The sequence below is a fragment of the Artibeus jamaicensis genome, unplaced genomic scaffold (genome assembly GCF_021234435.1).
Source record: "Artibeus jamaicensis isolate MK-2021 breed Jamaican fruit bat unplaced genomic scaffold, CSHL_Jam_final contig_464, whole genome shotgun sequence".
NCBI lineage: Eukaryota > Metazoa > Chordata > Mammalia > Chiroptera > Phyllostomidae > Artibeus > Artibeus jamaicensis.
The window spans coordinates 218,690-322,926 of NW_026521842.1; the positions used below are offsets into that span (position 1 = coordinate 218,690).

The window sequence follows — 104,237 nt, forward strand, 5'->3', positions numbered from 1 at the left end:
AATCTTTTGTGATCATTACTGGTCATGATTATAACTCTAGTATCTCTATGATGTTACCCTCTTCCTCCTCCAACAATGGGGAAAAGAGGGATGAATCCTCCATGAAATGCCAAGTTTTGGGATCCCATTTTTTCCCAACTAACTACCCAGACGTGGTATCATGGTACTCAGCTTTCCTTCCAGTTTTACTACCCTGCAGGTGAAGGTCTCTATCTTATCATCACTATCTTGCAGACACTGTGGGAGCACTTCAGTAGTGGCCACCTGTATCAGGTGGGTTTCCCTTTCTAATCAGAGGCCCCCTTCAAAATAGCAATTCCTAGTGGCCAGAGCTAGTGTCTCCCCCCCCAACTTTCTAGTGTTATTGAACAAAAAAAGGGGAGTTCATCTAACCAACTGCTGTTACAAAAGCCAAATTCATAAGGCAGCTGCCGATGAAAAAGGAAAGAGGTTTTATTCAGATGCTTCACCATCTGGAAGAATGGCAGAATCTTGTCTCAAAGTCCATTTCCTTAGCAAGACGGAAACAAAAGGCAGAGTTCCTATTTCAATTTAAAATACAGTCCTTTGGAAATTTCAGGTGGATGCTAAGAGGTCATCCCTGTAGGTTAGCTACTTCCCGGTTGCTGTCTGTTTCAGGCTCCCTCCTGGAGACTGTGTGTAGGACCCACACAGCCATGGGGCATGTGGCTGCTAGGGTTGCAAAGTCATGTGAATGCACTAGTGAGTATGTTTCCGGGTGAGCAAGACAGAGGTAGAAATATTGAAATTAGGCTTGGTAACCATACAACAAACTATGAGACAGTACCTTTATGAACAAAAAGTAAACAAAGACTGAGTGTTATTTTTGCTGGAATAAACATAGGGGGCATGCCAGGGAACTTGGCCAAATGTGGACCATCTGCCCTCCTCTCTATTCCTGAGCAGACCATAGAAGAACTTCACGAATTAATTAGAGAGCTAGGAGTGAGGAATGCTATTTATGCATAGCATGTGGGTCCTGATAATGAGCTCTTTACCTCTGGCATGAAAGATATTATACTACCATCTTCCCTAATCAGTGGTATGGATCCCTGGTATTGATCCTGAAACCCCTGGTTAAACTGCTGGTAAATCAAGTAGCCCAGGCTACTGCAGATTTAAAAGAAACTGGAATAGCCAGAAGATGAACTAATATTCAGGCAGCTGGCCAGAAGGGTTGGAAATATGGAGAGAAGGGGTGAATCAAAGTCTCACATAGACAATTGTGGTATGATTTAATTAAAGCAGGCACACCATTAAAGAGATTTGACAAACAAACATTTTGGTACAATTATGGCAAAAACTAAAACCTGAATAGCAATTGCAGAAGCCGCCATCTAAGAAGGAAACACACAGGGATGGGAACCTGGTAGTGCTGTATGCTCCTCCTTTATGGGAGGAGCTTGAGCAGCTGGACTAGGGAAGTGGCTGATGTCCCTCTGTAAGGATGGTGCAGGGGACCAGCGGTTGGACCAGGCCAACTATCCATTGGACACCACAAAAGAAACAACAGGTCTTGGATCTGGTAGATACTGGAGCAGAATGTACACTGATCTACGGTAATATTCATAAGTAACTGCTATAGATAGCTATGGGGGTAGTTTCCTAAAGGCAAAACAAGTTTTGTTCTTCATGCAGATTGGTCAGTTGCCCCCAAGGTCCTATCAGGTTTTATTTCACCCCTAACTACCTATATATTGGGCATTGACATCTTAGCTCAATTAGGTCAAACATCCACAACAATAAAAGAATTCCATTTGCACATACACGCAATTATGCCAATGCTCAGGGGAAAGGCCAAATGGACTCCTGTGAAGCCCCCAACACTAATGCTGGTTACATCAGTGAGACAGTATCACTTACCTGGGGGGCATGTGGATCACCAATATGGTTAAAAGTACATTGAGTGGGCATAATTCGTTTCACCCTTAGTTCCTTTAACAGCCCTGTCTGGCCAGTCTGTAAACCAGATGGATCCTGGTGGATGACTATGAACTATCAGGAGCTTAATAAAATAGTCCCCTCAATCCATGCTGCAGTTCCTAATATTTCCCAATTATTGAATGAAGTCAGAGAGACTCTGGAAACATACATTGTATTAGATCTTGCTAATGATTATTTCAGTTACTTTCATAGACCCACAAAGCCAAGATCAGTTTGCCTTAAGCTGGAATGGAGAACACTAGACATTTCAGGTGTTAACACAAGGCTACCTGCTTTGCTCCACCATCTGCCATTGTTTAGTAGCAAAGGATATATCTATATAGAAAAGTGGGGGAGGGGATAGCATTACATTATTACATTGATAACATTATGCTAAGTGGTAATGACCTTGCTATTTTACATAAGGTGCCAGAGAGTCTGCTGGAGCACCTATAAGTATGGGGATGAGTCATAAATTGCAACAAGGTATAAGGGCTTGGTTTCTCTGTCAAATTCTTGGCAATTGTCTGGTCTGGTAAGACAAAAGTCATTCCAGCTGATGTGTTGAATAAGATCGAAAATTATCCTATGCCAGAATCAGTGAAACAACTGCAAAGCTTTTGCAGTTGTTCAACTGCTTGAATATTGGAGGTCTTTTATTCCCCATCTAGCTCAGCTATTACTACCCTTGTGTAAAATTAGTAAAGAAAGGAGCAATTTGGGGTGGACTTCCACCAAGATGGAGGCGTAGGTGGAAACATTGTGCCTTCTCAGACAACCAAGTTTGAAAACAACAAAGTTTTAGCAACAAAAATGCAGCCAAACCACAGAAAATTGAATTATATGGAAGTGTGACAACAATAAACCCTTCAGCCAAACCGGTAAGACGGGCAGAGCCAGCAGCAGAGCAGGGTCGGGCAGGAAATATCCACCGGACCTACCTGGGCACGTGACCCAGGCATGCAGGCAGCCGTGGGTGGATCCCAGGTATGAAGTAGCAGCGGGTGGACCCACTGAGGGCTGACTGTGGTCACACATCCATGTGCACAGATAAAATGGTGAAGGAGCGAGTGGTGAGACAGACCGCTCAGGCCCCACCGGCGGGAAGCAGTAGAGGGGATTGCTATTGTCCCTCTCTGACCCCACCCCCACATACAGCGTCACAAACCAGCAACCTGGGTAGCCTCACCCTGGTGAACACTTAAGGCTCCACTCCTCATATGTAACAGGCACAAACAGAGCAAAACATTATGGCTCAAGAACAACTCAGAGCCCCAGAGCCAATAAATCTAAGTGAACAAGAAATTGCCAAACTTTCAGATGCACAGTTCAAAACACTGGTGATCAGGATGCTCACAGAACTGGTTGATTTTAGTCACAAATTAGAGGATCATATGAAGGCTAAACTAATTGAAATGAAGGGAAATGCACAGGAAACCAATAGTGGCGGAAAGGAAACTGGGACTCAAATCAGTGGAGTGGAGCAGAAGAAAGCAAATAATGGCCAAACAGAAAAGAATGAAGAAACCAGAATTCAAAAAAATGAGGAGAGACTTAGGAACCTTCAGGACATCTTTAAACATTCCAACATCAGAATTATAGGGGTACCAGAAGGGGAAGAGGAACAGCCACAAGTAGAAAACTTATTTAAACAAATAATAAAGGAAAATTTCCCCAATCTGGCAAAGGAAATAGACTTCCAGGAAATCCAGGAAGTTCAGAGAGTCCCAAAGAAGTTGGACCCAAGCAGGAACACACCAAGGCACATCATCATTATATTTGCCAAGATTAAAATGAAGGAGAGAATCTTAGAAGTAGGATGCTTTGATGTGATCTTTTCTGTTCTTGCTGTTGGTCTATGTGACTACCTACCATATAGTTTTAATATTAAACCCCTATATAAAAGAGATTCTATCCCAGGAGGTTGTGGATCTTTTCCAGGCCAGCCATCACTAGGAGTAAGCAGCTGCTTTGCCTGTATATGTAGGTTTCCTTTATTAAAGCTCTTGTGAATATGAGTAAGGCTATGTGTCAGTTCCTCAGAATTGATCCTGAATTTAGACTTTTGAAGTTTTCCTCCAACACCATCATACAACGAATAGCATTTATTCATAAAAAGAAATAAATTATTGTCCTGGCTGGTGTAGCTCAGTGGATTGAGTACGGGCTGTGAACCACAGGGTTACCAACTGGTTTGATTCCCAGTCAGGGCACATGCCTCAGTTGTAGGCCAGGTCCCCAGTAGGGGGACATGTGAGAGTTAACCACACATTGATATTTTTCTCCTCTCTTTCTCACTCCCTTCCCCTCTATCTAAAAATAAATAAAATCTTTTAAAAGAGGAGTGAATTATTAATACATGTTAAAACATCATTAAACATTAAAAACATGTAAGTGAAACAAATCAGACACAAAAGATCATACATCATATAATTTATTTTATATGAAGTATTCAGAATAGGTAAATCCATTTGGACAGGAGATCAGCAATTGCCAGGTGCTGGGAGAATGGCATGTGACTGCTTAGAAAGTATGGAATTTCTACTTGAGGTGGTGAAAATCCTTTGGAATTAAATACAGGTGAAATTTGCACAATATTATGGATGAACTAAATGTCATCGGATTATACATGTTAAAATGATTAATTTTATGTTATGTAAAATTAAATAAAAAATAAGACTGTGCTGTTAAAAGAAACTTATTTTTAATATGTGTTTTAAAATCCAGTCTTACAGCCCTGGCTGGTGTAGCTCAGTGGATTGAGCACGGGCCTGCAAACCAGACAATTGAGGTTCGATTCCCAGTCAGGGCACATGCCTGGGTTGCAGACCATTTCCCTGCAGGCCAATTCCCAGTAGGGGACGCATGAAAGGCAACCATACATTGATGTTTCTCTCCCTCTCTCCTTCCCTTCCCCTCTAAAGATAAATAAATAAAATCTTAAAAAAAAATCCAATCGTACAAATCTCTCTTTTATTTGTTGTGTTTGCTATGTTTAGGACATTTCAATTTAATGTAATTATAGATGTAGGTAACTTAAAGTTCATAAATTTATATAGATACATATTTTTACCCTTTTTTTTCTCTTTCCATTTCTTTTCCTTGCCATCTTTTGGACATTGTATATTTTGTAATATTTTACTGTATTGAGCAGTTACCTTTTTTACATCTCTTTGTATTATTTTTAGTGGTTTTATATATGTGTATATGTATTCATATAATATACATACCTAAGTGCTAAAAGTCTATTTAGAGTTGATATTTTACCAGTTTAGCCATATACCCACCTGTAAAGTCTTTTTATCTTCTCCATTTTATGCTGTAGTTATTGTATCTATATACATTGACTGATCATCAAGGAATACATAAACTTTTTATGTTTATCCATATATATATACACCATTTTATTGTTCTTCCTTCATTTCTGAAGTTTCAAGTTTCCCATTTCTTTTATTTTTCTTCAGCATGATATACTCTCTTTAGCATTCCTTTTAGAGCAGAGACACTGACAGTGAATTCTTTGGGTTTTCTTTCATCCAAGAATACCTTTATTTCACTTAATTCCTAAGAGATAGTCTCAGTGTATAAATAATTATTGATTAGCATTGGTTATTTTTTTTTGTTACTTAAAAAATTTATATTGAACTTATTGGGGTGACATTGGTTAATAAATTACATAGGTTTCTGGTATACAATTCTATAATAAAGCATCTGTATTTTGCATTGTGTGTTTACCACACCAAGTCAAGTTTCCTGTCACCATTTGTCCCCCCTTTACCCTCTTATACGTCCCCCTGCACCCCTTTCCCTCTGGTAATTCCCATACTGTTACAACTGAGTTTTTTGCTTAATTCCTTCACCTTTTTTACCCAACGCACCAAACCCCTTCCCCGCTCAGAATTCATTATTTTTTAAACCAATTTGTACTTAATCCCTTCACCTTCATCACCCAGCCATTAATGGCCCTACCCTCTAGCAATCATCAGTTTGTTCTCTGTGTCTACAATTCTGTTTCAATTTTGTTTGTTCATTTATCTTGTTCTTTGGATGCCACATACAACTGAAATCAGGTGGTATTTATATATTTTTCTTGACTTATTTCACTTAGCATAATACCCTGTACTTCAAACCATGTTGTTGCAAATGGTAAACTTTTGTTCTTTTTTTATGGCTGAGTAATATTCCATTATAGGTAATATTTATATGTGTATAAAATGGAACATATGGCTCCATTATATTCCTGGCGTATTGGTGGGAACTTCCACCAATATGAAAATATGTTGGTGGGAGCTGGTATGTTGGGGGGAACTGCCATAACTTGGCTATTGTAAATAACTCTACAAAAAACAGAAGTGCATATATGCTTTCAAATTAGTGCTTTGTGTTTCTTTGGGTATATACCTAGAAGTGAAATTCCTGGGTCATAAGGAAGTTCCATTTTAAATTTTTTGAAGATCCTTCAGACTATTTTTCATAATAACTGAATCTATTTTCATCCCCAACCACAGTGCACGAGGGTTCTCTTTTCTTCACATATTTGTCAACACTGTTTTTTATGGATTTATTGATAATAATTCTTCTGACAGATTTGAGGTGATACTTCATTGTGGTTTTAATTTACATTTTTCTGATAATTACTGAAATTAACAATTTTCTCTTTTTTTATTTGATTTTATTGATTATGCCATTATAGTTGTTCTATTTTCCCCCTTCATTCCCCTCCACCCTGCACACCCCTCCCCCACCATTCCCCCCCACTTTAGTTTATGACCACGTGTCTCAAATTCTTTAGATTGTATATTTCCCATACTATTCTTGCCCTCCCCCTATTTTCTACCTACCGTCTATGCTACTTATTTTCTGTACCTTCTCCCCCTCCCCTATTGCTAACCCTGCATGTGATCTTCATTTCTATGGTTCTGCTCCTCATCTAGCTGTCCTCTTAATTTGCTTTTGTTTTAGGTGTGGTTGTTAATAACTGTGAGTTTGCTGTCCTTTCACTGTTCATCTTTTTTTATTTTCTTTTCCTTAGGTAAGTCCCTTTAACATTTCATATAATAAGGGCTTGGTGATGATGAACTCCTTGAATTTGATCTTACCTGAGAAGCACTTTATCTGTCCTTCCATTCTAAATGAAAGCTTTGCTGGATAGAGCAATCTTGGTTGTAGGTCTTTAGATTTCATGACTTGGAATATTTCTTTGCAGCCCCTTCTTGCCTGTAAGGTCTCTTTTGAGAAATCTGCTGACAGTCTGATGGGGACTCCTTTGTAGGTGATTGTCCCCTTAGCTCTTGCTGCTTCTAGGATTCTCTGCTTCATTTTAATTTTGGCTAATGTAATTATGATATGCCTTGGTGTGTTTCTTCTTGAGTCCAACTTTTTTGGTACTCTCTGAGCTTCTTGGATTTCTTGGAAGTCTATTTCTTTTGCCAGATTGGGGAAATTCTCCTTTATTATTTGTTCAAATAAGTTTTCCACTGGTGGCTGTGCCTTTCCCCCTTCTGGTACCCCTATAATTCGGATGTTGGAGTGTTTAAAGATGTCCTGGAGGTTCCTAAGACTCTCCTCATTTCTTTGAATTCTTGCTCCTTGACTCTTTTCTGTTTGGCCATTATTTGGTTTCTTCTGGTCCACTCCATTGATTTGAGTCCCAGTTTCCTTTTCATCTCTATGGGTTTCCTGTGGAATTCCATTAATTTCCCTTAGTTTAGCCTTCATATGTTTCTCTAATTTGTGGCTATAATCAACCAGATCTGTTAGGATCCTGATGACCAGTGTTTTAAACTGTGCGTCTGAGAGTTTTGCTATTTCTTCGTCGCTTAGATTTATCTCTGGGGCTTTGAGGTCTTCCTGCGACATTTTTGGTCTGTTCTGGCCCTTTAAGTGGGAGAAGCGGCGCCTTGGACTCCCAGGTCGCTGGGTTGTGACGCTGTATGTGGGGGCGTGGTCAGAGCGGGGGAAATGGCGGCGCCCTCTACTGCTGCAGGCCACGGGGACCGCTGGGGCCCGGTCCAACTGCCCAATCCCTCGCCTGTCCGCTCGCCCACAGATAGGCAACCACAGTCAACACGCAGCACCGCCTCCCCACTGTCTCCTCAGCAGTCGCTCACCTGGTGGGTTGCTCGGTCGCTCACTAGGTCCAATCCTGGGTTTGGAACCCGTGCATCTGGATTCGCGTGTCTGGATTCCGCGCCTGGGTCCGTCCGACCGGAGACCTCCTGTGCAACTCCTCACGAGACGCCGGTTTCGCCCCTTACCGGTCGGGCTGAAGAATTTGTTATTAACGGACTTCCGAAAGGTTCGATTTTCCGTGTTCTGGTTGTGTTTTCTGATGCTAATATTTAGTTGTCCCTAAACTTGGTTGTGTGAGAAGGCACGGCATATCCACCTATATCTCCAACTTGGCAGAAGTCCTGGGTATTTCTTCATCGCTTAGATTTATCAGCTCTGGGGCTCTGAGTTGTTCTTGAGCCATGTTTTGATCTGTTTGTGCCTGTTAGGTATGAGGAGCCGAGCCTTAGATGTTCACCAGGGTGGGGCCGCCCAGGTCGTTGGTTTGTGAGGGGCATTGTATGTAGGGGCGGGTCAGAGAGGGAGCAATGGTGGTCCTCTCAGCTCGCAAGGTCTGCCTCACCGCTCGCCCCAGCCTGTTTATCTGAGCGCAAATGTGCGAGCCCACCGCCCTGCGCCGCCAGGGCCAGCGCTATCTGTCTCAGTGCTCATCTCTTCATTGGTTTATCTGCACACAAATGCGCGACTGACTGCAGACACCCAGCCGTGCCTTCCCTGGGCCCGCTCGTAGTTAGCCTGCACCTGGGATCCGCGTCCTCCGCTGCCTGCACCCCTCCCGGGTTGGGGGTCTTTTTTGCTTGACCCACTCCGCTGCTGGCTTCACCCCTCTCACCGGTTTAGCTGAGCAGTTTGTTGTTTTTGGACTCCTGTTGTTAGATTTTCTGTGACTTGGTTCTGTTTATTGTTGTTAAAACTTTGTTTTTTTTAGATTTGGTTGTGCGAGGAAGCAAAGTGTTTCCACCTATGCCTCCATCTTGGCGAAAAGTCCCGTTCCCTGCTTTTCATTGCTTTGAGTATTTCTTACCAATCCCTTATGGCCTGCAAAGGTTCTGAGAAATCATCTGACAGTCTTATGGTAGCTTTCTAGCAAGTAACTAACTGCTTTTCTCCTGCTGCTTTTAACATGCTCTTTTTGTCTTTGACCTTTTGCATTTTAATTATGATGAATCATGGTGTGGACCTCTCTTCTTCTGGCACTTCTATGATGTGAATGTTGGTACTTTTAAGGTTGTCCCATAGGCTGTTAAACTCTTCTTATTTTTAAAAAATTCTTCTTTTGTTTGTTTGTTTTTTGCTGTTCTGATTGGGTATTTTTTGTGTCCTTAAATTGCAAATCACTGATTTGATTCTTGGCTTCATCTACTCTTCTGTTGATTCTCTGTAAATTATTTTTTCATTTCAGTTACTGTGTTCTTTTTTTATGTTGTCAAAGTTGTCACAGAGTTCATTGAGTATCCTTATAACCAATGTTTGGAACTCTACATCTGGTAGATTGCTTGTCTTTATTTTGTTTAGTTTTTTTTTGAAGTTTTGATCTGTTATTTTATTTGAAACATGTTTCCTGTCTCATTTTCCCTGCCTTCCTGTGTCTGTTTCTATGTATTAGGTAGAGCTGCTATTACTCCCAGGCTTAGTGGAGTGGCTTAATGTAGTTAAGCATGGAAGTTGTTCTGTAGGGTCTGGTAGCATAGCCTTCCTGATCACCCACGTTGTATACTTAGGGTATACCTTCCATGTGAGCTGAGTACACCCTCTTCTTGCAGCCTTGATTGAGCCTCAATTGCTGTTGGCATGTCAATGGAAAGGATATTCTCCAGGGCAATCAGCTACAAAGACTGGCTGTGACCTCTGACCACTGATCTCTATTCATGGTTGAGGATCAGCTGTGCAGGGGCCCACTCCACAGAACAGTAGTTACTTTAGTGAGGACCTGGTGCCAGCTGAGTCTGCCCCTTGATTGTGTTGCTTATGGAGGTGATTGTGTAGTGATGCTTCAATGCTGTCTGAAGCTGTCCACTAGGCGCATTGGCTCTGAGAGGCCTCCCAGGAGGTGTAGACCAAGAGCAGTTGCCACTTGTGTCTATGTGGGGCCATCTGGCATGAGTTACAATGTGATCAGCAGATGGCTGCTATTTGTGGTGGGCTTGGAGTTGCCCAGGCAAAGCCAAGCTGCCAACCAAGACTGATTGTCACCAGTGCTGGGTCTGGCACCATTTAGTGAGAGGTATGGGGCATGCTGAAGCCAGATGCTGCTTGTTTAAGAGATTTTAGGAAAATCTGGTGCATGAACCAAGACATACCAATTGTAAGGAAAAGCCACTGGGAAGATACAGGTTCCAGCCAAGATAGAGGCATAGGCAGAAATGCCTTACTTTCTCACACAACTGAAAGGATGATAACCAATTTAAAAACAATAAACAACCAGAACTGCCAGAAAAATCAAACTGCATGGAACTCCAACAACTAAGAGTTAAAGAAACATTCATCCAGACTGGTAGGAGGGGCAGAGACAAGCAGATGAGCAGAGAGGACTCACAGCTAGGTCTTGGACTGCACGGGTGAAGCAGGGCTGGCTGACTGGGAAACTAAAGACTCAACACCTCTAGCTGTAAAATACTGTGGGGATTGCAAAGGTGGGAGAAACTCCCAGTCTCACAGGAGAGTTGATTGGAAAGTGGGGCTGGAGCAGAGTGAGAGATGATCATTGTTCTCTCTCTGACCCCTCCCCCACAGGCAGAGCCACAATGCAGCTAAGTGGTTTGCCCCACTCTGGTGAATACCTAAGGCTCTGCTGGCTTACAACATAACAGGTTCATTGAGACAAAGAAATATGGCCCAAATGAAAGATCAGATCAAAACTTCAGAAAAATAGCTAAGTGATGAGGATATAGAATAACCTATCTGATGCAAAGTTCAAAACATTGGTAATCAGGATGCTCACAGAAATAATTGGGCTCTAACAAAAATGAAGTTAGGAATGAACACTATGCAAAGTGAAATAAAGGAAAACATTTAGGGAACCAACAGTGAAGGAAAAAATACTGGAATCAAATCAGTGATGTGGAACCAAAGGAAGAAATAAACATTCAACTAGAACAGAATAAAGAATCAAGAATTTACAAAAATGAGGAGAGGGACTTCCGCCAAGATGGAGGTGTAGGTGGAAGCACTGTACCTCCTCCCACAACCAAGTTTAAAAACAACAAAGTTTTAGCAACAAAAACACAGCCAATAACACAGAAAATTGAACTTCATGGAAATCTGACAACAACGAACCCTTCAGCCAAACTGGTAAGAGGGGCAGAGCCAGCAGCAGAGCAGGGTTGGGCAGGAAATATCCACTGGACCGACCTGGGCACCGACTCAGGTGCGCTGGCATTCGTAGGCGGATATCAGGTGTGGAGAAGCGGGCCGACCCACTGAGGGCGCAAGGCAGTGGACTCACTGAAGGCTGACCACAGTCACACATTCACGTGCAGATAAACCAGTGAAGGAGAGAGCAGTGAGACAGACTGTGCAGGCCCTAGTGGTACGAAGCAACAGAGGGGACTGCCATTGTCCCTCTCTGACCCGCCCCCACATACAGCATCACAAACCAGTGACCTGGGTGGCGATGCCCTGGTGAACAACTAAGGCTCTGCTCCTCATACCTAACAGGCACAAACAGATCAAAACATGGCTCAAGAAGAACTTAGAGCCCCAGAGCCGATAAGTCTAAACAAACAAGAAATTGCCAACCTATCAGATGCACAGTTCAAAACACTGGTGATCAGGATGCTCACAGAACTGGTTGATTTTAGTCACAAATTAGAGGAACATATGAAGGCTAAACTAATTGAAATGAAGGGAAATGCACAGGAAACCAATAGTAATGGAAAAGAAACTGGGACTCAAATCAAAGGAATGGACCAGAAAGAGGGGAAAAATGACCAAACAAAAAAGAATGTAGAAACAAGAATTCAAAAAAATGAGGAGAGGCTGAGGAACCTTAAGGACATCTTTAAATGCTCCAACATCTGAATTATAGGGGTGCCAGAAGAGGAAGAGGAACAGCCACAAGTGGAAACCTTATTTGAACAGAGAATAAAGGAGAATTTCCCCAGTCTGGCAAAGGAAATAAACTTTCAGGAAATCCAGGAAGCTCAGAGAGTCCCAAAGAAGTTGGACCCAAGAAGGAACACACCAAGGCACATCATCATTACATTAGCCAAGATTAAAATGGAGGAGAGAATCCTAGAAGCAGCAAGAGATAAGGAGACAGTTGCCTACAAAGGAGTTCCCATCAGACTGTCAGCTGATTTCTCAAAAGAGACATTACAGGCAAGAAGGGGCTGAAAAGAAGTATTCCAAGTCAGGAAATCCAAAGACCTACATCCAAGATTGATCTAGCCAGCAAAGCTTTCATTTAGAATGGAAGGGCAGATAAAGTGCTTCTCAGATAAGATCAGATTTAAGGAGTTCATCATCACCAAGCCCTTATTATATGAAATGTTAAAGGGACTTATCTAAGAAAAAGAAGTTAAAAAAGATGAACAGTGAAAGAACAGCAAACTCACAGTTATTAACAACCACAGCTAAAACAAAAGCAAACTAAGAGGATAGCTAGATCAGGAGCAGAACCATAGAAATGAAGATCACATGGAGGGTTTCAACAGGGGAGTGGGAGAAGGAGAAGGGGGGAGAAGGTACAGGAAGTAAGTAGCATAGATGGTAGGTAGAAAATAGATAGGGGGAGGGCAAGAATAGTAGGGGAGATATAGAATCTGAAGAACTTGAAACACGTGGTCATAAACTAAAGGGGGGGAACGGTGGGGGAGGGGGTCTGCAGGGTGGAGGGGGGAATAGAACAACTATAATGGCATAATCAATAAGATATATTTTTAAAAAGTCACCATGGGGGGGGAAATGATGAGAGGCTTAGAAAAGTCTGGGAGAACTTTAAACGCTCCAACTTGGGAATTACAAGGGTGCCAGAAGGAGAAGAGGAAGAACAAGAAATTGCAAACATATTTGAACAAATGACAAAGGAAAACTTCCCTAATCTGGCAAAGGAAATAGACTTCCAGGAGGTCCAAGAAGTCCAGAGGGTCCCAAAGATATTATACCGAAGGAGGAGCACACCAATTTACAGAGAATAATTACATTACCCAAAATTAAATATAAGGAGAGACTCTTAAATGCAGCAAGAGGAAAGGAGACAATTACCTACAAAGGGGTGCCCATTAGATGATTTCTCAAAAGAAACCTTGCAGGCAAGAAGGGGCTGGAAAGACATATTTGAAGTCATGAAAGGCAAGGACCTACCTCCCAGATTACTCTATCCAGCAAAGCTATCATTTAGAATGGAAGGGGAGATAATGTGCTTCCTAGATATGGTCAAGTTAAGAAGTGCATCATTACCAAGCCTTTATTAGATGAAACATTAAAGGGGCTTATCTAAGAAATAGAAGATCAAAAACTATGAACAGTAAAATGACAACAAACTCATAAATATCAACAACTGAATCTAAAAAACAAAAACAAAAACTAAGCCAACAAGTATAACAGTAGCTGAATGGTAGAAATGGAGATTACATGGAGGGTTCATCAGTGTGTGGGGGAGTAGGAGGAGAAAAGATACAGGGAATAAGAAGCATAATTGGTAGGCATAAAATAGACAGGGGTAGATAAAGAATAGTATGGGAAAGAGAGAAGCCAATATGTAAAACCCATGGACATAAACTAAGGGGTGGGGGAATGCTGAAGTGGGGGATACATGGCAGAGGTGGGATAAAGGGGAGAAAAATATTGTGACACCTGTAATAGCATAATCAATAAAATATACTTAAAGAAAAGGAAAATCCACGGGAAGCAGCTTCGGTGGGCCTGAAAGTTAGATGGCGTAGGGCTTCAGGGAATCACCAGGGTGAGGCAGAGAGTGTCAGCCAGGTTGATCAAGTCTCAGCTATGGCACCTGCCTGTTGGCTGGGAAGGGCTCATCAAAGGACTAATGGTCTCTACCAGCACTTATGTCTAGTACAAAGCTCCTACCCACAGCTCCTGCCGAGATGCCAAACAATTTAATTTCTCCTTGTATGGTCCTGGTGGTGTCTTCCAAGCTGCTGCCCCAGTGGTGAAGCATGGAGGGACAAAATCAGAATAAGTCCATGTGTGGACCCTTGAAAAGGAACTGCCTGGGACTCCAGAAGCCCCTCTCTCCTTCTGCAAGGTTTTCTTAGGCTCCGTTGAGGAAGAAATGCCTATCAGCCACAAAGTTAGGCAGTACAGAACTTTACTGTGGTTTGTGCACCCGGGTGAGGTTCTCTGGTCTGCAGAGTGGGGCCAAAGAAGTCACGCCCAAGCTGGGAATATGGCAGGGTTTTATTTTGGTTGGCTTTCTTCATGGGAGCTGGGGATTGGTCCCCTTTGAACAAAGTGGTAATATATCATTGGTGGCTTTCCTCTGGCTCAGGTTGCTATGCAGATATCTGCTTTGGCAAAGCTCGCCCTTTTGGCTCTCTGGTTTGAGGTCAGCTGTCTTTTCTGGGTTGTAGTTCAGCCGCCATTTTGTCCTACCCCACCCATCCTGATACCTTCCATCACAATCTCTGCCAATTTTTATAGCCAGAAGTTGTGAGGACTTTACTTCCTGGCACTAGAACCTGGGGCTGGGGGTCTTGGTGTTTGGATTGGACCACTTCCTCTTCAGGGAGACCTTCTGTAGCAGAGATGTCCCTCCCAATTTTTATCTGCTGCCTGTGAGTGTGGGATCAACCCATTCCACAGCTCTACCCCTTGTACCAGTCTCAGTCTTTATGTGGCTTTTTAAAATGCCTAGTGGTAGGACTTCTATTCAGCCCTATTTCAGGCAATTCTAAAGAATGGTTATTCTGTAGTTTAGTTGTAATTGTTATGTGGTTGTGGGAGGAGGCAAGTACCACATTTACCTACACTGCCACCTTGCCTAGAAGCTTTCAATTAAAAAAAAAAAAAAAGAATGGAAATACTCAGGTCCTGCCATAGACATAATGAATAAGATTAGATGGTGGTGGGACCCAGTAATCTGTCTTTTTCTTAAAAAAAGATTTTACTATTTATTTTAAGAGAGAGGGAAAGGGAGGGAGGAAGAGAGGGAGAGAAACACTGATTGGTTGCTTTCAGGGGACCAGGGCCCTAACCCAGACACAGGTCCTGACCAGGAATGGAACCACAGGACAGAGTTCAACCAACAGCCACATCAGTCAGGCCTACTAATCTGTTCTTAAGAAGCTCTTCAGGTGAGTCTGATGTTCTTAAAGTTTGAGAATCACTACCTTAGATATTGCCCCTACACTTATCTATAACTATGTTCTGTCTGTTCATCAAGGATAATCAGTTTCATGTACTGTGGTAATCGATCCCTTCATTTTCTTTATGTTTTCAACATCTGTTTATCTTCATTTAGTTTTTCTTTTTTACATTAATAAAAATACAGTCGCTGTTTTTTAAGATAAAAAACAAAACAGTAGACTAGACGATAAGATACAATTCTATTGAAATTCTAAGGGAAAACTCTGCCCAACCAAAAATTCCAAACCTATTTAAGCTACCATCCCAAAAGGGTAGAATAAAGGCATTTTTAGAGTTGTAAGGTGTTGGGGACCACCCTGCCTGGTTTCAGGAATTGTAAACCGTCTCCCATGTCTACGGCTGTGAGTGACCTCCGGAATGTGAGCCACTGAGGAGACAAGGCTTGTCTCTGGCAGCAGATGCTGCTCCTGCTTCATCTCGCTGACCCCAAAGTATGGATGGATGGTCAGAGACAGGTGAGACCCCTCAGAGGAGGGGCAACCTAGGCTAGACTCGATCACTTGGGAGGCCATCATGGAAGGACTCAGTGAGGGGCTGCAACAAAGAGGGAGTGATGGACCCCCCCACCCCCACCCCAAGCGATGAAGCCCGAGTGCCCATATCCTCTGGGAGAAGAGCTTCCTGGCTCTAATCCACTTAAGCCTAAAAAACTTTGATGGGGAAGGCAGTGCAAGCCTTGTGCTGGGAATGGCGGCCTCTCTGGGTAATTAGGCCTGAGAAGGAATATGTGAAACCCTGTGAGTCCTGCTTTGTTTAAGAATGCTTTTACTTAGATGATAAGGGCTGGAGCAGAAAAAGTTTATGTTCCCAAAGTTCTGTAGCCTAGAGCTGACAGGTCCTGATTTAGAAGAAGCCTTAATAGTTCTTTGTATGCTATCTACTGTTTACTGCTTGACAATGATTAATAAGCTGTACCTGAACTCCTGTGCAAAAATCCCAATAAAAGCCTGACTAGGGAAGGGTCCAGGTGCTCTCTCTCGCCTCTGGTGAGAGACTTGCCCCACAGCTGCAGCAACTCTCTCTCCCTTTGAGAGAATTGCCCAGCCACAGCTCCAAGCCGCTCTCCCTTTGATAGGTTGGCAAGGCCGTTCTGAGGCTCTCCCCCCTTGAGGGAGTAGCCTTGCCACCCCTTTTCCTCCACAGGACTCGGTAGTCTGTGTGAATTTGTCTCAAGTCTCATCCATGACGCCGCAGGCACTGCTTGTCAGTGCCCGCGTCAGTAAGGCTCCCTAAATTTTACTCCAAATTGAGCTTTCTAAAGGTGCTAATGGAGGAATTTATTTATTTACAAAAATAAGCAATTAAACTGAGAGAAAAAAATAAGTCATAAGCACTAGGAAACTAGAGACTGATCATTAGAAAGAGGAGAAGGAAACTCCTAAGATAATCATGTACTGGCTGTTTACTTATTATCTTTCAGTCCCATACTGAACCTTCTATCTGCTTCTTTGGAACTCGGCCTCTGCAAACTAGGCTTAAGGCTGACTGACAGGAATCAGCTTGAATTCCAGCGGCTGCTTTTTTGCTCGGACTACATTTCCCATAGGGTCTGTGGCTCGAAGGTACTTCTGCCGGGAACTGGCCGCCTTGTCCTTTCTAAACTAGCCGTAACCAGGCTGCCAGCAACGAGTAAGACGGGCAACTCTGTCAAGCAAACCCGCTCCACGTGAGAGCAGTTCAAGCGTTGGGTCCTTGCTGTCGGATTTGGTGTGGATAAAGGGTAGACAGCTCAAACACCCTTCCGCTCTGAGAGGAATTGCGGGGCGGGGTTGGGGCCGGCTGGGGCGGGCTGCTGTGGTCCGCCTCTGGACTACATTTCCCAGAGGACTCTGCAGGCTGGCTCACGTTCCGCGGGCTTTCCGCTGGAGTGGCGGGCCGGTTGGCCACGAGGTCTTACCTCCTCTGGACCCTTTAGATCCCGGTGCAACTTGGCTAGTTTGCACCAGATCGGAACTAGGGGAGGACTAGGGTGAGGAGTCCGGTCCCGGCCTTTAGTGTCTGGAGCTGGCTGGCGGGCGGGTTCTTTCGTGCCCGAAGGGAGCTGACGGAGAGGAGATCGTCTGTGTGTGAGAGACAGATTATTACTGTCTTCCTGGTATGTGATTGTGACTGCATGTGGTGATAGCATACAGTCTCTGGGTGATGGAATGGAGTGCTTGTGGCTGTGTATACCCACAGTGGGAATGTGCGAATGACTGCATGGCTGCGCCATTGTGCACCGGGATGTTGGAATTGTGTGTCCCTGTGTTGGGTGTGTGATTGTGCAGCGCACCGTGTGTGTGGGAGTCGGAAGTCTGGTCTGTGAGTGTGTGGTATTAGGCGCCTGTGACTGTGCAGGTGCAAGTAGTGTGACCCCTTGTGTGTGTATTTGTGTGAGATTGTGATGGGTTGTGGGGCAATGGGTAGGTGGATGTGGGGAAGCCTGTGATAGTGGGTTTGGGATTTTGTGAGTCCCCTACGTGCTCATATGGGGTTCTAAGTAACCAGGAAACTAGGTATAGCACTATGTACCTATGGTACACATGGGGATGAAGGGTTGGGACCCTGTGAGTGTGACTTCACCGCTTTCTTTACCTAGGAGACTGCCTCATCCTGTAAGTAGATTGGGTTGTACTCTTCATTTTTCCCTGGTCTTACTCTTTATGTATGTTTGGGTAGAAGAGGGGCTAGAGGAAGTGTGGGATTGAAAAGCCAAGTGTCTCATCAATTTTTTCTTTCCACAGTTCTGTCATTAAGAGGAAGAAGAAAAAATGGTTATTGAACATTCAAAGACCAAGCTCAAGGTGCTTTGAAGTTTTTCTTTCTTCCCTGAGATCTTTATTGTTTTTTAGGGTGTAATTTTTTTCCTCTTCTGGCAATTTCCAGTAATCAAAACCTAATTAATAGACGTTGTCCTTACTACTTCCCATTTAGATACATAATGGGGGGACCTTGGGATTAGAACCAAAACCCAGTTTCCTATCTATCCCTTTCATCTTAGTTTTATTGTGACAGTTTCTCCTGTGTGCCAGATCTCTAAGAGGCAAATATAAAAGCTGTATCATAATAACTGAATTGTTGAAAATAAGATTAGTGCATATGTAACATCACACATCACAGTCCTGTTATCGAAAACCACAGAGCTTATGGGATGATGTTGGTTAGTCTCAGTTCAAGTAGGTGACAGGATCTTTCACTTTGCCATTATTTTTGCAGTTTGAGTGAGATTAGGGGATTGATCAAAGAGTTCTTTACCAATGGCACCAGGGATTTGCCAGGTAATCTGTGAGTAAGCCCTGAATCAATTTTCAGGTCTATTTGGAATTAAATACTCAAATGGTCCTCTTAGGGTTCTCAACCTAGAATCCTTGGATTCCATCATTGAATTTCTAAAGGGAAGGAAGATTGTAATGCTATTCATTAAGGGCTATAAAAAAGGTAGAACCATGGATAGAGACTATAACATGTTGGGACAAGACTTAAGATAATAGTATCTAAAATTAGTTTTCATAAATAGGGAAATTTTAAGTAAACCCCATATAAGATGGCATTTTATACAGCTAATTAAAACTACATTTGAGATATAGCATACGCATTTTATGACTGACATTAAGCAACACTAAAGTAAATAGAAATGGTCAAGAAATTGTTATTTAAATCTACCTCCCTATTTTTTAGGAAGGGAAGTATATGTAAAAGGGCCAAAGGAATTTGAGGTCTTCAGAATGACAAAGCTTTGGAACACAATTTTCAGATCGGTAAATTGCAAAGCAATTCTTAGATAGAGTTAAGCTCTTCAGATACTTCTTTGAGATTCACATGACAAAAAGATGTCATAAAAGGCAGATTATGAACACTCAATGAGCAAAACTAGGTTTCTTTCCTTCTCTTATATTACATCCTTGAAAAAAAATCCCTCTGAACAGGATTTAGCCTTTTGCCCTCCACCTAGCAGATGATGACTATATCCAAGAATACTTCCCTCCTCTGAGATGGCAAAAATTTTCTTCTCCAGAGGCTTGTGCTTCCATATTGCCCTGGTGGGAGTGGAAATAGGGAAGGAGCAATGAGAGGAAAGATAAGGTAATCCAAATGTTGTAAGTAGACAGCATGTACATAGGCAATATCTGACATTCTAAACTTAACACAGTAATTAATTAGGTTATAAAAATCTATAGTTTGAGTTGTAGCTAGACTTATTTATTATTGGAAACAAGGGTAGTTCCAGATAGTGGAGAGAAAGGTGATAAGCCTATGCCCAGGTGAGTGAGGGGAATTCAGAATTTGGAAGCCTTGCATGTGAAAGTTTATCTGGTCTATGTCTAGGCCACAGTCTTCTTTCATTTGATCTGTTGTCATAGACTATTAACTGATCTCCCTACTTCCTTCATGGCCTGCCTTTCTTTTTTAGCAGAGCAACCAGTGTAATTTTCCCAAACTGTAAGTTAGATTATGTTATTGCTTGACTTAAAACTTTCTGTGGCTTTCCATCTTACTCAGAATAAAGAGCAAAGTTTCTATAGTGGTTTACCATACCCAGATGTAATCTATCTCTGTTACCTCCCTGACTTTTATCTTCTGTAATATTTTTGACATTCAATTCTGTCCCCTATGCATTTGAGCTTGCTGATTGCCCTGCTAGGAATTTTCTTTTCTTTCTTTCTTTCTTTTTTTTTTTTTTTTTAAGATTTTATTTATTTATCTTTAGAGGGGAAGGGAAGGAGAGAGGGAGAGAAACATCAATGTATGGTTGCCTTTCATGCGTCCCCTGCTGGGAATTGGCCTGCAGGGAACTGGTCTGCAACCCAGGCATGTGCCCTGACTGGGAATCGAACCGCGATTGTCTGGTTCGCAGGTCTTTCTTTTTTAAAAAGTATATTTTATTGATTGTGCTATTACAGTTGTCCCATTTCCCCCCTTCACTCCCCTCCACCCTGCACACCCTCTCCCACCCACATTCCCCCTTTAGTTCATGTCCATGTGTTGTAATTTTTTTAGCTTCTGCATTTCCCATACTATTCTTGCCCTCCTCCTGTCTATTTTCTACCTACCATCTATGATACTTACCTGTACCTTTTCCTCTCTCTCCTCCTCCCACTCCCCTGTTGCTAACCCTCCATGTGATCTCCATTTCTGTGGTTCTGTTCCTGTTCTAGCTGTTTGCTTAGTTTGTTTTTGTTTTAAGTGTGGTTGTTAATAACTGTGAGTTTGCTGTCCTTTCACTGTTCATCTTTTTTATCTTCTTTTCCCCAGGTAAGTCCCTTTAACTTTTCATATAATAAAGGCTTGGTAATGATGAACTCCTTTAACTTGAACTTATCTGAGAGGCACTTTATCTGCCCTTCCATTCTAAATGAAAGCTTTGCTAGATGGAGCAATCTTGGATGTAGGTCCTTGCCTTTCATGACTTGGAATACTTCTTTCCAGCCCCTTCTTGCCTGTAAGGTCCCTTTTGAGAAATCAGCTGATAGCCTTATGGGAACTCCTTTGTAGGTAATTGTCTCCTTATCTCTTGCTGCTTCTAGGATTCTTGTCTTCATTTTAATCTTGGGTAATGTAATTATGATGTGCCTTGGTGTGTTCCTTCTTGGGTCCAACTTCTTTGGGAGTCTCTCAACTTCCTGGACATCCTGGAAGTCTATTTCCTTTGTCAGATTGGGGAAGTTCTCCTTTATTATTTGTTCACATACGCTTTCCACTTGTTGCTCTTCCTCTTCCCTTTTTGGTACCCCTATAATTCGTATGTTGGAGCGTTTAAAGATGTCCTGGAGGTTCCTAAGCCTCACCTCATTTTTTTGAATTCTTGTTTCTTTGTTTTTTCCTGTCTGGTTGTTTCTTTCTACTTTCTGGCCCACTGCATTGATTTGAGTCCCAGTTTCCTTCCCATCACTATTTGTTCCTTGTTCATTTTCCTTCATTTCACTTAGGGTAGCCTTCCTTTTTTCTTCTAGTTTGCAACCAAATTCAACCAATTCTGTGAGTATCCTAATCACCAGTGCTTTGAACTGTGCGTCTGGATAGGTTGGCTGTTGTTTTGTTGCTTAGTTGTATTTGTTCTGGAGCTTTGATCTGTTCTTCCATTTGGGCCTTTTTTTTTTTTTTTGGTCTTGACACCCCTGTTATGCTATGAGGGGCGGAGCCTTAGATGTTTGCCCAGGCAAGTCTACTTAGTTGCTGGGTTGTGATGCTGTATGTGGGGCAGGGGTCAGAGAGGGAACAATGGCGCTTGCTCCTCTCTGCCAGATTTCAGTTCCTTCCTTTCAGTCCCTTCCGAAGCTTCCCCCATGCAAACTGGGCCCTTCTGGTTCTGGTTTCTATGTGGGTGGACTTGTGTACGTTTTAGGACCCTGTGGGTCTCTCCAAAGAACTTTCCTGTGAGGCTGGGAGTCTCTCCGCACTTCAACCACCACAGGTGTTTTTAGTTGGTGTTTTGAGCTTTATTTCCCCGTGCTGGAGTCCTGGGTTGTATGGTCTGTCTTGCTCCCCAGTTTCTTCTGGTTTATCTGCACGTGAATGTGGGACCGCCCCATCAGCCAACTGCCTCCCTCGGTCTGCCTGCTGCCACCCCCTGCCCAGGGTCCGCCAGCCACCACTTTTTTTGTGGTGACCCCTCTTCACCTGGCTGCCCAACTCCGCCCCTCCTACCGGACTGGATGAATGTTTCTGTTTTAACTGCTTGGTTGTTAGACTTCCATGCAGTTCAATTTTCTGTCAGTACTGGTTGTTTTTTTGTTTCTAAATTTTTATTGTCCTTATTTTGGTTGTGTGAGGAGGCACAGTGTGTCTACCTATGCCTTCATCTTGGCCGGAAGTCCAGGAATTTTCTTATTCCTGATATCTGCATCATTTACTCCTTAACTTCCTCAAGACTTTCCTCATCTGTCTCCAGATTGGAAAAATATTCCTTGACTACCCTATATAGAATAGCATCTCAACCAACACACTTTCTTTTGCCCCTGTTTTATTTTACTTTTCTTCATAGCTATTATTATTTTTTTGTGGACATGTAATTGATATATAACATTAGTTTCAACATTTGTATATATTGTGAAATAGTCACCTCAATGAGTCTAGTTACTGTCTATCACTACAGAGAACTACAATTTTTTTCATGTGATGAGATCTTTTAAGATGTATTCTCTTAGCAACTTTCAATATACAGTATTATTGATTAAGTCACTGTGCTTTAAATTACAACCCTAGGACTTATTTATTTTATGACTGGAAGTTTGTACTTTTTGACCACCTTCACCTATTTTGTCCACTCTCTACTCTTTTAACCTTTGGCAATCACCAATCTGTTCTCTGTATTTATGCATTTTTTGTTTTGTTTCTTTAAATGCCACATGTAAGTGAAATTGTATGGTGTTTATCTTTCTTTGTCTGACTTATTTCACTTAGCATAATATGTTCAAGGTCCATCCATGTTGTTGCAAGTGTCAGGATTTTCTTCTTTTATACATATGTCCATTCATTCATTGATGGACACTGAAGTTGTTTCCATGTCTTGGCTAACAGAAATGATGCAGCAGTGAACATGGGGTACAAATACCTTTTCCATTGTATTTGATTTTTTCAAATAAATACCCAGAGGTGGAATTGCTGGATTGTATGGTAGTTCTATTTTGAATTTTTTAAAAATATTTTATTTATTTATATTTAGAGGGAAAGAGAAGGAGAGAGGGAGAGAAATTTCAATGTATGGTTGCCTCTCATGTGTCCCCTGCTGGGAACTGACCTGTAACCCAGGCATGTGCCCTAACTGGGAATCTTGGCTGGAAGAATCTTGATTCCCACGGTTGGGAATCAAACCGTGATCCTTTGGTTCACAGGCCCGCGTTCAATCTACTGAGCCACACCAGCCAGGGCTATTTTGAATTTTTTGAAGAAACTTTATATGATTTTCCATTGTGGCTGTACCAATTTACATTCTCACCAGTAGTGCACAAGTGTTCCTATTTTCCACATTCTTGCCAACATTTTTTTTTAAAGATTTTATTTAGTTACTTTTAGAGAGGGAGAAATTGAGGGAGAGAAACATCAGTGTATGAGAGATACTCGATCAGTGGCCTCTCCCACACTCCACACCAGGGACCTTCCCTGTAATCCAGGCTGTAGGGGAGCTCCACCTGCAAGAACCCCCTGGCCGCCATGGATGAGAATAAGTCTACCAAGACATGATCTGCTTGGGGAAGAAAGGTGGCCGATCTCTCAAAAGAGAAGGGCCAAGAGCCTTTTTCTCAATGGGCTTTTTTTTTTTGAGTTTCAGATCTTTATTTAAGCCCATGCTAATGTATTTACATTATAACACAAATATTCGTTGAACTTTTAGTCCCTAAATAATGCATTACTGAATAATGAGCTAATTAACTCTCATTTTTAAGTCCTCATGATCAATATGTAGAAATTGAATAGAAAGGGTAAAACCTTTTTTTTTTTAAGATTTTATTTATTTATCTTTAGAGGGGAAGGAGAGAAGGAGAGAAACATCAGTGTGTGGTTGCCTTTCATGCATCCCCTGCTGGGAACTGGCCTGCAGGGAACCAGCCTGCAACCCAGGCATGTGCCCTGACTGGGAATCGAACTTCGATTCTCGGTTCGCAGACCTGTGTTTAATCCACTGAGCTATACCAGCCAGGGCCTCAGTGGGCTTTTATTAGGTTCATTTTGCACAGGAATACACATAAAGCTCATCAATCATTGTCAAGAAGTAAGGATCAAAGAATAGATAATATACAAAGAACTCTCAGGGCCTATTCTAAGTCAGGGTCTATTATTTAAAGGGCTACAAAACTTTGGGAAGCAAACTTATTTCCTGCTGGGACCTCTATCATTTAATTGAGAGCATTCTAAACAAAGCAGGTTTCACAGGAGTTTATACATTCTTTCTTAGGCCTGATCACCCTAGGGAACCCACCCTTTGCAGCATAGGCCTGACTCCCCTCTGTCACTGTTTTGGGCTTAAATCAGGCAGTGGAAGTAAGGCAGCCAAGAGATTAGAAGACTTCTTGAAGACAGAATGAGGACTCAGGCTATGTCAAAGCTGAGGGGTGAGGGTCTATCACCCCCTTTTGCTATAGCTCCCCAAGTCCTTCTCTGGGGCCTCCCCATGATCATGCCTATCTTAGGTCATCCCTCCCTTGAGGAACCTTACCTGTGCTTGGCTAACAGATCAAGCATTGAGGACCAGGCATAATGAAGTAAAAGAAGCAGAAGCAGCGCTCCAGTCAGGAAGATAAGCTTTGTCTCCTTAGTGGCTTATTGTCAGAAGGTCACTCACTCAGCCTTAGCCATGGGGAGGGGGAGCGGTTACAGCTTCTGAAACCAGGCAGGGCAGTTCCCAACACCAGGCATATGCCCTGACTGGGGAATTGAACTGGCTACCCTTTGGATCACAGGCTGGCACTTAATGCACTGAGGCACACCAGCCAGGTTATTTTTGATAATAGCCATTCTAATAGATGTGAGGTGATATCTCATTTTGGTTTTGATTTGCATACCATATATATTTGTATCCGCCATCTACAACTAAGTCTTAAGTATATTTCTGGTGTTCCAAGGATGGTGAGGGGATTTAATATTAGTGTAGCAGTAGCAGACTAGGCTAAACCATGCTATTTTAACTTAAATGTCAGTATCTTAACATGCAAAGTTTATTTCTCATTCATATTACCTACCCATCATGGGCTATGTACAAGAGTGTAGCTCAATTCTTGTCTTGTTTCCTATCCATTGGGTTGGCCAAAAAGTCTGTTGAGTTTTTTTCCATAAAATAAAAGATGCATTTTTCACTTTCATCAATAACATTATTGATTTGGATATTTTGAGTATGTCAGCTATCTCCTGTGTGGTGTGATGTTGATTGTTCACAGTTAATGTCTCGATTTGATCGATATCAACTTCAACTGGTCTACCTGGCCATGGAGTATTGTCCAGTGAGAAATCACCAGCATGAAACTTCACACACTACTTTTGACATGTTCAATCAGTTGCACTACCTTCTCCATACACTGCACAAATCTTTTTTTGTGTTTCAGTTTCATTTCACCTTTCTTGAAATAAAACGTAATATAGTGAAAATATTATGTTTTTTCTTCCATCTTCAACATTAAAATAACTACACAAAAAATTCACCAATTTTGATATTTTTTTTAAGAATGCATGCTAATATGACAGCTGTCACAATACATTCTAACAAAATTGTTTTGAATGAAGTTAAAGACAATGAAGTACTACTAGAGCCATCTTTCAGAAAAAAACAAACAGACTTCTTGGCTAACCCAATAGTTTGTGGGGCTGGTTTTCAAGGCCTTGTGGTCTCTGGCATGGGTTGGGCAGGCCTGTCTTAGATTTCATGGTTCATAATATAGTCAGAGAGAAGCTAAGAGATTTTTATGTCTTGAGCTTGGTATGTACTGGAAGCCTCTGAAAGTCTTTGTCTAAGTATGGAACATATGCAAGTATATTGTGTTTATAGCTTGAGGACTCCATCTTTGACTTAAGTTGTACCTTGGGTAACCTGGCTTGAGGAAAACTGGCTGTACCTACAAAGGGGGAACTATGGAGCCATGTTGTTATTATACCCACCTGAGGTTCAGACCAACATCTTTAGATTAGTGCAATGGTTTGCCTGAATCCCTCCTGCAGAGGTACGTGGGCCCCTCTGGTGCTGGAGCATATCTGCCCTGAACCCATCCTGATGTTCTTGGGTTTCACAAGCTTAGGGAAGTGCTGGGATTTGTATACATCCCTTTCAGTTTCCATCAGAGAGAGCATATGTATGTATCTGGGAGGTGTAGGGGTAGACAGCATAGTAAGTAAATTGAAAGAGGAGTTATTTTGGGCATATCTGGGAGTTACTTTTTTCTTATCCCAGCTGCTTTCGTGGGATGCTGTACTTTTCCAAAAGAGGAATTTAAGAATGTACAACTCAGCATAAAAATTTTAAAAGGCATGTTCCAAGTGAGTTATTCTTTCCTGAAATACAATGTCTTTTTTAAAAACTAATTTTTATTGAGGTATAATTGGCATGTAGTTTCAGGTGTATAACATAATGATTAGCTACTTTGATATGTAATGATCACCACAATAACTAGTTAATATATATCACCATACATAGATACAAGTTTTTTTTCTTGTGATGAAAACTTTTAGGATCTACTTACTCTTAGCAACTTTCATATATGCAATATAATACTTTAAAAAATCTTCAGCCAAGGATATTTTGAGAGAGAGGAAGGGAGGGAGGGAGGGGGAGAGAGATATGTTGATGTGAGAAAGAAACGTCAATTGGTTGCCTTCCATTTGAACCCTGACCAAGGATCAAACCCACAGATTTGGTGTATGGGATGATACTCCAATCAACAGCCACCTGGTGAGAGGTGCAGCCTTTTTTGCCTTTATTTTCTTAACTCTCTTCATGTATACCCTGATTCTTTTCAATTCCTGCTTTTACTGGATGTTCCTTAGGATTAACTCCCTGAGCTTGCCAAATAAACCCAAAACATCGAATTTGTTGTGTAAGCAGAAACTACATCCACTATTACATGTTCAAGTGGGCCCAACTTTTGCAATAACTCATTTCTAAAAACATACATTGGTGCATGTCATGTAAAGCACCAATGGAATTCTCAAATACTGATAAATACTCATGAGTTTCTGCTGGATTGTCTCCAATGTTTTCTTTGACTGTCTTTATGACTAAAGTGGTACCAGTATTGTTGGTGAAGGCTCTCTTCTGATTACAGACTGCTGACTTCTTGAATTCTCATTTGGGGAAGGCCTCCTTTAACTTCAACAGTATAATACAGTTTTATCGTTTCAGTGGTTGGTGACTTTCAGGGATGTGGCTATAGACTTCTCACAAGAGGAGTGGGACTATCTGGACCCTGCTCAGAGAGACTTGTACAGAGATGTGATGATGGAGAACTACAGCAACCTGGTCTTACTAGGTAAGGTTATTTATCCCCAAACATCTTGTGAATTTTGGGTGTATCTTTCAATTGTTTGGGTACATTTCTATTTCCTAGGGAATTATTTTGTGCCTTGCAGATTAGGATATGGGAAGCTCTTTGTAATCTCTATATCTTCTCCATTCTTCAGAACTTTATAACTTGCTTTTCATGTGGTTGCCTATTTTTTTTAGAACTAGGTTTGAATTCAGCAACGTGGTTATATCTTATTATCTTTTCGTGTAAACAGGACTCTCTATTTCTAAGCCTGATGTGATTTCCTTATTGGAGCAAGGGAAAGAGCCCTGGATGCAAAGGAACATGGTGGGAGGATGCTGCCCAGGTGAGTAAGGATTTAACTGGGGAAAGGCACTGCAGTTAAGAACCCACCACCCTGGCTGGTGTGGCTCAGTGGATTGAGTGCCAGCCTGTGAATTGAAAGATCACTGGTTCAATTTTTAGTCAGGACACATGCCTGGGTTGTGGGCCAGGTCCCCAGCTGGGAGCATGGGAGAGGCAACCAGGTGATATATCTCTTCCACACTGAGGTTTCTCTCCCCTTCTTTCTCTGTCCCTTACACTTTCTCTAAAAAATAAATAATTAAAAAAAAAAAAAAAAGAACCCAGCTGGCATGGGAGGCAAAATCCTAAAGGTAATGATTGAATAATGTCTCCCTTGTAGGCCCATCCAAGAGTTGTGGAGAAAAGGCCTAAGATATGTGGAGAAAAGTACTCTCTGTGCTACTCATCTGCCTTCATTCTGTCTCATTTTAAAGCCCTTTTTTACTGTTGAGGAGATGTTCTATTTCATATAATTTGGATCTCCTTTCCCTTTTATTATGTACTTTTTAAAAATTATTTTTCAATCACAGTTGATATTCAATATTATATTTCAGTTGTAAAATATAGTAATTAGACATTTATATAACTTTGAATTGATAAGTCTAGTACCCATCTGACATCTTACATAGTTATTATAATATTATTGGCTATATTCCCTGTAACGTACTTCACACCCCTGTGGTTCTTTTAAATACATTTTATTGATTATGCTATTACAGTTTTCCCATTTTTCCCGCTTTATTCCCCTTTACCCTGCACACCTCATCCCATCTGCATTCCTCCCTTTCAGTTCATGTCCATCAGTCATACATATAAGTTCTTTGGCTTGTACATTTCCTATACTATTTTTATCCTCCCCCTGTCTATTTTCTACCTACCATCTATGCTACTTATGCTCTGTACCTTTTCTCCCTCTCTTCCTGGCTTATTTCACTTAGCATAATGCTCTCCAGTTCTATCCATGCTGTTGCAAATGGTATAAGCTCCTTCTTTCTGTCTGCTGCATAGAATTCCATCATGTAAATGTACCATAGTTTTTTGATCCACTCATTTGCTGGTGGGCACTTAGGTTGCGTCCGGCACTTGGCAACTGTAAATTGTGCTGCTATGAACATTGGGGTGCATAGGTTCTTTTGGATTGGTGTTTCAGGGCCCTTAAGGTATAACCCCAACAGTGGAATTTCTGGGTCAAAAGGCATTTCCATTTTTAGTTTTCTGAGGAAATTCCATACTGTTTTCTACAGTGGCTGGACCAGTCTGCATTCCTACCAACAGTGCATAGGGTTCCTTTTTCTCCACGTCCTCTCCGACACTTGTTTATTTATCTGTTTACAAGGGCCATTCTGACTGGTGTGAAATTGTATCTCATTGTGGTTTTAATTTGCATCTCTCTGATGGCTAGTGATACTGAGCATCTTTTCATGTGTCTCTGGACCCTCTGTATGTCCTCCTTGGAGAAGTGTCTGTTCGAGTCTTTTGCCTATTTTATAATTGCTCATTTTTTGTCTTCCTGGAGTCTTCTTGTGAGTCCTTTATATATTTTGGAGATCAAGCCCTTATCTGAGGTGTCATTGGCAAACATGTTTTCCTATATGGTTGGCTCTCTTTTCATTTTAATGCTGTTTGCTTTAGCCATGCGGAAGCTTTTTAATTTGATGAGGTCCCATTTGTTTATTCTTTCCTTTATGTCCCTTGCTTTATGAGCTATATCAGTGAAGATGTTGCTGCACGGGATGTCTGACATTTTCCTGCCAATGTTTTCCTCTAGGACTTTTGTGGTTTTATGTCCATGTCCTCTTCAAGAAATGGTGTTGAGAGATCTGGACAGCTACATGCAAAAAATGAAACTTGATCACCAACTTACACCATACACAAAAATAAATTCAAGGTGGATAAATGAATGTTTATTTTTTCCTTTGGTTCCAAGCCATTGAATTGAGTCCTGGTTCCTTCCCTTCACTGTTGGCTCCCTATATATTTTCCTTTATCTCACTTTCTATGGTCTCCATTTCTTCCTTTATTTTGCAGCTGTATACAATCATTTCTCTGAAGATCCTGATTACCAGTGTTTGAACTCTGCATCTGATAGGTTGGCTATCTCCCTGTCACTTAGTTCTTTTTCTGGAGTTTTGATCTGTTCTTTCCTTTGGGCCATATTTCTTTGTCTTCATGCAGCTGTTACAGTGTAAGGGGTAGGGCCTTAGGTATTCACCAGGGCAGGGCAACCCACTTTGCTGTGTGTGGTGCTGTATGTGGCGAGGTGTCAGAGAGGGATGATGCTGCTTGCTCAGTTCTCACCCTGCTTTCAGTCTCTTCCATTGCTTTCCACAAGTGGATTGTGATCTTTCAGGTGCTGCCCTAGTGCTGAATCCTAGGTGGGTGCACTTGTGTACATTCTAGGATTCTGTGGGTCACTCCAACAGACTCTTCTATGAGACTGGGAATTTCTTCCAACACCACAACCCCCACAGATTCTTACAGCCAGGGGTTTTGAGGCTGTAGTTTCCTGTGCTGGAACCCTAGATTGTGTAGTCTGTCTCATCAATTATTCCTCCTGGCTTATCTGAAGGCAAATATGGCATAGGCTGGTCTGCCAGCCCCTGCTTTGTTATGAGTCCTAGCCTCCCTAGCTTCCTGTCTCTGCCCCTCCTACCGTTTGGATGAATGTTTCTTCTGCAACTCCTTCTTTGTCAGACTTCCATGCAGTTAGATTTCCTGGCAGTTTTGGTTGTTTTTTGTTTTTAAATTGGTTGTTATCCTTCTTTTGGTTCTGTAAGGAAGCAAAGCTTATCTCCCTATGGCTCCATCATGGCTGGAAGGTGAAGTTATTGATGACATTCATAATGTGGGCAAAAATTGGTTTTTAAGTAGCATAGACTGAGGGATTTTTTTTTGAAATATGAGAAAAGATAAGGCTTTTAATTTCTTAAAAATATGCTTTTAAGTAATGGGAACACTGTTTTTTAAGTGTTCTAGTTGTAGGATATCAATGATTTTTAGTTTTTTTTCACAGAGCATTACTATTTTAAATTTTATTACTTTAATGAAGAAAGTTTTAAATATACACAAGAATGGTAAATTGAACATCTCATGAATCTATTTTTCAGCTCCAGCAATTATCACAATGTTTCCAATTCTTTTTTTTTAATTTTATTTAGTTATTTTTCAAGTACAGTTTTTTGTCTATTTTTCCCATCCCAGCCTCCCCCACCCCTTGCTCCCCACCTCCCTCCCATTTCCACCCCCACAATGTTTCCAATCTTATTTCATCTATCCTCATTGACCTATGCACTCCTCAACCCTGATGTATTTTAAAGCAAGTCCCAATATTAGGTTGCTTTACTGTTTTGCTGTTTAAAATTATTAGTGTTATGCAACTTGATTTATATGGGTGTTTTCATGTGAGATTCTCAGATGTGAGATTCCTGGGCCGATAAGTTTAAACCTTTTACGGTTCCTGATATTCTAGTGCAGCAGTACATGATCTAGTGAAGCTGACTTAATCCAACTCAATTCAGACAAGTATTAATCATCAGCTAGTTTATTGAAAATGTTAAAGTGAAAAATTATGATGTGCCACAACCATTTAATTTTAACTGAAAACATTTAATTATAGATCTTTTATTCATTTTTTTTATGTCATGGTAGGCATTTTGTTTGAAAATGTGTTCCTGATTTGGAATTCTGCCTTTTCATACATACTAAGGGCATAATGTGATAATCATAATTTAAACTTTCAGGTATTTTTTTATGTTTGCTTGTTTTTTGTGGGTGTTTTTTTCCACCCTGAAGGGACAACATAAAGATTCTTGCAATCCAATGTGGAATAGAGAATGCTTAAGAACTGGGGTGTCCTGAGGACTTCCGCCAAGATGGAGGCATAGGTGGAGACGCCGTGCTTTCTCACACAACCAAGTTTAGAGACAACAAAATATTAGCAACAGAAAACACAGCCAGAACACAGAAAATAAACTTTTCGGAAGTCCGATAACAACAAATTCTTCAGCGTGACTGGTAAGAGGGGCGAAACCAGCAGCTGGTGGAGCGGGGTTGCACAGGAAAACTCAGTCAGATGGACTCAGGTGCACAGATCCCAGGCGTGGGGTTGCAAAGGGCCAACCCAGTGAGCGACCTAGTGAGTGTTGGGCAGATACGGGCGAGGGTGAAGGGTGGCGGGTTGACTGTGCTGGCGCATTCCTGCGCAGATAGACCGGCGATGGAGTGGGCAGTGAGACTGGACCCAGTGGGTCCTAGCCACGGGAGAGAGCAGAGACGGCCGCCATTTCCCGGCTCTGACCCTGCCCCCACATATAGCATCACAATCCAGCAACCTGAGTGACCCTGCCCTGGTGAACACCTAAGGCTTCGCTCCTCACCCAGCAGCGGGAAGCAGGAGAGGGGGACGCCATTTCCCCACTCTGACGCCGCCACCACATACAGCATCACAACCCAGCGACCCAGCTATGGAGGCCCCGCCCCGCCCCTAAGGCTCTGCTCTTCATACTTAAAGGGTGTGAACAGCCCCCAAATGGCTCAAGAAGATCTCAAAGCCCCAGAGCCCAAAAATCTAAGTGACGAAGAAATAGCAAAACTTTCAGATGCACAGTTCAAAACACTGGCGATCAAGATCCTCACAGAACTGGTTGATTTTATTCACAAATTAGAGGAACATATGAAGGCTAAACTGATTGAAATGAATGGCAATGCACAGGAAAACAATAGTAATGGAAAGGAAACTGGTACTCAAATCAAAGGAGTGGACCAGAAGGAGGATAAAAATGACCAACCAGAAAAGAATGAAGAAATAAGAATTCAAAAAAATGAGGAGAGACTAGGAACCTCCAGGACATCTTTAAATGCTCCAACATACGAATTATAGGGGTACCAGAAGGGGGAAAGGAACAGCCACCAGTGGAAAACTTATTTGAACAAATAATAAACAAGAATTTCCCCAATCTGGCAAAGGAAATAGACTTCCAGGAAATCCAGGAAGCTCAGAGAGTCCCAAAGAAGTTGGACCCAAGAAGAAACACACCAAGGCACATCATCATTACATTAGCCAAGATTAAAGTGAAGGAGAGAATCCTAGAAGCAGCAAGAGATAAGGGGACAATCACCTACAAAGGAGTTCTCATCAGACTGTCAGCTGATTTCTCAAAAGAGACCTTACAGGCAAGAAGGGGCTGGAAAGAAGTATTCCAATTCAGGAAATCCAAAGCCCTACAACCAACATTGCTCTATCCAGCAAAGTTTTCATTCAGAATGGAAGGACAGATAAGGTGCTTCTCAGATAAGATCAAATTTAAGGAGTTCATCATCACCAAGCCCTTATTATATGAAATCTTAAAGGGACTTATCGAAGAAAAAGAAGTTAAAGAAACATGAACAGTGAAAGGACAGCAAACTCACAGTTAATAAGAACCACATGTAAAGCAAGAGCAAGCTAAAAGGACAGCTAGATCAGGAGCAGAACCATAGAAATGAAGATCTCATGGAGGGTTAGCAACAGGGGAGTGGGAGAAGGTAGCGTAGACGGTAGGTAGAAAATAGATAGGGGGAGGGCAAGAATAGTATGGGAAATAAAGAATCCAAAGAACTTGAGACACATGGTCATAAACTAAAGGGGGGGGGAATGGTAGGGGTGGGGGAGTGCAGGGTGGAGGGGAATGAAGGGGGGAATAGAACAACTGTCATGGCATAATCAATAAAATAATAATTAAAAAAAACTGGACTGTGCTGTACGGTAGCCACTAGCTACATGTGCCTATTTAAATTTAACTTTAAAGTAATTTAAAGTGAATAAAATTAAAAGTTAAATTTTCCAGCTGCCTAACCCTATTTTATATGCTTAGTTATTACATTTGTTTATGGGGTACTACACTGGACAGCTCAGATTCTGAATATTTTCATTATTTTAAAAAATTCATTTGCATTTCTTTCATTGTAGAGAGTTCCTCTCCAATGCACAAGGTTTTCACTTTTGACTTATCTCCATGTAATTCAAGAGTGTTTTTTTTTGTATGTGATTTGCTTTATGGAATTTCCCAGAATATTCTACTTAATTTTTTGTGTTTGAAAAACTTTTTATTATTTGTTATGATATATATTTTTTATTGATTATGCCATTACATTTGTTCTATTTCCCCCCTCTGTTCCCCTCCACCCTACACACCCCTCCCCCACCGTTCCCCCCTTTAGTTCATGAACATGTGTCTCAAGTTCTTTAGATTCTATATTTCCCGTCCCCCTTATTATTACCCTCCCCCCTATATTTTCTATCTACTGTCTATGCTACTTATTTTCTGTACCTTCTCCCCCTTTCTCCTCCTCCCACTCCCCTCTTGCTAACCCTCCTTGAGATCTTCATTTCTATGTTTCCACTCCTGATCTAGCTGTCCTTTTAGTTTGCTTTTGTTTTAGGTGTGGTTGTTAATAACTGTGAGTTTGCTGTCCTTTCACTGTTCATGTTTCTTTAACTTCTTTTTCTTCGATAAGTCCCTTTAACATTTCATATAATAAGGGCTTGGTGATGATGAACTCCTTGAATTTGATCTTATCTGAGAAGCACTTTATCTGTCCTTCCATTCTAAATGAAAGCTTTGCTGGATAGAGCAATCTTGGTTGTAGGTGTTTGGATTTCATGACTTGGAATACCTCTTTCCAGCCCCTTCTTGCCTGTAAGGTCTCTTTTGAGAAATCAGCTGACAGTCTGATGGGGACTCATTTGTAGGTGACTGTCCCCTTAGCTCTTGCTGCTTCTAGGATTCTCTCCTTCATTTTAATTTTGGCTAATGTAATGATGATGTGCCTTGGTGTTTTCCTTCTTGGGTCCAACTTCTTTGGGAATCTCTGAGCTTCCTGGATTTCCTGGAAGTCTATTTCCTTTGCCAGATTGGGGAAATTCTTGTTTATTATTTGTTCAAATAAGTTTTCCACTGGTGGCTGTGCGTTTCCCCCTTCTGGTACCCCTATAATTTGGATGTTGGAGCATTTAAAGATGTCCTGGAGGTTCCTAAGACTCTCCTCATTTCTTTGAATTCTTGCTTCTTGACTCTTTTCTGTTTGGCCATTATGTGCTTTCTTCTGGTCCACTCCATTGATTTGAGTCCCAGTTTCCTTTTCATTGCTATTGGTGTCCTGTGCAATTCCATTCATTTCAGTTAATTTCGCCTTCATATGTTTGTCTAATTTGTGGCTATAGTCAACCAGTTCTGTGAGGATCCTGATCAGCAGTGTTTTAAACTGTGCGTCTGGGAGTTTTGCTATTTCTTCATCGCTTAGATTTATGGGCTCTGGGGCTTTGAGATCTTCTTGAGCCATTTTTGGTCTGTTCGCGCCCTTTAAGTGTGAGGAGCGGAGCCTTGGACTCCCAGGTCGCTGGGTTGTGATGCTGTATGTGGGGGCGTGGTCAGAGGGGGGAAATGGCGACCCCCGGTGGTATTTTGCGCTGCTGGGTGAGGAGCAGCACCTTAAGTGGTTCACCAGGGCTGGGTCACTCAGGGTCGCTGGGTTATGACGCTGCTATGTGGAGGTGGGGTCAGAGCAGGGAAATGGCCGTGCCCTTCCTGCCACTCGCTGTGGGGACTGGCTGGGTTCCGGTCCAATCGCCCACTCCCTCGCTTGTCTATCCGCGCACAAATGCGCGACCACAGTCAGATAAGTGCTCCCTTGCCCACAGCCCTGCTCCCTCGCTGTTTCCCCCGAGGTCGCTTGCTTGGTCGCTGGCTCGGTCGCTCAGTAGGTCCAACCCTGCGCCTGGATTCCGTGCACCTGGATTCCACGCCCCTGAGTCTGTCCGACCGAGTTTTCCTGTGCAACCCTGCCGCACTAGCTGCTGGTTTTGCCCCTTACCGGTCAGGCTGAAGAATTTGTTTTTAACAGACTTCCGAAAAGTTCAATTTTCTGTGTTCTGGCTGTGTTTTCTGTTGCTAATATTTAGTTGTCTCTAAACTTGGTTGTGTGAGAAAGGCACGGCATATCCACCTATGCCTCCATCTTGGCGGAAGAGTGGTTAACAATTTTAAAATAATTAAATTTAGAACAATTTCTGAGATCAAAAGAAAAGTGAAACAATTCAATATTAATGTGTCCAGTGCAAAGACAAAGGAAACTAATGTCCTCCCCACCAAAAAACACCCTCTTCACCTTAAATCATTTTTAGTAATAATATTAGTGGTAGAAGTATTGATATTGTTATTCTGAGAATATTGTGTATGTAGTGTGGAATAAAATAAATGAGCATTTTAGGTGGAGTCTTTGAAAACTGAGATTTTCAGTATGAGATAAAAGAAACAGATGTAAGACTGATGACATTAAGTAAAAACCATATAGCTCTGAATATAAATTGGAAGGATTATTTTGAACTCAACCTGCATTTTATCTTTAATTATATATCTTATAGAGTAAAAGAGACTTAAAGATATCAGTCAGTTTTATATATAGATTTCATATCCATCCTGGTTCACACAAATGGAAAATGACTCATTTATAATTAAGTAATTAAATAGAAAGACTAAGTGGATATTTGATCTGATAGTTTTTTAAAAAGATTTTATTTATTTAGTTTTAGAAAGAGAGGAAGAGAAACATCAATGTGATCAATGTGTGGTTGCCTGTTGCAGGCCCCCCCACTGGGGACAGACCTGTCCTGCAACCCAGGCATGTGCCCTGACTGGGAATCGAACTGGTGACCCTCTGGTGCTCAATCCACTGAGCTATACCTGCCAGGGCGGATATTTGATCTTAAAGAATTGCTGTTAAATTTTAGGTATGATTACTATATTATTATACTTTTGCAAAAATGTCCTTCTCTTAGAGATTCATGCTGAAGTATTTCAAGATGAAATAACATGATGCCTAGAATTTGCTTTAGAATCATCTGTGGAGCCCTGGTTGGTGTAGTTCAGGATTGAGTGCAGGCCAGCGAACCAAAGGGTCACTGGTCCTATTCCCAGTCAGGGCACATGCCTGGGTTGCTGGGCAGGTCCCCATTGCGGGGCATATGACAGGCTACACATTGATGTTTCTCTCCCTCTCTCCGTCCCTTCCCCTTTCGCTAAAAAATAAAAATAAAAAAATAAATAAATAAATAAATAAATAAATAAATAAATAAATAAATAATAAAATCTTTTTAAAAATCTGTGGAATTTGCTGTGAGAAGTGAATGAATAAACAAAATTATAAGTTGGCAGTTGTTGAAGCTGAGTAATTGTTACATTGCTTTTTTCCACTTGAATAAGTTTACATTGTTTTGTGGCAGTTTTAATGAAAAAATAAAAAATAGAGAGCGAGACAATAGGTGGATGGTGAAGTGGGAACTAACTATAGCAGGTCCTCAAATAATGTCATTTTGTTTTCCCTTTGTAGGAACTTAACTCTTGTTTACATTAATAAACCTGTGGTAAAACTTGTTTCATTATAGGTTGGTTTGCTTAAAAGTCATAGGACCTATCTGTGATGATAAGTGAGGATTTATTGTAGTATGAAATTTTGTAAAGCTAGGGACAAAGAAGTGATTTAGCTGCATGGGCAGGTTCTCTGATCAAGATCAAGAAGTTGTGTGTGTGTGCACTTTACAAGAGAGTATATGGGAGTGTCTTTGTATGCTGATGGGACCAAAACAGGAGATCAGGAAAAATCCTTTTTGAAAGAGAAGGGGGCGTGAACTGCAGAAGCATGTAAGAGAAGAGGTTATATCAAAGATGATGTTCTTTGGTGCCCAACAGTGGTATTGGCCTTGGCAAGAGCACTTTATCAGCAGAGATAACAGGCTATTGGAGTTTATGTACAAGTTGGTTGATTTGCTTACATAATGGAAAATGTTCTCATTCTTTTCTTTTTCTCTCAGTGAAATAATCAGTATGGACATCAATCAGTCATGAGATAGTTTTGAGGTTTTAGGAGAGAGAAAAGGTGGGGAATATTTTCCCAGAGTGAAAGAATAAGAAATGTAGTAGGGATGAGGGCAAACACTAAGGATGTATTTGAGTTGTGTGGTTATAGTCAAGATGGTGTGTTTTTTACCAGCCACGTTTAAGTATTCAGGTGGAGAAGAACAGTGGGTAGGATTGGATTTACTCAGGGTTAGGAAGAATGCAAGTTAAGTTATAATGATGAACTGTGGAATTTAAACTAGATAAGGCCATTGGGAATATAATTGACAGTAAAATTAACATTGCAGATAATTAGGGCATGAACAAGAGGATGATTCTAGAATAATATTTACCTTTCTGCTTGAGTTTTGGAGGTCCGTGGTCTGGTTTCTGATTTTTTTTCATGCTTCATTACTTTCACATTTGTCTTCTTTATGATAGACTTTTATGAAAAGCAGTGCAGGTGTGGAATAACTTAATATCATTTTCCTTTCTTAGTTCTCCTTCACCCTCTTTCCCTGAACCTTCTTTCATAGTAATAAGAATGATAGTAACAACTGCTTCTTGAGCTCTTTATGCCAGGCACTTTACATATATTATTTCTAATCTTCATAAACTTACGGAACAGGTATTTCTATATTTATTACTATATGAAGAGATGGTGATTGAAGTAGGTAAAAGTAATTTGTTTGTAATAGGTAATCATCAACAGAATGAGGTATGAAATGCTAATCTCTCTGAATCCTGTTCTCACTGAATCTCATTACTACTTTTTCTTTTATTCTCAACTGTTTCTCAGCCTTTACTGTCAAATCATTCATTATTATAGACTTTGCCTAAGTTCCTTTCTGTATTATTTCAAGGACAATCTTTATAGCACCTGTACCAAATGATGATAGTTTCATTGTATCCACAAAACCTTCCATACTATAGTCATAGGGATAATTGTAATCATTCTATACTCATTCAGGATTTTAGAATATTCTCAGTCTATTCCATTATCTATATTGCCATTCTCCATTATTTCCTTCATCTTACATCCAGTATACTCTTTGTTAATAGAGTCCTAATGTTCCACTTAACCCGCTCATTCTACCAAAAAGTTGGTGATCCTCATCTTCCAACATTCTCAATTCCCTTTGCTTAATTAACATTACATAGGTCTTTTATTATGCTTTAAACATGTTATATTGCCTGGGGGAAAGTACAGTTTTGGGGGAAGTACAAATATAGTGGTCTTAGACAGGAGTGGAAGGGAGACCCTGAGAATGGACCTGGAGGAACAAAGCAGAGTGTGTTTTGGAAGAAGGAGTAAGTAATACCACAAGTTTAAGTGAAGAGTAAAAGAAAATGCACCTCAGTTCAATAGTTGAAATAAGGAGACAGAAAACATAGTCATGACTATGCAGGATGCATTGGTACAGGTATATGTATAAATAGAGACACAGTTGAATAGATGGGTGGTTAGATATATATATGATTTTTCTATTTGCATCATTTAATCATCTAGCTTTGGTCGTAATTTTGTTTTAGTCTCTGAGGGAAGTGATGAAGTTTTAAAGCATACAGGGTCTGGCACAAGTAATGCCCCTTTTTATTATAAAATCATAGGCATGTAATTCTGTAACATAACAATATCACACTTAAGCACACCACATAACATTTTAGGTTAAATGTTCAAATTAAAACTAATATTATTACACCCATATTATTACCCTACCAACCAACTCAAGCAGGCCTTACTTTTGCCAGACCCTGTATTTTTAGTGATGGGGAATAGATTAAGACCAGGGACAAGAGCTTAGAACTATTCTATAATTATAAACACAAACTGGACAGATACATGCATATATCTATATAATATTTCTCTTTACCCCTATAATAATCTCCTTTCATTAATCCAGTAATTGAATGGATTAATTCATTCAATAAGCAGTTGAATGAATTAATTAAACCATTCATTTAACAATTTATGGAAACCTATTATGAGTAAGATGTTGGTTATTCTGTGTTGAGAGATATGCCATTGTTCCTGCCCCTTAAGAGTTTTTACAGTAAGAGAAAAGATTACATATGAATAAATAAATGATTATATAATTCTAAAATCCAGAAAACTGCAGTAAGAGAGAATGAAGTGAATTTAAGTAGGATTATCTAGCTCAAACTTTCTAAGGAGGTAACTTTTACTTGAGACTTACAGTGTAATATGAAGGCAGCCATGCAAAGTGTTAAGTTTAGAGAATTTCTAACAAGCTGAACAGTCTATGAAAAACTTTGAAAAATAGGAAACCTAGGACCTATTGGTATAAATTTTTATTGATGCGAGTCCGTTGACATTCAGTGTTTAAAATAGACTATTTAGATGACTGATCTACAACTAAATTTAGAAAACTACTGACTCTACTTACTTTTCTAAGAACCTCTTCATAGTTCTTAACTGTTTATGCTCTTGATCTCTTTTTCAAATCGAAGTCTATGTATACCATCTTCACTTATTAGGGACATTATTTTTATTTCTAGCATAGAAGTTTTATTTCTCTCTAAAGAGGAAACACCATGTGTTTACTTTCTGGTTATCTTTCAGACTTGGAATTCAGATATAAGACCAAGGAATTGTGTCTTCAAAAAGAAATCTGTGAAGGAACATCGGCCCAGTGGATGGTAATGGAAAAAAGTCATAGCCTTGTAGGCTACAGTGTCAGAGATGACTGGGTATGCAAAGGCCAGTTTGAGAAGCAAGAGATAAATCAGGATGGATATCTGGGGCAAGCACTAATGACTTATGAAAAAATGCCAACTTGTAGCCTGAAGACATCTCTTGTTCTACGTCAGCAAATTTTTTCTGGAGAGAAACTCTGTAAATTTAAAGAATGTGGAAAACCCTTTATTTATGGCTCAGGATGTATACGACAGCAAGGAATTCGTGTTGGTGAGAAACCCTATAAATGTAAGGAATGTGGGAAGGTCTTTAGTCATTTTTCCTATCTTACTGAACATCAGAGAATTCATACTGGTGAGAAGCACTATGAATGTAAGGAGTGTGGAAAAGCTTTTATTCGTGGCTCACATCTTATTCAACATCAGAGAATTCATGCAGATGAGAAACCCTATGAATGTCAGGACTGTGGGAGGGCCTTTAGACAGTCTGCACACCTTACCCGACATCAAAGAATTCATACAGGTGATAAACCTTATGAATGTAAGGAATGTGGGAAGTCTTTTATTTGTGGCTCAGAACTCACTCGACATCAGAGAATTCACACTGGTGAGAAACCCTATGGTTGTAAGGAATGTGGTAAGGCATTTAGACTGCTTTCACAACTTGTTCAACATCAGCGTCTTCATAATGGTGAGAAATCTTATCAATGTAGGGAATGTGGAATGGCCTTTATTCGTAGTTCACAACTTACTGAACACCAGAGAATTCATCCTGGTATGAAACATTATGAATGTAGAGAATGTGGGAAGGCCTTTGTTTGTGGTTCCCAGCTTTTTCACCATCACCAAATTCATACTGGTGAAAAGTCCTATGAATGTGCACAGTGTGGGAGGGCCTTTATTTGTGCCTCACAACTTACTCAACATCAGCGAATTCATACTGCCAAGAAACCCTATGAATGTAAGGAATGTGGAAAAGCTTTTATTCGTGCCGCACATCTTATTCAACATCAGAGAATTCATGCAGATGAGAAACCCTATGAATGTCAGGACTGTGGGAGGGCCTTTAGACAATCTTCACACCTTACCCGACATCAAAGAATTCATACAGGTGATAAACCTTATAAATGTAAGGAATGTGGGGAGTCTTTTATTTGTGGCTCAGAACTCACTCGGCATCAGAGAATTCACACTGGTGAGAAACCCTATGGTTGTAAGGAATGTGGGAAGACCTTTAGTCGAGCCTCACACCTTGTTCAACATCAGTGTCTTCATAATGGTGAGAAATCTTATCAATGTAGGGAATGTGGAATGGCCTTTATTCATAGTTCACAACTTACTGAACACCAGAGAATTCATCCTGGTATGAAACATTATGAATGTAGAGAATGTGGGAAGGCCTTTGTTTGTGGTTCCCAGCTTTTTCACCATCACCAAATTCATACTGGTAAAAAGTCCTATGAATGTGCACAGTGTGGGAGGGCCTTTATTTGTGCCTCACAACTTACTCAACATCAGCGAATTCATACTGCCAAGAAACCCTATGAATGTAAGTAATGTGGAAAGGTCTTTAGACAGTCTGCACACCTTAATCAACATTTTAGAATTCATAATCTAACATAATTAATGTAGGAAACCCTTTACCTGCCTTTCATTTATTGTAGCTCATCAGATTTCATGCTGGAGTAAAATACAGTTGATGTGGCAGTCCTTTGACCTGATACTCAGTTTATTCAGAATCAGAACATTTAATGCTGAAAAAATTGGTAATGAATGTTAAAGAGTTTCTATCATCACTCATACCTTGTTGAATTTTACAAATTCAGGCTAGAAAAATGTGAATGAGAAAAGGCTACTATTTACTATTATGTGCCATTAGGCAATTTAACTTCTCTGTGCTTAAATTTACTAATTGATAAACTGTTGATAGTACCTATTTGTAATAAAGAATCTGACTCCAGTTTTGATGTTTGACCACTGACTGTTTAAGCATCACCTTTCTCTCCACTTTGGCCCCAGAACTGGACAGGCCCCTCTTCCTTTAGAGACAATGAGAAATTTAAATTTTGCATATTTCAGCCCATATCCAGTTCTACCTCCTGTCCACTATGAAAGCTAACCTGTTCCCTCCACCTGCACAAGCTACCCCAGATATGTTTGTGCAGGCCCTGCTCTGCCCAGGTGTCCCATTTATGAGTAAGAAACTTTCAGAATCTCTCAATGTGTGGAATGTCATCAGCCTCAACAATTAATCTGAAATTGGGAGTGAGGGCACTCCTCGCTTTGTGGAGTGACCACAAATTAATTTGTGTAGCTGGCAGGGCAATCTCTGGGCTATAACCACCACCACCACTTTTTGGTTTGTTTTTAAAATGCTACCAAAATGCTCATAATTATAAAAATAATAAAATGCAGAGAAATCACAAAACACTACAACTTTTATATTGTATGCCACAGTGTGTATAAAGCATTATGAATATTTCAGTTCTACTTTAGTTAAGCTATTCATATAAATAATATAAATAATTGTTTCAACAGCGGAATACATTCTACCCCTCCTTGTTATGAATTAATGTTTTCTGAAATTCAAGATGCATGCACAATTAAAGGGGAAGACTTTGGTAACAAATAGGTTACAAGATGGCCATGTTTAGTTTTCAGACAAAAATGATAGCTTTCCATATCTATTGATACAACCAAAATTCTGAGGGATATTTTTAAAAAATCCCCTGAGTATTTTGGTCTCATGATTCAGTCCTTGAAATTCACAGGCTTTACAAAAGGATATAAAATGAAAATTTTTCTAGTGGTTAACACTAGGCAGGTCTAGGGCCAGATTTTCCTTTCATAAGTTCAGTGCCACACCCATCCATTTTGGCAGGGGTGCTGCCTCTGCATGCATTTACACATCCAGCCCATGACTGCTGCAGATACAGCCCCACATTTTTCTTCACCAACATGTCAGCACTAGACTTATATTAACACTGTTGGTGACCACCACTACTTTAAGATCTTTCTTTTCTTGCTCATCTTACTAACGGGGTACAAAACACTTTAAATAGTTGGGGAGATGGCTCTGCTGCTTGCAGGTAAGGTTGCACTTTGAATTGTATGGCTCTGTGCTTCATTTGCTGAATTTTATGGAACCTCTGTTATAGGCATAACCAACCTAAGACAGTTTGATAGTTGATGTTTAGGGATGGGCTTGTTGGGGATGGTGACACAGGCTTTGAAAGAATTCACAAAGAGGAGAAAGTACAGAGTAAAGGTTTTATTTTACTTTCCCAAGTGAGAGAAAGGGCTAGGTGTGGAGATATGTACCAGCACCAGCAATGAGGGGTTACGGCTTTGAGTTTTTATTGGGTAATGGGGCAGTTGTACAGGAGGATGTTTCAGTTAGGCTGCAACCTGTTTCATTGTTATCTTTGGGTGTAGGGTCCTGTAGTCGTGGTCTGATATGTCCTGTTTTGCAAGTTCCTGGAGCTTCTGCACCTTCAGGGTGCTTCCAGTAATTTTCTAGTCCTGAGGATAAAGGCTCATAAAACAGGGTCAGTCATGCTTTATGGGGTCCAGCGAACTCTGGAAAAGAGGGCCTGAGAAAGTGGCATTTGTTCTATTACTTGTGGGATTGAGGCCCTCATTAAAGTGGTCCTGGGTTGTGTGTCTTGGTCTGGATACATCCATGTGTGTCTTAGAATTTCATGTCTTAGTTCCAACATAAGCTGTGACTGATGCTAGGCTCAGGGGAATGCCTCTTACACTGTGACTGCTGGTTGTGTCTGTCACCAGGCATTGGCTTCTGTTCTACAGAAATGCTTGGGAAAGACTGATGTCCTATGCAGTATATGCACCTATCAGTTGCTTGCTTGTGAAAGAGGGGTCATTAGAGAGTGAAAAAACAGTTGTGAGGTTTGTTAAGTCAGGTACTCTTCAGATGTCTGATTAAGAGACTTAAATATTCTGTTGGTACCCCAACAAAAGATTCTGATCCTCAGGATTGTTTGAAAAAACACCTATGTTGTCCTATGGCACAGACACTAATGAACAGATTCTGTTACTGAAGGAAGTACCCATTTCAGTTTCCAGGGCTGCCCTCTACCACTATAGAGCCCTCACCAGAAGATCTGGTGTTGGTAACACTGCCATCAGGGCTTCTCCAGTTATCTCATCTCAGTAACACCCCAAGGAGCTCCAAGTTCTATGACAAACTCTACAGAGCATTCAGTCTCTTCCTTGCCCACCCAGATCTCTAGGATGTAGGACCCACTGCCCAATTTCCTAACTTGAAACAGTGGCAACCTCCCTAGCTTTACAGTGATATAGCATGCCCTTGGGACTCCAGATGCCATCCACAGACAACTGATTCTATACAGCCATGGTGGTCCATTGGTCACCACACAATGTGTAACCTTTTATGGCTTTAATTGATACCAGTTTCCAAATTATGGTAATTCCCAGAAAACCCACTAAATAAATTTATTTATTTATTTATTTATTTATTTATTTATAAAGATTTTATTTATCTTTAGAAGGAAAGGAGAGAGGGAGAGAAACATCAATGCATAGTTGCCTCTCATGCATCCCTTGCTGAGAACCAGCTCACAACCTAGGCATGTGCCCTGACTGGGAATCGAATCGTGATCCTTTGGTTCGCAGGCCTGCACTCAATCCACTGAGCTACACCAGCCAGGGCGAAACCCACTAAATTTAAAGGAGGAACTCACTATCTTTTGGGCACCACTGGACCTAAGATTAAAGGCAAATAAGTCCACCTTACTTAGGCACAATAACTTTATACCTAATTTTTCAGTGATCATATTTCAGACCCCCATTTGGATTTTCCGTTATTGGGATAGATGCTCAAACTGGTTGTGTGGCCCATTGGAGTAAAATTAAAGCTTTGGTCTTACCAAATGGGGCCTTGGAGATCTGCTCCAGCCCATTAAAATTGTTGATATGGCCCCAAATAAATTGAAAAAAGGCCTTTACTAATTCAGATCTAGTATACAAGATCAATATAAAGAGAAGAGGTCATTATTCCCATTCTTTCTTCATTTTACAGCCCAATTTGGCCTATCTTAGACCTAGAAAGAATGAGTGGTATCTTAGGGCAGGTTACTACAACCTAATGCTATGGTCCCACCCATTAAAATAAGACCCAGCATAACGGTATGACCAAAAGTATATAAGCTTTCAATTGTCAAATGAGTAAATACATAGAATCTAATGTATAGCAAAGTGACTATAGTTAATACTAGTTATTGTACACTTGAAATTGGCTAAGAGAGTAAATGTTAAGTGTTCTCATCACACATACACACAAAAAGGTAATTGTGAGGTTATGGATGTGTCAACTGAGCATGAGAATCATTTTACAGTATGTGCCCTGGGAACAGAACTGGTGACCTTTTTCTCTGCGGGTTGATCCCCAACCAACTCAGCCACACCAGTCAAGGCCACATTGTATAAATATATACAATATATTTGTTAGTTATGCCTTAATGAAGTTGGGGTAGGGGAGAGAAATAACCAACACCATTCCATGTGTCACTGCCAAATATTTTGCTTTTTTAGATTTGGCTACTACATTCTATTCAGTACATATTTCAACAACCTCTCACTTTGCACTTAGCTTTGAAGGGACACAATACATTTTAACTTTGTTGCTCATAGGGTACATAAATAGCCTGGCTATAACACACAGCTTCTGACAAGATCTTGGCTGGATCCAGTTGTCCCTATGTTCCCAGGGTATGGTATTATATTGGTATTAAGGTATTTTCTTAATCTGAGACACACTGACACAGGGTATACACCTCTATTTATGACTGCTTGTACTGAGAGGGAATTGGTAATTGCCCCACATGAGTTTCAGGGGCCTGTTACCTCACATGAATTCTTAGGCCTCATGTGCTCTGCTGAGGGCAGCTCCACTCCTAACATAGTTAAAAGGCAACTTCTAGTTTTTCAACCTCAACTACTCTTGAGCAAACCCAACACCTATTAGGTTTCTTTGGCTTCTGCAGTCAACATATTCCTGTTTACAAATATTACTAAAATGTATTTATGCTTTACCCTTTATTATTTATTATTTTAATATATTTTATTGATTATGCTATTATAGTTGTCCCATTTTTTCTCTCCTTTATTCCCCTCTGCCCTGTATGCTCTACCCTTCAGTTCATGTCCATGGGTCATACATATAATTTCTTTGGCTTCTCCATTTCCTATACTAGTCTTAACCTTCCCCTGTCTATTTTGAACCTATCATTTATGCTTCTTATTCCCTGTACCTTTTCTTCAATTCCCCCCTAGTCTCTCCCCACAGATAACCCTCTATGTGATCTCCATTTCTATGATTCTCTTCCTGTTCTAGTTGTTTGCTTAATTTGTTTTGTTACTAGTTTCAGTTGTGAGTTTGTCATTTTACTATTCACATTTTTGATCATCTTCTTTTTCTTAGATAAGTTCCTTTAACATTTCATATAATAAGGGCTTGGTGATGATGAACTCCTTTAACTTGACCTTATCTGGGAAGTACTTTATCTACCCTTCTATTCTAAATGATAGCTTTCTTGAATAGAGTAATCTTGGATGTAGGATCTTGCCTTTCATGACTTTGAACACTTCTTTCCAGCCCCTTATTGCTTGCAGGGTTTCTTTTGAGAAATTAGCTGATAGTCTGATGGGAACTCCTTTTTAGGTAACTGTTTCCTTTTATCTTAAGATTCTCTTTTTATCTTTAGTCTTGGGTAACATAATTATGATATTCCTTGGTGTGTGCTTCTTTGGGTCCAACTTCTTTGGGATTCTATTAGCTTCTTGGACTTCCTGGAAGTCTATTTATTTTGCCAGATTGGGGAAGTTCTCCTGCATGATTCGTTCAAATAAGTTTTCAATTTCTTGCTCTTCTTCTCCTTCTGGCACCCCTATGATTCAGACATTGGAATGTTTAAAGTTGTCCCAGAGGTTTCTAAGCCTCTGGTCATTTTTTTTTTTTTTTTTAATTCTTGTTTCTTCATTCTGTTCTGGTTGAATGTTTCTTCCTTTTGCTCCAAACCATTGATTGAGTCCCAGTTTCCTTCCCTTCACTGTTGGTTTCCTGTACATTTTCCTTTATTTCATTTTTCATAGCCTTCAATTTTTCCTCTATTTTGTAACCATACTCAATCATTTCTCTGAGCATCCTGATTACCCGTGTTTTGAACTCTGCATCTGATAGGTTGCAGAGTACCTCTTCATCACTTAGTTGTATTCTTACTGGAGCTTTGATCTGTTCTTTTATTTGGGCCATATTTCTTTGACTCAGTGTGCTTATTACTTAGTAAGGAGCAGAGCCTTAGGTATTCACCAGATCAGGGAAACCCATGTAGCTGCATTGTGGCACTGTCCGTGAGGGAGGGGTCCGAGAGGGAACAATGCCACTTGCTCAGCTCTGCCAGCTTTCAGTTACTTCTTCCACCACCCACTAGTAAATTGGGCCCTTCTGGTGCTCATTCCTTGGTGGGTGATTTTGTGTATGTTCTAGGACCCTGTGGGTCTCTCCAGTGAACTCTCCTGTGAGGCTGGGAGTTTGTCGTGCTTCCTCAACCCCCACAGATTTATTCAGTCAGAGGTTTTGAGGCATTATTTCCTCACACTGGAACCTTGGGTTGCACAGTATGTCTCGCTCCCCAGTTGTTCTTCCTGGTTTATCTGCACACAAATGTGGGACTGCTCGCTCTGCCAGCTCCTGCCTCACCCACCCTGGTCCTCCAGCTGCCACCTTTCTGCGAGTCCTCTCCACCCCAGCTGCCTGTCTCTGCCCTTCCTACCGGTCAGGATGAATGTTTCTTCTTTAACTCCTTGTTTGTTGGACTTTCATATAGTTTGATTTTCTGGCAGTTGTGGTTATTTTTTGTTTTTAAATTTGTTGTTGTCCTTCCTCTGGTTGTGCTAGGAGGTAAAGCATATCAGCCTACACTGCCATCTTGGCTAGAAGCCGCCTCTAAAGCTTTTATATATTTTGGAGGTTAATCCTTTGTTAAATGTATTGTTGGAAATGTATTCTCCCATGCAGTTTGTTCCCTATTCACTTCGATGATGGTTTCTTTAGCTGTGCAGAAGCTTTTAAATTTGATGTAGTCCTATTCATTTATTTTCCTTTATTTCCCTTGCCATAGAGGATATATTGGCAAAAACATTGCTACAGAGTATATGTGAAAAATATTTTAAAAGATTTTATTTATTTATCTTTAGAGGGGAAGGGAAAGAGTGAGGGAGATAAACATCAATGTATGGTTGCCTCTGGTGTGTCCCATGCTGGGAACTGGCCTGCAACCCAGGCATGTGCCCTGACTGGGAATCAAACCGTGATTCTTTGGTTTGCGGGCCCGTGCTCAATCCACTGAGCTACACCAGCCAGGGCAGGACATGTGAAATTTTAGTGCCTATATTTTCCTCTTATGGTACCAAGACTTATATTTAAGTCTCATCCATTTTGAGTTCATTTTGGAGAATGGTGTAAGATGGTGGTCTAGTTTATTTATTATTTTTTTGCATGTACCAGTCCAATATTCCCAACACCATTTAGTAAAGAGACTTCTTTTCACTGTATGCTTCTGCCCTCTTTGTCAAATATTAATTGACCATAGAGACATTGGTTTATTTTTGTCCTCTCTATTCTGTTCCATTGATCTATGTACCTGTTCTTATGCCAGTACCAGACTGTTTTGATTACAGTGGCCTTGAAATAAAGTTTTATGTCAGGTATTATGATCCCTCCTACTTCGTTCTTCTCTCTCAAGATTGCTGAAGCTCTTCAAGGTCTTTTTTGGTTCCATGTAAATTTTTGGAATATTTGTCCTAGTTCTTTGAATATGCTATTGGTATCTTGATAGATATTGAGTTGAATCTATAGATTATTTTGGGTAGTATGGAATTCTAATGATGTTGATTCTTCCATTCCATGAACATGGTATCTGTTTCCACTTATTTGTATCTTTTCAGTTTCTTTTTTCAATGTCCTAAAGTTTTCTGAGTGCAGGTATTTTTACCTTCTCAGTTAAATTATCCCTAGGTACCTTATTTTTTTTGTTACACTAGTAAGTGGGATTATTTTCTTAGTTTGTCTTTTTGGACCATTGAGTATGATGTTGCCAGTAAGTTTTTAATGTATGGCCTTTATTATATTGAGGTATCACTCCTTTATTCCCACTTTGCTGCATTTTTAAAAAAATCATAAATGGCTTTGGATTTTATCAATGCTTTTGCTGTATCTATTGATATGATCATATTATTTTTGTATTTCACTTTGTTTATGTAATGTATCACTTTTATTGATTTTTGGATGTTGTACCATCCTTGCAACCATGAAATAAATTCCACTTGATCTAGGTGTATGATCTTTTTGATATATTGCTGGATTCGGTTTCCTAATACTTTGTTGAGGATTTTAGCTTTTTTTTTTTTTAAGATTTTATTTATTTATCTTTAGAGGGGAAGGGAAGGAGAGAGGGAGAGAAACATCAATGTATGGTTGCCTTTTGTGTGTCCCTTGCTGGGAATTGGCCTGCAGGGAGCTGGCCTGCAACCCAGGAATGTGCCCTGACTGGGAATCGAACCTCGATTGTCTGGTTTGCAGGCCCGCGCTCAATCCACTGAGCTACACCAGCCAGGGTGATTTTAGTTTCTATGTTCTTCAGAGATATTGACTTGTAATTTTATTTCTTTGTTGTGTCTTTTTCTGGTTTTATAATTAGGATATATTGGTTTAATGAAAAGAATTTGGAGTCTTTTCTTTCCTTCAAAATTTTTGGGACAGTTTAAGAATGATAGGTGTTAGTTCTTCTTTGAATGATTGGTAAAATTCACCTGTGAAACTATCTGGTCCAGGGCTTTTATGTGCCAGGAGTTTGTTGATAACTGCTTCAATATCAGTAGTCGTTACTGGCCTATTCAGGGTTTCTGCTTCTTCCTGATTCAGTTTTGGAAGATTATATGTTTCTAGTAATTTATCCATGTCACCCAGGTTATCCGGTTTCTTGCATACAGTTGTTCATATAATTTCTTACAATCTTTTAATTTTTGTAGTGTCAATAGTTACTTCTCCCCTGTCATTTATGATTTTGTTTATTTTGATTCTCTCTCTTCTTTAACTTGATGAGTCTGGTTTAAGGTTTGCCAATTTTGTTTATCTTTTGAAAGAAGCAGCTCCTGGATTTATTGGTCTTTTGGATTGTTCTTTTAGTCTCTATGTCATTAATTTCCACTCTGATTTTGATTAATTCTTTCTCTTTGCTTCTGGCTTTGTTGTTGTTTTTCTAGTTCTTTTAGGTGTAGGGTTAGGTGGTCTATGGTCTATCTGAAAATTTTCTATTTTCTTTAGGTATTTCTTTGTCTACATATTTTAGTTGTTTCTCTTTTGGTTGTTTCTTTGTGCTAGATAGATCAAGTTTGACTTTCTGTCTTGTAGGGCGTACTTATGTGGTAGAAGCCACATAGTGGGTGCAGTCTTCTTGATCTCCTGATCTGGATTCTTTAGGGATGCTTTTTGTGTGGGTTATGTGGATTCTTTTATATTTGGGCCCTTATTGTTGTTGGCTTGTTCATTGGTTGTGTCTTTGGCTGTCTGTCTGTGAGGCACTACCCCTACTATGTTTTGTACACTGCTGTGCTGGGTGCTAACAGAACAAAGCAAAACAATACAAAAAACAAAATCCAAACAAAACACCTACAGTTACAACAGTACTATCAATGACAAAAGAACAAAGAACAATAAAAGTGTGAAGAGAAGTGGAATAGAAAAAGGGGAGAAAAAATTAATAAGATAAAAGGAAAGAAGTGATTATGAGAAGAGAAAATGGATTAGAGCTAATATGATTAACAAATTGAAAGAGGGAAATGGAAAAAAGGGATGAAGAAAGAGAATAACAAAAATAAAAGGAATGTAGAAATGAACAATGGGGTAATAAAATGTAAGAGTAAAATAAAGATATGAAAGAAAAACATGGAGCACCTAAAATAGAAGAATAAAGAAATAAATAATAAGGCTATGAAAAAGAATAACTAAAGAAAATAATTACAAGAACAAAGTGACATTCCTCTCAGCAGTTTAGTGCTTGCCTGCTGGGGTTCTTTTGGATACAGCTCTGATGTATCTGAGGCTGGTGTAAGCCAGCGACAGATCCTGTCCATGTCTGTTCTGAGCAGCCTATTCAAAGCTACAAGCAATTCACAATTTGTGGATGATGTCTTTGAGCTTGGGTGCACCTAGGATGGATCAAGCTACTTAGTAAACCTGGATTTTGTCAGCACTAGTTCCAGGGTTGTGTCAGCATAGAACCTAAGTCACCATTGGATCTGTCTCTCTCTTTCTCTGCCTGCCGGTCTGCTATCAGCCTTAGACAAGTTGTAGACCCAACTCTTTCTGAGAGGGCTTCTAGTGGCATCATGGGAATAGTAGATCTGGATCTACCACGGAAGGTACCTTTCAGACTTTGGGGAAGATGGTGGGTGTGTTCCCTTCCTTTTGCACTACTATTCTGAGTATGTTTGGGAGTATTCCCCTGTACTCAGCAGGGTGTGGCCCCTAGTAGGCTAATGGGTGGGTGCCTCAGAGTCCAGGTTTGTGTCTGCTGCAAACCAGAAGAGTATTTCTCTGGCTTTCCTGTGTGGAGAAAGCACCAGCCTGTTTCCCAGGAGAGTGTATTGTATGGCTGCATCCACAGTCAGAGTCTTACACCACCTGAGTTTGGATGTGTTGCTGTCTCCTCAGCAGGGTGGGAGAAAAGAAAGACTAGCAAAAGAAAAACCCATACAAACAGAACAAAAAACTGAATAAAACAAATAAAGGGAAAAAAGTTATAGGGCAGAGCAAGCAGGATTTGAGAGGGAGAGTGGGGTGAGTGATATCCCACATGGTAAGGTAATTGTTTTCCCCCTGGGAGGGGCTTGATCTTCTCAAGAAAGATGGCTGCTGCATAGACCAGGCTTATTCCAGCACTGAAAGCCCCAGAGGTGCTCCCCTACATCTCCCCCCAGTGCCTCCCACTCTAGATGCTCCTCATGTCACTGCTTTGACACCACTTTCCCTTTACTGGTGACAAGGTAAATAGTTAGGAACACAAAAACTTGTGCTTTGGCTTCTTTAAGAATCAAAGAAAAAAAAAATAGTGGCTTTGTCTCCAATCATATACCATGAACAAGTGGAATTTGTTCTGGGAATAGAAGGTTGGTACAACATTCACAGATCAATAAATGTGATTCACCACATAAACAAAATGAAGGATAAAATCACATGTTCTCACCAATAGATGGGGAAAAAAGCATTTGATAAAATATATATTCATTTATGATAAAAATTTTCAGCAAAGTGGGAATAGAGGGAACATATATGATATAATAAAGGCCATATATGACAAACCCACAACCACCATTATATTCAATGGGAAAAAACTACAAAAATTCCCTGGAAGATCAGGAATAATACAGGGATGTCTGCTTTCACCTCTTACTCAACATAGTATGGGAAGTCATAGCCATAGCAATCTGACAAAAAGAAAAAGGCATCCAAATTGGAAAGGAACAAGTAAAAACTGTCTTTATTTGCAGATGGTGTGATACTGTACATAGAGAACCCTAGGATTCTACCAAGAAACTATTAGAACTGACAAATGAATTCAATAAAGTAGGAGGATATAAAATTAATATTCAGAAATCAGCTACCTTTTTATATGACAGAAATAACTATCAGAAAGAAAAATTAAGAAAACAATCCCATTCCCAATTGCTTCAGAAAAATAAAATATCTAGGAATAAATTTAATCACGAATGTAAAAGACTTTAACTCAAAATTATGACACTGAAAAAAGAGATTGAAAAGACACAAATAAGTGGAAGCATATACCATGTTTATTGACACATCAAGAAAGAGTTAATATCATTAAAATGTCCATAATACACCCCCAATCAATGTAATTACTATCAAGAGACCAATGATGTATTTCACAGAACTAAAACAAATATTCCAAAAATTTATATTGAACAACAAAGTTCATGAATATCAACAGCAATCTTCAAAAAGAAGCACGAAGTTAAAGGAATCACATTAACTGATATCAAACTATACTATAAGACCACAGCAGTCAAAACAGCATGATTATGGCATAAAAATACACATAGACCAATGGAACAAAATAGAGACCCCAGAAATAAACCCACACCTTTATAGTTAATATTTGACAAAGGAGGTAAAGATATACAGTGGGATGAAGGTTATTCAATAGATGGTGAGAAAACTGGATAGATACATGCAAAAAAAAAAATTAAACTACAGAACCTGTTTAAGCCACACAAGAATAAACTCAAAATGCAATGAAGACTTAAATGTTAGACTGCAAACCATAAAAATCCTAGAAGGCATAGACAGCAAAATCTCAGATATTTCCCTTTATTATTTTAAAAATTAATTAATTAAATAATTTTTATTTAATTGTTCAAGTACAGTTTTCTGTCTTTTACTCCCATCCCAGCTCACCCCCCCAGTGATCCCCACCTCCCTCCCATTCCACCCCTCTTAGTTGTTGTCCATGTGACCTTTATACTAGTTACTGTAAATCCTTCCCCTTTTCCCCTGAAATTCCCGCTCCTCTCCTCTCTGGTCACTCTCCACCTGTTCTCTATTTCAGTGTCTTTGGTTATATTTTGCTTGCTTCTTTGTTTTGTTGTTTAGCTTCCTGTTAAAGGTGAGATCATATGGCATTTGTCTTTCACCACCTGGCTTATTTCACGCAGCATAATGCTTTCCAGTTCCATCCATGCTGTTGCAAAGGGTAGGAGATCCTCCCTTCTTTCTGCTGCATAGAATTGTATTGTGTATATGTACCATGGTTTTGGGATCCATTCATTTACTAATGGGCATCTAGGTTGCCTCCAACTCTTGGCTATTGTAAATTGTGCTGCTATAACTATTAGGGTGCATAGGTTCTTTTGGATTGGTGTTTCAGAGTTCTTAGGATATACTCTTAGCAGTGGAATTGCTGGGTCAAACGGCAGGCCCATTTTTAGATTTCTGAGAAAATTCCATACTGTTTTCCATACTGGTTGTACCAGTCTGCAATCCCACCAAAAATGGATTAGGGTCCCCTTTTCTCCACAACCTCTCCAACACTTGTTGTTTGTTGCTTTGTTTATGATGGCCATTCTGACCAGTGAAAAGTGGTATCTCATTGTGGTTTTAAATTGCGTGTCTCTGATACCTAGCAATATTGAGCATCTTTTCATGTGTCTCTGGATCTTCTGTATGTCCTCCTTGGAGAAATGCCTGTTCAAGTCCTTTGCCCACTTTTTAATTGGGTTGCTTGTCTTCTCAGAGTGGAGTCATGTAAGTTCTTTGTATATTTTGGAGATTAGACCCTTGTCTGAGGTATCATTGGCAAATATGTTTTCGCATATGTTGGTTCTCTTTTTATTTTAATACTGTTCTCTTTAGCTGTGCAAAAGCTTTTAATTTTGATGAGATCTCATTTGTTTATTATTTCCTTTCTATCCCTTGCTCTAGGGGACATATCAGTAAAAATGTTGCTGTGTGAAATATCTGAGATTTTCCTGCCAGTGTTCTCCTCTAGGACTTTAATGGTGTCACGACTTACATTTCTGTCTTTTATCCACCTTGAATTTATTTTTGTGTATGGTGTAAGTTGGTGCTCAAGTTTCATTTTTTTGCATGTAGCTGTCCAGTTCTCCCAACACCATTTGTTGAAGAGGCTATCTTTACTCCATTTTATGTTGCTGCCCCCTTTGTTGAATATTAATTGACCATAGAGACTTGGGTTTATTTTTGGGCTCTCTTTTCCATTCCATTGGTCTATATGCTTGTTTTTATGCCAGTACCAGGCTGTTTTGATTACAGTGGCCTTGTAATAAAGTTTGGTATCAGGTATTGTGATCCCTCCTACTTTGTTCTTCTTTCTCAAAATTGCAGCTGCTATTCACGGTTGTTTATGGCTAAATATAAAATTTTGAAGTGTTTGTTCTATGTCTGTGAAATATGCCATTGGTACGCTAATAGGTATTGTATTGAATCTGTAAATTGCTTTGGGTAGTATGACATTTTGATGATGTTAATTCTTCCAATCCATGAACATGGTATATGTTTTCATTTGTTTGTGTCTTCCTTGATTTCTTTCTTCAGTGTTGTGTAGTTTTCTGCGTACAGGTCTTTTACCTTCTTGGTTAGGTTTATTCCTAGGTATTTTATTTTCCTTTTTGCTATATCAAATGGTATTTTTTCCTCAATTTCTGCCTCTGCTGTTTCATTGTTGGTATACAAAAATGCCTTTGATTTCTGGATATTGACTTTGTATCCTGCTGTTTTGCCAAATTTATTTATTAGGTCAAGCAGTTTTTTTGTTGGAGTCTATAGGATTTTCCACGTACACCATCATGTCATATGCAAACAATGACAGTTTTGTTTCCTCCTTTCTGATTTGGATGCCTTTTATATCATTTTCTTCTCTGATTGTGGATTGCTGTGGCTAAAACTTCCAATACTATATTGAATAGAAGTGGTGAAAGTTCCTGATCTTCTTCCTGATGATCTTAGTGGAAAAGCTTTTAGTTTTTGCCCATTGAGTATGATGTTGGCTGTAGATGTCTCATATATGGCCTTTATTATGTTGAGGAATGCTCCCTCTATTCCCACTTTGCTGAGTGTTTTTTATCTTAAATAGGTGCTATACCTTATTAAAAGCTTTTTCCGCATCTATTGATTTGATCATGTGCTTTTTGTCTTTGCTTTTGTTTAAGTTATGTATTACACTTACTGATTTGTGAATATTGAACCATTCATGCATCCCTGGGATGAATCTCACTTGGCCATGGTGTATGATTTTTTTAATGTATCGCTGTATGTGGTTTGCCAATATTTTGTTGAGGATTTCAGCATCTATGTTCATCAGCGATATTGGTCTGATATTTTCTTTCTTTGTTGTATCTTTATCTTGTTTTGGGATTAGGATGATGCTAGCTTCATAAAAGGAGTTTGGGAGTCTTCCGTCATTATGGTTTTTTTGGAACAGTCTGTGAAGAATAGGGCTTAGCTCTTCCTTAAATGCTTTGCAGAATTCTCCTGTGAAACCATCTGGTCCAGGGCTTTTGTGTGACAGGGGAGTTTTTTGATTACTGCTTCAATTTTATCTGCTGTTATTGGTCTGTTCAGGCTTTCTGCTTCATTGAATTTTGGAATATTATATTTTTTCTAGAAATTTGTCCATTTCCTCTAGGTTTTCAAATTTCTTGGCATACAGTTCTTCATAGTAATTTCTTACAATCCTTTTTATTTCTGTGATGTCAGTTGTAATCTCTCCTCTTTAATTTCTGATTGTGTTTATTTGCATCCTCTCTCTTCTTTTCTTGATGAGCCTACTTAAAGGCTTGTCTATTTTGTTTATCTTCTCAAAAAACCAGCTCCTGGATTCATTGGTCCTTAGAATTGTGCTTTTAGTCTCTATGTCATTTAATTCTGCTCTGATCTTGGTTATTTCCTTCCTTCTTGTTCTGGGCTGTCTTTGTTGTTGTTCCTCGAATTCTTGTAGGTGTAGGGTTAGGTCGTTTGTTTGAAATGTTTATATCCTTTTTAAGTAGGCCTCTATTGCTATGAACTTTCCTCTCAGGACTGCCTTCGCTGTGTCCCATAAATTTTGGGTTTTTGTGACTTCATTTTCATTTGTTTCCAGAAACTTTTTGACTTCTTCTCTAATTTCATTCTTGACCCATTCATTGTTTAATAGCATGCTATTCAATCTCCATGATTTTGAGTGTTTTGGGTCTTTGCCCTTGGGGTTGGTTTCCAGTTTCAGTCCTTTGTGATTGGAGAAAATGCTTGGGATGATTTCAATTTTCTTGAATTTGTTGAGGCTTGTTTTGTGTCCTATCATGTGGTCCATCTTTGAAAATGTTGCATGTGCATTTGAAAAGAATGTGTATTTAGCTTCTTTGGGATGAAGGGCTCTATATATGTCAGTTAAGTCCATTTTATCTAGGGCATTGTTCAGTGCCACAATATCTTTGTTGATATTTTGTTTGGAAGATCTGTACATTTTTGACAGTGGGGTTTTGAAATCCCCAACTATAATTGTGTTGTTGTCAATATCTTTCTTGAAGTCCTCCAAGATTTTCGTTATATATTTGGGTGTTCCTATTTTGGGTGTATATATATTTACAATATTTATGTCTTTTTGGTGGATTCTTCTCTTGAGTATTATGAAGTGACCTTCTGAGTCTCTATGGCCCTTTTTGTGAAGTCTATTTTGTCTGATATGAGTATTGCTACCTTGGCTTTTTTTCCTGGCCCTTTGCATGGAAAATTTGTTTCCAGCCCCTCACTTTTAGTCTATGTAGGTCTTTTGTCCTGAGGTGGGTCTCTTGTAGGCAGCAAATGTGTGGGTCATGCTTTGTTATCCATTCAGCTATTCTATGTCTTTTGATTGGAGCATTTAGTCCATTTATGTTTAAGGATATTATTGATAGGTACTTATTCATTGTCATTTTTATAGCTGTGCTTCTCATTGTCTTTCTCTTTTCCTTCCTTTACTTAAAGCAGACCTTTTAGTATTTCTTGCAGAGCTGGTTTGGTGGAGGTATATTCTTTTAGACTTCTTTTGTCTCGAATGTCTTTACTTGGCCTTCTATCTAGACTGAGAGCCTTGATGGGTAAAGTAGCCTTGTTTGCGGGTCTCTGGTTCTCACTACTTGGAATATTTCTTGTCATTCTCTTTTTGCTTGGAGTGTTTCCATTGAGTAGTCAGCAGCTAATCTTATTGGGACTCCCTTGTATGTTACTTACTTTTTCTCCCTTGCTGCCTTTAAGATTCTCTTTGTCTTGGAATTTTGCCATTTTAATTATGATGTGTCTTGAAATGGGGCTCTTTGGGTTCCTTTTAATTGGGGCTCTCTGTTTTTCCTAAATTTGTGTGACTTATTCTCTTATCAAATTAGGGAAGTTTTCCATCATTACTTTTTCAAATAGATATTCTATCCCTTGCTCTTCTTCTCTTTCTGGTATCCCTATTATTCAGATATTATTACGTTTTATATTGTCTTGCATTTCTCTTAATCCCTCTTCATTCCTTCTGTGCCTCTTTTCCTTTTGTTGCTCTTTCTGGGAGATTTTTTCTACCTTGTTTTCCAACTCGCTGATCTGATCTTCTGCTTCATCAATCCTGCATTTGATTTCTTCCACTGTGTTCTTCTGTTCAGAAATTGTATTTTTCATTTTCTCTTGGCCCTTGCTGATAGTTTCTATTTCCTTTTTCATGTTGATATAGTTTGCAGTGAGTTCATTGTAATTCCCCTGTAGTTTCTGGTAGCTCATTGTGAGCTCTTTGAACTTTCTGATAATCGGTGCTTTGATTTCAATATCTGGTAGCTGACTTGCCTCTATCTCATCTAACATTCTTTCTGAGGCTTCCTCCTTTTCTTTCATTTGGGGATTGTTTCTTTTTCTTCCCGTTGTTTGTGAGACTTTTCTTGTTAGCTTCAGCTTCTTAAATTGATTTGTTCTGGCTTCCTGGGTTTATGGTGTGAACTTATGTGGTATAATACCTGTGAGATTCAGTGGTGCCGTCTCCTTGATCTCCCGAGTTCACCGGTCTTGGGCTGTCCTTTTTGTTGGCTCTGAGTTTGTCTTTGGGTTTTGGTTATTTTTGAGTCTTTCTTTTGTGGGTCCTTCCCACCAGCTGGTGAACTGATGGTCCCTCTGTCCACCACTCGTTTTAATTTGTTGTGCTGGTGAGGGCAGGTTATGTTGAAGCTAGTTCACCTGTGTGTACAGGGTTTCAAGGATTGTCTTTTGTTCTTGTTCAGTTGTTTGTACTGGGTCGTTTCTCCACTGTTTAGTTGTATTTCCAGATAGATCTTGGAATGCAGTTTGTGTGGTTTCCACTCACTCCTTCACCATCTTCTGTTGTTATCTGTTGGCTGTTCCTTTGTTGTTGGGTTTCCTCTTCCACTGGGTATCCTGGTGCTCACCTCTTCCACCTACCCTTTTTGTGTGTGTGTGTGTGTGATCAGTTGGAGGGGAAGGCAAACTGGTTTATGACAGCAGGATAGTATTCTGTGATATTTACAGTAGCAGCTGGTAGAGAAGAGATAGGAGATCCTTTGGTTATGTATAGTGATAACCATAATCTTCAACCTAACTAGCCACTTTTTAGAAAGGATGGAAAGAAGATAAGGCTCTTGTTGGGGAGGGAAGATTTGTGAGTTGGATCTAGAAAGCAGTGAGGTTGTGGGAGGTCAGATTCTGAGGTAAGGTGAGAATAAAGAATGGTAAATCGGTGTAGTGTGAGAGAGAATAGAGTTAACCACTACAGTATTATAGTTCAGGAAACAATGAAGTAGGCTAAGATCTGGGAGGGGTGTTTTGTAGTATTTACAATAGTATGGAGCAGCTATTATTTACAATAATATTACAGCAACAATCATATGACAGAATCTATGAGATACCAAGAATAGGGAGTATTGGACCTTCAATAGTGTTCTAATGGAGCACAGGTGAAGTAAAGGACAGTAAATTAGCAATACACTATGACTGAGGGGACAGGAGAAACCTGTCAAATGATACAATATATCCAGCCAAGGCAAAGAAGTCTATACAGAAACAGCAGGAATACAAAGATACTATTAAAATAAAAGATGTAAGAATAATGAAAAAAATAATACAAATATGCAGTAACTTGTAGTTCTCTACTATAGCAAAGTGAAATTTGTCTCTCTCTTTATTGTTTGGATGCCCCCTCTTTGGGTCCAAATCTGGTCTTTTTGCAGTTCCAAGTTTTTGTCTCACTTGTGGGGTGAGGGAAGGCAGCAGAAAGGAGGAAAAAGCAGTAAGTTTGGAAAGAGAGAAAGAAGGAATAAAACAAGAAAGAAGGAAAGAGGAAAAAGGTATTGAAAGATAAACAATAATAAGGTTAAAAAATAAAAGATAACTTAAAAAAAAATACCTCATGTTGGTTTCCATCTGGCCCAACTGGTTTTTCTGGTCTCACTGGCTGCAACAGGGATTGGTGTGGCCTTTCTCCCTTCTTGATGTACTCAGCCAGTCTCAGGAGCACTCCCAATATCCAGACCAGCACCTTCCCCCAGAGTGAATCCAGGTCCTCTTTAGAACACTCTTTCCCCAGGAGTCATCGCCATGGGCTGGGGTGTGGGTGCACGTGCCTGGCCAGGCTTCTCTGGTCCTGCAGGCTTGGGTGAGAACCTTTCCCAGTGCTATGGGGGAACACAAGGGTGACTCTCAATTCTCCCAAGCTGATGACCACAGACTCCACAGGTGATCAAGGCCACCTTGTTTGTTTCCTCATGCCCATTCCTCGCTCTGATACTTCAAGCAAACAGGTCTCTCCCGGTGTTTTTCAAACTATGCCCGGCTGGGTAAGGAGGGAGCTGATGACCCAGCTCTCTCCCAAGGACCTTGCTGCCAGCCCTTGGCTCCCAAAGAGTCCATGGCAGACCTGGGCGGGGCCCCTAGTGCCTGGCATGCTGGAGGTGACAGCCTCAGCCTGTGGCTTCTGCCCTGGTCCCTTGGACCTTACTGACCTGCAGCCATCTCCTCACCGTCTGATCTTTCTTTCAGTGTCCGCTACAATTTTTGGACTCCTATTTTCCTATATGCTGGGGAACTTTTGGCTATTTGCTGTGTTCCTCTGCAGATTGTTCCTCTGCTGTGTTCCTCTGCAGGATTGTCAGGTTTTTCTCCCAAGCATGGCGGGAAGCAGAATCCTCTCCATCCTACTCCACTGCCATCTTCCTCAATCTCACTCTTTTTCTTAAATCTTATTTTTTTAATTTAAGTTATTTTATTGTTGTTCAATTACAGTTGTCCATATTTTCTCCCCAGCCCTCCTCCACCCCTTCCAAATCCAACTTCCTCCCATTCTTCTACCCTCCCCCTTGGTTTTGTCCATGTATCCTTTATAGTAGTTCCTGAAAACCCTTCTTCCCACTGGCCGCTCCTCCCTCCCCTCTGGCTATTAGATTGTTCTTAATTTCAATGACTCTAGTTACATTTTGTTTGCTTTTTTATTTGTTGATTATGTTCCAGTTAAAGGTGAGATCATATGGTATTTGTCCCTCACTGCCTGGCTTATTTCACTTAGCCTAATGTTCTCCAGTTCCATCCATGCCTGTTGCAAAGGGTATTAGCTCCTTCTTTCTCTCTGCTGTATAGAATTCCACTGTGTAAATGTACCATAGTTTTTTGATCCACTCAAAAAACTTTACTGATGGGCGCTTAGGTTGCTTCCAGCACTTGGCTATTATAAATTGTGCTGCTATGAATATTGGGGTGCATAGGTTCTTTTGGATTGGTGTTTCAGGGTTCTTAGGGTATAATTCCAGCAATTGAATCGCTGGGTCAAAAGGCAGTTGCATATTTATTATAAACAGGAAATTCCGTACTGTTTTCCACAGTGGCTGGACCAGTCTGCATTCCCACCAATAGCGCACTAGGGTTCCCCTTTCTCCATATCCTCTCCAGCACTTGTTTGTTGATTTGTTTATGTTGGCCATTCTGACTGGTGTGAAGTGGTATCTCATTGTGGTTTTTTAAAAATATATATTTTATTGATTACGCCATTACATTTGTTCTATTTCCCCCCTTCATTCTCCTCCACCCTGCACACCCCCTCCCCCACCATTCCCCCCTTTATCTCATGAACACGTGCCTCAAGTTCTTTAGATTCTATATTTCCCCTACTATTCTTACCCTCCCCCCTATCTATTTTCTATCTACTGTCTATGCTACTTATTTTCTGTACCTTCTTCCCCTTTCTCCTTCTCCCACTCCCCTGTTGCTAACCCTCCATGTGATCTTCATTTCTATGGTTCTGCTCCTGATCTAGCTGTCCTCTTAATTTGCTTTTGTTTTAGGTGTGGCTCTTAATAACTGTGAGTTTGCTGTCCTTTCACTGTTCATCTTTTTTATCTTCTTTTTCTTAGGTAAGTCCCTTTAACATTTCATATAATAAGGGCTTGGTGATGATGAACTCCTTGAATTTGATCTTCTCTGAGAAGCACTTTATCTGTCCTTCCATTCTAAATGACAGCTGTACTGGATAGAGCTTCTTGGATGTAGGTCTTTGGATTTCATGACTTGGAATACTTCTTTCCAGCCCTTTCTTGCCTGTAAGGTCTCTTCTGAGAAATCCCCTGACAGTCTGATGGGAACTCCTTTGTAGGCGACTGTCTCCTTATCTCTTGCTGCTTCTAGGATTCTCTCCTTCATTTTAATCTTGGCTAATGTAATAATGATGTGCCTTGGTGTGTTTCTTCTCGGGTCCAACTTCTTTGGGACTCTCTGAGCTTCCTGGATTTCCTGGAAGTCTATTTCCTTTGCCAGATTGGGGAAATTCTCCTTTATTATTTGTTCAAATAAGTGTTCCACTCATGGGTGTTCCTCTTCCCCTTCTGGTACCCCTATAATTCGTATGTTGGAGCATTTCAAGATGTCCTGGAGGTTCCTAAGCCTCTCCTCATTTTTTTGAATTCTTGTTTCTTCATCCTTTTCTGTTTCTTCATTTTTTCCTCTTTCTGGTCCACTCCTTTGATTTGAGTCCCAGTTTCCTTTCCATTACTATTGGTTTCCTGTCCATTTCCATTCATTTCAATTAGTTTAGCCTTCATATATTCCTCTAATTTGTGACTATAATCAACCAGTTCTGCAAGCATCCTGATCACCAGTGTTTTGAACTGTGCATCTGAAAGTTTGGCTATTTCTTCATTGCTTAGATTTATTGGCTCTGGGGCTCTGAGTTGTTCTTGAGCCATGTTTTGATCTGTTCGTGCCTGTTACGTACGAGGAGAGGCGTTTTGGTGTTTACCGGGGCAGGGCCACCCAGGTGGCCGGTTTGTGATGCTGTATGTGGGGGCGGGGTCAGAGAGGGAGCAATGGCGGTCCTCTCAGCTCGCCAGGTCTGCCTCACCGCTCACCCCCACCTGTTTGTCTGAGCGCAAATGTGCGAGTGCGCAATCTGTCTCAGTGCTCGTCTCTTCACTGGTTTATCTGCACACAAATGCTCGACCGACCACAGACACCCAGCCATGCCTCTTCCCTGGGCCCGCCTGTAGCTAGCCCGCACCTGGGATTCGAGCCCTCGGCGGCCTGCACACCACCCAGGTTGGGGGATCTTTTTTGCTTGACCCACTCCGCTGCTGGCTTTGCTCCTGTCACTGGTTTAGCTGAGCAGTTTGTTGTGTTTGGACTCTGTATTGTTCGATTTTCTGTGTGGTTTGGTTGCATTTATTATTGTTAAAACTTTGTTGTTTTTAGATTTGGTTGTGTGAGGATGCAAAGTGTTTCCACCTACGCCTCCATCTTGGTGGAAGTCCAAAGCTTTTTAATTTGATGAGGTCCCATTTGTTTATTCTTTCCTTTATGTCCCTTGCTTTAGGAGCCATATCAGTGAAATGTTGCTGTGTGGAATGTCTGAGTAAATCTGACATTTCTTGTAGAAACATTTTTTATGATATATCTTTTCAGGAAAGGGAAACAAAAACAGAAACAAATGAAACTACATAAAATTAAAAAGCTTTGTACAGCAAAGGAAACTATCAACAAAATGAAAAGACAACCCACTGAATTGGAGAACATATTTGCCAATACATCTCATAAGGAGTTAAGATCCAAAATTTATAAAGAACTTATAAAACTCAATACCCCCAAAAACCCAATTCAGTTAAAAATGGGCAAAGGATCTGAATAGACAATTCTCCCAAGAGGACATACAGATAGCCAAAAGACATACTGAAAAGATGCTCAACATCATTAATCATCAGAGAAATGCAAATTAAAACCACAATAAGATACAACCTCACACTAGTCAGAATGTCCATCATAAATAAATCAAGAAACAAGTGTTGGCAAGGATGTGGAGAAAGGGGAACACTAGTGCACTGTTGGTGGGAATGCAGCAAACTCGTTCAGCCACCATGAAAAGCAGTATGAAGTTAGCTTGAAAAATTAAAAATGAAACTTCTTTATGACTCCGCAATCTCACTTCTGGTAATTTAGCCAATGAAACCCAAAACACTAATTTGAAAGAATATATGCACCCCTATGTTCATTGCAGCATCATTTACAATAGCTAAGATTTGGAAACAGTCCAAGTGTTTAGCAGTCGATGAGTGGAAAAAACAGCTATGGTGCATTTACACAATGGAATACTACTCTGCCATAAAAAGGGAAGATAATTTTACCCTATGCAACAGCATAGATGGACCTGGATAACATTATGCTACATGAAATAAGCTAGTCAGAGAAAGAGAATTACCATATGATTTCACTCATATGTGGAATCTATTGAACAACCTGAACTAACCAACAAAATAGAGAGAGTGTCACAGATAAAATGAAGGATGACAGCTCTGGGAGGGTTGGAGTGGTGGCAGTTTCAAGCAAAAAAAGAAAAAAGAGAATGAACTCATGGAGAAGAGCAAAAATCTGATTATGGGAATAGGCAATGAATGGGTGGTGGTGGATGAAGGTATAGGAGATAGGAGAGATAAATGTTAACGAAAAAAATACAACAAAAGAGAAAAAATCTTCATTTGTGAAACAAAGACAGTCATTTTTTAGTATCTCAACAGTTGGATTGGCATCTCAGTGTTGGGAAAGAATGACAAATCCATTCACCCAATTTTGAAATTATTTTTTAATGATTTTATTTATTCATTTCTAGAGGCAGGGGAACTAAGGGTGAAAGAGAGGGAGAGAAACATTGATGTGTGAGAGAATTGAATTGGGGACCTGGCCTGCAACCCAGGAATGTGCCCTGATTGGGATTCAACCCAGTGACCTTTCGGTTTGCAGGCCTATACTGAGCCATACCAGCCAGGGTGAAATTATTTTTCTTTCTTGGTACATTTTTGTAGTTTACAGGCAGCTCATAGCTTAAGGTCATTTTTGAGAGCCATAAAACCTTGGATATATGGAACCTCTGTCCTATTCCCTTGGGAATGGGGAAGCAGGTCTAGCTGCCAGATAGTATTAAAATCAGTGGTTCCATTGACTGGCCAAACTTCTCCAGTGCCCACTTTACTTTGGGGCTAGGCTATGTTACAAAAAACGATTAGCCTTTTTCTTAGAGGACTTAGGGTCAAACTTCTCCCAATTTGTATGTGCCCCAAAATGGGTCGCTAGAGGCACTTTGGATTGGCTCCCTGACTATGGATATATAACAAGCCAAGAGTTAGAGACATCCCTGCAATTCTCTGGGCTTTTTGGACAGTTCTGAGCAGGGTTGGTACCCTGTTAAGCCACCCCTGAGGCTCTTATGGGAGTTAACAATGAAGAAAAGATGGTTAACCCATATTCGGTCAGCCTCGAACTAAGTCTTCTCTTAGGAGGTGCTTTAACATAGTTATTTTACCATTTGATTCAGTATCTAGTTTATTTCTAAGTACATTTCATCTTTCTGGAAAAAGGCTTTGTGGCATCAGTGATTTAAATAAAATCTCACCCTATCAGGTGAATTGGGACATAATTGATTAGCAAAAATACATATTGTTCCATAAAATTCCCTAGTTGAAAGGGAATAGGTTCTAATATTAAAACAGACATTGATTAGATATTCCTGCCATTTGTGCAGAAGCTTTAGTCCAAGAGTGGAGGCAACTCAGTTAAATGTGGTTAAGAACAGATAAAGTAGCCTCAGTATATCTACAGGGGCCTTAAATGGCTTTCTCTTTTATAATAATCCCAAATTATTAGTGAAGAGAAGGGGAAATGCCCTCAAAGCAACCTTATGTTTTCTTCTGTTACTTTTCTCCAAGTCCCATCCATTTCCATTTTCTATCACTCTACTTATGGTGACTTGGCTTTCTACAATAAAGATAGATTCTTTTACAAAAGTTTCCCAGCAGACTTTATTTAGTAATCCTGTTGTTTTGCTCCAGAAACCATGTCAATACAGCATGGACAATATTTTCTAACAGTTAAATTAAATTCCTTTGCAAATCCTTCATGGTCCTGGAGAAAGTCAGGGAAATCATTAGGTAGATTCCTTAATTCTGCTCTAGTCCAAGAATGTATACAATTGCTGGTTCACCTCTGCCTGAGATTGGTCTTTCCAATTTTTTATTCTGAGTGTACTTTACCTATGCTCCTCCTAGAGCCTCTAATTTCCAAACAAGATAAGATTCCCATTCATTTAGTTTCCTTTTAGAACTGGCTTTTTAAATTATGCATGAAAAATTGACTTAGGAATCAAAAAAGCTACATTTTGGCCATTTTAATTGATATCACTTCTAATTAAATCTTTTTATTTCTGTAAGTACTTGCAAGTAAAGTCTTCCTATTAATTGTATATCTGTAGGAATTTTAATTGGGGATGGGAGTTCCAACCTTGTTGGAAATTGTTTCAACAATTCCCCATGTTGATTTTAGTTTTATTTTGAGATCTATAGAGTCTGAACAAATTCTTAGGGATATTGTGTAGGGAGTTGAAGTGTGCTGCTTATGGGTTGAACTCCAAAGGGCTTTCACCTCCCAAGTCATCTTGAACCATTTTATATATCTCAATTTCTCCCACTGGCTGTCTAATCCAACCATGAGGACTCAGAGTGCTAGGTAATTTATCTTTATGTGTTTGTCCCCAGATGAGTCAATTAACTGCAGTTGAGTTGAAATCCCCTATGAGATTGCTGTACATTGTGAGGTACACTCTGATACCTCCACAGATATTCTTAGACATCTATTCTTATATACCTCCACAGATATGTGGATAGTGAAACATTCTTAGTCAGTGTTACCAGACAGCCTTGAATTTAATTTAACTGTTCCAGAACAGTCAGTGAGGTTTTATTGCTCACCACCGAGAGACACAACTCTAAAGACAGGAGTTTGGTAAAAAGGAAAGGGGTTGTTTATTTAAAGGTTATATAGTTTTGGAATGGTGGTAGGCTTCTGCCTCAGGGCCCTGCTCCCTTTAAAATACCAAAAGGCAAGCAGCCCCGCCAACCTCTGCCAGTTCAAGAATGTGCTGAGAAGTCCCCTTTCCCACTCCTGAAAATGCTGTCCTTTATGAAATGCAGATAACTGCAGTAGGATTATCTAGGTGGCTTGCTAGGTTCCTGGCTATAGTTCAGCTAGCACCACTATTTTCTGTGTGGGAGAGGTGCATGGCTTGGAGCCCATCCACATAGTTGCTGGGGAACATTCCAGTCTCGGGAACTCAGGCTCTCTGCAGCCAACCAGGCTAGCCAGGCAAGGGGAAAGAATTGTCTGACTTTGGGCTTCCTGGCATGCTCCATTTAAAAGTCCTCTCCCAGAATCCCCCACACACTGGAAGCCCATGGGAATGTTCAGCTTTCAAACCAATTAGGGCCAATGTCAGCCATGTTTGCCTTTACCCATCTTCTGGCCACCGTGTTCCGTAAAGGACCAAAGTCTCCTGTCACACATGCTGTGTATAAGCTCCTTTCTGCCAGTTCTGAGCTGCCTGACTGCCTCTGACAGTCCTCCTCCTCCAGTGGCCCTTCCCTTATCAGGAAGCAAGCGACTTTTAATCTTCAATTTCACCTTGGGAGTTTTCTCCCTGCCCACTTTCTTCTCCAGAGATTTGGCCTGACAACTGTTACAAGAATACCTATGATTTGAGCTGAAAGGAGGGAGTTCTCCTTATTTTTGGAGCCAAATGAAATCAGGCACTCATTTATCCAGCAAATGGTTTTGTTCAGACCCTTAGAAAGCAGTTTTCATAGAGAAGCCCAAGTTACAAAAAAAAAAAAAAACCACCCATTTTTTGTCCACAGTTATCTCAGCCCTATTATCTTTACCCTAGGTTCTCTCAACACTTAACATTTAGCTCCACCCAGAGGATTAAAAACAAACAAACAAATAAACAATGAAAGCTGGCCTCTCTTCCCTTAAAACAGAGGTAGAATTCCAAAAAACAACTCACCTACGTTCGCTCGATGCGAAGTGAGGAGCCAGTGGGGTGCTGTGGACCCTGCTAGTACCAAGCACAGGTCCAGTTCTGCAAAGAGGCTCTGGGTAAGTCTCCTTTGAATCCTGCTGAACTACAGTACTGTGAGATAATTCAAGGGGGAAAACCCACAGGAGATGGGTGAAACAACTAACAGCAGGTCCATGGACAACTTTTAGGGCAAGGGCTCAAAGAGCCTTAGCTCTAAGGATGATAGTTCAATACACGTGAAGAAGAATGAAAATAAGGGGTAGTGAAAGTGTAAGGAGAAACCTTTAGCCAAAAGAAGTAAAAGTTACTGAAAAGGATGAAGAAGGATGATAAGGTGATCTGAGTCACAGCACTGTATATTACTGGCAGTGTTTGCATCAAGAAACAAGGTCCCATCTATGTATCCGAGAATGTAACCAAAATGGAACCAGGCCTGGGGCAGGCCTGACTTAGGCCAGCCTGTAGTGTTTGGGTTTTTGACTTCATGCAGGAAAGATTTTACAACAGCAGTTTAGTTGATTTTAAGAGTAGGTTTATTAAAGTTTGGAACAGTGAAACATGGGAGGGCTTAGGGTTGAAAAGGCAACAAAAGAGAGACTAGGCAGAGCGGATTTGGCTCACTCAGAAGTCAGAGAAAAGAGGACCTTGGAGACTAGTTCCAAGGTTTAGCTCAAGACAATCAGCCACTGCCCTTTGCTCGCCTGGTTGCAAGTCTTATGAGCTCCCTTAGACTTTAGGAGATGCACCCCTGAGAGAAAAGAAGAGGAAGAAAAAGGCATGGGTATGCTCCCAGGAAGGGGAGTGTGCCTGATCTTTTAAATTTATTGCTGGATACAGTTTGCTAATATGTTTTATATTTTTTAAACATATTTTATTGATTATGCCATTACAGTTCTTTTTTTAAAAATTAATTAATTAATTAATTTTTCACTGTTCCTTATTTTAAATTTTTATCACTGTTTTATAACATGCTAGAATATTAATAAATATATGTGAACATAAACTGGTTTCACATACATTTCACATATATTAATAAATATATGTGAAATTTATGACATTGCTTTGACCAAAGGGCTGGTTTATTTTTTTTATTTTTTATTTTTATTTATTTATTTAAAAATTTAATTTTATTTAGTTATTTTTCAAGTACAGTTTTTTGTCTATTTTTCCCATCCCAGCCTTCCCCCCCCCCTTGCTCCCCCCCCCCCTTTCCACCCCCCTTAGTTCTCATCCCTGTGTCCTTCCTATTTGTTCCTCCAAATCGCTCCCCCTTTTGCCCCTTAACTTCCCTTCCTTCTCCCCTCTGGTCACTATCCCCTTGTTCTCTATTTCAGTGTCTTTGTTTTATTTTTCTGCTTGCTTGTTTGTTTTGTTGTTTAGCTTCCTGTTAAAGGTGAGATCATATGGTATTTGTCTTTCAGCACCTGGCCTATTTCACTCAGCATAATGCTCTCCAGTTCCATCCATGTTGTTGCAAAAGGTAGTAGCTCCTTCTTTCTCTCTGCAGCATAGAATTCCATTGTGTATATGTACCACAATTTTTTGATCCATTCATTTACTGATGGGCACCTAGGTTGCTTCCAACTCTTGGCTATTGTAAATTGTGCTGTTATGAACATTGTGGTGCATAGGTTCTTTGATATTGATGTTTTAGGATTCTTAGGATATAATCCCAGCAGTGGAATTGCTGGGTCAAAAGGAAGGTCGATTTTTATTTTTCTGAGAAAATTCCATACTGTTTTCCATAATGGTTGTACCAGTCTGCATTCCCACCAACAGTGAACTAAGGTCCCCTTTTGTTGTTTGTTGCTTTGTTTATGATAGCCATCCTGACTGGTGTAAAGTGGTATCTCATTGTGGTTTTAATTTGCATCTCTCTGATAGCTAACGATATTGAGCATCTCTTCATGTGTCTCTGAATGTTCTGTATGTCCTCTTTAGAGTAGTGTCTGTTCAAGTCCTTTTCCCATTTTTTAATTGGGTTCGGTGTCTTCCTAGAGTGGAGTCGTGTAAGTTCTTTGTATATTTTGGAGATTAAACCTTTGTCTGAGGTATCATTGGCAAATATGTTTTCCCATACAGTTGGTTGTCTTTTTAATTTAATACTGTTTTCTTTAGCCACGCAGAAGCTTTTTATTTTGATGAGATCCCATTTGTTTATTCTTTCCTTTACATTCCTTGCTCTAGGGGACATATCAGTAAAAAAGTTGCTTGCTGTGTGAAATATCTGAGATTTTCTTGTCAATGTTCTCCTCTAGGACTTTAATGGTCTCACAACTTACATTTAAGTCTTTTATCCACCTTGAATTTATTTGGTGTATGGTGTAAGTCTGTGCTCAAGTTTCATTTTTTTGCACGTAGCTGTCCAGTTCTCCCAACACCATTTGCTGAAGAGGCTATCTTTACTCCATTTTATGTTACTGCCCCCTTTGTCGAATATTAATTGACTGTAGAGAATTGGGTTGATTTCTGGGCTCTCTGTTCTGTTCCATTGGTCTATGTGCCTGTTTTTATGCCAGTACCAGGCTGTTTTGATTACAGTGGCCTTGTAATACAGTTTGATATCAGGTATGGTGATCCCCTCTACTTTGTTCTTCTTTCTCAAAAGAGCAGCTGCTATTCGGGCTCGTTTATGGTTCCATATAAATTTTCGCAGTGTTTGTTCTATGTCTGTGAAATATGCCATTGGTACTTTAATAGGTATTGCATTGAATCTGTAAATTGCTTTGGGTAGTATGGACATTTTGATGATGTTAATTCTTCCAATCCATGAACAAGGTATATGTTTCCATTTGTTTGTGTCTTCCCTGATTTCTTTCTTCAGGGCTGTGTAGTTTTCTGCTACAGGTCTTTTACTTCTTTGGTTAGGTTTATTCCCAGATATTTTATTTTTCTTTTTGCTGTATCGAATGGGATTTTTTCCTTGATTCCTGCTTCTGCTGATTCACTGTTGGTATACAAAAATGCCTTTGATTTCTGGATATTGACTTTGTAACCAGCTGTTTTGCCAAACTCATTAATTAGTTCGAGCAGTTTTTGGGTAGAGTCTATAGGATTTTCCATGTACACTATCATGTCATCTGCAAACAGTGACAGTTTCGCTTCCTCCTTTCCTATTTGGGTGCCTTTTATTTCCTTTTCTTGCCTGATCACTGTGGCTAAAACTTCCAATACCATATTGAATAGAAGTGGTGAAAGTGGACAACCTTGTCTTGTTCCTGATCTTAGTGGAAAAGCTTTTAGTTTTTGCCCATTGAGTGTGATATTGGCTGTAGGTCTCTCATAAATGGCCTTTATTATTTTGAGAAATGCTCCCTGTATTCCCACTTGGCTGAGTGTTTTTATCATAAATGGGTGTTGTACCTTATCGAAAGCTTTTTCCGCATCTATTGATATGATCATGTGATTTTTGTCTTTGCTTTTGTTTATGTGGTGTATTACATTTATTGATTTGCGAATACTGAACCATCTTTACATCCCTGGGATGAATCCCACTTGGTCATGGTGTACGATCTTTTTGATATATTATTGGATGCGATTTGCCAATATTTTGTTGAGGATTTTAGCATCTATGTTCATCAGCGATATTGGTCTGAAGTTTTCTTTCTTTGTTGTGTCTTTATCTGGTTTTGGAATTATAATGATGTTGGCTTCATAAAAAGAACTTGGGAGTTTTCCATCCTTCTGGATTTTTTGGAATAGTCTGTGGAGAATAGGTGTTAGCTCTTCCTTAAATGCTTTGTAGAATTCTCCTGTGAAACCATCTGGTCCAGGGCTTTTGTGTGATGGGAGTTTTTTGGTTACTGCTTCAATTTCTTCTGCTGTTATTGGTGTATTTAGATTTGCTGCTTCTTTTTCACTGAGTTTTGAAAGATTGTATTTTTCTAGAAAAGTGTCCATTTCCCCTAGGTTTTCAAATTTTTTGGCATACAGTTCTAAACCCAATCTTAAAATAACAAAAGCAAAACCTTTATTGATCCCATTTTTTAGTGGCAAAAACTGAGGCACAGCCAAGTTAAGTAAAAATAGTAATTTCTTACAATCCCTTCTCTTTCTGTGGTATCAGTTGTAATCTCTCCTCTTTCATTTCTGATTGTGTTTATTTGTGTCCTCTCTCTTCTTTTCTTGATGAGCCTACTTAAAGGCTTGTCTATTTTGTTTATCTTCTCAAAGAACCAACTCCTGGATTCATTGATCCTTAAAATTGTGCTTGTAGTTTCCATGTCATTTAATTCTGCTCTGATCTTGGTTATTTCCTTCCTTCTGCTTGCTCTGGGCTGTCTTTGTTGTAGTTCCTCGAGTTCTTGTAGGCATAGGGTTAGGTTGTTTGTTTGAAATGTTTCTATCTTCTTTAGGTAGGCCTGTATTGCTATAAACTTCCCTGTCAGGACTGCCTTCGCTGTGTCCCATAAGTTTTGGGTTGTTGTGAGATCATTTTAATTTGTTTCCAGAAACTTTTTGATTTCTTCCCTAATTTTATTCTTGACCCATTCGTTGTTTAATAGCATAGCATTCAGTCTCCATGATTTTGGGTGCTTTGGGGTTTGTTCTTTGGGGTTGGTTTCCAATTTCATTCCCTTGTGGTCAGAGAAGATGCTTGGTATGATTTCAATTTTCTTGAATTTTTTGAGGCTCGTTTTGTGTCCTATCATGTGGTCTATCTTTGAAAATGTTCCATGTGCATTTGAAAAGAATGTGTATTTAGCTGCTTTGGGATGAAGGGCTCTATATATATCAGTTAAGTCCATTTCATCTAGGGTGTTGTTTAATCCCACAATATCTTTGTTGATAATTTGTTTGGAAGATCTGTCCATTTTTGATAGTGGGGTGTTGAAATCCCCTACTATAATTGTGTTGCTGTCAGTATCTTTCTTGAAGTCCTCTAAGATTTTCTTGATATATTTGGGTGCCCCTATGTTTGGTGCATATATGTTTACAATGTTAATGTCTTCTTGGTGGATTCTTCCTTTGAATATAATGAAGTGACCTTCTGGGTCTCTCTTTATGGCCTTTTTTTTGAAGTCTATTTTGCCCGATATGAGAATTGCTACCCCAGCTTTTTTTCTTGTGCGTTTGCTTGGAAAACTTGTTTCCAGCCTTTCACTTTTAGTCTGTGATGGTCTTTTGTCCTGAGGTGCGTCTCTTGTAGGCAGCATATGTGTGCGTCATGGTTTCTTATCCATTGAGCTATTCTGTGTCTTTTGATTGGAGCATTTAATCCATTTACATTTAAGGTTATTATTGATAGGTACTTATTCATTGCCATTTTTGTACCTGTGTTCCTGTCTGTCTCCCTCTTTTTCTTTCTTCCCTTAAAGCAGTCCTTTTAGTATTTCTTGTAGAGCTGGTTTGATGGAGGCATATTCTTTTAGGCTTCTTTTGTCTTGGAAGCTCTTTATTTGGCCATCTATCTTGATTGAGAGCCTTGTTGGGTAAAGTAGCCTTGGTTGTAGGCCTCTGGTTCTCATTACTTGGAATATTTCTTGCCATTCTCTTCTTGCTTGGAGTGTTTCCATTGAGAAGTCAGTAGCTAACCTTATTGGGGCTCCCTTGTATGTTATTTCTTTTTTCTCCCTTGCTGCCTTTAAGATTCTCTGTTTGTCTTGGAATTTTGCCATTTTGATGATGATGTGTCTTGAAGTGGGCCTCCTTGGGTTCCTCTTTGTTGGGACTCTCTGTGATTCCTGGATTTGTGAGACTTTTTCTCCTATCAAATTAGGGAAATTTTCTCTCATTACTCATTCAAATACGTTTTCTATCCCTTGTTCTTCTCCTTCTCCTTCTGGTATTCCTATTATTCAGATATTATTACGTTTCATATTGTCTTGCATTTCTCTTAATCCCTCTTCATTCTTTCTGAGCCTCTTTTCATTTTCTTGCTCTTTCTGTGAGATGCTTTCTACCTTGTCCTCAAACTCACTAATCCTATCCTCTGCTTCATCTATCCTACTTTTGAAACTTTCTACTGTGTTCTTCAATTCGGAAATTGTATTCTTCATTTCCTCTTGTCTCTTGCTGATAATTTCCATTTCCTTTTCCATGTTGCTGTAGTTTGCAGAGAGATCATTGTAGTTCCCCTGTAGTTTCTGGTAGTTCACTGTGAACTCTTTGAATTTCGTAATAAGCAGTGCTTTGAGTTCACTATCTGATAGTTGATTAGCCTCCATCTCATCTAACATTCTTTCTGAAGTTTCTGCTTTTTCTTTCATTTGGGGATTGTTTGTTTGTCTTCTCATTGTTTGAGACTCTTCTTGTTAGTCTCTGCTTCTAATATTGATCTGTTCTGAAACCCTGGTTTTATGGTGTAAACTTCTGTGATATGATCCTTGTGAAGTTCAGTGGTGCAGACTCCTTGAAGTTTCTTGATGTTTTTCGTCTCCACCTACTCTCACGCTGGTCCTCGCGCTGGTCCCTGCACTGGTCGCCTACTACTGCTGAATGTCCCGGCTCCAGTAGCCGCCTCCTGAAGCACCCCGGCCCGTTACTACGGCAGCAGCACAGACGCTGGGAATGTCCCGGCTCCCATACCTGACTCCCCTGCATCCAGTCCAGTCGCTCTGGCAGCGGCACAGGGGCTGAGAATGTTTCACTCCTGTAGCTGGCTCCTCTGCCCCCAGGGCCCACAGGGCTCCCCCTCCCCCCGTCACTATGGCAGCGTCACAGGAGCTGGGCTCCCATCTCCTCTGCCACTGACCCTTCCTACCTGACTCCCTGGCATCCAATCCCTTTGCTATGGCATCGGCACAGGGGCCGAGAATGTCCCAGCTCCGGTTTCTGACTCCTCTTACCCCCAGGACCGTCACAGGGGCTTGGAGTGTCAGGCTCCCGTACCTGACTCCCCGGCTCCCAGGCCTGTTGCTATTGCGGCAACACAGGGGCCGCTTGAGACCCAGCTCCAGTAGCTGACTCTGCCGCCGTCTGGTGTTTCAGCGTCGGTCACAATCTCTGGTCTTTTAATTTCATAAATGCTGGGTAACTGATGGTATATTGTGCTGTTTCTCTATAGATCTGCCAGGATTTTCACCCATGAGTACAGGAGCTAGCATCAGCTCCATCTTACTCCGTCACCATCTTCCCAGCATCTAATTAATTAATTTTTAAAATTATTTTTAAACTACAGTATTCTGTCTTTTACTCCCATCCCAGACCACCCTCTGTGACCCCCACCTCCCTCCCCTTTCCACGCCCCTTAGTTGTTGTCCATGTGTCCTTTATGCTAGTTCCTGTAAATCCTTCTTTCTTTCCCCCTGAAATTCCCTCCCTTCTCCCCTCCAGTTGCTGTCCCTCTCTTCTCCATTTCAGTGTCATTATTTTTATTTTGCTTGCTTGTTTGTTTTGTTGTTTAGCTTCCTGTTAATGGTGAGATCATATGGTATTTGTCTTTCACCACCTGGCCTATTTCACTCAGCATAATGCTTTCCAGTTCCATCCAAGCTGTTGCAAAGGGTAGGAGTTCCTTATTTCTCTCTGCTGCATAGAATTCCATTGTGTATATGTACCATAATTTTTTGATCTATTCATTTACTGACGGGCACCTAGGTTGCTTCCAGCTCTTGGCTATTGTAAATTGTGCTGCTATGAACATTGTAGTGCACAGGTTCTTTTGGATTGATATTTTAGGGTTCTTAGGATATAGTCCCAGCAATGGAATTGCTGGGTCATAAGGCAGGTCCATTTTTAGTTTTCTTAGAAAATTCCATACTGTTTTCTTTAATGGTTGTACCAGTCTGCATTCCCACCAACAGTGAACTAGGGTCCCCTTTTCCCCACAACCTCTCCAACATTTGTTGTTTGTTGCTTTGTTTATGATAGCCATCCTGACTGGTGTAAAGTGGTATCTCATTGTGGTTTTAATTTGCATTTCTCTGATAGCTAGGGATATTGAGCATCTTTTCATGTGTCTCTGGATCCTCTGTGTGTCCTCCTTGGAGAAGTGTCTGTTCAAGTCCTTTTCCCATTTTTTAATTGGGTTGCTTGTCTTAGAGTGGAGGCATGTAAGTTCTTTGTATATTTTGGAGATTAAACCCTTGTCTGAGGTATCATTGGCAATTATGTTTTCCCATACAGCTGTTCTATTCCTCCCCTTCATTCCCCTCTACCCTGCACACCCCTCCCCCACCATTCCCCCCTTTTAGTTTATGACCATGAGTCTCAAGTTCTTTAGATTCTATATTTCCCATACTATTCTTACCCTCCCCCTATCTATTTTCTATCTGCCATCTATGCTACTTATTTTCTGTACCTTCTCTCCCCTTCTCCTTCTCCCACTCCCCTGTTGCTAACCCTTCATGTGATCTTCATTTTTATGGTTCACTCCTGATCTAGCTGTCCTCTTAGTTTGATTTTCTTTTAGGTGTGGGTGTTAATAACTGTGAGTTTGCTGTCTTTTCTTTTTTTTTTAAATATTAAATTTTATTTAGTTACTTTTCAAGTACAATTTTTTTTAATCTATTTCTCCCATTCCACCCCCCCCCCCCGCCCGGTCTCCCCCCCCATTCCCCCCTCCTCCCAGTCCTCATCACTGCATCCCTCATACTTGTTCCTCAAAATCCCTCCCCCTTTTTCCCCTTAAGTTCCCTTCCCTCTCCCCTCTGGTCGCTGCCCACTTGTTCTCTATTTCAGTGTGTTTGTTTTTGTTCTGTTTGCTTGTTTGTTTTATTCTTTAGCTTCCTGTCAAAGGTGAGATCATATGGTATTTGTCCTTCAATGCCTGGCCTATTTCACTCAGCATAATGCTTTCCAGTTCCATCCATGTTGTTGCAAAAGGTAGTAGCTCCTTCTTTCTCTCTGCAGCATAGAATTCCATTGTGTATATGTACCACAATTTTTTGATCCATTCCTTTACTGATGGGCACCTAGGTTGCTTCCAACTCTTGGCTATTGTAAATTGTGCTGCTATGAACATTGTGGTGCATAGGTTCTTTGAAATTGATGTTTTAGGATTCTTGGGGTATAATCCTAGCAGTGGAATTGCTGGGTCAAAAGGCAGGTCAATTTTTATTTTTCTGAGAAAATTCCATACTGTTTTCCATAATGGTTGTACCAGTCTGCAATCCCACCAACAGTGAACTAAGGTCCCCTTTTCCCCACACCCTCTCCAACATTTGTTGTTTGTTGCTTTGTCTATTATAGCCATCCTGACTGGTGTAAAGTGGTATCTCATTGTGGTTTTAATTTGCATCTCTCTGATAGCTAACGATATTGAGCATCTCTTCATGTGTCTCTGAATGTTCTGTATGTCCTCTTTAGAGTAGTGTCTGTTCAAGTCCTTTTCCCATTTTTTAATTGGGTTCGATGTCTTCCTAGAGTGGAGTCGTGTAAGTTCTTTGTATATTTTGGAGATTAAACCTTTGTCTGAGGTATCATTGGCAAATATGTTTTCCCATACAGTTGGTTGTCTTTTTAATTTAATACTGTTTTCTTTAGCCATGCAGAAGGTTTTTATTTTGATGAGATCCCATTTGTTTATTCTTTCCTTTACATTCCTTGCTCTAGGGGACATATCAGTAAAAAAGTTGCTGCGTGAAATATCTGAGATTTTCTTGCCGATGTTCTCCTCTAGGACTTTAATGGTCTCACAACTTACATTTAAGTCTTTTATCCACCTTGAATTTATTTTGGTGTATGGTGTAAGTCTGTGCTCAAGTTTCATTTTTTTTCACGTAGCTGTCCAGTTCTCCCAAGACCATTTCCTGAAGAAGCTATCTTTACTCCATTTTATGTTACTGCCCCCTTTGTCGAATATTAATTGACTGTAGAGGGTTGGGTTGATTTCTGGGCTCTCTGTTCTGTTCCATTGGTCTATGTGCCTGTTTTTATGCCAGAACCAGGCTGTTTTGATTGCAGTGGCTTTGTAATACAGTTTGATATCAGGTATGGTGATCCCTCCTACTTTGTTCTTCTTTCTCAAAAGAGCAGCTGCTATTCGGGCTCGTTTATGATTCCATATAAATTTTTGAAGTGTTCTATGTCTGTGAAATATGCCATTGGTACTTTAATAGGTATTGCATTGAATGTGTATATTGCTTTGGGTAGTATGGACATTTTGATGATGTTAATTCTTCCAATCCATGAACAAGGTATATGTTTCCATTTGTTTGTGTCTTTCCTGATTTCTTTCTTCAGTGCTGTGTAGTTTTCTGCTACAGGTCTTTTACTTCTTTGGTTAGGTTTATTCCCAGATATTTTATTTTTCTTTTTGCTGTATCGAATGGGATTTTTTCCTTGATTTCTGCTTCTGCTGATTCATTGTTTGTATACAAAAATGCCTTTGATTTCTGGATATTGACTTTGTAACCAGCTGTTTTGCCAAATTCATTAATTAGTTCGAGCAGTTTTTGGGTAGAGTCTATAGGATTTTCCATGTACACTATCATGTCATCTGCAAACAGTGACAGTTTTGTTTCCTCCTTTCCTATTTGGATGACTTCTATTTCCTTTTCCTGCCTGATCGCTGTGGCCAAAACTTCTAATACTATATTGAATAGAAGTGGTGAAAGTGGACAACCTTGTCTTGTTCCTGATCTTAGTGGAAAAGCTTTTAGTTTTTGCCCATTGAGTATGATATTGGCTGTAGGTCTCTCATAAATGGCCTTTATTCTATTGAGGAATGTTCCCTCTATTCCCATTTTGCTGAGTGTTTTTATCATAAATGGGTGTTGTACCTTATCGAAAGCTTTTTCTGCGTCTATTGATATGATCATGTGGTTTTTGTCTTTGCTTTTGTTTATGTGATGAATTACATTTACTGTTTTGCGAATGTTGAACCATCCTTGCATCCCTGGGATGAATTCCACTTGGTCATGGTGTATAATCTTTTGGATATATTGTTGGATGCGATTTGCCAATATTATGTTGAGGATTTTAGCGTCTATGTTCATCAGCGATATTGGCCTGAAGTTTTCTTTCTTTGTTGTATCTCTATCTGGTTTTGGAATTAGGATGATGCTGGCTTCATAAAAGGAGTTTGGGAGTTTTCCAGCCTTTTGGATTTTTTGGAATAGTCTGTGAAGAATGGGGGTTAGCTCTTCCTTAAATGCTTTGTAGAATTCTACTGTGAATCCATCTGGTCCGGGGCTTTTGTGTGATGGGAGTTTTTTGATTACTGCTTCAATTTCTTTTGCTGTTATTGGTCTATTCAGGTGTTCTACTTCTTTTTCATTGAGTTTTGGGAGATTATATTTTTCTAGAAATGTGTCCATTTCCCCTAGGTTCTCAAATTTCTTGGCATACAGTTCTTCATAGTAATTTCTTACAATCCTTTCTATTTCTGTGGTATCAGTTGTAATCTCTCCTCTTTCATTTCTGATTGTGTTTATTTGTGTCCGTTCCCTTCTTTTCTTGATGAGCCTACTTAAAGGCTTGTCTATTTTGTTTATTTTTTCAAAGAACCAACTCCTTAATTCATTGATCTTTAGAATTGTACTTTTAGTCTCTATGTCATTTAGTTCTGCTCTGATCTTAGTTATTTCCTTCCTTCTACTTGCTTTGGGCTGTTTTTGTTGTTCTTCCTTGAGTTCTTGCAGGTGTAGAGTAAGGTCATTTGTTTGAAATGTTTCTGTTTTTTTTTAGGTAGGCCTGTATTGCTATAAACTTCCCTCTCAGGACTGCCTTGGCTGTATCCCATAAGTTTTGGGTTGTTGTGAGATCATTTTCATTTGTTTCCAGAAACTTTTTGATTTCTTCCCTAATTTCATTCTTGACCCATTCATTGTTTAATAGCATACCATTCAGTCTCCATGATTTTGGGTGTTTTGGGTTTTTTCCTTTGGGGTTGGTTTCCAGTTTCAGTCCCTTATGGTCAGAGAAAATGCTTGGTATGATTTCAATATTCTTGAATTTGTTGAGGCTTGTTTTGTGCCCTATCATGTGGTCTATCTTTGAGAATGTTCCATGTGCATTTGAAAAGAATATGTATTTAGCTTCTTTGGGGTGAAGAGCTGTGTATATATCAGTTAGGTCCATTTCATCAAGGATGTTGTTTAATGCCGCAATGTCTTTGTTGATATTTTGTTTGGAAGATCTGTCCATTTTTGATAGTGGGGTGTTAAAATTCCCTACTATAATTGTGTTGCTGTCTATATCTTTCTTGAATTCCTCTAAGATTTTCTTTATATATTTTGGTGCTCCTATGTTGGGTGCATATATATTTATGATGTTAATGTCTTCTTGGTGGATTCTTCCCTTGAGTATTATGAAGTGACCTTCTGGGTCACTCTTTATGGCTCTTTTTTTGAAGTCTATTTTGTCTGATATGAGAATTGCTACCCCAGCTTTTTTTTCTTGTCCATTTGCTTGGAAAATTTGTTTCCATCCTTTCACTTTTAGTCTGTGATGGTCTTTTGTCCTGAGGTGGGTCTCTTGTAGGCAGCATATGTGTGGATCATACTTTCTTATCCACTGAGCTATTCTGTGTCTTTTGATTGGAGCATTTAATCCATTTACGTTTAAGGTTATTATTGATAGGTACTTATTCATTGCCATTTTTGTACCTGTGTTCCTCTCTCTCTGTCTCTTTTCCTTCCTTTCCTTAAAGCAGACCTTTTAGTATTTCTTGTAGAGCTGGCTTGGTGGCAGCAAATTCTTTTAGACTTCTTTTGTCTTGGAAGCTCTTTATTTGGCCTTCTATCTTGATTGAGAGCCTTGCTGGGTAAAGTAGCCTTGGTTGTAGGCCTCTGGTTCTCATTACTTGGAATATTTCTTGCCAATCTCTTCTTGCTTGGAGTGTTTCCATTGAGAAGTCAGTGGCTAACCTTATTGGGACGCCCTTGTATGTTATTTCTTTTTTCTCCCTTGCTGCCTTTAAGATTCTCTCTTTGTCTTGGAATTTTGCCATTTTAATGATGATGTGTCTTGAAGTGGGCCTCTTTGGGTTCCTCTTGAATGGGACTCTGTGTGATTCCTGGATTTGTGTGACTTTTTTTTTTTTGTCAAATTAGGGAAATTTTCTCTCATTACTCTTTCAAATATGTTTTCTATCCCTTGTTCTTCTTCTTCTTCTCCTTCTGGTATTCCTATTATTCGGATATTATTACATTTCATATTGTCTTGCATTTCTCTTAATCTCACTTCATTCTTTCTGAGCCTCTTTTCCCTTTCCTGTTTTTTCTGTGAGATGCTTTCTACTTTGGCCTCCAATTCACTAATCCAATCTTCTGTTTCATCCACCCTATTTTTAATGCTTTCCACTGTGTTTTTCTAATTCAGAAATTGTATTCTTCATTTCCTCTTGTCTCTTGCTGATAGTTTCCATTTCCTTTTCCATGTTGCTGTAATTTGCAGAGAGATCATTGTAGCTTCCCTGTAGTTTCTGGTAGCTGATTGTGAGCTCTGTGAACTTCGTAATAACCAGTGCTTTGAATTCACTATCTGATAATTGACTTGCCTCTATTTCATCTAACATTCTTTCTGAGGATTCCTCCTTTCCTTTCATTTGTGGATTGTTTCTTTGTCTTCCCATTGTTTGTGAGACTCTTCTTGTTAGCCTCAGCTTCTTAGATTAATCTGTTTTGACACCCTGGGTTTATGGTATGAACTTTTGTGGTGGAATGCCTGTGAATTTCAATGGTGCAGCCTCTTTTGGTTATCCTGTTGTTCTCTGCTTCCACCTACTCAAATATGCAGCAACTTGTGGCTTCTCTCCTACAACAATGTGCAATTTGTCTCTCTGACTCTACTATTGGGAGGCCTCTTCTATTGGTCCAGCTCTGGTCTTTTCATATTTTGAAGTTGATTGTGACTCTTGTGGGTAAAAGAAAGAAATGATAAGGAAAGAAATAAAAGAAAGAAAGAAAAAAAATGGTAGGGGAATGGAAGAAAGAGCAATAAGTTTAGAAAGAAAAGAAAAAAAATAAAACAGAAAATCCGGGAAAAGAGGACAAAAGTATGGAAAGATGAAACAGTAATAAAGTTTAAAAGAAATAACAGATTACTTTTAAAAAGCAAAAAGATAAAGAAAAGGAATGGAGAAGGAAGAAAGGTAAAAAAAAAAAAGAATAAAATAAAATAAAGTAAAAAAAAAACAAAACCAAAAACCAAAAAACAAAAAACGCACAAACAAAAATAATCTCTCAAAAACAACCTCAGAAAAGGAAATGTCACTTGTTGGCTTCAAACTAGCTGAACCGGTTTTTTTGGTTGCAGTTGGCTGAGGGTCGATTGTTGTGATTTTTTCAGCCAGCCCCTCTCAGGATCCAGACACTTGGCGCTCTCCCCCAGCTCCCTACAATGAGGAACTAGGACTTTCTCGCAGCGCTCCCCTCCCAGGGGTTACTGCCATAGTCTGGTTTGCTGTGTTTGCAGGCACCTGCACTGGCCTAGTTGCCTGGTTCCCTCAGGATTGAGCACAGGCCTGCCCCCATTCAGTTGGGAAGCCCCAGACCCTCTGCCCACTCCTGGGTTTGCTGCCAAGCTGGGTGTGAAGCAGACCAGGCTGCCGTATCTACTGGATTCAGAGCCCCAGGCTGCACCTCTGAGTTCTCCTGGGCTGGCAACCACAGAGTCTTTTGTTGGGCCCTTTGTCCTCCGCACCCTCTCTGTAACCTCTATCAAACATGTCTCTCCTGGCTCCCCACCTTGCTTGGCCAGAAAGGGAGGGGGTTGAGGGTCTCAGCTCTTTTCCCAGGACCCCTCAGTTCCCAGGGCTTCCAGATAGTCTGAGGGGGGTAGACTCGAAGCCGGGAGCCGATCTGAGGACTGGGCGCCGACCTAGAAACTCTATGTGCACGTCATGGCACGCTGCGTGGTGTGTATCCCTTCTGCTTATGTGTTTGTCTGGGTCCCCTGGCCAACGTCTGGCAAAAAACAAAAACAAACAAACAAAAAAACCCAAGGGATGTAGCAGCACCATGCCAGGTGCTGGACACAGAACTGTGTGCAGGCTGAAATCTCCTCTGCTCCCCTCTGGTTGGGTCTCTTGGCCGGTCTGGGCCCAAAAATCCTAGGGAGGGAGCTTTCTGGGCGCTGAACGTTGGCCTAGGCGCCCTAAGGCACTTTCCCAGACACACTGTGTGTGGAGCGAGTAGTTCCCCAAATTGCGCGCAGGCTGAAATTTCTTCCACACCTCTTTGCCTGGGCCACTCGGCCTGCCCGGCAGAAAAGTCCCAGGGAGGGAGCCCTCCGGGCGCTGAAGGCTGTCCCAGGAGCCGTTGGGCTCTCGCCACTGGGCGCTGGTTCCCCTACCCTGCACCGGCTGTTTCTCCCTGCTCTGTCCCAGAGACTACTGTACCGCAGCTGTCTCCCTACCGTCTGGTTCCTCCGTGACCGATGAGGTTTCTGGTCTCTTATTTTCATATATGCTTGGCAACTGCTGGCTTGCTGGCCTCACCTCCTCCGATCGGATAGGTTTCTGTCTCTTTTGTACTAGGAACTGGTATCTGCTCCATCCTAGTCCACCGCCATCTTGAAAAACCCCCTGCTGTCTTTTCATTGTTCATCTTTTTTATCTTCATTGTCTTAGATAAGTCCCTTTAACATTTCATATAATGAGGGCTTGGAGATGATGAACTCCTTGAATTTGACCTTACCTGAGAGGCACTTTATCTGCCCTTCCATTCTAAATGAAAGCTTTGCAGGATAGAGCTTCTTGGATGTAGGTCTTTGGTTTTCATGACTTTGAATACTTCTTTCCAGCCCCTTCTTGCCTGTAAGGTCTCTTTTGAGAAATCTGCTGACAGTGTGATAGGAACTCCTTTGTAGGTGACTGTCCCCTTATCTCTTGCTGCTTCTAGAATTCTCTCCATTTTAGTCTTGGCTAATGTAATGATGATGTGCCTTGGTGTGTTCCTTCTTGGGTCCAACTTCTTTGGGACTCTCTGAGCTTCCTGGATTTCCTAGAAGTCTATTTCCTGTGCCCGAATGGGGACGTTCTCCTTTATTATTTTTTCAAATAAGTTTTCCACTCTTGGCTGTTCCTCTTCCCCTTCTGGTACCCCTGTAATTTGGATGTTGGAGCATTTAAAGATGTCCCGGAGGTTCCTTAGCCTCCTCATTTTTTGAATTCGTGTTTCTTCCTATTTTTCTATTTGGTCATTTTCTTTCTTCTGGTCCACTCCCTTAATTTGAGTCCCAGTTTCTTTCCATCACTATTGCTTTCCTGTGTATTTCCCTTCATTTCACTTAGTTTAGCCTTCATATGTTCCTCTAATTTGTGGCTAACATCAACCAGTTTTGTGAGCATCGTGATCACCAGTGTTTTAACTGTGCATCTGAAAGTTTGGCTATTTCTTCATTGCTTAGATTTATTGGCTCTGGGGCTCCGAGTTCTTCTTGAACTATGTTTTGATTGGTTTGCGCCTGTTACATATGAGGACAGGAGCCTTAGTTGTTCACCAGGGCAGGGCCACCCAGGTCACTGGGTTGTGACCTTGTATGTGGGGGTAGGGTCAGAGAGGGAGAAATAGCAGTCCCATCTGCTCCTTTCACCGCTGGGGCCTGGCCAGTCTGTCTCACTGCTTGCTCTTTTGCTGGTATATCTGTGGGTGAATGTGTGATCCCGGTTAGCCAGCCACCTTGCACCTTCAGTGGGTCTGCCCATCGGTACCCCACACTTGGGATTTGCCCTTGGCTGCCTGGGTCAGGGGATGTTATTTGCCCCATCTGCTTGGCTGCTGACTCCTCTCTTCTTACCAGTTTAACTGAGTGGTTCATTGTTGTCAGACTCCCGTGTTGTTCAATTTTCTGTAGTTTTGCTGCATTTATTGTTTCTAAAACTTTGCTGTTTTTAGATTGGATTGTGTGAGAAGGTAGTGTTTCCACCTACGCCTCCATCTTGGCAGAAGTAATACAGTCCTAATATTTTGTTGAAGATTTTAGCATCTACATTTATCAGGGATATTGACCTATAATTTTCTTTCTTTGTAGTGCCTTTATCTGGTTTTGAAATTAGGATAATGCTGGCCTCATCAAATGAGCCTGTGATTCTTCTCTTCTCTTGAATTTTTTGAATAGTTTGACACAGATGGGTGCTAGTTCTTTTTTGAATGTTTGGTAAAATTAAACTGTGAAGCCATCTGGTCCAAGACTTTTGTTTGATGAAAGTTTTTTAATTACGGCTTCAATTTCATTAGTTGTAATTCAGGTGTTAAGATTCTTCCTGATTCAGTTTTGGAAGATTGTACATTTTTAGAAATTTACCCATTTTGTCCAATTTGTTGGTATATATTTGTTCATAATATTTTCTTATGTCTTTTGTATTACTATAGTGTTAGCTGTTACTTCTCCTCTTTTATTTCTGATTTTATTTATTTGGATCTTCTCTGTTTTTTTCTTGGAGAGTTTTTAAAGGTTTCCAAATCTTGTTTATCTTTTCAAAGAACCAGCTCTTGTTTTCATTGATTTTTTGAGTTTTTTAGATTTTATTTCATTTTTTTTTATCATTATCATTTCCTTTCTTCTACTCATTTTAGGTTTTGTTTGTTCTCTTTGTGGTATCTTTAACCATAAAGTTAGATTTTTTTATTTTGAGATTTTCTCTTTCTTCTTGAAGTAATACTATGAATTTCCCAGTTAGGACTCCTTTCTCTGTGTCTCATAGATTTTGGGGTTGTTTTGTTCTTCTTTTCATTTATTTCAAGGTACCTTTTGATTTCTTTCTTGATCTCCTTTTAAACCCATGTTATTTAGCTTTAATGTCTTTGTGTGATTTTCAGGGTTTTTTTTCTTGAGATTGCTTTCTATTCTGTTATGATGAGATAAGATGCTTAATATGATTTCAATCTTTTTAAATTTGTTAGGACTTGTTTTGTGTCCTAACATATAGTTTATCCTAGAAAATGTTTCCTGTGTTCTTCAAAAGAATGTATATTCTGCTGCTTTGGGGTGAAATGCTCGAATATATCAACTAAATCTTGTCTATTGTGAAATTTAAGCCTGCTTGTTCCTTATTTTTTTCTCTGGAAGATTTATGCATTTATGTCATAGGGTGTTAAATCTCTGACAATGACTGTGTTGCTGTAGATCTCTCCCTTAATGCTCATTACGAGTTACTTTATATATTTAGATTTGATGCATAAATGTGTTTCCAAGAGTTATATCCTCTTGTTGGATTGCTCCCTTTATCCTTATGTAGTATCTTTCTTTGTCTCTTATAATAGCCTGTGTTTTAAAGTTTATTTTGTCTGATGTATGTATTGCTACCCCAGCTTTTTAAAAATTTTACTTGCATAAAATATTTTTTTCATTGCTTTACTCTTAAAGTGTTTGTGTGTTTTTTATAAGATGGGTCTATTGTAGGCAGCATTATACAGGGATGACAAAGTAGACTTACAGTTTTGGGTATGGAAAATAATACAGTAATTAATAAATAATAATACAAGAATAAATCTGTTTTGTTCACTCACACTGCAAGCTTACGTTTTCCCTTCCCTGTATATAGGTCTTCTTTTTAATCCACTTAGCTTCCCTATGTTTTTTGATGAAAACATTGAAGCCTTTTATATCAAGTATTGACATTTATGTCACTTATTGACATAAATGTCATTATGACATAAATGTCAATATTTAAATTTTATTTTGCCATTTTATTTTTTATAACCATTTCCTCCATTTTTTCTTCTTTTTAAAGAAGCCCTTTAAACCTTTACCTGCAATACTGATTTGGAAGTAATGAGCTCCTTTAGGTCTGTCTGAGAAGCCCTTCATTTCTTTTTCCACTTTAAAAATGATAGCCTTGCTGGGTAAAATCGTCTTTGCTGGAGGTCCTTGCCTTTTATCACTTTGAATATTTCATACCTGAAATGTTTCTGTTAAGAAGTCAGCTGACAGTCTTATGGAAGCTCCCTTTGTAACTAACTGTATTTCTCTTACTGTTTTTAAGACTCTCTCTTTGTCTTTAACCTTTGCTGCTTTAATTATAATGTGTCTTGGTGTGGACCTCTTTGAGTTCTTCTTGTTTGGGACTCTGTGTTTCCTGGAATTTTGTCTCTTTTTTCTTCGGGTTAGAAAAGCTTTCAGTCATTATTTCTTCAAATAGGTTCTCAACACCTTGCTTTCTCTCTTCTCCTTCTGGTATCCTGATAATGCAAATGTTGTACTTCATGTTGTCTCAAATATTCCTGAAATTATCCTTATTTTTAAAGTTGATTTTTTCTTTTTGCCGCTTTGAGTGAGAGTTTTCTGACACCTTGTCTTTGAAATTGGTGATTCAGTTCTCTGCTTCCTCTAACCTACTGTTTATTTCTTCTAGACTGTTCTTCATTTCAGATATTGTACTTTTCATCTCTGTGTTTTTTTCAGTTTCTATGTTCTTTTTTATGCTGCCAAAGTTCTGACTAAATTCCTGAAGTTTTCACTAATTTCCTTGATTATCTTTATAACCATTTTTTTGAACTCTATATCTGCTAATATACTTTCCTCCATTTCATTTAGCTGTTTTTTTTTTCCCCTAGAGATTTCTCATGTTCTTTGTTTCCCCATTTTGGCTGTCTCTTTGTGTTTGTATCTATGTATTAGGTAGATCAGTTTTATCTTCCAGTCTTGGCAGGACAGCCATAAGTAGTAGGTGTCCTGTGGGACCCAATGGCATGATTTCCTTGATCATTTGGGCAGGGCACTTCAGGAATACCTATTTTGTGGGTTATGTGAGTCTTCCTGTTGTAATTGTCTTGATTGCTACTGGGTCATTCATTGGTGGGGTCAAATTTTGGGCTTGCTGACTGTGTAGGTTGACTTTGACCACTGTGAATGAGCTGCTGTGGAGGTGCTGGCCACATGAAGCAGATTTTTGCCGTAGCAGGATCTGGTGCCTACTGAGATCTCTTTTTGGATATGCCACTTGTGAGGCTAATTGGATGCTACTCTGTTGTTATGTGAAGATGGCCACTAGGTATGTCTGTTCTGGGGCCTTTTTGGAGGAACTCTGGTGCACATCAATGTCAACTACCAGGATTCAGGATGGTGGGGTTGCTAGCAGCCCAGAGGGTAGGGCTAGCAGATCTCCAATGAGGGGTAGGTGCAGGTCATGGTAAAGTGGGAGGAATGGTCCCCACCCCAAAGCCACACCTCTATACTCCAGCCTGGGAAGCTGACTCCTCAGCAGGGCCTGAGCTTAGAAGGGTGAAGCAATATCGAGTCTAGAGGTGGATCTATTGCATTCCCCCAGGCTGATACCATAAGGAAGAAAGCGCTTCACCCAAGAAAGATGGTGTCTGCAGTGTGGGGAAAGGACCCATCATAAAGTTTCTGGTGGTATTCCTTCAGCTTTAACCCCAGAGCTACAAAGCCCAGTATTTCCACACACACCATTCTGCCCTCCCTCTGCCAGAATCCAGAGTGAGTAGCTCCAAACAAGATTTCTGTACTAGTCCTTTAAGAGGGCTTCTGTGTCTCTAGTGGAATCCTGTCTGTTCTTGGCAAACAAAATTCCTGCTGCTTTTCACAGCCAGATGTAACATGGATGCCTCTTCAAGCTCTTGTGCTCTGGGCTTTGGAGCCAAGCATGTGTATGAGACACCATACTTCTTATGGGGAAACTTTATAGCTTAGTATACCTCTGGAATCTCAACTATCACCTGTGGGAGTAGAGACAGCTTTTTTCTCATTTCCACCCTTTCTACTATAAGGAGGAATGAATACACTATACTTATATAAAGCTACCCATATTAACCTTAGTAAATATTAAACCCAACTTGTTACTCTAACCTGATTTTTCTCTCAAAACTAGAGGTTACATGTTAAAAGTTTCTTTTCTAACTATACTTTACACTTCAGCAGTTACAGTTCCTGTGTGAACCTAAGGAGCAGCCTAATGATAAGGTCCCAGCTCAGAAATTCAACTGACCAAAAAACAGATGGCCAGCTCAAGAACACTGACTATGAAAACCCATATGCAGACAAGCAAGGGCCCTGCATGTCCATAGCCCCTCCCCTTTCTCATGTTCTTCCTCTCACCAGTACCTGAGTGTCCATATTCCTCCTGGGTAGTTTCTGCTTCCCAAATTGACCAGAGATGGTAAAATGGGCTTCGGGACTTGTGTCACATGTCTGCCTTTCATTGCAGCAGGTAGCCAGGTCTTCATTCGGTGACACTACCAGTCCTGCCTGATACAGCTTCCTCTGTAAATCCTTGGTTATAAGACTTCTGTTCAGCTAGTCTTCAGTTGGCCATTAAGGTTAATTGTTCTATAATTTAGTTGTAATTCCAGTTTGGTTCTGGGATGTGGTGAGTGTACTTTCCACCTACTTTGCCACCATCTTGGATTTCCTCTTAGAGTCTTATGTCATGGCTACAGAAATTTGACATCACCCACTGTAATAATGTCTAACCCTTTTCCTCTCAAAAGTAAGCAGTATCTCTTGCTTTTCATTCCAACCTGAGGTATTCTTTCAAAACCCAAAAGAATAGTCCATTTGATCTACCTCTTATATAAAAATCTTGGAAATGAGGTTAGAGATAGTACTACAGCAATTCAAATTTGTAACTAAACTTCTGAACCCTGTTTCCTGGTGCTGCCTTGCATCTTGGGTGGGTTTACTTTATACTCTTCTTTCACTCACTTGCTCATGCATGTACTGAACTTATTAACTGTTGATGGATTTTTTATTGACATGTGGACATTTTGTGTATTATGCTAAAATTCTACATTAAAAATATTTTATTTATTTATTTTTTGAGAGAGGGGAAGGGAAGGAGAAAGAGTGGGAGAGAAATATCAATGTATGGTTGCCTCTCATGCATCCCCTGCTGGGAACTGGCCTGCAACCCAGGCATGTGCCCTGACTGGGAATCGAACTGCAATACTCTGGTTCACAGGCCCGTGCTCAATCCACTGAGCTACGCCAGCCAGGGCCTTAAAATTCTACATTTTTGAAACTTTGTTTAAGTTGACATTTAAGGCCAACATCAGGACACAGGGTAAACATGTCCACAAGACAAGTGCACTATCCTTGTATTTCTCTGCTTTCTTTCCACCAGTATGGAGTTGAGTCCCATGTCTGAGTGGGGTGACTACATCTTAAGGGCACCTATTGCTCTGATCATTGGTAAGACTGCCCTCAGAACACAGGCTAAACACATCTACAGTAAATTTCTCTGTTACAAACCCAAGACTCATACTCTATCTCCCAGTCCTTTATCTAGAGTATTACACTGATCTTGACAAACCTCCACTTGTCCTGTCACACCTTATCTTCTGTCATTGAATTTCTATTTTTTCTCTGACTTTCAAGTGAGCCCATATCAGCTCCACTTTGTCTTACTTCTGTCACTGTGTCTTTTCTCAAGGAGCCAAAGAAGCCTGTTTGAGGATCATTTATTTCCTATCATATTCCCAGAAAGCCAAAACAGCTCTGCCCAGACTCTCTCCTGTTACTTAACTTCTTAGATTAGAGATGAGATTCTGTTTTCACTACTCATTTACATCCCTTGCAGTTTTTGTTGAGAGTTTCAACATGTCTTCCCTTTTCCAGTTTGCTTAAAAAGTTGTTCAAGAGGAGCTCTGGCTGGTGTGGCTCAGTGGATTGAGTTCAGGCCTGCAAAACAAAGGTTCGCAGGTCAGGGCACCAGTGTGTGCCAGGTCTCTGGTTGAGGGTGTGTGGGAGGTAACCACACATTGATGTCTTTCTCCCTCTCTTCCCTTCTTTAAAAGTAAATAAATAAAATCTTTTAAGATTTCTCTAAAAATAAAATCTTTAAAAAAAAGATTTCTCAAAATAAAGGGGAAGGGAGAAAGAAAGAGAGGGAGAGAGACATTAAAGTGTGGTTGCCTCTCACATGCCCCTGCAATCCAGGCATGTGCCCTGATGAGAATTGAACATGTGACCCTTTGGTTCAAAGGCTGGTGCTCAATCTACTGAGCTATACCAGCCAGGGCTAAATAAATAAAATATTAACAAAAAAAGTTGTCTAGAGAAAATTTAAAAAGTCTTTTGCCTTTAGAAAATTTAGTAATTCTAATTCTGTGTGTGGTCTTTATGTGATATATGTTTGTGTGTCATGTACTGTGTTCTCTACCTCTGGATGGTATAATTAGGGTGTAATATTTTACTGGCCTAAAGAGATTAAATACTTATATATATATATAAAGCAGGATCCTGTGGTCTGTACAAAATACTTGATGTTCAAACTGGTTTAAGCTTTCTGCCAAGATGGAGGTGTAGGTGGGAGCACTTTTTGTCCTCCCACAACCAAAGCTAAAAATAATAAAGTTATAACAACAATAAACATAACCAAACCACACAGAAAATCAAATACGGAGTCCAGAAATAATAGACCACTCAACTAAACTGGTAAGAGGGGCAAAACCAGCAGCGGAGCCAGTCGGGCAAAAAAGATCCAGGCGGTGAACAGGCAGGTGGGGGGGGGGGCGAATCCCAGGTGCCAGCTAGCTACAGGGGGAACCCAGGGAAGAGGCGCTATTGGCCGTCTGCAGTTGGTAGTGCATTTGCACACAGATAAAACAGTGAAGAGGGAAGTGTTGAGACAGATCTCGCAGGCCCCAGCGACGGGCACAGGGTGGCAGACTTGCACATTTGCGCTCGGATAAGCAGGTGGGGGCCAGTGGTGAGGCAGACTGGTGGAGCAGAGAGGACCGCCATTGCTCCCTCTCTGACCCCGCCCCACATACAGCATCACAAACCAGCGACCTGAGTGGCCCCACCCCATTAAACACCAAGACACCTCTCCTCGTGCGTAACAGGCACGAACAGATCAAAACATGGCTCAAGAACAATTCAGAGCCCCAGAGCCAATAAATCTAAGTGATGAAGAAATAGCTAAACTTTCAGATGCACAGTTCAAAACATTGGTGGTCAGGATGCTCGCAGAACTGGTTGATTATAGTCACAAATTAGAGGAATATATGAAGGCTAAACTAATTGAAATAAGTGGAAATGCACAGGAAACCAATAGTAATGGAGAGGAAACTGGTGCTCAAATCAAAGGAGTGGACCAGAAAGAGGAAAATAATGACCAAACAGAAAAGGATAAAGAAACAAGAATTAAAAAAAAAAAATGAGGAGAGGCTTAGGAACCTCCAGGACGTCTTTAAACGTTCCAACATCTAAATTATAGGGGTACCAGAAGGGGAAGAGAAACACCAACGAGTAACACTTATTTGAACAAATAATAAAGGAAAATTTCCCCAATCTGGCAAAGGAAATAGACTTCCAGGAAATCCAGGAAGCTCAGAGAGTCCCAAAGAAGTTGGACCCAAGAAGGAACACACCAAGGCACATCATCATTACATTAGCCAAGATTAAAATGAAGGAGAGAATCCTAGAAGCAGCAAGAGCTAAGGGGACAGTCACCTACAAAGGAGTCCCCATCAGACTGTCAGCTGATTTCTCAAAAGAGACCTTACAGGCAAGAAGGGATGGAAAGAGGTATTCCAAGTCATGAAATCCAAAGACCTACAACCAAGATTGCTCTATCCAGCAAAACTTTCATTTAGAATGGAAGGGCAGATAAAGTGCTTCTCAGATAAGATCAAATTCAAGGAGTTGATCATCACCAAGCCCTTCTTCTATGAAATGTTAAAGGGACTTATCTAAGAAAAAGAAGTTAAAGAAACATGAACAGTGAAAGGACAACAAACTCACAGTTATTAACAACCACACCTAAAACAAAAGCAAACTAAAAGGACAGCTAGATCAGGAGTGGAAACATAGAAATGAAGATCTCAAGGAGGGTTAGCAACAGGGGAGTGGGAGGAGGAGAAGGGGGGAGAAGGTACAGAAAATAAGTAGCATAGACAGTAGATAGAAAGTAGATGGGGGGAAGAATAGCATGGGAAATATAGAATCTAAAAGACTTGAGACACATGGTCATAAACTAAAGGGGGGGTAATGGTGGGGATGGTGGGTAGGGTGGAGGGGAATGAAAGGGGGAATAGAACAACTGTAACAGCATAATAAATAAAAAAATTAAAAAAAAAAACATATTTAAGCAGAGCCCCCAAGGTGAGACTTTGGAATCCCACCCAAGGGAAGAACACTTCACTCAGAACTGTTCTCAGATGAAGCCCGAATATGGCTGCCTCTGGGATTTCCCAGTGTCCGTGTTCGGATGTTGGTGTTTTTCCCATCTGGTGATATATGCTCTTAATTCTTGCTTTCTCTTTGCTCTTGCTTAATAAATTGCTTAACTATTCACCTTTGACTTGGGGTTTTTATTGTCTGCGAATCCAAACCTCCAAACTGAGTGGCCATGATCTCTTATGTGCCCCTTAATGGCACAGAAGCCCATATGCATCACTGACTCCTGAAATAAGACTTGACAATTTAACTGAACTGATTTATTTTCTGGACTACATAATTGAGTCAATGAAATATGGAGCAGTCTACCAACTTTGCTTCTGGATACAATTCTACATCAAGATGCTGCTTTGGGGATTCCAGCTTATTACTACTTTGGGAAAATCAGCTAACAGCCTTTCTGTTCCAGTCATGGGTCCCATTCCCTTACCTCCTTTAGATTAGGCAGAGAGAGAGACTTCCATACCCTATATAGGCAAGGAACACAGTCCTTGTCAGTGTTTCTGAACAACAAGTAGGGTGCTGCTGTCTGCTACCACCCTCTCGGCAAAATTTTGGAGGTAAAGATTTGGTGATAAAGGAAAGGAGTCTTACTCAAAACCTACACAATTTCGGAATAACAGCTTTCCACATGCATTAGTCACTTAAGCCTATCAATTAAGGCTAAAATCTTTAACTCTTAAGTTCCCCTACCATTTTCCCCTGTTAGTTTTTAATTCTTTTATTTCTATAGGATTAGTTTACAAACTAAAACAACATTAAGATACAAAAACTACAGAATTTTAGAAGAATGGCAGGCTTCTGCCTCAGAGCCCATCCTCTCTAGGACACCCAGACTATAACCCTGCCACCCTCTCCCAGGCCAGCCCAATCCTAGGCTGCACCTAGAATTCCTTCTCTCATCCAAATACTATCCTTTAGAAAGTGCAGGCAGCTGCAGCACAATCATCCAGGCATACTCAAGGAGGAAAGCCAGAGAGCCAATCTCTGCCCTCCTTTTATTTTAAATCTTCTGGCCCATAATTCCATACACTCTGGAGGCAGGTCAACTTCTCAGCAAATCACATCTTATACTGTTTACCATTTCCTCAGGCAAGTCCCTTCTAATACCCTTCCATACTCCCAAGTGATCTGATCAGATCTCTCTGTATCGTCTGCAGAAGGCAATTACTGAAGACAGGTGGTCCTCTGTTATCTCTCTGAAAAGATTTCAGGATAAAAGTCTCTGAGGGAGAAATGAGATGACCTAGTAAGCCAGAACTAGTGGAATATGAAAACTAAGACAGTTAAACAACCAAGAAGTTCATAGCCATCTAGTAAATGGCAAAATTCTATATTGCCCAACCAAGGACATTTAGAAGTAAATGGTTTATACTTCTCCAAACCAACCAAAGAGTATATAGCTTAAATCACTCTACTCAGGGAGACAGATAGCAGAAGTTCAATTAGTGCCATTTGCCAAACATACCCAAGGACAGATGAAGTTAAGGGAATAAATCTCATTTTGGCACAATGGCATAAAGCTACTGAATATTCTATTGCAACCATCCCCTAAGACTTCACCTAAACTACTAGCCTTTATCTCAAAACAAAGAACCTAGCACATGCTCCTCCTCCTGGGAGCACACCCATACCTTTCTCTTTCCCCTCTTCTTCCCTCTCAGGCATGCATCTCCTAAACTCTAAGGGAACCCATTAGACTTGCACCCAGGGGAGCAATGGGCCACAATAGCTTGTCTGAGGTTAACCCTGTGAACTTCTTCAAGGCCCCCTTTTCTCTGATTTCTCAGTGAGTCAAAGCAACCCTGCCTAGGCCCATTTCTCTTCTATAACATTTCTAGAGTACAAAAGTACACTCACTGAGTACCTTTCCTGTTGCATTTTGTGTCCTAAGCCCCTCCTCATTTCACTGTCCTCAGCTTTAATAAATATAATCTAAAAATAGAAAAAATCATACACCATGATCAAGAGGGATTTATTCTGGGGGCTCGAGGTTGGCACAATGTATGCAAGTCAATGACCATGATATATCACATAACAAAATGAAATATAAAAATCACATAATTATATCAGTAGATGCAGAAAAATCCATTTGATGAAATCCAGTACCCATTTATAATTTAAAAAATCTCAGCAAAGTGAAATAGAGGGAACATACCTCAACATAATAAAGGCCATATATAACCTTTATTATGCCAATAACAATCAGCCAATATCATACTCAATGGGAAAAAGTTAAAGTGTTTCTCAAGATCAGAAACAAGGCAAGGGTGTCTGCATTTACCACTCTTATTCAACACAGTACTGGAAGTCCTGACCACAGCATCAGACAATAAAAAATAATAATTATCCAATTGGAAATAAAGTAAAACCATCATTGTTTGCAGATGACATGATACTGTATATAGAGAACCCTAAAGATTCCACTAAAATTTTTCTACAACTGATAAATAAATGTAGTAATGGAGTGAATATAAAATAACTATCCACAAATCAGCTGCATTTTTATAAATCAATAATTAACTATCAAAAAGGGAATCTAAGAAAACAATCCCATTTATAATTGCATAAAAAATTTCCTAGGAATAAATTTAACCTAGGGTATAAATGATTTGTACTTGAAAAATTATAAAAGACACTGAAGAAAGAAATTGAAGATAATACAAATAAGTGGAGGCATACTATGTTCATGGATTGGAAAAATTAACATCATTTAAATGTCTATGTCAGGATGGGTGGGGTAGGACAAAATGGCTGGACTACAATCCAAAATGGTGGCTGACGTCAAACCAGAGAGCTGAATGGGTGGGCTTTGCCAAAGTGGATATCTGCATAGCAATCTGAGCCCGAGGAAAACCACCAATGATGTGTTGCCACTTTGTTCAAAGGGGACCAATCTCCAGCTCCCATGAAGAGAGCCAACCAAAATAAAACCCAGCCACATTCCCTGCTGCAGTGGCAACTTCTCTGGCCCCACACTTTGCCTACCGTAGAATCTTGCCCGGGTGTGCAAACCCCAGTAAAGCTCTATATTGCCACTTTGTGTCTGACTGGCATTTCTTCCTCGGCAGAGCCTGAGAAAACCTTTCATTTGGTGCTGAAACCCTGGAGGAGTTGTCTGCTGAAGACTGCTCTTCTCCCTACTCCCCAAGGAGGCCTTGTGGCCACCCCACCAGTACAGAAGAAGAACCAGGGTAAGTGCCCTTGCCTTTAAGTTTCTGGTCCCCGAACGCTGATTCTGGGCCCCTGTCTGCTGGGAGAGACTGCTCTCACACCAAAACTGCAGCACTGTGTTGGGGTGACCCTTCTGGGAGAGGCTGCTCTCCCTCTGCTGAGAGGTTCTGGGCACCAGAGGAGATGTCCCTGGATCCAGATCCCCATTTTTACTAGACTGGATCAGCAAATTGGGTCGATGGACGCAGATTCCCATTTGCTGATCCTTGTGGGACTAGGAATGGGGGTGGGGCAGGAGTCCAAGCCAGATCCTAAGTCACCTCTAGGGTGCCTTCTGAAAAATTTGCCAGCAACTGACCTTGGCCTCAAGCAAAAACCACTGATTTTTCTATCCACTACCGCCTGGCCATTTTATCAGGTCAATGATCATAAAACCTGGCTTCCCGAAGGCACTTTTGATTTCATTACCCTTACTGACTTAGATAATTTTTGTTGACAGACTGGCAAATGGTCTGAGGTCCCCTACATTCAGGGGTTTTGGGCCTTGCACTCCTGCCCGGATCTGTGTGCCCAGTGCTCCACAGCCCAAGTTCTCCTCACCCGAGGGAACCCTGAACCCATAGGCCTACTGCCCCAGAACCTCCCTCTTCTTTTTTGGTTCCCCTGAAGATCTTGCTTCCCCTCCTTCACCCCCTCCTTATCAGCTCCCACCAACCACTACTCCAGCCCCGGCCCTCCCCTCTCAACCAGATTCTCCCCCTCCATCTGAAGACCTTTTTTCCCTGGTTAGCTCACATACTCCCACCTGAATCTAGAGCCCCTAGACTCCCATATTTGCCCCCCTCGGGGAATTAGTGGAAGCAGAAGGTGTCGTTCGAGTCCATGTCCCTTTTTCACTAACTGACCTCTCTTCAATTGAAAAACACCTAGGCTCGTTCTCCACTAACCCTACCAATTTAATCAGGGAATTCCAGTACCTAGTCCAGGCTTATGACCTCACATGGCATGACCTGCACGTCATTTTAACTTCCACCATGACCCCGGATGAGCGTGACTGCATCCGGACTGCAGCTAGGGCTCATGCAGACCAAACCCATGCCACCAATCTCCTCATGCCAGTAGGGCCTGAGGCCATGCCAGAGGCGGAATCAGACTAGGACTTCCTGGTAGGACAGGCGGGTAGGACAGGCAGACCATTTTGCCGTGACCAAATGGTCAAGTGCCTGATAGCAGGTATGCACCAATCTGCCCAGAAAGCAGTCAATTATGATAAGCTCAGAGAGGTCACCCAAGGCTCCGGAGAAAATCTGGCACTGTTTCTCAACAGACTAACCGAGGCAATGGTGCTCCATACCTGCCTCGATCCGGCTTCTAATGCTGGGGCCTCTGCCTTAGCTACTCACTTTATCTCCCAGTCAGCCCCAGATATTAGAAGGAAACTGAAAAAGGCCAAGGATGGCCCCCAAACCCCCATCCAAGATCTGGTAAATATGGCATTTAAAGTTTTCAATAACTAGGAAGCACAGGCTGAGGCTGCCCACCAGGGTCTCCTACAGCAAAAGGTAGCCCTGCAAACTCAGGCCATGCTAGTGGCCCCGTGGCTGGCGGCAAACACCGGCATGGGGGCGAAGCCTAAGTCTGGGTCAAAGAACACTCCACCAGGGGCCTGTTTCAAGTGTGGCAAAGAAGGGCACTGGGCCTGCCAGTGTCCTCAACCTCGGCCAACAACGAAGCCTTGCCCTGATTACCGACAGCTTGGCCACTGGAGGGATGCCTGTCCCCTTAGAGGCTTGTCCCCGGTGCCTCCACATGGGGGACCAGCTGATTAAGGTGCGGACTCTTCCCTGGCCACCCAGGAACTTCTCCGACTCCTGGATGTCTGAAGTAGCCGGGACTCGAAGACCCCCATCACCCTTGCCGAGCCCAAGGTAACGCTGCAGGTAGTGGGTAAGTCCATTCATCTCTTTTCTAGTGGACACGGGTGCTACCTCCTCTGTTTTACCATCTTTTTCAGGACCTCTTACTCCTTCCCAGATCTCGGTCATGGGGCTTGACAGGACCCCGTCTCACCCATGGCGAACCCCCCTGCTTAGCTGCAGTCTGGACGGTTTTCCCTTTTCTCATTCATTCCTTGTCACACCCTCCTGCCCTATTCCGCTTCTAGAACTGGATGTTCTCCAACTATTAGGCCCCACTCTTCAGATCACGCAAAAACTGACCCCTTCCTTATCCTCCCGCTATTGGAAAACCCAACTCCTCCTCCAGCTCTGCCCATTTCCCCTTCTCTGTCAACCTACAAGTATGGGACACTTCTATTCCAGCTGTGGCTTCTCATCACCGCCCCCTCCATCGTCATCCGCCTTAGGAAATGCAAACTTAAAAGGATTGCAGCCTATCATCACCTGCCTCCTAGACCTGAAACTTCTTGTCCCTGTTAATTCTCCGTGCAATACTCCCATTTTCCTGGTCAAAAAACCATCCGGAGCCTACTGCCTGGTCCAGGACCTTAGACGCATCAACGAAGCAGTCATCTTTATCCACCCAGTAGTCCTTAACCCCTATACTATTATCTCTCACATTCCTCCTAATACAACCCACTTCTCAGTTCTAGACCTCAAAGACGCCTTCTTCACTATCCCCCTACACCCAGAGTCCCAGTTTCTTTTCACTTTCACATGGACAGACCCTGACACTGCTCTGTCACAACAGCTCATGTGGACAGCCTTGCCACAAGGGTTTAGAGATAGCCCCCATTTATTTGGTCAGACTTTAGCTGAAGACTTAGCCTCCTGTGACCTAGGCTCCAGCAAGGTCCTCCAATACATAAATAACCTCTTTCTCTGCAGTTCCACTTTATGAGACTCCAGACAACATACTGCAAATCTCCTTAACTTCCTTGCCCAAAAAAGAAACCAAGTCTCTCCTGACAAGGTTCAGTTGTCAAGCCAGCAAGTCACCTACTTAGGTCTCTCTCTCTCACCTACCTTGTGCAGCCTTACAGTGGACTGCACTCAACTTCTCCATAATCTCCAACCGCCTACGACAGGAGATCAAATTCTATCTTTCTGGGGGCTAGTTGGATTTTTCAGACATTGGGTCCTCAACTTTTCCCTACTCACCAAGCCACTGTATGAAGCAGCCAAAGACACTCCTACTGGCCCCCTCACATTCCCTAAGCTAGTGCAAAAAGCCTTTACCATCCTGCGAGACACTTTTTTTTTACAGTCTCTCTCCCTTAGTCTTCCCCATCCCTCTCGCCCTTTCCATCTATTCACAGACAAGAGGCAGGGAATTGTGGTTGGAGTCTTGGCTCAGCCGGTAGGCTCAACGATCTACCCTACGTGGATGGCAGCCGTGCCTCTGGGTGTTAGGAAGCATGGAGAAACTTAGGAAGGAAGCCCTCAAACTCATTCTATGCCAACCTGTTACCTCTCATTGCCTTACAGATCTGCTATCTCATCATGCTCTCTCTGTGTTGAGCCCTTCCTGTCTACAGGAATTTCACCTTCTGTTCCTTGAGGGGATGGCCCTGTCTCTTCGGCTCTCACCATGCCTCTCAATCCAGCTACCCTCCTTCTGACCCCCACTACAGACATAGAGCCTGCCCACTCTTGCCCAGAAGTACTAGACTTCCTTGGTCAACCTCTAGACCATATATCTGACAAGCCTCTCCCTGAGGCAGATCTCACTCTGTAGAAGAAAGTTCAATGGCCGAAGACCAGCAGCCTATGTGGTAGTAACTTTGACTGAAACCCTTGAAGCCAATAGGCTCCCTGAAGGTACCACTCTCAGAAGGCTAAACTCATAGCCCTCACCGTGCACTTACCCTAGCCTGGGGTAAGGTTACCATCTACACAGACTCCAAGTATGGTTTCTTGATTGTTCATAGCCACTCGGCTTTGTGGAAGGAAAGGGGCTTCCTCACTACTAAAGGTTCACCTGTTGTTAATGCCCCCCTCATTGCCAAACTTCTCTAGGCCACAGATTTGCCCACTGCCATAGCAGTGGTCCACTGTAAGAGTCACCAGGCCTCACAGACCCTGTTTCCTGAGGCAATGCCTGGGCAGATGTTGTGGCTCGAGAACTCACTGCACCGTACCACACCCCACCCTCTTTCTGACCACTGATATTCACCCTGCCTATACCCCCGAGAGTACTCCTCCCTCCTCCGGCAGGGCAGGTACCCAGGAAATGAGGGGTGGGTCTTCCTCTAAGGAAAAATAGCCCTACCCTAAGAACAGGCCACTGCACTTCTGAAATTTACCAATCTTTACACATTGGTTTGAAAGCTCTGATGAGGTTTCTAGACCCCTTGTTTATTCACCTCATTCTTTTCCAAGCCATCAAGGAAGTCCACTCTAAATGTGCCATTTGCTCCAAGACATCCACTCAGGGAGGAATGAAGCCTCAAGTCCCAGGCCATCAACTATGTGGACACCTCCCGGGACAGGATTGGCAGGTCGACTTTACACACATGCCTCCCCACAAGAAATTCCGTTACCTTTTAACTTTTGTTGACACGTTTTCAGGTTGGATTGAGGCCTATCCCGCAAGAGAAACAGCAGATATGGTAGCCAACTTCCTCCTCAACCACATTTTCCCACGGTTTAGGCCACCCTCCTTTATCCAGTCAGACAACGACCGAGGCTTCATCTCCCAAATCATTCAGCAGGTCTCCACCTCCCTTGGCATTACCTGGAAGCTGCTCATTCCTTATCATCCCCAGTCTTCTGGTAAAGTAGAATGGGCTAACAGCATCCTGAAAACCCACCTAACCAACAAGTAATGATTAAAAGACTTACAGTCAATTTTGTTATGTAAGACTATAACAATATGTTCTTTCCAGAACCCTTTACTTTTCTTCCACTTGATATGAAATATGATTTTATCCAAAAGTAAAATTACAAAAAGTAAATTTGTGATATGGACAATTAAAGAGCAAGAGAAAAACAGAAAAAGACAGGAAGAGAGGAACAGAAAACTAATTATTTGAATTTAATACTGACAGGAGACTCAAGAGTTGGAAAATTTTAGTTTAAGGTAAAAAGTTATAAGCCTAGCAAGTAATGTATATGTTAAAGCTTTTGTTTCAGAAACTACAGGTAAGGCCCATCCTGGCTCCTGGGAAAACAGCTGAGCTCCTGGGGCACTGCTAAAGATTACTGCCTGGGGACAAGTGGAGGCATTTGGGCTTTTGTGTTCCATGGAGAGACAGATGACCACCCACCCCTGGGAACAGCTCACTGCCCTGGACAGGAATGTTGTTGCTTCTTTCACTTAATCTTTCCTGAATCTCAAAGCCTCTGCTGCACCTTGTTTATTCCCTGGTATAGAAATGTTGACCTGGAAAGAGAAGGCAAGATGGTCTGTTAGGGTATGAATCTGTCATCTTCTCAGGCTGAGGGCCATCTGAGAAGTGCCCATAAAGATTCAGTCACTGTCATTACTTATTGGGTTTGGTATTGTCAGGCAGCCCAAATGCCAGTGTCTTTTGCAGTTTTAGTATCAAAGTTTTTAGGAGGCTACTAAATTACTGGTGACAGGGAAATTTATAGCACTAAGTGTATATATTAGAAAATGTGGACTTCCACCAAGATGGAGGCGTAGATGGAAGCACTGTGCCTTCTCCCACAACCAAGTTTAAAAACAACAAAGTTTTAGCAACAAAAACACAGCCAAACCACAGAAAATTAAACTACACAGAAGTCTGACAACAACGAACCCTTCAGCCAAACCAGTAAGAGGGGCAGAGCCAGCAGCAGAGTGGGGTCAGGCAGAAAAGATCCACCAGACTGACCCGGGCAGGCATGTGACCCAGGTGTGCCAGCAGCTGAGGGCTGATCCCAGGTAGGGAGAAGCGGGCTGACCCACTGAGGGCACAAGGTGGTGGACCCACTGAGGGCACAAAGCGGTGGACCCACTGAGGGCTGATCGTGGTCACACAATCACGCACAGATAAACCAGTGAAGGAGCTAGCAGTGAGATGGACCACACAGGCCCCAGCGGCCAGAAGCTGCAGAGAGAACTGCCATTGTCCCTCTCTGACCCTGCCCCCACATACAGGGCCACAAACCAGCAACCTGGGTGGCCCCACCCTGGTGAACAACTAAGGCTCCGCTCCTTATATGTAACAAGCACAAACAGATCAAAACATGGCTCAAGAACAACTCAGAGCCCCAGAGCCAATAAATCTAAGTGATGAAGAAATAGCCAAACTTTCAGATGCACAGTTCAAAACACTGGTGATCAGGATGCTCACAGAACTGGTTGATTTTAGCCACAAATTAGAGGAACATATGAAGGCTAAACTAAGTGAAATGAAGGGAAATACACAGGAAACCAATAGTGATGGAAAGAAAACTGGGACTCAAATCAAAGGAGTGGACCAGAAGGAGGAAACAAATGACCAAAAAGAAAAGGATGAAGAAACAAGAGTTCAAAAAAAAAATGAGGAGAGGCTTAGGAACCTTCAGGACATCTTTAAATGTTCCAACATCAGAATTATAGGGGTACCAGAAGGGGAAGAGGAACAACCACGAGCGGAAAACTTATTTGAACAAAGAATAAAGGAGAACTTCCCCAATCTGGCAAAGGCAATAGACTTCCAGGAAATCCAGGAAGCTCAGAGAGTCCCAAAGAAGTTGGACCCAAGAAGGAACACACCAAGGCACATCATCATTACATTAGCCAAGATTAAAATGAAGGAGAGAATCCTAGAAGCAGCAAGAGATAAGGGGACAGTCACCTACAAAGGAGTTCCCATCAGACTGTCAGCAGATTTCTCAAAAGAGACCTTACAAGAAAGAAGGGGCTGCAAAGAAGTATTCCAAGTCATGAAATCCAAAGACCCACATCCCAGGTTGCTCTATCCAGCAAAGCTTTCATTTAGAATGGAAGGGCAGATAAAGTGCTTCTCAGATAAGATCAAATTCAAGGAGTTCATCATCACCAAGCCCTTATTATATGAAATGTTAAAGGGACTTACCTAAGAAAAAGAAGATAAAAAAGATGAACAGTGAAAGGACAACAAACTCACAGTTATTAACAACCATACCTAAAAGAAAAGCAAACTAAGAGGAGAGCTAGATCAGGACCAGAAACATAGAAATGAAGATCATATGGAGGGTTAGCAACAGGGGAGTGGGAGAAGGAGAAGGGGGGAGAAGGTATAGAAAATAAGCATAGATGGTAGGTAGAAGATATTGGGTTGGGCAAGAATAGTATGGGAAATATAGAATCCAAAGAACTTGAGACATGTGGTCATAAACTACAGGGGGGTAACGGTGGGGAGGGGATGTGCAGGGTGGAGGGGAATGAAGGGGGGGAATAGAACAACTGTAATGGCATAATTAATAAAAATATATTTAAAAAAGAAAATGTGTAAATTCTTCAATTGATAATCTAAGCTCCTATTACAGGACCTAAAAAGAAGAGCAAAATAATGTAAAACAAGAAGAAAGATAACAGATAACAAAATCAATGAAATTGAAAACAATAACAATAGAAAAAGTCAATGAAATAAATAGCTGGTTCCTTGACAAGATCAATAAAGTGGAGTAAAAATGAAGAACCTCTAGAAAGATTTGACAAGGAAATCACCACCACACAGACAATGAAAGGACAATAAAGGAATACTAGAAATAACTTTGCACACATAAATTTCACCATTTAGATGAAATGGACTACTCACTTGATTCACAAAGCTATCAGAACACATCTAATATGAAAGAGATAATGTAAATAGCTAAAAACTATTTAGGAAATTAAATCTGTCATTAAAATCTTCCCAAAACACAAATCTCCAGTGTCAGATAATTTCACTGGAGAATTCTACAAAATGCTTAAAGAACACAATCTCTTCCAGAAAATAGATTGTTAGTATACCTCGATACCAAAGACAGACAAAAAAAGGAGGATCGTCAAGGAACATATATAAAGGACACATAGACAAAGCCAAATGGGGGTAGATTTGAGGGTGGGAGGTGGGGATGGCA

The 104,237-nt window shown here is 40.7% G+C and overlaps 1 protein-coding gene across 3 annotated transcripts; it reads left to right on the forward strand.

The window, feature by feature from the left end:
- Positions 1–17,208: 17,208 nt before the first annotated feature.
- On the forward strand, positions 17,209–98,163 carry LOC119049823 (zinc finger protein 850-like). 3 transcript variants are annotated; one of them, XM_053666635.1, is made up of 7 exons: positions 17,209–17,440; positions 18,069–18,128; positions 26,645–26,698; positions 27,149–27,275; positions 27,526–27,618; positions 96,141–96,263; positions 98,100–98,163. In XM_053666635.1, exons 2-7 carry the CDS (start codon positions 18,096–18,098, stop codon positions 98,129–98,131), a joined length of 462 nt encoding a protein of 153 aa, XP_053522610.1. In that variant the 5' UTR covers positions 17,209–17,440; positions 18,069–18,095; the 3' UTR covers positions 98,132–98,163. The 3 variants fall into 3 exon arrangements, with proteins under 3 accessions (XP_053522610.1, XP_053522609.1, XP_053522608.1); XM_053666634.1 differs by lacking the exons at positions 96,141–96,263; positions 98,100–98,163 and adding exons at positions 29,319–29,505; positions 40,074–41,111; XM_053666633.1 differs by lacking the exons at positions 17,209–17,440; positions 18,069–18,128; positions 26,645–26,698; ... (1 more) ...; positions 96,141–96,263; positions 98,100–98,163 and adding an exon at positions 40,074–42,207 and having other exon boundaries at positions 27,536–27,618.
- Positions 98,164–104,237: the final 6,074 nt, after the last annotated feature.

Bases quoted from the DNA above. Each gene is read 5' to 3' on its own strand.
- LOC119049823 (XM_053666633.1), top strand. From the start codon at position 27,585: ATGCAAAGGAACATGGTGGGAGGATGCTGCCCAG. The intron at 27,619-40,073 runs GTGAGTAAGGAT...GTTATCTTTCAG, and splicing joins GGTGGGAGGATGCTGCCCAG to ACTTGGAATTCAGATATAAG.